The sequence below is a fragment of the Callionymus lyra genome, chromosome 2, assembly GCF_982586985.1.
Source record: "Callionymus lyra chromosome 2, fCalLyr1.hap1.1, whole genome shotgun sequence".
NCBI lineage: Eukaryota > Metazoa > Chordata > Actinopteri > Syngnathiformes > Callionymidae > Callionymus > Callionymus lyra.
In genome coordinates, this window is record NC_141819.1 from 32,355,475 (window position 1) to 32,474,503 (window position 119,029).

Consider the following 119,029-nt stretch of genomic DNA (forward strand, 5'->3'; position numbering starts at 1 on the left):
AGCACAGTGTGTTCCCACAGTTCCCCTGGTATCACTCATGGTGCTGATAAGAAGTTTATAGGCTCCGCGGGGCGTGTCCGTCCTTCTAACAAGCCAATGATGAGTGGGCGTGAACCTGATGACTGATTAGAGTCTCAGCCAATCATTGGACTGTAGGAGACATCAACAAGTCCCAGAGGAGAGATGAGGCTCCTTCAATGAGTGTGTGTCTGTGTGGGTGTGTGTGTGTGTGTGTGTGTGTGTGTGTGTGTGTATGTGTGTGTGTGTGTGTACGTGTGTGTGTCACTATGTTCTTTAATAGTTTAGAATCTGATTTGTGTGATTTTATTGTGTCTGTTTATCTCCCTGCTATTCTGTTCCCTTGTTTTCTGGTCATCAGTCCAACCATCAACATTTATCACTGGAACCCTTTCAATGGACACTGACCACTGCGGCCTTGGATTTCCAGACAAAAACGATAGTTTTAGGCAAAAAAAGCACTGTGTATGCAATGTATAGTTGTGTGTGTATGAACGTCTATGTTTATATGTGTGTGTGTTGTCTGTGTGCGTGTGTATGAACGTGTGTGTTTATATGTGTGTTGTGTGTGTATGAATGTGTTTGTTTATATGTGTGTGTTGTCTGTGTGTGTATGTAAGCGTGTCTCTGTATATGTATAGGTGTCTGTGAGTGTATGAACGTGTGTGTGTGTGTGTGTGTGTGTGTGTGTGTGTGTGTGTGTGTGTGTGTGTGTGTGTGTGTGTGTGTGTGTGTGTGTGTGTGTGTGTGTGTGTGTGTGTGTGTATGAACATGTGTGTTTGTGTTGTCTACGTGTGTATGCAAGTGTGTTTGTGTATGTATGTACACATGTGTGTGTGTCTGTGTGTTTGTGCATGTATGTGTGCGTGCAAAAGCTGGTTCAATGACCAGGTGTTGCTGTACTTGATTGACCAGCAAACTCACCTGATCTGAAGCCCATAGAGAATGTGTGAGTTATTGTCAAGAGGAGGATGAGACACCAGACCCAACAATGACATGAAGGCTGCTGTCAAAGCAACCTGGGCTTCCATCACACCTGAGCAGTGCCACGCGCTGATGGCTTCTATGCCACGCTGCATTGATGCAGTAATTCATGCAAAAATAAGCGCAACCAAGTATTGAGTACATGGAAATCAAAATACTTTTCAGAAGCCTGACATTTCTGTTTAAAATATCCTTTTTATTCATTGTTATTATGTGATATTCTAATTTTCTGAGACACTGTATTTTGAGTTTTCATTATCTATAAGCCACAATCATCAACATTTCAAGAAATAAATGTTGGAAATGTTTCACTCTTTGTGTAATGAATCTATATAATATAAAGGTTTCACATTCTGAAATGAGACAAAAAAACTTTGAACTTTTTCATGATATTCTAATGTTTTGAGATGTACCTGTATGTATGTGTGTGTTTGTAGATGTGTGTCTATGTTTGTATGTGTGTGTGTTCATCCTGTCGAGTTTTCCTCAGAGCAACCTCCCTAGTGAGGTGTTTGATTAGGGGGGAGCCCAGGGACAGACCCAGGACTCACAGGAGAGATGATGTCTCTGGAACTGCTGTGTAGGACTCAATGTACTTTCTTGCAGTTTGAGTTCCAGAGACACATGATTTATGCAGAAACACACACAGTGATGTACACACACTGACACACACCTGTCATCGCAAAGCAGCAGCTGTCACACACCTGCCACTCACCTCAGCATAAATACATAGTAATAGACCATTTTATTGATCACTAGGTTTTTTGAACACGTATGACCACAAGTCAGAAGTCAAGCACTTTCAGACAGAGCCAGTGGAGACAAGAGGAAGTTCAGCAGCGTTGGGTTTAAATTGTACCAACTCGGGAACAACTGCCTTTAAATAAATCGGTTAACGGTTTTCACACACATCACAAAGATATTTTTCACAAAAATAAATCTACTTTTTACGTCAACATCTGCTCCAGAGGGCGACATGAGCGATCAAACAAACAATTTAGCCACAAAATAATTCTGACAGAACACAACTTTTAATAACCCCGTTATCTAAGGGTCAAGGTGACCCGAAATCCCAAAAACAAATATTTTCGAGGTATCCCTTGTGTTGTCTCTGGGTTAGGGTGAACGACCTCCACCACTGCATATGTACTTCTGGAAGCCAGGGAGGTCGTCCTTCGGGTCACCTTGACCCTAAGATTAAACAAAGGGTTTCCATTACACCTGAAGTCTAAATACAATAAAAACCTCAAATACAGTCACCAGAATTAATACAATGACAATATTATAAATGGTGTAAAACTATCTTAATATCTGTTTATCGAAAAATATATAGATCTAGATCGAAATATATCACAATATCACAAAAGTAAAACTTTTTTCAATAGAAAAATCATTATGACACTTATTTTTCTGTTACAGTATTCATGCAACCTTATTGTGAAGTTATTTTAGTGATACCAGGAGCTGCTTTTATTTGTGGTCATTCGAAGAGCTGAATATTGATTTTTAGGAACATATCCTGCATCAATGAATGTCCTTTAGGAGCAGGATTTAGTCTGAAGTGGTATGCTTGCCATAACATTATGACCACCTTGCCAGAATTGTTCTTTGCTTGAATATAGTTTTTGTTTGGTTGTTAAAAGGCTGCAAGTGTTCCAGTGATAAAGGTTGATGGCTGGACTGATGACAAGAAAGCAGAAAAGCAGGGAGATAACCAGAGACAATAAAATGGTTTTGAAACCGGTCAGGAAGACACACACTAATTGAAGGACGCTTCATCTCTCCTCTGGGACCTGTTGCTGTTGTCAGGACCTCTCTCTCCGCGCCGTGTGATTGGTCGAGGCTCTTATCAGTCATCAGCTCCACGCCCACTCATCATTGGCTTGTTAGAAAGACGGCCACGCCCCCTCCTGCTCGCAGACCTGTTATCAGCACCATGTGTGGCGCAGAGGTGTTCCTGACAGACCTGACTGTGGGAACTCATCCTGCTGATGCTCACACAGATGATTGATCTCCTCACTGAGGAGCCAGAAATTAAAAATCCATTCTGGAATATGAGATATCGACCCTCGCATCAGAGCTGCAGCCGAGATGGGAAAATACTATAAATATTACCTGCCGACAGAAAAACTGTTCTCAGTTATGTACGATACTTGCAAAAGAGACGTTTTTTCAGCAATACTTTGAAGTTTGTTCCACAACGTTCCTCAAAACGTGGGACAAAAGATAATAGGGATATTGATGTCCCAGCTAGTCTGGGTTAAAGACAGGGACCAACAACAACCAAAAACAAATACAGACAACTTAAAAGTACTACAAATTGTGAATTTATCTTTAATGTTGTACTTGCATTTTAACTCCTCTGTATTAGCCCATCTTAGCTTAGTCAGAGCTATTACTGTCCATTTTAAACTACAATTATACTTTTTACTTGGGTAAAAATGTAATGAGTATTAGATCATTAGATACTCAGTATTTTTACTTGGACAATTTTTCAATTATATTAGTACCCAAGTAATAATGTCATCAACAAGTCATCATTTTTTGTATCGATGCAATGACTACTACTGTTGAAATAAAACCATTCTGCTCACTTTCCTGTTTCTCCAATATAAACTTTAGTTTATTGGCCCGAAAAACTAAAGTCTAGCAAATAAATTAGTTTACAACTTGTATTAAGGCGATAGAAACCTGACTGTAACAAGTGCTAGCTAGCTTGAGTCTGCTAGTCAGCTAGCATTAGCTTTCAACCCAAAGCTAGCTTAAACAGAATGTTTTTGTTTTTGTTTTTGCCATAATATTTCTGGACTAAACTTCACTAATGAAGTTTGAATAATTTTCATCTTGTTCTGATGGTATCTGACTTTTTCAAGCCAAATTCATTCACTGTTAGTTCACAACAGAGTACATAGTTCAGTGAAAAAGCAGTACTCTTTAAACCAGGCGTGAAATGTATTGAAGTGAGGTGTGAGAGATTACAACGAAATCAGACATAATTCATGATTTTACATTCATTTATTTCATCCCAAATCAAATTTAGAAAGAGGTAACGATCATAAAAAAAGCACCAAAGGTCCTTCAATAAGGACCAGATCTGGTTACAGATTCTTCTGCTACGACGGCAGAGCTTTGAGACTCACACGGATGTTGAGCGTCAGCAACACAAGGACACTCGTCTACATGTGAATATCACACGTCTGTCAGAGAGACACACACTCCAGCACAAGTGGAGTTAGATCAACATGAAAACTCAAGATTCTTGAAATTTAAAAATTAGCATTCATCATTTTGAGGGCATTTTTAGTGTGATGGATTCAAGGTACCAATAAAACATCAATAACTACTTCAATCTAATATCACCAATAACACTGGTGCATTGACTTTTTACATACAAAAGTTGAGCACAGAAATACATAATACTGTTTCTTTATATGATTCCTAAATTCTATTTAACACATTATTCATCAACAGAAAACCACTTCTTTGTCTTATTGAACAGGTTTGAGTTTTGGGTAGAAAAAAGTCTCTCTCAAAACTGAGACCTACGAAAAGTCCCAAAAATGTGCGGCATCGTCCAGACTATAGTCTTCAAAGTTCATCAGGTCGAATCCGGGAGTCAAACACGACTGTGAATCCTGGTGGAGCGGCACACCTGCACAGGTGTCTGTCGGGGTTTCCGGGCCGGAGTCTTCGTCGAAAGAACAGTCGCTGCTCGACGAGGACTCCACGCTGTCCGATCGGCTGAGCGGGGCCCTCAGCTCCTGGTCCGTCAGGAGCCCATTCAGGAAGTTGATGTATCGAAGGGCCAATCGCAGAGTCTCGTTCTTGCTCAGCTTCCTGTCGGGTGGGTGGGTCGGGACGAGGCTGCGCAGCTCGGCGAAAGCGCCGTTGACGTTCTGTTGGCGCCATCGCTCGCGGTGGTTGGTGACGATGCGACGGACGACTCGAGGACGAGAACCTGAGCAGACGATGGACGATTAGCATTTTAATGACATCAAAAAAATGTTCATTAACAGGAAACATTTTGTACCTTCGGTGGGTGTGATGTCATCAGAAGTCGACCTATGTCTCATGATGATGTGTCTTGGTGATTTCCTGCAAACAAGTAAAACTTTTAGTCTCGTAAATTAACACAGTTTTTTATATAAACCTATTGTTATCATCATTGGTTCAATTCTGTTGTGTACATAATACTTTTATCTTATCATGTTTCAACTACACTCTAGAATACACACACAAGATAACACAATATTTCCCACAGTATCCTTTATACTTTATTTGAAGGACTTGATTAGAAATAGTATCTACTAAAAAATACTGTATATATAAATTGTGTTCATATTTATGTTTGCAAACATCAGCAAAATAATGTCGTCGTCCTGTCGACCGACTTCAAAATAAAACGCACAATAAATTAAACCCCTTTAAAACTACCTTAAGCGCATTTTTCGTGATTTAATAATCTGAAAATTTTAAAAATCTTCAATTCAATTCAATTTTATTTAAAGTGTCTTATCATAACAAAGTTAACTCAAGACACTATACAGTTGAAGTAAGATTATAGTTGATTAAGGAAAAACAGATCCCAGCAATTCAACAATGAGCTTCGGTTTGTACACTAGATACTAGATTCAAATAAAATACGTTTACTTTTTTAAAGAAAGGATTTTATTTTACCTGATGCTGCTCATGTCTGGATCAGTGGCTCGAGGCTGCGTGGACGCGGACTGTGCCAGAGATGCTGCTGCTGTGTCTTTATATACCTGACGCTTGTGTGTCGTGACGCGTCGTTTCCAAGGAGACGCCATTTAAAAAACAATCCAATTAATTTTGGGGAGAGACGACCCTCCGAGCTAGCAGCCCTCCGGGGACCTGCTCGGTCCAGAGGGGGCGTCTCAAGGGTCCCGCCCCCCCGTCTGAGGAGTCGTGTTTTCCGGCGTCTCGTTTCCCTTTTTATCGTCACGACTGACCTCAGAGGCAACAGTTGTTTATTCTAACTTCACTTTGTTAACAAGATGCATTGAAACATTGCTCACGACGGTGTAACTGGTTATATTAATTAAATTATATTAAATTTATAAAATTGATTAAAACAATTGTAGGATAAATAGTTGGATGGATATCTTAAGTTGAGCAACATTCATTGGTTTATAATAAAGCTGCCATTAAGAGAATACATTAAGTGACGCCAACTTATTTTGGTCAAACACATTCCCAAGTCACACACAGACCACCACTTAACAACACACACTAAAAGTGAGTGGCTATTCAAAGTCATTGATTAAGGTATTCTTACTGTGGGAGGAAACCAGAGTGCCCAGGGGAAGCCCAAACAAGCACTTTAAAACATGGATAGTGCTTTTTCAAAGTGTATATTTCGATTATTATATAGTACGTAGTCAGTTACTTGTTTAGAAGAATTAGATGTTCACCTGTATTTGAATTCAACAACAAAACATGTAATGCTGTCAATGAAACACACAACAAGAGGAGCAGCACATACGTCTGACATTAAAAACAAAAGTGCAAAGAATCCAAACTAGAGATTATTCTCAGTGATTGACTGCAGCTCTGTACACACATTTGTACCGTTTGACTTTTAAACATCCGCCACAGTTTTACTCATCTGCGACTGGGAGCGGCTGTGCTCCACCTGTGATCTACTATGATCAATCTGTGAACTTCTGTGATCTACTGTGCTCCACCTGTGATCTACTACAATCAATCTGTGAACGTCTGTGATCTACTGTGCTCCACCTGTGACCTACTATGATCAATCTGTGAACTTCTGGGATCTACTGTGCTCCACCTGTGATCTACTATGATCAATCTTTGAACTTCTGTGATCTACTGTGCTCCACCTGTGATCTACTATGATCAATCTGTAAACTTCTGTGATCTACTGTGCTCCACCGGTGATCTACTAAAATCAATCTGTGAACTTCTCCGATCTCCTGAGTTCCCCCTGAAATCTACTATGATTCATCTGTTAACTTATGTGATCGACTGTGCTCCATCTGTGATCTACTATGATCAATCTGTGAACTTCTGTGATCTACTGGGCTCCACCTGTGATCTACTATGATCAATCTGTGAACTTCTGTGATCTACTGTGCTCCACCTGTGATCTACTACAATCAATCTGTGAACTTCTGTGATCTACTGTGCTCCACCTGTGATCTACTACGATCAATCTGTGAACTTATGTGATCTACTGTGCTCCACCTGTGATCTACTACGATCAATCTGTGAACTTCTGTTATCTACTGTGCTCCACCTGTGATCTACTACGATCAATCTGTGAACTTCTGTGATCTACTGTGCTCCACCTGTGATCTACTACGATCAATCTGTGAACGTCTGTGATCTACTGTGCTCCACCTGTGACCTACTATGATCAATCTGTGAACTTCTGGGATCTACTGTGCTCCACCTGTGATCTACTATGATCAATCTTTGAACTTCTGTGATCTACTGTGCTCCACCTGTGATCTACTATGATCAATCTGTAAACTTCTGTGATCTACTGTGCTCCACCGGTGATCTACTAAAATCAATCTGTGAACTTCTCCGATCTCCTGAGTTCCCCCTGAAATCTACTATGATTCATCTGTTAACTTATGTGATCGACTGTGCTCCATCTGTGATCTACTATGATCAATCTGTGAACTTCTGTGATCTACTGGGCTCCACCTGTGATCTACTATGATCAATCTGTGAACTTCTGTGATCTACTGTGCTCCACCTGTGATCTACTACAATCAATCTGTGAACTTCTGTGATCTACTGTGCTCCACCTGTGATCTACTACGATCAATCTGTGAACTTATGTGATCTACTGTGCTCCACCTGTGATCTACTACGATCAATCTGTGAACTTCTGTTATCTACTGTGCTCCACCTGTGATCTACTACGATCAATCTGTGAACTTCTGTGATCTACTGTGCTCCACCTGTGATCTACTAAGATCAATCTGTGAACTTCTGTGATCTACTGTGCTCCACCTGTGATCTACTACGATCAATCTGTGAACTTATGTGATCTACTGTGCTCCTCATGTGATCTACTATGATCAATCTATTAACTTCTGTGATCTACTGTGCTCCACCTGTGATCTACTATGATCAATCTATTAACTTCTGTGATCTACTGTGCTCCACCTGTGATCTACTATGATCAATCTATTAACTTCTGTGATCTACTGTGCTCCACCTGTGATCTACTATGATCAATCTGTGAACTTCTGTGATCGACTGTGCTCCACCTGTGATCTACTATGATCAATCTATTAACTTCTGTGATCTACTGTGCTCCACCTGTGATCTACTATGATCAATCTATTAACTTCTGTGATCTACTGTGCTCCACCTGTGATCTACTATGATCAATCTGTGAACTTCTGTGATCGACTGTGCTCCACCTGTGATCTACTATGATCAATCTATTAACTTCTGTGATCTACTGTGCTCCACCTGTGATCTACTATGATCAATCTGTAAACTTCTGTGATCTACTGTGCTCCACCTGTGATCTACTAAAATCAATCTGTGAACTTCTCTGATCTCCTGAGTTCCCCCTGAAATCTACTACGATTCATCTGTTAACTTATGTGATCTACTGTGCTCCATCTGTGATCTACTATGATCAATCTGTGAACTTCTGTGATCTACTGGGCTCCACCTGTGATCTACTACGATCAATCTGTGATCTACTGTGCTCCACCTGTGATCTACTACGATCAATCTGTGAACTTCTGTTATCTACTGTGCTCCACCTGTGATCTACTACGATCAATCTGTGAACTTCTGTGATCTACTGTGCTCCACCTGTGATCTACTAAGATCAATCTGTGAACTTCTGTGATCTACTGTGCTCCACCTGTGATCTACTACGATCAATCTGTGAACTTATGTGATCTACTGTGCTCCACCTGTGATCTACTACGATCAATCTGTGAACTTCTGTTATCTACTGTGCTCCACCTGTGATCTACTACGATCAATCTGTGAACTTCTGTGATCTACTGTGCTCCACCTGTGATCTACTAAGATCAATCTGTGAACTTCTGTGATCTACTGTGCTCCACCTGTGATCTACTACGATCAATCTGTGAACTTATGTGATCTACTGTGCTCCTCATGTGATCTACTATGATCAATCTGTGAACTTCTGGGATTGGCTGTGCTCCACCTGTGATCTACTATGATCAATCTGTGAACTTCTGTGATCTACTGTGCTCCACCTGTGATCTACTATGATCAATCTATTAACTTCTGTGATCTACTGTGCTCCACCTGTGATCTACTATGATCAATCTATTAACTTCTGTGATCTACTGTGCTCCACCTGTGATCTACTATGATCAATCTGTGAACTTCTGTGATCGACTGTGCTCCACCTGTGATCTACTATGATCAATCTGTGAACTTCTGTGATCTACTGGGCTCCACCTGTGATCTACTATGATCAATCTATTAACTTCTGTGATCTACTGTGCTCCACCTGTGATCTACTATGATCAATCTATTAACTTCTCTGATCTACTGTGCTCCACCTGTGATCTACTATGATCAATCTGTGAACTTCTGTGATCGACTGTGATCCACCTGTGATCTACTATGATCAATCTGTGAACTTCTGTGATCTACTGGGCTCCACCTGTGATCTACTATGATCAATCTGTGAACTTCTGTGATCTACTGTGCTCCACCTGTGATCTACTACAATCAATCTGTGAACTTCTGTGATCTACTGTGCTCCACCTGTGATCTACTACGATCAATCTGTGAACTTCTGTGATCTACTGTGCTCCGCCTGTGATCTACTAAGATCAATCTGTGAACTTCTGTGCTCCACCTGTGATCTACTACGATCAATCTGTGAACTTATGTGATCTACTGTGCTCCACTTGTGATCTACTACGATCAATCTGTGAACTTCTGTGATCTACTGTGCTCCACCTGTGATCTACTACGATCAATCTGTGAACTTCTGTCATCTACTGTGCTCCACCTGTGATCTACTAAGATCAATCTGTGAACTTCTGTGATCTACTGTGCTCCACCTGTGATCTACTACGATCAATCTGTGAACTTATGTGATCTACTGTGCTCCTAATGTGATCTACTATGATCAATCTGTGAACTCTGGGATTGGCTGTGCTCCACCTGTGATCTACTATGATCAATCTGTGAACTTCTGTGATCTACTCTGCTCCACCTGTGATCTACTATGATCAATCTATTAACTTCTGTGATCTACTGTGCTCCACCTGTGATCTACTATGATCAATCTATTAACTTCTGTGATCTACTGTGCTCCACCTGTGATCTACTAAGATCAATCTGTGAACTTCTGTGATCTACTGTGCTCCACCTGTGATCTACTACGATCAATCTGTGAACTTATGTGATCTACTGTGCTTCTCATGTGATCTACTATGATCAATCTGTGAACTTCTGGGATCGGCTGTGCTCCACCTGTGATCTACTATGATCAATCTGTGAACTTCTGTGATCGACTGTGCTCCACCTGTGATCTACTATGATCAATCTATTAACTTCTGTGATCTACTGTGCTCCACCTGTGATCTACTAAGATCAATCTGTGAACTTCTGTGATCTACTGTGCTCCACCTGTGATCTACTACGATCAATCTGTGAACTTATGTGATCTACTGTGCTTCTCATGTGATCTACTATGATCAATCTGTGAACTTCTGGGATCGGCTGTGCTCCACCTGTGATCTACTATGATCAATCTGTGAACTTCTGTGATCGACTGTGCTCCAACTGTGATCTACTATGATTAATCTATTAACTTCTGTGATCTACTGTGCTCCATCTGTGATTTACTACGATCAATCTGTGAACTTCTGTGATCTACTGTGCTCCACCTGTGATCTACTACGATCAATCTGTGAACTTATGTGATCTACTGTGCTCCACCTGTGATCTACTATGATCAAACTGTTAACTTCTGTGATCTACTGTGTTCCACCTGTGATCTACTACGATCAATCTGTGAACTTCTGGGATATACTGTGTTCCACCTGTGATCTACTACGATCAATCTGTAAACCTCTGTGATCTACTGTGCTCCACCTGTGATCTACTATGATCAATCTGTAAACCTCTGTGATCTACTGTGCTCCACCTGTGATCTAATATGATCACTCTGTAAACTTCTGTGATCTACTGTGTTCCACCTGTGATCTAATATGATCAATCTGTGAACTTCTGTGATCTACTGTGCTTCACCTGTGATCTAATATGATCAATCTGTGAACTTCCGTTATCTACTGTGCTTCATCTGTGATCTACTATGATCAATCTGTTAACTTCTGTGATAAATCTGTGATCTACTGTGATCCACCTGTGATCTAATATGATCAATCTGTGAACTTCTGTGATCTACTGTGCTCCTCATGTGATCTACTATGATCAATCTGTGAACTTCTGGGATTGGCTGTGCTCCTCATGTGATCTACTATGATCAATCTGTGAACTTCTGGGATTGGCTGTGCTCCACCTGTGATCTACTATGATCAATCTGTGAACTTATGTGATCTACTCTGCTACACCTGTGATCTACTATGATCAATCTATTAACTTCTGTGATCTACTGTGCTCCACCTGTGATCTACTATGATCAATCTATTAACTTCTGTGATCTACTGTGCTCCACCTGTGATCTACTAAGATCAATCTGTGAACTTCTGTGATCTACTGTGCTCCACCTGTGATCTACTACGATCAATCTGTGAACTTATGTGATCTACTGTGCTTCTCATGTGATCTACTATGATCAATCTGTGAACTTCTGGGATCGGCTGTGCTCCACCTGTGATCTACTATGATCAATCTGTGAACTTCTGTGATCGACTGTGCTCCACCTGTGATCTACTATGATCAATCTATTAACTTCTGTGATCTACTGTGCTCCACCTGTGATCTACTAAGATCAATCTGTGAACTTCTGTGATCTACTGTGCTCCACCTGTGATCTACTACGATCAATCTGTGAACTTATGTGATCTACTGTGCTTCTCATGTGATCTACTATGATCAATCTGTGAACTTCTGGGATCGGCTGTGCTCCACCTGTGATCTACTATGATCAATCTGTGAACTTCTGTGATCGACTGTGCTCCAACTGTGATCTACTATGATTAATCTATTAACTTCTGTGATCTACTGTGCTCCATCTGTGATTTACTACGATCAATCTGTGAACTTCTGTGATCTACTGTGCTCCACCTGTGATCTACTACGATCAATCTGTGAACTTATGTGATCTACTGTGCTCCACCTGTGATCTACTATGATCAAACTGTTAACTTCTGTGATCTACTGTGTTCCACCTGTGATCTACTACGATCAATCTGTGAACTTCTGGGATATACTGTGTTCCACCTGTGATCTACTACGATCAATCTGTAAACCTCTGTGATCTACTGTGCTCCACCTGTGATCTAATATGATCACTCTGTAAACTTCTGTGATCTACTGTGTTCCACCTGTGATCTAATATGATCAATCTGTGAACTTCTGTGATCTACTGTGCTTCACCTGTGATCTAATATGATCAATCTGTGAACTTCCGTTATCTACTGTGCTTCATCTGTGATCTACTATGATCAATCTGTTAACTTCTGTGATAAATCTGTGATCTACTGTGATCCACCTGTGATCTAATATGATCAATCTGTGAACTTCTGTGATCAATCTGTGATCTATTGGGATCCACCTGTGATCTTCTGTGATCTACATGATCTGCTGTGATCTAAATGTTATATTGTGATCTACTCTGATCCATGTGTAAACTTCTGTGATCTACTGTGATCCACCGATGAACTTCTGAAAACCATCTGAGATCCACCTGTGATCTTTTGTGATCTACTCAGATCCTCCTATGATCTTCTGTGATCAAACTGTGATCTACTATGATCCATCTGTGATCTACTGGATCAACGTGTGTTCTACTATGATCTATCGGTGATCTACTGTGATGATCTACCTTGAGCTGTGAACTATTGTGATCAGTCTGTGATCTACCTGTGGTCTACTATGATAAATATATGATCTTCAATGACGAATTTGTGATCTACTGTGATCTATTAGAATAACTCACATTTTTCTGATCCTTAAAACTCAGGATCATCTTTAAAATGATGGTTCTTACTATTACTATTCATGGTCAGGCTCCTCCTTACATGATCTACATGATCTACTGTAATCTACATAATCTGCTGTAATCTATACAATAGCGACTGGGATATTCTCTTGGTAATCAGTTAACAGGTTACTTAGTAATGCATCAATAGTATGTGCCATTGGCTGCCTCTTCCATATTGAAATGAAATTGGGTTGAAACCAACTTGATGCCGTCAAAACTAAATTAATTAAAACAAACCAATAAAATCAACAACGAGAAGGCTTTACCACATGAGCAAAATCTAGAAAATAAGTCTGGGGCGTCAGGGCTGGAAATTTGAACCTTTGACAGATGGATTTTTGACAAATTTGCTCAAATGAAAGATCGTGAAGCAGCCTTGGTGTTCAATCTTTCATATATTTTATTATATATAATAAAAATGGATTGTGTTCTTGAATTGAATTCCAGTGCCTCAACATCATCATGATAATAAGGTGTTCTTACATGAACTGACAGGTGTTTTCAGCGATATTTAATTATTATTTGTTATTTTTGATGGATCGATTAATTAGTCGTTTATTGTGTTGTTTGAAAACGTGAAGCGTGTTTGGTAAAAAAAAAAAAAAAGAAGCGTCTCCTGACCGTGTAGTTTCATACTTTAGACGGTAGAGGTCAGCAGCGCGTTAGCTTTGACTTCAGGATCCTTTGAGATTCTGGTGTGAGCAGCGCGGCTCATGACGTTAAAGTGATACACTTGATGTTAAAGTGTTTTCATACCTTATATATATAAATACAGTTTGAAAATTATAAATTATAATACCTATAATTAACTTTTGGAGCCAATGACTGAATACTGTCACATCTTTAACATAAAGTTTTTTTCAATGTGTAAGAATTTGAATTGTTTTTTTGTTTAATTTACATTTTTTTTTAGTTTTCAAGAAATGTGTTAAAATGGTTGAAGGTGTATGGAAACATAAGGGAATAGAAAATAAAAAAGTCAAACACAAATTAAGCTAAAAAAGTGAAAGGCAGATCAAATTGTTTTGTTTATTTAATGTTTAATTATTATGAAACACAAGTGGAGAAGAAGTTTTTTTTAGAAACAAGTAGGATAACTAATGTGTTGATTTAATTTTCCCTTAAAAAGATGTTCAACTCTATTGTACTCATCAGTATGTGTCTGTTTGTACTAAACTCTCTTTTCTTTGAAATATTTACATTAGAAAATGCACCACTGATTTTTATTTATTTATTTTTAATCTTGTTTACCATAACCACACCCTCTCTGCTTTGATTAATCAAACATTGAGGTTTGTCAACACGCGTCATCAATCCTGGATGTCTCTACCTCAAGGGGACTCATTGCACAAACAAAGCGGAGCGTGAATACAGCCGGCTGAGTGAAGATCATTATTACTTCTTAATGGTCTTCACTCTCGGAACATCTTGTTTTCTGAGATTTCAGACGAGGGAGAACTTTATAAAGTAATAACTTTAAAACATCATCATGATGAGAGACTTACTTCATCTTGGAGAGGAAGACTTTTGACACATGTTGATTTGCTAATAAGCTCATTTAAAACACTAAAATGGTTTCTAAGATGAATGAAATACAAAAAAAAAAAAAAAAGGTGTTATATACATGACTGTATTAATAAGTATTTTCCTCATAGAGGTCACACAGGACCTAAGATGATTTAGTGAAATTATATTTTGATAATAAGTAATTTGTAAAATACCTTCAGTCTTGTTTTTCCTTGTTTCATAATAACCTCAAGGGAGAAGTCATTCATCTGTTTCCACTGTAGCCATGAGCTCAACTGTTGCGTCATCTCTTCTCTTTCATTCCAGTGGTTATCAGCTTAAAGGTTGTAATATGTTGAACATTTCAAACGTGTGTAAAACACACGCTACATGCGTGTACTTTGGACGTGGACGCACAAGCGTCTCCACGTGAAGCTGCACTTCCAGCTGCTCTTCGGCTCCTCAAGGTTCAGGAGCTCTGACCGAAACCGACAACGTGGTCTGGAAATATTTACCACCGTTAAACAAATATTTCAGATGTCTTTCTTTCCTCCTCCAAAACACTCCCCGAGAAACATGTCAACAATTTTCGGGGGTCCTGGCTCGACTCTTCGGTCACACATGAAGAAGCAGAAACTATTACCAGGTTTTCCAGCATCCGAGGAAAACGCCACACACAACAACAGCCGTCGCAGAATCAGGATAATGATTTTGTTCTTCAGTGATTGTCTCTGATTGGCTGTCGGTGATTGAGGGGTCGGGGTTGGGGGGGTGCACGGGGAGGGAGGGGTTCGCAGTCCAGGCGCTGGGCCAAAAACAACTGGCCGGCGACCAAACTCAGGATGGTGGCAGCGCTCCAGAAAAGAGAGACTACACGGCCTGACCTGGTAATGAGATAATAACGACAATATGGTGGCGCTGTGGCGAGAGCTGGACGGCTGCCATCTTGTCTTTGTCCTGTTGCGTTCGCTGCTCAGCAAAAGTCTCTCAAACTGAGCCAAAGTGACTTCACTGTCAGGGATGGATTCCATGGAAGTATATCAGTGCCGTCGCAATATTGAAGGGTTTAACTGAACATTTCAGATGTTGAACTTTGAACCTTTTCTATTGTTTTTAACATAGAATCCTTTTTAAATCATTTAATTCAATAAATCTGTTATTGATAGGGTTTCATTTAAAAAAAAAAAATTCATTATATAATTTGTATTTTGATTTTTTTTTTTTCACACATAGATGGATTTTCTAATTACAATAAATAAAAAAAGCAATATTTTATCATTTGTAACCTTTTAAATTCAATATCGTGGGTATAATGGTGCCAACATTTTGATATTTTTGAATTGTTGAAATTAGAATATCAAACGCTGTGTTTGCTTAAAGAGCACCTACTGTAAAAAAACAAACAAAAAAACAACTCTTTTGACTTACTCACATGTTGTCAAGTCTCGCAGAACGAGAAGTTACGAAAATAGAGCCCATTATTAGGTGATAATGGGCTTTATTTTTTACCGTTTGACCAATCACAGCAGAGTGGGTGTGTTCAAGGGAAACGACTTGATCCTGACGAAACAGTGTTTTCAGTGGGCGGGGCTTAAGCACATTTTATAATGTAAATAGTTGATAGTTGATTTAAGGAAAACACCATTAAAAAAAATGTATATCTACATTTAAGAAATGTTAAATTGTACAATTCACTATTGTGACGGCACAGAAACACTACCATTAGAGACAAAGATGAAAGAACGAGACCAAACTTGATTGTAACTTTATTCCTTTTATTGGTGGTGAAGTTATCAAACACAGATTCGTACACTTTTGTAACATTTCCTCATCAAAGTACGTCAGTAAATGTAAGCTCTCCTGTACATGCAGCGCAGGAAGTCCTGATGACCTTTAACCCCTCGTTTGTAAGCCAATCAGAGAAAAGCATCCGTTAACTTTATAAGCATCCAATAAGAAAATATACAAAACATTTTTTTTTTAATTCGTATCTTTGACAGGGTAGAGGATGTCGGGGGTGTAGAAATAGATTCCTGTCGCAACAGAAACATCCACGAGAGAAGTATGACCAGCTCACCGTTACTCAGCAACAGAACACACGAGACTACACGGACCAGAATGCATTGTGATGCAAGCAGTTAACGAAAAAAAGTTCACCAACAAGTAGACAGTTTCCTTCCTTTGCACGTCGTCGATTCATATCACATATGAAACAGTCTCAACATTAAAATGGCCGCACGCATACACACACACATGTCGACACTCACAGTGCGTCCGTGATGATATACTGCATTTCCCAGCATGCCCTCGGCATGTCCATAATCTCTTCTCAGTGAGCACAGACGATGACGACGACGACGACGATGATGATGATGATGAGAAGGATGAAGAGTAGAAAACATTATAGGAACTAATTCCCGCCACAAGATGTCGCTGTTCCCGTTCGAAGAAAAGAAAAATCACAAAAAAATTCAGCACCAGTGAGAGAAAGGCAATAGTTGATTATTTTGCACTACACATTCGGTTTTTAAGTTGTACGACAAAGACGACACGAACGACTGACCCCGCCCTCCTGTAGATGACCCCGCCCCGCCATAGCAGATAAACGAGAGAGAGAGAGAGAGATGGCGCCCCCTGGCTGCTGTGTGGTTGCCCCTCCGAGTACAAAAGTCTTTGGCAGAATTACAGAAAGAAAAGGCTGAAAGTAGCTGCAGCAGAAGGACGGTCGCAGAGACGAGACGTCACATGACCGCGACTGAAAGGAAAAACGTTAAATGCTGTAGAAAGAGGTCATGATGAGGAGACATTCGTCTTTCTGGCCTTTGAACCCTCGCGTTTGGTTCTACTTCCTGTTTCTGTCTGAAGCTGCATTTCCTGTCTTGATATGTCAACGTTAGCACGAGCCCTACTTAAGAACGATTATGATAGATTCCTTACAGGCTTGTGACAACTTCCTGTTTTAGTTAGCTGCAGCAAATTAGCAATGCTAGTAGCATACATGTGGATTAACTAGCTTTTTGGGTGGGGATGGAGGGGGGGCTTTACCAATGAAGTGAGTAGAGTTATGTATAGAACAGAAAAAACTAGTCAGGAAAAAAGTTGTGAAGAAAAATGAAAGGAAAAAATCATTTTTTTTAAATGAAATCAATCATGAATAGTTAAAAATTTGACCAAAAAAAAGGAGTTTTGAAATAGCGAAACCAAAAACGTTAAAGCTTGGGTCCAGAGCAGGGTTGCCACACTTACAAAAATCGATTTCCAAAACCCACCAAACTGTAAACTGCACAACTTGTGTATTTCTGTAGCTACGTCCCGCTGACTTCTCTGTGCTTAATGTCAAAAACTCACGACCGACTCGTAACACGACTATAATCTCCACTAGCGGCGACAAGACTCGGAACAACTTTCCACAACATCGACAGGCACTCGCTTGGATCGACCTCCGAGAGAAAGACGTCTCGCCGCCGCGTCTCGAATACACTTGACTGCCTGTGATGGTTGGAGTCGCAGTTAAACTTTACCATTTAACAAGACGCGTCACAAACCACACTTGAACCGGAGAAACATCACGGAGAGAGGAGGACGTCGTCTCGCGTCTGTGAGCGCCGGGCGTAAGTCTGGACGGGTTCGACGGTAAAGCTGCTGGTGAGTCACCAGACGAAGATGTTGGAATCAGACCACGAGATGCGGAGCGAGAGGAAGAGGAGACGGTGGCGTCTGACGTCACACAAAAGCTGCCAAAACATTCATCAACTTTTGAGTTACATTGTCTAGTAAAAATGATGGTTTTTTTTGTGTGTCGAAGTTTTCTCAGGATGGTTATGAGTCGCGGTGAAAAGAAGACAAATATATGAGGGAAATATAGTGTGTGACTGTGTACTATGTACAGTTAGAGGTCCAAAACAACTGTAGGATATTAAGGAATGTCATGTCTGTTTTTAATCTGAATAAAAGCAGGAAAAAAAAACACATTTTAATCTGCTTCTATGGTTAGTTTTCAACTATTATAGTCTCGACGAAGACAGCAAACCAAGATGTCTACGAGTGAAAAACTTCTTCCGTATATTCTTCTTCATATTTCTGTACTTCAACACATTTTTCACTTCAGAATTCACATGAACCTTCACAGCTCAGGTCGAACAAATACCCGACATTCCCTAACCAGAGTGGAGACGCAAAATCCCCCTCATTCCCGAGTCTCTCACGGACGATTGAAAACAATCGTGAGACTATTTATCAGTTCAAGGATTAAACTTCGCAGACGTTAAAACCTTTGATTAAATAAATGTATATTTTCTTCATCATGTCTGGCTATACTATCAGGAAGTGTGTGATACAGTGTGAGGTACATCAATGTATTCTATAGACTTTAGAAAGAAGCGTAGATTCAGGATGTTTGAGGTCCAAAACATTTCAAGTAGTAATAATCCAATAATTCATAAATATGAGAGAAATCTTACAGGGTTATTGAGATGTAAATGATTGACAGGTGATATTTGAGAGGTTAATGTAGAAGTCAATTTGATTGACAGGACAAAAAGAGGAAATAAAATGATCTGAAAAGAGCTTTTAGCACAACAAAAAAAAAAAATCCATCAAGTCTTGTTATGATCTAGTTTTCTATCTTGAAACACGACGGTCGACAAAAGTCATCAGCTCTAGGCTCCGCCCTCCGGCGACCCCTTCCTCCAACCCTGCTGTGATTGGCTGAGCCGCAGGGGAGAGGTCAAGGGTCAGATGGGGTAAATGTTGCAGTGGCGCTTTCCTGCCTCTAGTTGGACATCGGAGGGAGGTGAAGAAAAGAGGTGCTATGAGGTGACGAGGAGGAAGGCGAGGATCATGGCGGACAGCAGGGCGAGGCGGGGCAGTTTGGCGTCGCAGCCGCCGGTGGAGTCTTCGGTCAGGAACGGCTCCGGGGACTCGTACACCGAGTCGTCTGCAGGACGAGATTACAGTTGATGTTCACTTATCACTGGCCACATCTGATCATGATCATCACATCATTTTTATGTCAGTTGTTTTGTTCTTATCGATTGCAAATGTAGGTTTAAAGCATTTTTAAATGTCACCTGACATGTCAGTGATCCAGGTATGACAGCAACTACTGTGCATTAGCATCATAGCTAACTCAAATTAAAAAACGAATTGAACACCATTAGTCTCTAGCATTTATATTTATTTGTTAGCAGAACTATGCTTTTGGTTTATTTTAGGACATGTGTTCCTCAATCTAGCATATGTTTTAGATAAGGGAACAGATATCAGTATTTATAACTTATTCATTAGCAGCGTTTTTACCACCTTTATGTCATCTTGATTGGCTGAAGGTTTGATCAAGTAGCTCAAGTACAAATAAAAGAATATTTAATTTAGAAAATGTATGAGTAAATTATTGGAATTTTAATATCAGACTCTATGTCTAAATAAACATTTAATAATATATACATGTGCACAGTTTTATTTGAATTATTACATTAAATAAAAGAAATAAACCTTTAAATGGTTACATTTAATTATTCAATAAAAATGATTTCACTTTTCAATGTATAAATTAATTTTGTTTTTTGTGAAAGTCAATGTGTAACGTTTTACATGTTTTCTTCCCAGGACATAAAAAAAAGTTTTGTGTCACTGTCAAAAACCGAATTTGCAGAATATTCCAATAAATTCTAAGAAAGTTGATTCGTATCTTTCAAGTCCACCACAGAACAATGAGTGTGTGTAGGGGTGAGTAAAGAATAAACTCTCAAATGTGGAACAAATTACAGTTGATCAGGATTCAACTACATGACAACCATGAGGAAAATGTCCAGTTTCAAGAAACATGTTTTTACCATTTGAATGCCAAGTTTTGTGAAGTATTTTCTCGGTCCGAGTCATTTCACATGGACAACTTTGATAAGTACTTTCCTTATTACTGACTATTTCCAGTAAATGAGGAAGTTTTGTAAACATGTGGCGAAGATTTGCCAACACACTTGCGATGAGTTATGTTGCTCTTGCTGTTGACCAGGTTTGACTAATCAGTGAACGGTGCCAGAATAAGCAAAAAAAATCAGCTTTTTGGTGTTTACACTGTCAAAACAGAGCAGTTTGATGAATGTAAGTCAATGAAATCCAACAATACCAAACATTTAATTATTGTGTCCCCTCAGTGGTTGAGTCATCCCAGTGCACTTTAAAGATCACTGCCACAAAAGTTTGCTTCACTTTAAAAAACTTAACATAAGCAATTACGACTGTTGAGTTAAACCTTTAAATATATATTAATCTCTGGATTTAGCTTCTTCATCAGTCTGGAGACGTGTGAGGCCTGGTTCTCCAGTCATGCTGTCACACTGACAGCTGGGGGCGCTGACACCTCTTAGCGGTTCCTTTGTAGAATGAATATACTTAAACCACCATTTTGAATTTAAGAGGATTTGATGACACTAATGGTGAGTAAAAATGACCTCAGCTGTTGCCGTAGCTATCAGAATATAGGAGCTGCAGAGACACTCACTGGTGGGTTTGACGTAGACCTTCAGCTTCAGACAAGGTTTCCCCGCCAGGTTGGGATGAGGGGATGCTGCGGAGGACAAGAGCGAGAGCTGGAGTGAGATTATAGCAAAATACCCTTTATTTTTTAAAGCCTCCTCGGAGAGTAAAACGATACAAAAAAATGGTCCATCACACCTTCAATTTCAATTTTAGAAAAGTGATGAAACAAGACAGAATGAGGAACCATGCCAGGAACAAAATGAGAGAAGGAAAGAAGGAAAGTACTGATGGAAGGACAGAGGAAACTTAGAAGTAGGCAAGGAAGGATGTTAGAAAGTGAGAGAAAAAAACAACTGGTAACGAGACGTGGAATGGACGGAATAGTAGATGAAAGCCAAGATGAAGGGATCTACAAGAAGGAAGGTAGAAGTAAAGAAAAAAGTGATGGGAAAAAGAGAGAGAGAGCGAGAATGGATGAAGAAAATTGTTGTAGGAATAGGAGAGAATTGGGAAGAGTGGAACTGAGACAAAAGGATGGGGGATGAGAGAAGTAAGTGAGGAAGAGACAGAAAATGTGATGGAGGAGAGAAAGAGAGGAAGGTAGACTTGATAAAAAAACAAAAGACCATTGAAAAACTTAAAAGGACGTGTAGAAAAAGAGCCAATTATAAGGAAGGATGAAAGAAATGGGAAAGGGGTTACAGATGGAGGTGAGGAAAAGTAAGAGAATGATAAAGGATACAAGTTAGAAAGAAAAAAAAAAGAGAAATAAAGAGACCATTAGGAAGTAAAGAAGTTGATAAAAGGTGGGAAAGAAGAAAGAGGTGGATAGGAGAAAGAAAGGAAACTGGGAAAACCGATAGGGGGATAGGAAGGAAGTAATCATGAAAATAGAAAGTGGGGAAGGAAGAGATGAGGAAGGAACGTAATAAAAGGAGAATAAGGGAATGGAGTGAGAAAGGAGGTATGGAGAGAAACATGTGAGGAAAAAGACAAGAAAGAGACAAAAGGAGGCAAAGCAAGAGAAGACGAGGTAGGAGCCCTGGTGGAGAAAGAAAGGGAAATGTCAATGGAAAGAAGAAGGAATTTAGAAAGAGTGGACATGAGACGTGAGAGAAGGATGAAGGGAAGAGAAAAGAAAGGTTGGAAAAGTTTCTTTTATCTTCAGCGTATGAACAAAAGCAGCTGTTGGTGAAAAACTGTTAGTGACTCATGTGATCATATCTGAGGTCGTGTCCACTGCTGTGATCACACACACACCTACACACACACACACACACACACACACACACCTTCACACACACACACATACAGACACACACACACACGTGCGCGCTCACACTCATTAAGTGTCATTTAAAATAAACTGCTCGTCTCTGCTGGAAGCCTTTCACGGCAATTTAGGAAATGTTTTCCAGGTTGGAGGACAAATTACGTCTGCTCGTACACACACATACACACACACTAGTACACACACACATACACACACACTAGTACACACACACATACACACACACTAGTACACACACACACACACAGCATCACGCTCACGTTAGCTGACTTCGACTGATAATGTCTGGCTCAGCAGCTGCTCCTTCACTGATCAAAAGATTTACCTGCCTGATTGTTAAGCTCCGCCCACCAGGTGTTAGACGTACTTCCTGCTCAAGTTTGCTACTGTTTGGTCAGAGCTGCTCAAACCACTAAACACACGTTTGAACCTGATCACAGATGAATAGTGTGTTTCCTCACAGCTGTGTAGATGTTGTTTTTTAATCTGGTTTACATTTACTGTCGCTTTTTATCTTTGTTGAACGTGTGAGTCAAGACTCCTGATGTCCTACACACACCTGCACTAGTGATGACACTGTCTCTTGTTACATCTGTGCTGTGCACACACTTGAGATAACCCCAACACAGACACACACACCACCCCAACACAGACACACACACACATACACACTACCCTCACACAGACACACACACACCAACCTAACACACGCATACACACCACCCCAACAAAGACACACACACACACATACACACCACCCTCACAAAGACACACACACCAACCTAACACACACATACACACCACCCCAATACAGACACACACACATACACACTACCCCAACACAGACACACACACCGACCCAACATAGACACAAACATACACACTGCTCTAACACAGACACACACACCACCCCAACACAGACACACACACATACACACCACCCCAACACAGACACACACACACATAAACACTACCCTCACACAGACACACACCACCACCCCAACACAGACACACACACCGACCCAACATAGACACAAACATACACACTGCTCTAACACAGACACACACACCACCCCAACACAGACACACACACATACACACCACCCCAACACACATACACACCACCCCAACACAGACACACACACAAACACACTACCCTCACACAGACACACACACCACCCCAACACAGACACAGACATACACACTACCGTAACACAGACCCAACACAGACACAAACATACACACTACCCTAACACAGACACACACACATACACACTACCCTCACACAGACACACACACCACCCCAACACAGACAAAAACACATACACACCACCCCAACACAGACACAAACAAATACACACCACCCCAACACAGACACACAAATACACACTACCCTAACACAGACATACACACCACCCCAACACAGACACAAATACACCAACATTGAAACACATCACTCACCAACCCAATCAATTCTATGAAAACACACAAGACTTTGAAAGTGATCGTTTGAAGAAGTTCATCAGCAACAGTTCAAAGTTGTTCGCCTCTGAGGCTCATCGTGATCTAAACCCAAGTCAGTAAACACTGAGAAAGTTTCGTTCCTCTCGTTCATGATCACAACTTGTAACCTGAATGCAGGACAGGAAGAGACCAGTAATGGACTTCATGTGGTCCAGGTCTAATAGCAGACTTTATCCTTCAAAGAGACATGCTGCGGTGCACATGTTGCATGGTGTGTGTGTGTGTGTGTGTGTGTGTGTGTGTGTGTGTGTGTGTGTGTGTGTGTGGGTGGGTGTGTGTGTGTGTGTGTGTGAGCAGCAGGTGCAGGAGGTCGCGGGGTCGACGCTGTCTCTTTAAAACTCTGGACTGTTTGTGCTTTTCTCCTAAAGTGAGGAGGCGGGACAACAATCTGAGGCTAATTACAGTGTTTACGGTTTTATGTTCAAATGGCTGTAATTTACACACACACACACACACATGTACGAACACACACACCAGCTTCTTTACAGTTCAGTCCTTTTCAAAGACTTACATTAATTTTACTACCTCAAAAAAGTTGTTGCTATGGCAACCAGACACAAGATTCTGGTCGATTTCTTCCCTTAATAAATATTATATAATAATATATGTCACAGTACAGATTGGAATCCAGTAGGATCTGGAATCGTACTAGTAGAGATTGGGATCCTGCTACTGAACTGGGATCTTAATATTGATATGGGTTAGGGTTAAAATAACATTTTGATTTAATCCAAATCCTTCCCATTAGAAGTGGAGATTGTCCTTATAGTATTCCCATTTGTTCTAGGACAGATTGGAATTCCAATATTTAGATCACAATACGGTAGTAGGATTCAAATCTCTCCTAGTAGAGATTGGAATCCACCAGTAGAATCTGGAATCCTCCTAGGACAGATTGGAATTCCAGTATTTAGATCCCTAGTGTACTAGAACAGATTGGAATTCCAACAAGTAGCAGTAGGATTCCAGATCCTGCTGGATTACAATCTGTACTCCGACATATACATTACATACGGTTATTTGACCCTCAGAAACATATGTATTGACTTTTTAAAAATGGATCCAGATACTCACAGATGTAGTAGTACTCGTGTCCCGGCCTGAACTCGAAGCCCAGGCTGAAGGGGGTGAAGAGCTGGAACTTCTCGGAGAACTTGAGCGGTCCGCTCGGGCTCTGCGGCCGGTTGCACTCCCAGCGCTTGAAGCCTTTCCTGCGGTCGCAGCTGGTGTAGCCGTCGTAGTTGACCATGAACAGCACGTAGTTCTCCATGCGCTCGGACGACTCCGAGCCATCGTAGTGAGGACAGTAGATGTCCAGGTAGTCGTTGATGGCCACCTCCACCGTGTACTCGCCCCGGAAGAACCTACACATGGAAGAAGATACTTTGTTGAGTCTTTTTTTGATGTGCAACACATTTAATTTTGATCAAAGTTATTTCACGTTTTATAGTTTATGGATAAAAAACTTTATTTACAATAAGCAGACAAATATTTGCACAATTTGTTCATCTTTCTGTTGCAAATAAACGTTTGGCCCCTAAATGGCAGCAGTTATGACTTTCTCCACAGCTACAGGAACAACGAAATCCCTGTGAAATGCCGGCAATGACTGAGGACAAGAGGATACAGTCAACTCCAGCAGCTTTAAAAGCTGATGTTTGGACATATTTTGGTTTCAAAACAAATGAAAGCAGTTACGACTTCGTCAAGAGTCATCTGGTCTGTAGATTCTTCAACACTAAATTCAAGTACTCCGTGTAACCTGATACATAATTAATCAATTTAGTTTTCGTTCGTTCGCTTTTTTTTTTCAGAAAATGGAGACACACTTAACTCCACGGTTCAAAATAGCAAAGTCTTGAACCCTTGTGTTAGCTCAGGGTCAAGGTGACCCACAAGCCCAAAAACAAACAACACAACACAAGTGATACCACAACAATGACAACCTTGAATTGAGAGTATCTCTACCCCCCTTTAACTTCTGATAAAAAAGTGTCAACAACTAACTACTAACGGTGACTATTAGACTCAAATTAACGTGAGAGTAGAAAAAAACACTAGCATTTGAAACAAACCTAGAAGGAGGAACACATTGTAGCAACACAATAATCGCAGCCTCTTTAAACCTTCCACAGGAAATGTTTAAAGACAACAACCAGTTCATGAGGTGAAGACTGATCTTGAACTCTCGTGAAAACCATCATCGTCTCACATCATTTGGCCACAAAATAAAACTGACAGAACATAACACAAGCAAAAGAAGGAAGATGACAAATTCAGGACCAACAATCCCTTTGACCTTGAATATCATAAAAAAAACTTTCACAAACGATTAAATAATAAATGTTAACATCATCAAAAAAAACTGTTAGCGGTTGTATTAAAAGGTGTTGCAGTTCTTTATGAATACTATTTCCAAAGTGTATTTGCTGACATATTTCAGTTTTTTATGGGATCTTAAAGGAACATAATTCACGTGCGGTTAAACGTTCCTGCCGGCGGTCAAAGTGCCACACATGGAAACCATCGATGACGGCTTCGCATGTGTTTTTCTAAAAAACTCCCCTGAGGGTTCATTCATCAAAACTGTCTTTTCGGCAGACGCGGATCTGACAGCCGCCCCGGCTTCCTGTCTGCACCCCCAGAAAGTCTGCCATGTTTTTTTAACTTTAATAATTTATCGCGTATAAATATACAACGTGACAGACGAGTCCAGTCCAAAACAAACTGGATTGTTTTCGTTTTTCCAATCAGAGAATTCGCTGGAATGAGTGTAGACGTCGCTAATGTGGCTACTTAGTAATACTCCAATGAATACTCTTTGATGTGCCGTCGTTCTTGACAAAGTTGTTCTAGAAATTATTTTTCAGTTACTTCACATCCAGGAATTGAAAGATTTGATTTTTACGAGAAAAGGAAGTAAAAATACATTTTTGTTCCTTTTAGTGTGTTTTGCCCGCCCAGAGTCTGGTTCTCGTGAGGTTTCTGCCTGTTGCCACAGTAGTGATAGCGCTAAATCTCTGTGGGGTACTTCTAGATAAATTGCAAACATTTAACTAGAAAGAATGCATTTCCAGAAGAAAATGCAGTGTGAATGCTGACCCTGCTGTGCAAGTAGTAGTGGAATTAGTAGTAAAAGTAGAACAAGTGGAACTAGTAGTTAAAGTAGAAGAAGCAGAATTAGTAGTAAAAGTATAAGTAGTAGAAAATTAAAAGTAGTAGTAGAATTAGTATTCAAAGTATAAGTAGTAGGTCAAAGTAGAATGAGTTGAAGATTTTCCCCATTGAAATTAATGGGGTGGAAAAAGAGGAATAAAAGAAAGAGTGGAAGAGATAAAAGAAAGCTAGAACATAGCCCCCATTTTGGAAACAAGCTGAATTGATAAAAGTTTGAACGGTTCAAATCGGATAAAATGTGTGGGAGAAGAAGAGTCACAGAGTTTAGGTCAGAAGAAAACAGGATCTCAATTGTGTGAATGCTTACACTGATTTATTAAGAGAATAAAAAGCACTTCACAATCTTTTAATTGTGTGAATGCTTATTCTTTAAACACAGACATTAGAAGCTTAAAACACAGTGTTTCCGTTGGTTTTATTCAATTGCTGTACGTTCCTAAATATTTAATAAAGCAGGCAATAAAGGCTCTAAAATAATCAATGACTTTCTGTAAATAATATTATTCTGTAAAAATCTATTTCAATTTGTGCTTGGTTTTAGTGTATAGTTAGAATACATGTAGCAAAACTTGCTAACGATAAACATATTGCATTAGAAAATAAAGAATGTTATTTAAATATTACTAAAAATAGTAGTATGAGTGGTTGTAAAAATGTTTTAGATAATATATTCCTTTATTCGTCCCACATTGGAGTAGTTTGTTTTGTCACTGGTTAGAAAAAGTTAACAGTATAAAAAGATTAAATATAAATTCCATATCTAAAAAATATATACATTTAATAATAATAAAATTGATTAAGTAATACAAAAATGTTATTAAATAGCAATAACAAAAAAGGAATAGTAGTAAAAAAAAACATCATGGATGTACTTATATAGTATTAGTACTGCCAGAACAAGATTTTATTTAATTTGGTTGTTTGTACAATGAGTGCAACGAATACAGTATTTACCAGTTGAGATGCACAATTCATTAAAAGCAGTACTTAAATAAGTAGAAGTACTTGGTTGTAGAATTAGAAGTCATAGAATTCAAAGTAGTATAGATACTAATACTAAAACTTAGAAATAGTTCAACAAGAAGTATCTTTGTGGATATATATTAGAAAAAAAACAGTAAAGTAGTAGCATTAGATTGTTATTGTTCTCCAGACCAAACTACTTTTATCCACTAAATTCAGTAAATTATGGTATCATTATCACAGCAGTGAATCATTTTCTCATTAAACATCTTAAGATGTTTTTATTTGTTCAGGCTTTTCCTTGATTTTCTGGAACTCCTGTTGTGTTTTATATTGGCCTTTAAAGTATATACTTTATTGAATATTGTTTTGATTGTTTAAGCGCTTTGTGACCCTGGTCTGGAAAATCGCTATACAAATAAAAATTACTTACTTACTTACTTATAATTGTGTAATAATGTAAGTAACACAACTTTGTGTTAATAAGCTGTAATAAATCACTCCAGTTCTCTTCACACCATGTATTCACACCATCATATATGAGAATCTGCACTTATAGCTGAAACTCTGACGGTCAAAAAACTTTCGCCCAAAAAACTCTGGTGCGTCTGTTTTTGACAAAGTGCTGACGTGGAGTTTCTCAGGGGGTTTGAGGAGTTAATGAACGTAGTTTCTCTCGCAGGTTAATTGCAGGTGTTTGAGTTTAACAGTAACAACAACATGTTTGCAGATCCACCGGTGCGACTGATGAAGTCCAGAGAGACGAGCAGTAATGAGGACACACGCACACACACACGCACACACACACACACACACACACACACACGCACACAAGCACGCACACACACACACACACACACACACACACACACACACACACACACACACTCACTCTCAAACACACACGCACACAAGCACACACACGCACACACGGACACACGCGCGCACGTAAGGTCTCGCAGGAGCAATTGGCGGAGAGAGGAAGCGCTCCCTTCAGCAGCAGGTTGCTCCCTGCGGACGGGCGGAGACGGGAATGTTGTCAGCGGAGCGTTTCTGGAAGCATTAGGACTTTGACAAGTGGGTTCGTGATGTTTGCAGAGATAATATTGAACTACTTTATGGCTCCACTGACAACCTGGACCTCAGATCTCGACGACGAGTCCGCGGGGCGACGTGCGTCAGATGCGCCGGAGTCGATCACGTGATCATCAAAGTTTTCCCAAAAGAGTGAGCAGAAGTTAAAAGACTTTGCGCAGCTTTTCAAATCAATACGGCACTTAAGCCATTTTACACGAGTAAGTTGATGTATTAATTACTTTTATTTCAAAAGTAAAAGTGATTATTACGCCATTTAAATGAGGAAATTGGGAGCAAGTGTCGCTCATTATGATGATAATTGTACCGTAATGTCTTGAATGAAAAAAAAAGAAAAAAAGTTAAATCTAAAATCAAGTTGTTTGGTGTGGACTGTGATCACAGCTGCTCGTCACAGAGTCTCTGCAATCTCCATAATTTCCTCTCCACTAACACACCTTCATGAACGATAATCATTCAACAACTGATCCCCCAAATCAAACCTCCTTATGAATATTCACTTCTGTGGAACAGAATAAAAGTTGAATCCACAAATGCACAATTAAGATCCGGTTTGATGAGGTTTGATTGGATTGGACTCAAGTCTCTGCTGATTGGCCGGCTCGTTAATCACGGCGTCTGTCGGTTTAGTGAGACTGAGGACGTTTGACTCCTGGACTCGTGATGACTCCAGTGTTTTTAACTGTTTAGACAACTCCAAATACAAACTTGTCAACAGATTGACAGAGTTTAACATGTGTTTGTGTGAATCGTGACTGCGGGATACAGCAGGGGGCGCTCTAGTTGAGTCAGGTCAAGAACTTTTATTATTCGCGAACAGACAACCAACAAGATAAAGTTAACTGAAGTTAAACCCGGCCAAAAGTTGGAGCCAATGTCAACATTATGGGATTTGCTCTGTGCTGGCTAAAAAGAGTTACACTATTTACTACTTCCTGCTAAAAGCTGTGCACCAACATTACACAAACGTGTGGGCCTCGTCAAAGTCTTACCTTCAGTTTTAGTTATTCACACACTCTTGTAAAATAACTTGGATGTGTAGTTTCCGGGGTTCTAAGAACTTGTCCATGTCTGTGAACATGACCTAAAGTAGCCATGACAGAGTCATGCTGTAGTCACCCCTAGTTACCATACATACAAATGCTGTCGTGAAATGTGTTCATCTTGACCCAGAGACACCACAAGGGATACCACAAACACATTTGTTTTCGGGCCTCCTGATCACCTTGACACAAGGGATAAAATCCAGGCGAGTCCTTTAGCCTGTTGCAATACAGGAAGTAGATCAGAGTCATTATTGGTTGACATCAATGTGGACATTAGTCGCTCCGACCTTTGGCCGGGTTTAACTTCAAGTTCCAGGTCACCTTGACCCTGAGATAACAGGTTAAAGAAATGTAATTTGTCTAATTTAAAACTCTTTTTTTTTTAATTTGATCATTAAATTAATTTTATCTTTATCAATTTGTTGAATGTTTAATATGTTATCAAGAATAAAATAAAAGAAACAACAAAAACATATTATATGTCAGTAGTTTTTGGTTTAGTCCCTTAATTGTTAACATTATTAAATAACTTTACATTTCGTAGTGTTGAGGTTAAAAGTTTAGAAGCTGACGTGTCGGATCTGCAGAAGATTAAAAAAAACTTCTCTATATGTCGTAGATTATTTCTAAAAGTTGACTCGTCCCAAGAACGTTTAACAAAAGGGAAGTGAGTTGATTTTGTCAGCAGCAGTAAAAATGTTGTGTAACTGTAGTTTGAAATCACGGGAAACGTTCATCAGCGCCACGTTTGAGGAACCAGGTCGAGTCGATCTTCCCGAAAGCTCCTTAAAAGCTGGACAACAACAGAACTATTTTTGGCTCGCGCTCGCCTCCACAACTCACGTCCTAATGCTTTCAAACGCCACGTTTGACGGAGAGTTGCTGAATCACGACACTGATTATTCCTGATGACCTGAACGCAGCATCCTGATTGAGTTTGGGGGGTCAATCAGGGCGGCCGCCGAGGAACATCCTGCCAAATAGAAACCATCCTGACGGCGTGAGAGCGTTCCTCCTTACCGCGCCCTCTTCGTCTTCTTTAACACCATTAGCAAAGTGCAGGCTAACTCGGTTAGCGCCGGGATCAGGTTACGCTAACAGCCCGGAGAGCGAGCGCCGGCGATCGCGAACTCTTGTCCCTTCAGCTCTCACGTCATTACTCATCGCTCTAATGGCACGGAGTGCTGCGGGGCCACGGGGGGCCCGGGTTCCCCACCACCATCTTCATCATCATCATCATCATTCAACCACTGAACCCCCTTTGACACTCTGACAAGAGCTTAACGGAAAAAAATGAACTCTGACAATCCTGGAAATTTGTTTTCTTGTTTTCTTTTTTTGTTTGTTTTTTTACGAAAATAATCTTTTGTGGAAACTTACTGTGCATGTAACAAAAATGAGATTTTTAAAAAATATTTCATGAGAAAATGTTCTTTAAATCGTGACATTTAACAGTATTTTTCCCCTCCGTAAATGATGAACATACATTTTTAAGTACGTTGAATTAGCAACATTATTTATTGCTTTACTAGTCTTTTTCAAAATGTTATACTAAACATACTGTATGTGAAAACATATTTTCTCTACATTATATATTTTTTTTACATAATAACACAAAAAAAGCAAGTTTCATATAATTTCTTACGTCACCGTTTAACCTTATTGTATAAGTTAAAAAAGTTGAATTACACAAATTTTCAAAATTGATTAATTATTTTTGTACACTTAATTTATCTAAAAACAAAAAGGTGCAAAAACAATAAATTCCATTAAAGTCCATTTTTGGGTATAACATGCATATTCATTACATTTTATAAAAATAAATATTGAAAAATATAGTTTTAGTTAGCCTTTTTATTTCTATTTTAATACATCATAAAAGTCACAATCTTCTTCCGAGTTACTTTCCCAGGGAGGTATTTTTTAATAGTTTCACATGATTTCAACTTTTTTCGTCCTGCGTGATTTTCTGTCGACTGGGTCAAAGGTGACGCCGGAGCTACTGTTATTCCATAAGCGTGTTTCTAGCGAGTCTCCAGACATTTGTATCTCCGCTCCGGTCTGGACCGACAGCAGGTGTCGAGCTCGTCTTCTCTTCTTCAAACACATTTTCACACCGCATTTGCTTCTGGAAGCTTCCAGCAGCTGCAGCCTTAGCTGTGATGTCACAGCTCCCAGCATGCCTCAGGGTGATTTACTGTGCAATTTGGGTCGGCCGTGGATTGGATCCAGGTCCGAGGGCGGGGCCGGGGTCATTCCTCAGCCGTCCCCACGAACCCGCAATCCTAGGAAAGTAATCAGGTGAACCGGCTGACGGATGAACGTCCCGACGAGACCAGACGCAGCCGACGCGGGTTCAGGTGGTTCTGATCAATACCTTCATTTAAGTTGTAGTCACAAACACAGACGACTTTCATCTGAGCAGAGTGACACCTCCTGTCTGAGTGAACAGGTTCTCCGGACATTTCTGTCCTTAAGGTGTGAGAAAATATAGATACACGATTGTTTGACAATATTTTAAAATAGTTATTTTATGCTTTGTACTTCAATAAAGTGTGTTTGAAATAAAATAAACCATTTTTTAAATATATAATTAACATGAAAATATTCACAGCGTCTGTTCATTTTTGTGTTACAATTAAACGTTATGATGCTAGAGGGCAGCAGTGACTACGTCCTCTGCAGATAAAGGAACAATGAAATCTAGTGATGACTGAGGACAAGAGGATACAGTCGATTCCAGCAGCTTTTAAAGCTGATGTTTGGACATATTTTGGTTTCAAAACAAATAAAAGCAGTTACGACTTCGTCATGAGTCACGTAGACTGCAAATTCTGAAACACCAGAGTCAAGTTCTCGACAATACTACAAGTATATCTTTGTTACTACAGTTTCGCAATATATATTATTGTTGCACCACATCACCAGATTCTTGCCAAACACACCCGTACCTGTTGCTACTTGTGTTTTTTTATTTTTAAATAAAGAGTTAGTGAGTGACTTGTTTACTTTAACCTGGCCCACAGATATCAAGGCAAACAGTTGCTTTTTTTCTATTCAACACATTCGTTGCATCTAGTTTTGCAGTTTGGATATTCTTTTTCTTTTATTAATAAAATATTTATGACAAAACTTGTTTTTGATTGTTTGTGTTTATGTTCTGCTCAATGTTTTTGTTAGTTTGCAAATTGTTGTACTTTTAATTTAAAAACTTTTTTTGTTCTGCATCTACATCTAGATTTTCTATGTCTATACAAAAAAGTTTAATGAAATTTGTTCAGGCAATACTCTTTTTTTCTATTTTTAATGCTCAACTTTCGACTTCTCTTTTAAGGAGTAACTGTTTTTGCCCACAAGGGTTGAGAGTTAAGGGAGAGGGTTTGCAATGATATTTTATGACTGAAAAAAAATATTGGATATAAAAACAGCATTAGGCTAAAACTTTAATGTGTTCTGTCTTTTATATCAACTTTTATTATCTCTTCATATATTGCTTTTCAATGCTAATTTAAGCTCTTAAGTCTAGAGTCTGTAAAGAATATTTTGCGAGAGGTTGGTGAACCTGACTCACTGCTGGACTCACTAACTGACTGATTTAATTAACTTGAGCTCATCTCACAGTTTCCCACAGCAGAGACCCGTCATTATTTCGCTCCCTCGCCGTTTGGACCCGCGTCACATGACCATTGCCCTCTGGAGATATGCCACCGTCCATTGTCGTCTAGTGTGTGTGTGTGTGTGTGTGTGTGTAACCTGAGTCTGTCCTGACAGAGTCACACATAATACCTTCACTGTTTCCTCCGAGCTCAAACAAGCAGCTACAAGATTGAACACAAAACTATCTGATCCAGTCCAAGAGCCTGATCCTCCTGCTGGCATCACACACACACACACACACACACACACACACACACACACACACACACACACACACACACACACACACACACACACACACACACACACACACACACACACTGCACATTCACTGATGCGACACATTAAAGCTTCTTTCCAACATGCACCTTTTAATCGAATCACAGATCGCACGACGTCCTCTCACTTTCCTCCGTCGCCCTGACTTTGACTAAAAAGCACTTTTGTTCATTAAATGTCACTTTTCTTTTTTCTAAATGTCCTCAGACACAGAAGAACACCTGGGAACACTGTCAGAGAGGAAGATCTGGTTCTCCGTGGACGTCAGCAGGGTCTGAGTCTCAGTTCAGTTTGTCTTGATAAACAGAGAAGCACTCAGGGAGCGCATACCTCCGCCAAGTACTTAAGTATTTATTTTATTGAGTTTTGTTTTGATTGTTTAAGTGCTTTGTGACCCTGGTCTGGAAAAATGCTATATAAATATTCCTTCCTTCCTTCCTTCCTTCCTTCCTTCCTTCCTTCCTTCCTTCCTTCCTTCCTTCCTTCCTTCCTACCTTCCTTCCTTCCTTCCTTCCTTCCTTCCTTCCTTCCTTCCTTCCACTAGAACCGGGTGATTTGAGCAAAAGCTAACAAACATTTTCTCAGGTTCTTTTTTTATATAATAATATATATCAATATTCAACAGCAATGTATCGATTTCTTTGCTTGCTTTTAAATCAGATTTAATTTCTTATCACGGTAATTTTATGATTCATATTTTAAATAAGTGTGTATAAATTATGCTGATTAATAAATTATATTTTATTTACCATTAACATTTATATTGTCACAGCATTTGTTCATTTTTATCTTGCAATCAATTCAACTTCCGGCCACTAGATGGCCACAGTCATTGCACCCTCCTCAGCTAAAGGAACAATGATATCACGCAATGACTAAGGACGAGAGGATACAGTCGACTCCAGCAGCTTTTAAAGCAGATATTTGGACATATTTTTAGTCTATGTGGTCTGTAAATTCTGCAACACCAGAGTCAAGTACTCGACAAAACTACAAATATAATAATAATAATAATAATAATCTCTATTTATATAGCGCCTAATATATCCTTGTTACTACATTATCACAATGTACCCCTGCGTTGTGACACGTGAGGTATCAGCGGAGGTGTGCCGGGGAAGGATGACGTTGAGGTGGACGAGGCCAACAGTCGTCAGCGTGTCCAGCTGTCATCGGAGCAGCAGCAGCGAAGCAACATGAGCTCATAAATGCAGGAGACGGAGCTGAGGATGAGGCGACATCAACTTCTCACACTGACAACAATCTCTGTAAACTTCTGTTCGTCACATTCCGACAGCGGGTAACATCCAGAACACGCTGGGGGGATCATCTTTACACACACACACACACACACACACACACACACACACACACACACACACACACACACACACACACACACACACACACACACACACACACACACACACACACACAGAAGAAACACGAGTCAGCACTCCACAGCTCCGCTTACCACGACGACCCAGACGTGGAATAAATCACAACACATCTGACCGGATTGTAGCCGAAGCGCCACACAAGCCTCAAGGCTGCCTTTTTCATAAACCTCATTCTTATATTCTGGCCTCTCGTATTAACAGGTGGATACACAGGAAGAAGGTCCTCCTGGAGATACATCCTTATATATCATATACATATTCATGTTATTGTGTTTTTTTCACCCTAATTCATCTCATTTAATAAGAAAAATTAAAAAATCGCACAAAACTCTTGATTTATTATAATCATTTTTCTATTGAAAATATAAGGAGAAATTGAGAAATTACATTTTTTACTTTTTACTACAATGAAAAAAATTTGGCTGAATTTAATCCAATGATGATTTATTTTCCAACTGATCTAATTTTAAAATATGTTTTTTTAAATAAATATATTTAATTAGCAACATTATGATTTTTATTAAAAAAAGTATGAGGAAAAAAAACATTTTCTCTACATAATTATTTAAAACTTTTCTCATTTTTATCCTCATATTTACAGGTTGCTACAAATGTGTCTGTTTAACTCTTGGACCAGCGAATCAACAAACAGCTCGTCTTAATTCAAGTCAATAGTAGGATTACAGCGACGTTTCTTGAAAGTTTGTTTCATTTTCGGGCCTCGTTGCAAAACTAAACTTCTGCAGGAAGATGGCGCTCAAACCTGAGTCAGTGTGGGACTATAGATGAGAACTCAAGAACTCAATAAAGTGGTCATGTGATTACGTACGTCATATTATGGCTATAGGAAAATCGTATATTTCTATTTATCCCAATATTCTGATCATCTCGTCATACGTATCGTGTCGCCAGATTCTTGTGAATTCACACACGTCCTCAGACGACTTGTCAGAACCACCACGATACTCTGACCTCTTCGCCCCCCAACAAGGCGGATGTCTTGATTACCCAGAATACCACAGCGCTCAATCAAGGTCAGAGTTCGCCGTGTCAGATGTTCCCCAGGTCAGCGGAGACAAATTCCGGGATCAGACCCGCCAGCTGTCAATCAAGCCGCCCGCCCCACCTCGCCGTCGGTGACAATACAAGACTCCTGCTTTGTTTGTGTGGTGTGAGGTCGTCACACACCGCCGGGGACCCCTCCTCTCATCCAGACCCTGGGACCCCAATCATCAGCAGCTGTCAATCAAACCTTCTGTGGGACGTCAACTCCTCATGTGGGGAAGAGAAGACTCCAGATTGAAGACGTGAGTCACTTCAACGCTACTTAATCCACAAGTGTTTTGCATGTCACGCATCATTTATGAGACACAACTGTTCAGGTTTTAAACCAAACCAGTGCAAAGTTCGTAATGCTTGAATAATAGAAAACTGAAGCTGAAAAAAGGGTGGGGTTCTTTTTCATGAAAATTCAAGGTCAAAGATTTTGACAATGTATGATTTAGAATCTGAGAAGTAGTGAGTTTCATGTTCCACTTTTTAAACACATGTTGAGGCATCATAATCCAGCCTTGCACTCTTTATAATCATTTACAAAACAGTTGCTGACATTCTCTACTCTAAAATGGTTTAAACACCCACAAAAACGTACATCATGTTGAAAAAAAAAGAAGCTAACTCAACATTGCCTATGAGGCACTATCCCTTTATACAACTTAACAGTGACCTGAACAGCTCCCATAATGCTTTGCCGCCCAGCCAACCAATCATGGCTGTCGATCACTTTTGACATAGCTACATAGACGAATGGAAAAGTAAAGGAAAGAGTTGAGAAAGCAGAGAAAGGGAAGGAAGTTTAGGAGTAGATGAAGGAATGCAAGTGAGATTCCATTCGAATTGGAAAACAGTATTGTTGTGTACTTCTTGCCTCCCACTAAGGTCTGTGGTTGTATTGAGGATTAGCCGCTTTAAATAAAACACCTTTTTGATGCACTTGGAATATATCATTAAATATGTAGTACTGCGTACAAAAATACAAATCCATGGAACAACTAGCGCGAGGAAGTTGAACCATGGTATGGCGAGGCACCACTGTGATAGCTTTTCTTTCCCGATAATATAATGTACTTCTATATAGATTTGTGTGTTGTGTGTGTGTTCCTTGTACCTTTCAATAATGTCTTGTGTTCATAATGCTTCAGTACATGTCAAATATTAGGACATAATTCAAGTTAAAGTCTTTGAGAAAAACTTTGAGATCCAAAATATGTTATTCTGGAGATTATTTTTTAAAGTCAGCTCTAACAGGACAGCCAGGGACGGAGACGGGACTTTATCTGTGATCATCTCTCAAATCGGCGCTAGAACATTCCTCAGTCAGAGTTGAGGAGAAGAGAAAGATCGGCGTCAGCCAGAGACACTTTTATTGGCTGCTTTGCTAGCTTGCTAACGAGAACCCTTCATAGTAAAGGACAGGTGGTCATAATGTTCCAGCTGAGTGCGTAACAGCCAGTACATGAAAGCGTGCCTCCCCAGGTCTGTATGAAACATGTAAGTGTTGGAAACGGTGGTTGTAAAACATGGTTCTGACGGTGAGAAGTGCGATTATCCTGCGACACGCTCATTAAACCCGGAGAAGCCAAAACCTGAAATTGTGAGATACTGGAATTTCTCAACGAGGTTGGAGGATCTTTGAGCTCCCAGGCGGCCTGACGCCTCTTTATCAGGTCCATTAGCCGCGCGAGTGTCGACGGACGGACGCTTCGCACGTCTGCGGTGGAAAATCCCACAATTATGAGCGGGAATCATCTGAGAGGGACGAGAGTTTACAGTCATTTCACGGAGTGTTAGCGGGATCAGAGCAGCCGGACCTGCCGGAGAAAACATGTGCCGGCCACTGAGGCAGGTCCGGATTACAGCCGGCCCAGATTTTAATTTCAAAGACCATCATGTTGACCTCTTTAATTTGGGTTAAACCTCAGATTTAATAAACTCTGTCGAGATTCAGCAGCTGCAACTGACTGAACCCTGAGGAGCTGCTCTTTTGTTGTCGAGACTTAGCAAATATTTGGGTTTACGCTCGACTACGATCGCTTCCTGAAGACTTCTTTGGTGCTTTTTCTGTGGAGGGATGCAGTTTATGAATTGTATTTGGATTAAATAAATATTTTGCTATGAAAGATTCATTGTCACGTTAAATAACTTTTTTTTTGTCATTTTAGGATAACATTTTCTGTCTTTTTTAACATAAAAATATGGCTATGTAATAATGATAATGTCTATAATGCATATATATATATGACGTGTGTCGGAATGTAAATTTACATGTAAAGTTATCTTCATTAAATACATGTTTTGTATGTTTTGTGAAGTAGTAAATAAAGGGAAAGAGATGAGGGAGTTAACGAAGAAAAATAAGTGAGAGAAGGAGGTGAGGAAGTAAAGAAAGTAAAGAAGAGAGGGAGTAGAGGTAGGCAAAGAAGTGAGGGAGTAAAAAAAGGAAAGAAGAGAGGGAAAAGAGGATGGCAAAGAAGTGAGGGAGTAAAGAATGGGAAGAAGAGCGGAAGTAGAAGAAGGGAAGGAGGTGAGGAAGTAAAGAAAGGAAAGAAGAGAGGGAGTAGAGGAATGGAATGAGTTGAGGAAGTTAAGAAAGGAAAGAAGAGAGGGTGTAGAGGAAGGGAAGGAGGTTAGGAAGTAAAGAAAGGAAAGAAGATAGGGGAAGGGAAGGAGGTGATGAACTAAAGAAAGGGAAGAAAAGAGGGAGTAGAGGGAGGCAAAGAAGTGACAGAGTAAAGAAGAGAAGGAGGCTAGGTAGAGAAGAAAGGAAAGAAGAGAGGGAGTAAAGAAAAAGAAGGTGACTTGAGGAAAAAAAGCAAGTGAGTAAAGAAAGAGAAGGAGGTGAAAGAGTAAAGAAAGAGAAGAAGGTGAGGGTGTAAAGAAAGAGAAGGAGGTGAGTAGAGGAATAAAAAAGTGAGTAAAAAAGAGAAGGAGATAAGTGAGTTAAAAAAGAGAAGGAGGTGAGTGAGTTAAAAAAGAGAAGGAGGTGAGTGAGTAAAAAAAGAGAAGGAGGTGAGTGAGTAAAAAAAGAGAAGGAGGTGAGGGAGTAGAGTATATTTGAGTATGTTAGAGTTGAGCGTTCCACAATATTCCCTCCATCATGACTAAATGATTCAATGCTACTTCAGCAGGTTTTTTTCCACGCGTTGCCGTGGCGACCGGTCACTCCACAGCACAGCGCCTGCTGATGTTTTCCAGGTACGTTCCTGTGATGGCAGCCGCCGCCTCGTTGGTCGCCGTGACAACAGAGGACTTAACGAGCAGCAACCGGCTTAACAAGCTCTAATGAGACGCCGCGGCGGCAGGACAATAAAACTGGCAGGAGACATTGTTTCACCATAAATATAAATAGTTGTGTGCTGGCCCTCACCCAGAACCTCCCTCACCCCTCTCTCCCCCCCTCACCCCTCACTCACCCCTCCCTCACCCGAGCTGCAGCTTTGAACGCTGCAGAAACGAATGCAGCTGCAGCTCCATTCAAACTCTCTTTCACCTTGTTAGTGCTTCAAAGCTCATCAGGTGACGGCGGAGGGGAGGTGGGCGGGGGGGAGAGAGGGGGGAGGAAGGGTGAGGAGTCACGTCTGACCTTCCACTGGTTCCTTCTCTCCCCACAGTTGTCGCCCCTCGCTGCCTCGCTGCTCACTCGTCCACATCAGCAGCGACTCTCTCGGCGCTAAAGAGTGACGGGCCGAGGTGAGGCGAGGTGAGGAGGAAGGGGGGAGAGAGAGAGAGAGAGAGGGATGACAGCAGGAGGTCCGAGATGGACGGAGGGATGCAGGAGACAAAGTGAGGGTGATGAGTGGAGAGAGTGAGGGAGATGAAAAGAGCGATGTGCCCGTCCGACTGAGGAGGTGCAGACGTGAGAGGAGTGTGGAAGAGGAGGACGAGTAAAGGAAGGAGAGGAAGCGAGGGAGTGAGGAGACAAGGAAAGTAGAAGAGCAAGTAAAGGAAAGAGTTGAGGAAGAAGAGAAAAAGAAAGGAAGTTGATGAAGGAATGGAAGTGAGCGAGTAAAGAAAGAGAAGGAGGTAAAGAAAAGGAAGGGGCTGAGGGAGTAAATGAAGGGACGGAGGTGAGCGGGTAAAGGAGGAGAAGAAAGAGATAGTGACAGAAGGAGAGGTGGAATAAGGAAGGTCAGAGAGAAAAAAGAGGAGTTCAGGAGTTACACTTATTCGGGAGGCTCTGGCTGCAGGTCCCAGGGGGGCGGGGACAAGGCCGCTGTGTTTGATTGGCAGGTAGATTCGTCCAATTGAGACGAACTAACAGAGCGGGACACAGTCGCCCCGGCAACAAGGAGGGGAGCTATCAGAGATGTCAATCTTGACGATTGAGTGAATTTTTTGAGCATGACCTACTCCTCCCATGATGCACGTCTCCACCTGTCACAACGTCTGTGGGTCAATCACATACACACTCACGCCGACTCACAATCATCATTTTAACTACACAACCGAGCTTAAATTACCCTCATTTTAAACACTTTCTTGTTTTGATACAATAAAATAAAGATAATGTTGATCCTTCTTTTACCTGTGGACCGACCACAGAACCCTCAGGAGCCCTGCAGGGGTCCCCAGACCTCAGCTTGACAAGGGATGATTCAAGCAAAGGTGTTGTGTTGCTCGACGTCAGAGGACCCTCGACACACAAACAATCGCTCCCCCGAGCCTCATAAAGAGAGAAACACTGACACCTCTGATGCCCCTGACACACACACACACAAACTCACACACACACACTCACAAACACACACACAGAGAAAGAGATAATTACGCTTTCGTTTACCCGTCATTACAGCTAATCAGCCAATCACAGCGTCTCATGACCTTGCTAACAGTTCACACCACAACACACACAAACACACACGTCCTGATCAGCTAAAGTCAACACAACATGAAGTTGTTTGTGTAACTATATTCCCACTATAAATTATCACAAAAATACGCAGAGACTTACACACAAATGACGATGATAAGATGAACAGGATACACACAATTAACTGAAAGAAATGTAAACAACAGATAATAACACATGCACAACTGATAGTACATATCATATATAAACAAATATATACACATACACACAAACTAATATATATAAACAAACTAAAAATACAAATGAGATAATCTCATTGATCAACACAAACCAAACAATGCAACACACAAACTATTACACACATAGAGAAATGCAAACAGGCATATAATAAATACACTATGTGGGAATGACAGCACACACACAAACACAAACCCACACAAACACACACACACACACACACACACACACACACCCCCACACACACACACACACACACACACACACACACACACACACACACACACACACACACACACACACACACACACACACACACAAAGACACCCTCACACACACACTAACACACACTAACAAATATTTAAAAATAAATAAATAGAGAGAATTACACAAGCCTTCTATGAAAAGAGATTTAAGGAAGCGCAACATTGTAAATATACACTTTAAAGGCGTGAAAATACAAAAAACAGTAATATGCGTCCAAACACATACAACAAACACGGACAGAAATAATACAGAGAGAAACACACACACACTAGTTGGACACATTGAGACACACACATACACACAAGTACTTGTCAAACACCAGTTAATTAATGAAAGAAAAAAATCAATAAACTCACAAACACATAAAAACAGTGAAAATACACACACATATACACACACACACCTACATACATACATACATACATACATACATACATACACTGAATTATACTGACTAATCTCGAAGTATCTACAAATATTAAATATGAAAAGTCAACAATGAAGGTAAGGGCGTGTCAGACCGGATTAAAGGTCAGAGGTCAACTGCGTCTGATTTGTTGCACTCTGGAGCGTGAAACCTAAAACCTCCCGGCGCTGAGAGAAGCGAGCGTGTGCGGACGGTGGCGGACGTTCAGGTGAAGAAGGAAAATCGTTGGTACTGAACTTTTACCATAAAGATATTGGTAAAAGGGTCAAAGTTCACGCAGGAAATATTAGAGTAACAACAGGCTAGTTTTACAGTTGCAGTTTGATGATGATCACAGTAATTTACTCATAATAATAACTTACTGAGTTTTTTGTTACTATAATAAAAAAGGTGCACTTTTTGTACAGATAGATATTTCAGATATTTTCATACATTATTGTTATTGTATATGTTATTTAAAAAAATATTTAGTAGTAAAAAAAAGTACGTTATCAATTTTTGTCTGTGTTACAAATAAATGAATCTTAACTTTTCAAATTGTATTCACATTTTTTTACACAATTAATATCAGGAAAAACAATGAAATAAAATACATGTGTTTTATTTTTTAAAAAAGCTCCTTCTTTTATTCTAGTTTTTATTACAAGTATCATTATTTTCCAGTTGTATTTGTTTCAACCAGAGTTAAAATAACCAATAACTGGTTGAGATTCATTACATTTCTAAAACTAAAATCCCAAAAACCAACAGACGCGGACTTAAAACGTGAGAACTGAAGTGAAATGGGGTTCCAGTTCTTTGTGACCCCGCAGACGAGGGATGGGTTCTGGAGGGGGTGAGGGGTTCAGAGGGGGGTCCCGGGGTCTGGAGAGGGTGGATTAGTTCTACTTGGTCGAGCGTCCTCCTCCCTCCTCCCCCCGTCTTTGTCCCGGCTGTCAGCGGCCGACACGCTCCACCAATCACACGCCGCGCCAACAATGGCCGCCATCATTCCCAGCATTCCCAGAGAGGAGCCGAAGATCCTCCCGCGGGACGAGCGGTCGCTCTGATCCGCTAAGACGTGACGGGAACGTTGTCCACCTCACATCAGCCGAGCGAGACGAATCACAACAGGTGACTTCACACCCCGAGACGCCACAAAGCTTTTCCCCAAAAATCTCTCCAGGAGTTGCAGACGTGACTCCCAACATGGAATCATGATCCATCCAAACTCTACTGGTCCACAAACATGGCTCCTGAACGTCCACTACCTGATCTCATGTTGCTGAGTCAGCAGAACCCCACACCTTCATCTCCAAGAATCCAAGATGTCTGACGAGTATCTGGGTCATTAAGAGCGAACAGTCAAAAAGATCGGTCGCCATCAGTACCAAGATGATGCAAAATTCTGAATTGGTTAAAACAATGTCTTTTTGGTTTAAGAATTGAGCAAAATCTTAATCCCAAATATTCCATCGATAATTATGGTTGCATAAATAAAACTGGAAAAAGAAAATCAACGCAAAACATCCACCTGGCGAGTAGGGGTGTAAGAAAAAAATCAATACATTTAAATAATCGCAATATTCTTTTCATGATACTGTGTCTCGTGATACAATTCGTATTATTATTTTTACCCTAGTTTAAAATGGTTTTTATTTTGTGTAAACGTATTGTTCGATTTACAATTGACATTTTATTTTTGTGTTGTAATTAAACTGCAGATTGCTATATGGCAGAAGTGATTACGTCCTTCTCAGCTAAAGCAACAATAAAATCACTCAAGATATCTTGGCGATGACTGAGGACCAGAGGATACAGTCGACTCCAACAGCTTTTAAAGTTGATGTTTGGAAACATTTTTGTTACAAAATAAATTAAAGTAGGTATGACTTTATCAAGATTAATTTGGTCTGTAAATTCTGCAACACCAGAGTCAAGAACTCGGACAATACTACAAATATATCCTTGTTACTACAGTATCACAATATATCATATTCTTGCCTATATATCGTGATACGCATCATATCACCAGATTTTTGCAATAACCCCCCACTTTTGATAAATACAGTATTTATTCACTTTGGCCAAAACCTTTAGTAGACGAGATACATTCTTCCTGTAACTTAGTTATGAAGGATTCATCCGAGTGAATTTAACTTCCTTCCCTGTGAACCCAATTCAACATTCTGCAAGGTTTCATTTTTCAACACAATTGATTCACATTCCATAATTATGAATATTGTCCAGAGCTCTATGACACGACCTCATTTCACTTCAGGATATTTATGCAAAGAAACCAAGATCTCCCCTCAGGAGATCAGTGACATTGTGATAAATAGAAATCACTAGTTCAGTTCAAGGTCGGGAATATCGTCACCAACTGATCCAGGGACAGGCATCATAATACTGCTAACGGTATTAACCAGACCAAAGGTAACGCAACATAATACAGACGTAATGCAACAAAAACAAAGTAAATGGAAACATTATTAAGTAACTTATAGTTGACAAATAAAACAGATTAATCAAATGTGGTTCACTTTGAGCATGTTTTCCGTTCTTCAACAACTGCATTGTTTATAAAAAAAAAGTACGCAGGTATTCAATAAACCCAAAACAATGCCCAGTAAGAAGAAACGTGGTGAGCAGACATTGATGGTGGTCCTGGACGACTGCCTGGATATTGACAGCTCATCTCGCCACCCTCTCCAGTCACATGTCAAAATTCAATACCAAGCACACGCGTCCTCCTCTACAACGCTGATGAAACCTGTGAACAAAATAATGTACCTTCACAGATGCTCCAAATATCCGGAGAAGACTCCTGATCGTGATCTTTTTCTGCAGGACCGTTGAGGTTAGAAGAGATAAAAACAGCTTCATCCGATCACCTTGATATTTAAGACATTGCCTTGAAGTTTGTGAGCGTGTGTGTGTGTGTGTGTGTTCGGGTGCGTGTGTGTGTGAGATTCCTCGCGTCACATAATCTCACTTGAAACGTCGGGACAGATCTGGCCGTAGTAAAGCCTCACACGAGTGAAACAGAAGCGTCTTCCCGCGACAGAACCGACCAGGATCGGGTCTCTCGTCAGCTGCACCCGGGGCCGAACTGAGCCCGACAAGCTAGCAGAGAAAATATGACACCCCCGGTTGTAATTACAAATCTTTTCTGGTTAATTATTTCGACAGGAAGAAGAAGTATATCTATGTTTTCTGGCTGCCATCATGCCTCTAGAGTCAAATTTATCTTGAATTAAGAATCTCACGACTGTAGAAAGTTACCCAATTTAAAGAAGGATCTATCTGCTGGTTGGTGCTGTTGGTGTCAAAACTTTTTAGTGACATTGTTGTTCACTGACTAATCTGTTGTTCATTCATATTTGAAGCAACTGGTTAGCTTGCTTGATAAAAAACATAACTTTCAAGTTATGGGTTTTGTTACCAGTCACTTAAGTCCTACACAATTTAACTTTGACCACTTTAATATCAACACTCTCAATACCCTTAAACTATGGATGTATATTTAATATTGAATGGTTGAATTAAAAATAAAAACGTTGAAAATGTGAGAACGTTGAAAAATATTGCATTAAGTCATTTTATTTTTTGATTAATTGGAGCTATTAATTGGAACTAGAATATCACAATGTGAGGAATTATTAGTAAGTTTATTATTAAAAACAACCTTAAAATAGACAAATAATTTAATTTATCATTCAATAAAACTCATTCAACCTTTAAATATAAAAAAAACTTTCATTTAATTGATCAATAAAACTCATTCAACCTCTAAATATACGAATAATTTAATTTAATTGTTCAATAAAACTCATTCAACCTTTAAATATAAAAAAAACTTTCATTTAATTATTCAATAAAACTCAATCAACCTCTAAATATACAAATACTTTAATTGTTCAATAAAACTCATTCAACCTTTAAATATAAAAATACTTTCATTTAATTATTCAATAAAACTCACTCAACCTCTAAATAAACAAATACTTTAATTGTTCAATAAAACTCATTACCACTGTTGTTGGATTCAATTATTGAATAAAATAACAGAATAATGAATAAAAAACCTTTTTAAACCTTTTTAATTTTTTTAAATGCTCAATTCAATCATTCAATATTCTGAAGTCACTGATAAACTTCCATATCAAACGCTTTGACAGTTTTCTTATCTAACATTCTGTTTTATTTAACATGTTGGATAGTCAGAATCTACACATTTAAAGACCCTGACGACCTCTGATAACAGAGGATTATCGCCTCCTCACTAAATCTCAGTTAAAAAATAAAGCCACTTCCTGCCTTCCAGGGAAGAGGCGGGGCCTAAGACGCCCCCGTACCCCGAGCTCCTGTCCCTTCGACACCCCTCGTTCTTATCAGCTGTCCGACACGGCCTGGATTACACAGCTCCGGCCGCGGGGAGTCAAACTAATCTGGCCGTTCATTAAAATTTAATACAAATCCTACCAAGAGACACAGACTTTACCGGTCCGCTGCCGAGCGCCCTGGGTAGCTGGGGGCCGCGGTGGCTGGATGGTAAACGAGCACAAGCTTCTAAGTTCCATCGTTACCACGTTAAACAACTGGACCAGTGAATGGTTTCACCAAATTCTGGCCTCATTATGTGAGATTATCAACAATTATAGAGAGAAAATGATGAGGTCAGAACTTTCAGTGCGACACAATTGGTTTCCTGGATTAGTTGTGGAAAAAGCCTCACATATCTGTGGTCTTCTCAAGCTTGGCAATGACAGGAAGTTAACATTAGTCTCCTACTGTGCAATTTGGCAACATTCATTTAGCAAAAACATACTAGCGTACAACAAAAACGTTAATGTAGCAACATGCTATCATAGAACAATGTTCACGTAGCAACATGCTATCATAGAACACCGTTCATGTAGCAACACACTATCACAGAACAACAACAATAATGCAACAACACACGCTAATGTGGAAAAACAATGCTAACGTAGCAACACGCTATCATAGAACAACGTTCATGTAGCAACACACCATCATAGAACAACAAGAATAATGTTACATACACATGCAAATGCTGAACAACAATGCTAATGTTGCAACATGCTATCATAAAACAACAAACATTAACGTACGATTAGAGTAAAATAGAACAACAATGTTGATGTAGCATCTTGCTATCATAGGAAAACAGCGTTAACGTAGCAACATGCTATCAAAGAACAACAACGTTAGTGTACGATTAAAGTAGCATAGAAAAACCTTAATGTAGCATCTTGCTATCATAAAACAACTAAGTTAATGTAGCAACATACTATCATAGAACAACAACATTAGTGTACGATTAAAGTAGCATAGAAAAACCTTAATGTAGCATCTTGCTATCTTAAAACAACTAAGTTAATGTAGCAACATACTATCATAGAACAACAACATTAGTGTACGATTAAAGTAGCATAGAAAAAACCTTAATGTAGCATCTTGCTATTTTAAAACAACAAAGTTAATGTAGCAACATACTATCATGGAACAATAATGTTAGTGCACGATTAAAGTAGCGTAGAAAAACCTTAATGTAGCATCTTGCTATTTTAAAACAACAAAGTTAATGTAGCAACATACTATCATGGAACAATAATGTTAGTGCACGATTAAAGTAGCATAGAAAAACCTTACTGTAGCAACATGCTATCACAGAACAACAAATTTAATGTACGATTATAGTAGCATAGAACAACAATGTTGATGTAGCAACATGCTGTCATAGAACAACAGTGTAAATGTAGCATCACGCTATCATAGAATAACAATGTAATTGTAGCAACAAGCTAGTATCTGAGCTAAAAACTGCAATTCAGCAACTTACAAATATTTTTTCACTATCAAGCAAAAAACATTTTAAAAAAGGAACAAGCTGACCTTTTAGGAAAAAAACTTTCTCAACCAGCATTGTTACAATTTCAATACACATTTCAGTTCAGTTTATTCATACGAGTAACCTTGCTTTTCACCAATAGCAGTTTTCAACATCAATTATGCATCCGTAAACTAATGTAATATTCACTGATATATTGTTGTTGTAAACTTGTCTGACCCTCTGTATGCTGACGTCCAACTTTGAGGTCAACCAGTCCATCAACTACACCGTCTCTAGACGCCTTTTGAGCGTGACCTCCGACCCCGCCGTCTCAGTAGCGCTAACTAACTGCTATGGACATTCCCAGTCGCTCTCCTCCGAGCTGACGAGCTGCGTCCTGATTGGCTGCGACTGATTCCTGTTTGATAAACTCACAGTTGGCTGACACGCTCGCAGGATTTTCTGCTCCGGTACGTCGACGGCTTCGTTAATTCAACAGGAAGTCAATTTGGATCAAGAATTCGGGCCGAAGAGGAGGAGGAGGATTGAAAGTGTATGAGAATCCAGTTGAGATATGAACTATTATGTTGCTCTAAGCTTCAACAGAAGTGAATCTGAGTCACTGATAAAGCAGATGAGTGACTCATGGGTTAATATATCATGCTAGCTAACTAGCCTGGTGCAGAGAGGGAATGTAAGTAAGTACTTTGAACACAAACGGGTTCTATCAGAACACATTCGTGGACCAGAACCCAACCCCTCCCGGGTCCTGCTACATCCCATCCATCTTGCACTATCAGATGGTGGAGGTGCCGTGACGTCCGTCAGCTGCGGGTCAGTCCCGTTCACCCGTGGTTCTGTTTGCACCTCTGCCAGGACCCGTAATCCTCGGCTCCAGTCCTGCTCTGGTAATTGAGGCAGATTTTGTTCCAACATCAAACGCGCCGCGCTGCGTTCAGGGTTGGCAGTGTCTGGACTCTTGTTTAGGGCAGAGCCAGATTATCATTTTTCTGCTTTTGATAATGTTCACAAACCTCCTGTTTGAAGACATCCATTGATATTAACATCGTTAACACATTATAGAATTGTTTTTTCCCATTTTTCTTTTTTATTATTTAACGTTTTTCAAGATCTTTCGTCCTTTCCTATTTTTATTTTTGTAAAGGACATTTAAAAAATGTATATATATAAATTATAAGTTATAAATGACTTATCTTTGAATAAAATTGTTTTTAGATAATTTAAAGTTTAAGTTTGTATTGCAATTTTTCATCAGCTCATAATGTATGCTTTTGTTCCCCTATTATGTCAGGTTTTATTTTCTTATTTTTCTTTTATTTTTTTCCCTTCATTTATATAAACGTATTTAATTCGTCATCTTCATTTTTGTAGGTATATTTGAGACACACTGGTTTGTCTTCAGTCAACCTTTTAGTGAATTATGTAAACATGGTGAATTAATTTTGTTCTTCCATTGAAACAGATAATTGTTGTATATTTGAAGTATTGGTAACATTTTGTAATTATTTTTTTTAGTTCTAAGTTAAACCATATATTTTTTTAATATAATAATGTTTTTCTACAGTGTCGGGTTTGTTTTATAAATAGAAAACTTGTGTGTGTCTTGGGAGTCAACTTATTAGTTATCTTTCTTAACTTATCTATTTTTATAATATTTTATCCTTCCTTTATTTTCATTGACCTTCGACTTTCTTCAACGTCTTTATTCTTTAGTGTAGACTTTTTTTTCCCCTTTCTTTTATGAATCCTGATCAATATCTACACAAAAACTGTGGCTCCGAAAGCTTCACTTGAAAATGTCCTGAAGTCTCCAGCAAAGTTCTCTAGTTACCACACACTGCTGGATCAGGACGGAGTGTGAATAAACTCAGCACCACAGTGAGACAGGAGGAGGTGGTGTCTTTGAGATGCATGTCTCTCATGTTCCCCACATGTTCTCAGTGTCTGCCTGCAGCGGTCACACCATCACAGGCGACGAGAGACGCTCCGACATGCTTCCACTGATCTCCTTAAAACAACCGAGAGTTCAGGTCATGAGTCGGATCGGTATCAGCGAGGAGAATGGAGCTCCGACGCTACAAAATCAGATTCACTGGGACGACCAGCTGCATCTCCTGCCGAGACTTTCTTCTGAGCAACATCTGATCCGACGCAGCTCAACACTTCCAGCTCCCATTTCTGCCTCTGACCATAAATCGGCTCCACGCCGAGAGAAACGTTACACCGTCTGACGGCTCTTAGTGCCGCAGAAGAAACACTCAAGATGACATCACGTACCTTCATGGAGGAGCAGCAGGACCGGAGCAGCGCCCAGAAGAGAGGAGAGGAGGAGAGAAGAGAGGAGAGGAGGATTAGTTTCTTCTTCACATGTTCAGAGAGTGTTTGTGAAATGTAAGATTATAATGTGAAAGTCATTTAGAGTCAACCACAACTTATTTTACATCATCACCTTTGTATTCTCTTTCCTACTCCACCCTGCCTGCATCCTGTTCTTCACCTCCCTCAATCATCCTCTCTCCTCCCTACCGATCACTGTGTCATCAGCAGACATCATGGTCACTGGACACACAACTCTTCTGTCCATCACCGTGGTAAACAAGACGACCTGAATCTTTTAATAAACTATCAAATAAATTGTGATGTGTGAGTGAAATTTGTTGATTTATGAGACGATTTAGTTACTTTTACGAGCAACACACTGTGGCTACAGTATATTTTATTCTTTATATCAGAGCGCACATGTATATTTTCATCACATGAGAGAAAAATGCCATTTAATTTTTTAGAAAAAATCAACACCCAAAGGATGAAAAAAATATATAAAAATAGAATTGTAACTATAACAAAGAAACAAGCAAAACTAAAAGTCAAAGTTTTTGAAATTTGTAATTGATTAATTTATTACCATTGAAACCTATCCGAGCTAACAAACATGTCGTCCCAGGGCACACAGAAGTACACAACCATTCATACACACACTCACACTTTAACTCGACTGGTACCAGTGCATGAGGTGTGTGTTAGTGGGCCACACACACAGAAAGAAGAATCATTTTGTTCTATTGATTATTACTGTCTGAAACGTGTTCTAACATTAGCCTGTGACTCTTAAAAAAATAAATAAAATAAAATAACTTTCTGTTACTGTCATTGCACAGAAGAACACAGCAGTGAAACTGCCAACAACATTTTCGTTGCTTGGCAACCGTTGACACATCAAGGAAAACATTACTCAAATCAATAAACACAACGTATTAAATATATTTTGACCTCATTTATCAGCCAGAGAAAGGGTGGGGAACCCCTTGTTTTAAGAGGTCTCAGTCAAACTGTTGACGATGTTTGGACTGTGGGTGGAAAACGGAGTAAACTCAACAAAGGAAAGCCAAACATTGCCTCACGAAGTCGAACCCACCCATAAAATACTTTTCTACACAATATTTTTATAAATTCACTCTGACCTCAACAGGGCCACAGACCTGCTCCGATCCGCCATTTTGAATTTCCTCTATTAGATGTGACTAGAGAGGTTGGAAGCGGTTTTGTCGATGAAAAATCGACGACCACTTGGACACAGACTTGGTTTGGTTACAGAGTAGGTTGTAACTTTGGAAGTTGAAAATCGAAAGAGTTTGACGAGAGGAGGAGGAGGAGGTGTGACACTGATGAAGTGTGTGTGTGTGTGTCGTCTTATCACTTCCATCAGCTTCACACTACTTGCGTGTGTGTGTGTGAGGGCCCAGAGGAAGTTCAGTGTCAAGTGTCCATCTGGATGTTCCCAGTCTAGGATTTCGCGTGTGTTTCTAATTAAACTTGTCCACACAGAGGAACCTGAAGACGTGCCCGTGATAAAACAAAATGGCTTCCAGAGACGTTATGAATCGCGGACAGCAAAAACTCAAACATGTGTCGAAGATTGATGCTCGCTATCGAGCTAAGCTGCTCACACCGGGATGTTCCACACGCATGAGAGATGAATCGTCACATTGATGAAGTGTTCGGGGAGATTTCGTGACACCTCAAATCCTGAGAGGTTAATTCAGGTCATTTCCTGTTTCCAGAGAAGTTTCAGCTCACGGTCCTGGAATCATCCGTCACGTGGCGGACGGGAAAAATCGGAGGGAAAATCTCAGACAAAACTTTAGGAACGTTGGTTTAAAAAATGTGTGACTTTTTGTCACTCGTGGTATTGTTTCGATGTCAGCATACGGTATTAGGTATATTCTGATCATTCAAGATTCAAACCAGAGGTGACCTTTGACCTCTGATCTCAACCATAGACAAAAAAACCCAGGTCATAGTCACACAAGAGAGTAACGGGACCAACAATAACCAGACCGCCACAGGGATTAACGTGTGTGTGTGCATGTGTGTGTGCGTGTGTGTGTGTGTGTGTGTGTGTGTGTAGGTGTGTGTGTGTGCATGTGTGTGTGTGTGTGTAGGTGTGTGTGTGTGCGTGAGCACAAAGTGACAGCAGGACTGAAATATGATTCAAACAAAAAAAAAAAACATTTAGAAGCAGGAAAAAAAATAGTTTAACAATCGATGATAATGAGCACACCTTCCTGGACTTCCAGCAAATTTATAATTTTGTTTTATTATTTATTTGCTGTTTCATTACAAGCACAAACTGAGAAGCTCAATATGGAGAGAAAGACTCACAGAAGGTTTTTGTTAGAATTGTGTTTTTTTTTTGTTTTTTTTGTCTTTTAGCTCAGCTCTTTTTTCGAGTCCCGACGACTGCACTGTTCTAGCTATGAATCTTCCCTCACTCGAGAATGAGACCCAGAGACACTTCAAGTCCCGACCTGGGACTGAGTAGCAGCAAACTTGAGAAGTTGAGAATTTTTCATTAATGCATCTCACCGAACACACAGAATAACGCTGACAGAATGAAATACAAATAGAAAAAAATTGTGTTTTCATTTCTAGCAAAAGTACCAAGTGTACTTTTTTGTGTAGGTGTAAGTGTGAGTCACCACCAGAGGGTTCCCCTTTGAAGTTGGACGAATCTCATACATTTTGATGAGTCAGCAAACTGAAAAGTTTTGTGTTTTCTCCTGGTTTGAAAATGCATAGGAAGTATATGTGCAAGGAAATATTGGTACACTTATGTTCCGCGATATTTTTCAAAGGTAACATTTTATAGTCATGTAACAATACAAAAAAAAACAAAAATATATATATATATATATTCTTATTTTTCTAATTAAGTTTTTTATAGTTTCATACTTTAATGGTTTCAATTTTTAATAAAGTGCGTATAAATAAAATGTTTGTTTTCTTTACAATAAAATTCAATTTTCACTGTTCTGTTGCAAATAAACTTCCAGACGCTAGAAGGCAGCAGTCCTGTGACATCCTGGCGATGACTGAGGACAAGAGGATACAGTCGACTCCAGCAGCTTTTAAAGCTGATGTTTGGACATATTTTGGTTTCTAAACAAATGAAAGCAGTTTCGAAGAGTCATGTGATCAATAAATTCCGCAAACACCTCTGTCAAGTACTTGGTAAATACTACAAATATATTCCTATGTCACAATGTATCGTATTGTTGCCCCTCAATCGTTATATGTATAGAATAACTTTTCAACTAACGCGTTTGTACAGGAAAGTTGCTTACTTCCTGTTCGTTAAGTGCATTACGAGCGACGCGTTGAATCCGAAAAAAAAATAAAGTCAGCGTCTCGTGTCACATATCGTGGGAGGCGACGCGCTGGTGTTTCAGAGTCGCCGACTTATAATGAGGCCAGTGACGGAGGAAGAGAAAGTCTGGAGCCGGTAACGAGTGGGTGGCCACTTGTGCCGTGTTTAAAGACTGGAGGTAAAGACTCCGTTACATGTGTTCCTTCATGAGTGCGAGCGGCGAGGGCGGGCCGCACACGACCAGAACCTCGGCTGCTCATTAAAGCCCGGCCGCGGTTCCACCAGACCTCTTCTCACCCCGAAGTTTCCGGGGGAACAAAGCGCGAGGAAAGCCGGAGCTGAGGGAAACAACATCTGGATGAAGAGTGAGGGAGGATTAAAACATTTTTCTGCCATTAACGAAACCGCAGAGACTCCGACACATCAACCGCAGATCAACAGGAAGTCAGATTAAAGAAGGACATTTGGCTATTATTGAGATTTATTCAACTCTCGGGGAGGAGGTCCGTGATTCATCATCCAAATGTGTGACACAAACAAGAACATTATAATCATTAATCTGTCCACGTTTGACAATTAAATTCAAATTAATTTGGCGCTTTCATCTGCTCGTGTCTCCACTTTGTCATCCATGTGAAATTATATTTAAAATAGGAGCAGGATATACTTTTTTTTAAATATATTTCTGTTGTCATATTTAAACTTTTTACCATAAATAAATTAAAAAAATACGTATATATATTTGACATTTTTTCAAAAAACGTTTGTGTATTTAGATTTATATGAATATATACACATATATACAGATAGATACATATGAAATAAAAGAAACAGCATTAAAATATCATCTTTATTTGACTTATTCTAACTGTTAGAATATAAATGTTATACATATATGACATTTCATCATAGATGTGAATCTCAAAAAAGGAATTAAATAAAAAGAAAATGCATAGATATATTTACTGGCAAAACACCTATTCGTTGTATGAAAGTATATTATCAAAAGATTGAAACTTATAAGTACAAATTTGATTTGAAATAAATAATATACATTTATTAATATATATTTTTTAAGTATTTCTTGTTTGTATAGGTTTTTCTACTAATCATATATTATACGACATTTTTTACACATTGACATTTTTTTCACTCCAGTATATTATTTATTTATTTATTGTCAATTTATAATTGTAAATATTTTTAATTACGATGAAACAACTTTTCTATAAGAAAAAAGTCCACTTCCTTCTAGTATTTTAACGACAAAGTTGAGTTTAAATACACACCTTTTTTTTACTTTTTCACTGATACCTTCTTAGCGTGTGTCGGTGAAACACAAGGCTGGTTTGTGGCTAATGGAGAATGAAATCGATCGTGGGATGTGGTTCGGTTCCTCCACTCTGTCGCCCGCCGTGCTATCAGTTAACTCGCATCCTCGCTGATCTTTGCACTTCAAGACGACACAACTAATCTGTGTATTTTACCTAAAACCTGAAAGTCTCGCGACACACCGAAGCTCCGAGTGAAATCAATATCTGTTCACGAGCCATCGATCAAACCATTAGACGATTGAAGACACATGTAGACTTCTATTAACGCAGCAGTCGACCTGGAGAGGCAGAATTCCAAAGTCTGGGATCGTAACAAGCTGCTGAGAATAAAAGCTTTTCCAGCGCTGCTGCCAGATCACACACCAGGAACAATAGAAACCTGCTTTGTTTGCAGGAGTTCAGAGCGAGGTACGATAATTAGAGTCAGGAGAGGAAACTTAAACTGTCTTTAAATCAGAGTAAGAGTCAAACCTTTGTCAATATGAAGGTACGTTCACAACAAACACAACTTGGAATCTCTTGTCGTGTAAGTTGTAAAAGTGTGCCGTCTTCCCATCATAACTTTGAAAAAGTAGGTTAGTTTATTGTTAGTGGAAAGTCAAAATGGTGGATAAAAGTGCAGAATTGAATTCATGAGGTTAAAGATAATGTAGAGATTAACTGTTTAATGTTGTATTTATTTCTATTATTCTTTTTTAGTGTCTTTTTTAGGGTTATTGTTTTAAGACTTTTGTCATTTTAGTGTGTATTTATTCACCCTCAAATAGATTTACTGAATCAAAAAATATATATATATTTTAGAAAAAAGTGTTTTTATATCCGTTTATGATGTAAATACAATACAAAAAAATAAAAACGTAAGCATATTTAGCTTAATTGTATTTCTTGATTTTAGTTTTCTTGAACAACTTCCACTGTGTAAGATGTGGCCCCAGAGGGAAGTTAATTAAAAAGATTTATTTTGCTGCTCATAAAGATGTATATCACACTTTCAAATGTAACAAAACTGTTTTTTTAAACAAAATTAAAATGTTTAGATATTTCTATATTTTACAAGCAATTATGTTTCAGTTCTGCTTCACAACCTACAACAAAAACGACTTCCCGACAGTGATTTATTTACTTTATATTATCTTTAATTGTGTTGTTATTATTTGATCCGTCTTTTAATAAAAACATACTTTTGTAAAAAATACCGTGACTAGTACCTTTAACAGCAGCCAAGTGCAAAGATATTTGGGGGGGGGGCACAAGGGCCCCCATTACTAAAAATATTGAATATTGAATGTTTTTTTATTCACCGAGTATAATGTATTCAAACCTATCCTGACTTGAAATGCATCAAAACTCCGCCTGTAACGAATGAAATACATAAGAATGATGCAATATACGATTGGAACTCTCAACACTGATGGTCTGCGGGGTCTTTGGAGCACATTTGAATTGATTTTATTCTTAAATGAATAACGAAAATTGGCTGAAAACTTTTCTGCCGCAGGATAAAAGGGCCGGTGATTGCATCAGTACAAAAAATTGACTCAGAGTAAACGTTCACGTCTAGTTAAAAGTTGTAGAAGTTTGTGATCAGGGTTGTTTGTTTACCATCAGGTCGTCGACCTTGTTGGCGTTCCAGGACCTCAAGCGTCAGTCAAACTCCCCTCGCCGGCTCTCTGGAGTCCGGCGTGTCCTTGACGCCCGTCCTCATCATCCTCGCCCGATCACGCCTCTCCTCTTCATTAATTCGGCCCCACGCCGCCCCCCCTCCCCGCGCCCTGATTGGCCGAGGGTGGGCCTGCTGTGGTAAGACGCCGCATTTATACGGGCCGGCTTCTGACAAACAGGCGGCGGCGGGACGGTAATGAACTCGGAGGAGATTAGCGAGCTCCGAGCGTTTCTGACAACAGGAAGTCCGAGGAGTCGGAAAACCCAAAGCTGCTCCCAGAATGCGGCGAGAAGTGTCGGAGGGGCCTCACGCGGGTCCCAGTGTGTCAGGATAAATACTGATCAGCATTAATCCATCAGAAGGTGACCCGGAGGAGGCCGGCCTCCCGAGCGAGCACGATCATCCCGGTTCCTTCGGAGGAGTCTCGCAAACATCCAACGCACGCCGTCTTGCCAAAACACACCAAACTGAAGATGAGTAATTAAAGATGATACTTAGGATGCAGTGATGGAGCGTTACGGGCCTTCGGCGCCTTCTCCTCGGGCCCCACTGACTTTGAGAAGAATTACACCAACAGATGTCGTGTTGTGGGATTGAGTCTCTTAAATTCATGGATTTATTGAATAAAGGTACACAAATACAGTATATATATACATATATATATATATATATATATATATGTATATATATTCATGGTTTTATTGAATAAAGGTACACAAATACAGTATATTGTATGATTGTTTTCTATCAAATGTATAGTTTTCCTTGAATGTTTTAAATGTTTTAATTCAAAACATAATTGTTTAGGATTGAGTAATGCTGTTTTTCAAAAAACTCTTTTTTTTTTAAATATTTATTTAAAGAATTTTAACTAAATAAGGACATATGACAAGGTAATATACAACAAAAATGTTATATATGTATCATTGTACAAAATTTAACAACAAAAAATCCTACTGCTGCTTTTGAGTATTCAAGATATAGTTAACATCCTCCGTCATCATATTAAGTTATCACTGAAGAACTTAATTTAACTTAATATAAAATATAGATTTTCATACTAACAGGCAAATTACATGACATTTGATCAATTATCTATCAGTTTTGTCTGGATTGGGATTGATAAAAGATAAAATAATTAACCTTTTAATTATTTAGATGTATAAAACGATTTTTACACATTTAAATCGCAGCCAAAATCATTGACAATTTAAAAAAAAATCATTATATAAATAATAATATAAAAAGTGTAATTTAATTGATAAGATCAGCATCATCATCAGTAAAACATACTATTTAAAAAAAACATAAAATATTTTTTATTAACAAACACAATATACTCATATTTTATAAAATGTATATAATTCGGTTTATTTTTAACGGTAAAACATTTTTTTTATCGAATATAATTTCACTTCGGATGAATTTGTGATAGAAATAAAAAAAAAAACTCATCTGCTGCTTCATATTAACGCAATTATTGTGCTCATGTTTCAACGAGGGGTTTGTAACGTCGACCACTTCACTAATTGATTCACAGTGTGTGTGTGTGTGTGTGTGTGTGTGTGCGCGCGTGTGTGTGTGTGTGTCCAACACTAATAGAAACACTAATTGTTCGGCTCCACTGGTCATCAACATGAAGCCTGCTGAGATTATTTTTGGAGGGGGGGGCAATATGGGACTAATTAAATGACCTAACTAGTGTCAGGGCGGGCGGGGTGGAGGAGGTGGAGGAGGTGGAGGAGGTGGAGCTCCCTGATGACCACGACAGATAATTACCACAGAGACGCACGTGTGGACATAGTGTGTGTGTTTGTGTGTGTGTGCGCCGTCACTTCAGGATCAGGTCAGGGTCATTTCTATGAGTGTCACTTCTAGGTCACTTCCGTGTGTGTTTGTGTGTGTGTGTGTGTGTGTGTGTGTGTGTGTGTGTGTGTGTGTGTGTGTGTGTGTGTGTGTGTGTGTGTGTGTGTGTGTGTGTGTGTGTGTGTGTATTCGCGAGGTCCACGAGGGTCCACCGCTCCTCTCATGGCCCATTAGTGTAACCATGGCGACCGCTGTGACTGACGCTGACCTCGGCGTCTGGACTAAAAACACACACTGGTCTAAAGAAACATGGCCCGCATGACCGAAGACTGACCCGCGAGTCACCTGCTGACGGGCCTCTGAGGTCCGGTTCTACTGTACCGACTCGGCTGTGACCGAGACGCTCCTCGTGTTGGATCCACGTATTAACCCGTGAGTCATAAACCTGCCGCATCAGAAGTCAAATATTGTGTTTGTTTTTGAGTTTTAGAAAATGTGTACAGTGTTTTGTTGTTTAATTGTTTATCCATGTGACTCAGAGTTAATAGTATCAAACCTCTGAGTCGAAATCTAAATGAGTCAGTGACTCACTCTCCAAAGCTACTAAGGTGTGTTTGCTAGGCTATGAAATTAAGATTCCAATGTTAAGTTACTTAAAAATAAAGTGATTCATGTGACTCTACAGACTATGGTTCAGGAGTTGCTCTGATTTTTGACCGGGTTTAACTTCCCCTCTTCCGATTCACTTCTGTGATTTACGACTCGACATGAATCAAGTGTTTTTCAGTACACTACAAGATAAAAAAGAATGTTTTTTTCATCTTTTTTTACAGCAGTGACTCACAGGTTAAAGATGCATTGAGCTGAATGAGGCTGGCATGAGCAGATGACGGATCAGATCAGTTCCTCACACACTCTAATGACTCTAAAAACCACCTCAAACATTCTAAATGAGTCAGTTTACTGGAGTGGATTTGGGTCAGTGTTGTTTCGTTCCCTACGAATGATGTGCGGGAGGTTTGAGCGTCTGTGTAATAATGAGCTCCTGACTCATTAATGCTCGTCACCGTGGATCCGCAGAGACGTCTCTGTGATTGAGGAACACTTTCATGAGTCTTTACTGCAGTTTAATGAATAAATATGAAGAGTCGGTTCATCCAGAGATGAAGGTGCACGACTGCAGGATGAGAGAACGCGTTGAATCAATTGTGACCTCAGCTTTTATTTTTAAATAGTTTTCAAAAGATTCCGGTGGTGATTCCTTCAAAAGATTCTAATTAGAATATAGTAACGCTTTTTACTACTTTTTTTTTTTAAGTGTACCTTAAAATAAAGGATTTTCTTTAATAATAATGCATTATTTGTTAAAATGGTTATACAAATATTATATATTTTATTTTTGAAACATTAAATTATCCTTCTTAAATAAACACATTAAGCAATTAATAATAATAATACAAAAAAAGTCTGGATTGTATAATACAATAAGATTGAAAAAAATTGTAAAAAAAACGACAAACTTAAATAAATAAAAATGTTGACATTTAAATCATGGAACCTTAATAAAAAAAACTAGTTGGGAAACTATCTATTTAAGAATGTGTATCAAATATAAATTCTGAATATAATCAATTGAATCATAAGATGATAAAAACACTGTTCTTAAACCTCTTAAGATGAATCTTCTGGTGAGGATTAAAACATATTTAAACAGGATCTGCTCTTTAATTTGAACACAATCAAGATTCTCTCTCAAGCTCTGGCACCTCAAGTCCTTGAAAACCTCTTTCGTCAGCGACCCCGGTTAGTTCTCGGTCGACCTGTGATCCGTGTGTGATCTGGCAGAACCAGGACGTGGTGTATCAGAAGAAGTAGGTCACAAGAACCCCAGGACCTTAAGAGATTGCAAGGGTTGGTTCTGCGGTCCAAGAATTCTCTGGCCAAGGCTTACCTTCTAAGGTTACACGTGGAATAGAAAGTTTTAGCAAAAAAATGTAGTTCTAATGAGATCTCCAAACCCAGGGCAATGTGTAGCTCTGAGCCCAGGGTTTATGAGGACCTCGTGGAGTGGGTCTGCTAGGTGAGCGTAAGTCCGACGCGTTTAAAAGCTATGACGGCTGAAAAAAAGCAGAAACAAAGTTTGCTTAAAAGTTCTATCTATCTATCTATCTATCTATCTATCTATCTATCTATCTATCTATCTATCTATCTATCTATCTATCTATCTATCTATCTATCTATCTATCTATCTATCTATCTATCTATCTATCTATCTATCTATCTATCTATCTATCTATCTATCTATCTATCTATCTATCTATCTATCTATTTATTTCTCTATCTTATGTGTAATTCTTTTAAAAAGAAAATCTTTACAGAGAAAAGATACGTATGATAGTATTTTATTTATATTTACAAATAAAAATGTCAAGATTTAGTTACAAGGAAACATGTTGTGTAAGTATTATGGTATATTATCACATTTCCTTTCCAAAAATATATATTAAAAAAAGATTCTTATTTAGTTTTTTAAATCCTATTGAAGCTACATTTTTCTGACCCCAGTGATGTTTTTATTAACAGAGAAATTGCGATAAAATGAGGTTGAAATGTTTTCTTTATTTATTCTCTGCAGTCAAAGGACTCTTCGTCCCTGTAGATGCCCTTATCATCCCGCTAATGCTAACGTTGCGTGTGTGAACACATAAGAACAGGGTAAAGTTTGACAAGTATCATCAGATCCAGGGTTGTTGCCCCTCGTGGTTCTTTAAGTCATAAAACCAACTCAGAAATGATGAGTCATGATCTCAGCGGCGGTCGACCTTCAGCGCCGCGTCCTTCTCTTCCACATGACCGGAACCTCCGGCGCCGGAAAGGAGGAGCGACGACGCCTGACGAATATCTTGAACTAAGTTCTCAGCTGAGGGTAAGAAATGCTTCTCGCCAGGTAACACTCCTATCAGAGACCAGGCCGGGGGGCCTTTTTACGTATTCATTGAAGAGCCATTTCCTCTGACCCGACCGCTTGACTCCGCCCACCCGAGGTGAAGCATGATGGGAGCTGCATGTCAGAGATTTGCCTCGAGAAGCAAAGACGATGAGATGTCAAAGATTTCTTTTATTCCTCACTTTTATGTCCATTTTCTTTAAAGAAAGGTGCATTTACTGTTTAAAATTGTTGTTTACATGTTTATCTTGTGGTATTTTATTTACATTATAATGAAAAACAAACAAATAAAACAGCAAACGTATTGCACTGATGTATAATGATTAATTACTACAACATTTAAGAGTAAATTAGCGTCTGTTTCTTGTCAATGGGCGTGAAAATCTGGCTTCGACTGAATGAACCATTGACGAACACAGTTACATTTTAATGGAGCCCAGATGTTAGCCACACATTGAACTCATCAAAAGCTTAACGCTAACTGTAAAAGGGGTTAGCATGTAGCTACAACATGAGCGGCGGAGGAAGTCGAGACGGTGTTGGTAAAAGGAAGGCGTACAAGAGCATCAGTGGGATCGGTACATGCTTGATGTATATAAAAAAGCGTTTTCAGATAAAAAATGTTCTGATTTAACAACTTAAAAACTTCAACTAAACAGTCATCTGATATCTGTAAGTTCAAATGTCTTTGCTATCATGTTATAATGACTGAAATATGACATTAAATATGTAGGTTTACAACAGAAAGGTTGCTGGTTCCACTCCAGATTTAGCCCGCTATAAGTTTTGAGGTGAACTTATGGATTTCTTCTTGGCGTAAACATTGTTCATCTTTGTGTGAAGGAGTCTATAAAGTTATAAAAAGAAAAGGATTCTTTTTCCTACTTTTTTTTTATCTTCATCTCGTGTTATTTTCCATCCTCGATATCAAAAATTGCAGCTCTGGCATTTTTCCTTGGTCTTGATTCATGGAATAGAGAATACCGTTGGCAGCGGCTTCACGAACCCGTCAAAGGGAATCGGACTTTAACTTGGACCACCTGTCTTTACGTCCGTTCCCGTGGCAACAATTTACCGACACACTCCATGACTGCTGGTTTCCATCACCAATCTGAGGCTTTTTTAAAAAAAAAAAAAAAAAATGTAATAAATACACGATGAGCTGAATTTGGGGAGAAATGGAGCGAAACCCTGGCGATCATTTGTGCGGCGAGAGAATTCCAGTGACATGGAACTCTGTAAATTAGTCGTCTCGTCTCAGGAGCACAAGAGGCGGCGGCGAAGGTGCCGAGAGGAGACAGCTGTGGCGCAGGTTTGTCATCCCAGCCGAGGGAACTTGAAGAAAACCTGGAGCACCGACACACGAACACACTCGTCGCCGAAAAGTTTCAAACTTGTTCCGAGCTTAAACTCCCCGGGCGACATTGTGCTTTTGTCAACACTGACAATTCTCAATTGTGTGTGTAAACTTTTTTTTATTATTGTGTTTATTAGCATAGTGTCACCAGACCAAATCAATTCTTGTCAACTAGTTGATGGTGGTTCTTGTTACGCGCTTCTTAAGTGCTAATATTATTTGTTGCCTCTCTGGAGAGGTCATTAAATGTTATGATAGTTCAGAATGCTTTAGGGGGGAAGTAGTGGTTTGTATTGGCAAGAATCCGGTGATACCATGTATAACGATACACTAGCAATGATACAATATAGTGTGATATTTTGTGATACTGTAGGAAAAATTATATATTTATAGTGTAGTAGCCCGAGTACTTGACTCTGGCATAACTGCTTTGATTTGTTTAGAAACCAAATAAGTTCAAACATCCGCTTTAAAAGTCCACTGTATCCTCTTGTCCTCAGTCATCGCAGAAATTTCCTATTTTTAGCGATAAGGTGCTGGTCAATAATGATACGTTACCGTCTTTTCTTACAACCCTAGCTTGAAGGTTTCTTAAATAATCACATTAGGTACAACTTAAGGTTGGAACAAATAATATATAATAAATACTTTGTTCTGCAAGTATAGATCCGTTATCTGTGCGCTACAGCCAAGAAGCTAATGAGTATTCAATTAGTAAGTGGAACAAGGAATATTTTTGTAAATACTGAGAATTGTACACAGAGATTTTATTTCCTGTAAGAATAGTCGGCTTTATGGTAACAAATCCGTGACATTAATTTCGGTTAGCTAACATTCAAACGTCATAAATTAGCTTTTAAATTGCTAAAAGTAACAGCTTACAAAGATAGCTCTCTATACCTAAAAAGCAGGTAAATCAAACCAAAATAAATGACGTCAGGGTAGCTAAGACGCTAATAAAAGTGCATGTAAAATGAAACGAAGGAAAACGAAAACAAAAGTTTGCAAATGCTAATATAGCTGAGGAGCTAACTCAGCTACAATTAAGGCAATTTGACAAACTAGTAGAAAACGTGTCAGAAGTAGAAAAGTAAAATAGAATTTGCAGCTTAAGAGCTAAGGAGCCTTCAGTAGTTTAAAGATGTAGATGACGCCAATATCAAATTGCAAAAGTGAGGCTCATGGGTTATGGATTCCATTATTCCGGCTTCTATCTGTTCATGATAGAAAGTCGAAAGCGTTTTAAGGGTCTCGCGCTCGTGAGAGCGTGTTGACGTCCAAAATGAGCCGGGAGGTCGAGATAATACGATCTAAATTTGACTTTCAATGTCAACTTCAGAGGCTTTCCCATCTGCATGCGGGAATATTCAAAATGCTGGAGGTTGAATCCTCCTCCAGCTGCAGGAGCACTGCCAGGCTAAACGTCTCTCCCGGGTGGAGGAGCAGCAGGAGCGGCGTCGGCGCCGTCGAACCTCCCGCCGGCAACAATCTCCAGAGAGAGGACGAAGATCCGGACACTGGCAAAATGTTTCCTTTTGTATTCATGCGGATCGCAGGAGATTCTTTTGTATTCATGGGGAATAATAAAAACATGCAGCGGGAAGGTTCAACTTCCCAAATTGACTTTGAAAGGCCAACTCGTTCAGGACCAAAGTGCAGCCTGGGGACCGCTTGTGGCCCTCGGTCTTTATTTAGCTGGTGGTCCTTATTTTGTGGGAAATTTATGTGCAATGTTGCTAATGTTTGACTTTTTTATTTAACAAATATCAACTTAATTAAATCAAGATTAAGGGGAAAATAAATCAATTTTAATTCTATTTCTGTAAAAATTTAGTTCACACTTTCACGTTTTCTATTTCCTAATTCTTTATTTGCTTTTTAAAATCATTATCAAGAATAATCACCTGTTTTTTAGAGATTAGTTTGGAATTATTAAGTTTAGGTAGATATAGTATATATTATTGCATTTTTATTTTTTCGACTATATGTGTATCCCCCAAATGTCCCCTATTATTGTATCATAATAACATGAATAATTACCAAAAGGTCAACTTTATGTTACTTTTTAAAACGGTCATAAATATTTGACAGCACGTGTCTTAGAAAGAGAAAATTATTTGTTTCAGCCACAAGAACGAAGGAGTGAGAAGCACTTCCTGTCCAGTTATATTCACTTAGTATGACTGATTCAATGATTCACACACATCATTGTAATAATAACAACCACAATAGTTGATTGGCTGTTGGTCGTATGACTCAGTTTCCCTGGGTCAAAGTCATTGAAGAAAGTAAAACCATGACTCATGGGTTATTGTTGTTTAAGTGGTGGATTGTGTTCTTGGGTAACAGGGACTTATTCGGATGCGTGCGACCAGATTCTGTCCAAAATACAACAATTAGCAATACAATATATTCAACTCAGTTCCTGTTATATTTGGCCAGTCTTTTAACTGAATCACATTTAAGTTTATCTCAACTCGATCAAGACAAATATATGGTGATTAATAATGTGTACACAATCTAAAAGCATTTTTTTTTGAGACTCATCGTTCAACTGGATGTGACGAGATTCACGACTCATGGGTTAATTCCAGATGTTCACACTCACACAAAAGCAATAGAACCATGTGCTCGTAGTGACGTATATGTAAATCATTTTGGGATTCATCTGCAACAACAAGGTTAAGTCTAAGGTCATCATCTGATGCAAACGAAACCAACATTTAGACTTCAACGTAAAACGTAGTTTTTCCAGAGGTTGTAATCTCGATTTTATCTCACACACTTGAAAAGAAAATTTTATATTTTCCTCAAGGTTCCTAGGTGTCGATGTATCACTGTTTGGGAGAAGGAAAAAAAAAAAGACATTCGTCTTGCTCAGCTGCGGCTTAATTGGCGGATCATTACGAACTACAGCTCCCAGCATGCCTCGGGGCATAGAGCGCAGAAACAGCCATTAAACGGAGGGGAAAGCGAAGCGGCCTTGAACTGTCCGCGGCTCATTTTTCACGAGGAATTTACCACTGCGGCGTTCTCCCGGTGAGCTGCTCAGCTCATCAACACCTGATGGTCCGGGAAGCTCAGCGACCCGCCAGGGACCCGCAGCTGCCGGGACCAGGACCGGTGCTGACAGTTGATTAACTGGTCGGAAAGGAACCGAAATCCCGGAATAAATCTGGACTTTAAGTTTTAATGTATAACGCGTCAGCTCGCTGTCTCCACTGCCAAAATACACCTAAACTCAGATGAAATATATCAAGATATTAAGTCAGTTTTAGGTCAAAAACTAAGTAATTTAAATTTTAAAAAATCCTACATCCTTTAAAAAACATTCCTCTTATTTATAATTGTAATAATAATTAATCATTTGTGCTTCATAACGTGTTTATCTAAGTCGGTCAAAGAGAAAATGAAATAATGAAACAAGGAGTGAAGGCAGAGAAGAGGATTAACATGATAAATAAACATATATATATAGTACATATAGGGTCTACATATGATACACGTGCGCCTCCATCAATTATTACTGGCTCTAGAAAACGGGCTTGGTATCACCAGCCAATCACAGCGTTGCCTCAACTCCCGGCCAACCACGCTGCAGCACCGGGATCGGCCAATCAGGAGCAGAGTTCACGGTAACCAGGGGCCTAAATTGTCTCCTCAGGTTCCTTTCATGTGCTCTTCAATAATCCCTCAACCCCCTCTGAGACGGTTGTGAATGGATCTGCCTCAGTGTCCACGAGCAACGCGGAGCAGTCGGAGCGAGAACACGAACATTAATAAATGATTTTGAGTAGATTTATTGGAGCATTAATTATTGGTGGAATTTTGTTTTCATGAATGTGTTTGTCTGTGAAAATGTAAATGTTTGAAAGTTTGTGCACGATGTGATTGTGTGAATTGTGTGTGTGTGTGTATGCGTTTGTGTGCTTTATTCTCTTCAAAATGTGTGTATAATAAAACACAAATATATGTAGTCGAGTTTAAACACAGGTTTTTAAATACATTTTGTCTTTGTTAGTGTGTAGTTGTGAGCGTTAAATAAACATTTAAGTGAATTGTGTGTGAAGCTCATGTCACATATTGATCTAGGGCAGACCAAAGTTCAGCTCAGGTTCCACATGTGGCCCTTTGACTGGATTTATGAGGTCAGAGATCATGAAGGAAACTTTTTTTGTAGAAACAATTTCATTTAGTATTTCATTATTTGATACATTACTTGGCATTTAAATATGATTATAGACATTTTTGCAATATTATTTATAACCCGTCAAAGAGATTTAACTCTTGTGTTATCTCAGGGTCAAGGTGACCCGAAGGCCCGAAAAAAAACATTTGTGTTTTAGGCTTCCGATCACTTTGACCCTGAGATAACACAAGAGTTAAGAGGAAATAAAACATTTTTGGTAAAAGATGATTTTATATCACATCATTTAAAAAAAAAATAGAAGTTATTTAAAATCATAATTTAGCACATTAAGCTTGGTTTTATTGCTTAATTTCATAATTACTAATCCCACTTTATTTCTACTTGGGGCCCCTCACGACATCTACTTAATAAAAAGTGGCCCCTGAGGAAATGTAAGTGCCCACCACTGGTTTAGGGTTTAGTTGGTTCAACTGTGTATAAGCACGTTTGTTAAATTGTGTTGTTTTTGTTGGATTGTGTGTCTCAAAACATGGAGATAGTTGGATTTAATAAATCAGTATTTGTGTGTGTACGTGTAAGGGTCTTCATTTGTTGTTGTGTAGATGAATGAACGTGTGTGTCACTGTTAGTCTGTATCTTTTAATCTGTGTGTGTGTGTAGGTGTGTGTGTGTGTGTGTGTGTTGTGTCTTAGCTCCTCCTCTTCAGCTCCATGTTTATGTCTCCAACACGTTGTAATATCAGGTTTTATTATCAGAACTTGTGTGTGTGTGTGATTCGGCGTGTGTATGCACAGACGTGTATGTGTCAGCGGCCCGACATGTGTGCACAAACCTGCCTGCGCAGAGAAAATAAACTCGGGGTAATCAGTGGGAGCCGAACGTAAACTCTGGTCTCGGGTTCACACGGCGCAGCCAAACACTGAATCAAAGATGTCCGCCGCTCTCAGTGCGAGCAGCTCCTGCGTCCACAGTGCTGACAGGAAGCGAGAGAATGAAGAGAAGGAACAGGCTCCACTTTATCCAAAACAACAAATTCTTGTCCGCAGGAACAAAATGTTCTATCAGCACATCTGAAGCAGATCCAGTGTCGGCCTCGCTCACATTAGAGTTTCCATCTGCGCTGCCACTCTTCACTTCCACACGGCAGGATCTGTCGGTTCCCTGCAGGATCACCTGAGAAGTGAGCTCACTGCCACTCCAGCTTTTTATTGTTCCTCCCGAGTCCAACACAAACGTGGCCCGCGCCAAACCCAGCTTAAAGGTAAGCCGTTTCTGACTCGCTGTTGTGCTGCCTCGCCACTTTGTCGCCGTGGTTACCAGCTGACTACGTCAGTCCACAGTACAGATGTGTGGCGGACGACAGCTGCGGCTTTAAATCAAAAAGAAAAAACTGTTGTTTTTCTAACGTACCAACTCTGAAAACTGCAGCAAATGTTGGAAAAAACTTCACGACACATTGAATTAAGAGTTTGTTTCCAGGTCAACTAAAAGTTATTATCTCTCCTGTTGTCTTGAAGCTACAATGGTTCTACTTTGAGTACCTCCTGGATGACTGAGCTTTAGACTCTCAGTCTGATAATGATGCTGTTTATAACACTACATATGTCTTCTGCAAGGAAGGAAGAGGAAAAGATCTTGACTGGAACAAAGTAAGTGAAAAGTTTGATCCCACCTTATGAGTAGAGGCATCGAAATGTTGAAGTGTATTCCTTTCATTAGCAGTAGTTAGCTTCAGACTGGAGTAAATGCAAATAAAAACCAAACAATTAAAGGGAAATTAAACTAATAAAGAGGCCACAGTCAAAAAAAGACTTGACAAAGAAAAAGGCCTATAATATAATTTTAAAAATGGACAGACAGGAATACAATTGAAATGTTCTCAATAAGGATATACTGTCACAACATTTGTGTAATTTTGCAACATAGTTATATACATGTAAAAACATGTACATGTAAAAATGAAGAATATAAAAGAACTGTGTTCAAAATATTCTGAGTCGTGTTTAATGCATAATGGTACAGTATGATGCATTCATGACAGTTTTATAATCAAACAAGGCCTCTTATAACATGGTTATAACATAGTTACTAAGTATTTGGACATCATGACGCCATTATAAACCATCATAACCAATACCATAAAGCTTATGAATGTATTAGATATGGAATGAGATCTATTTTGAGGCTCAAGAAATACTCACGAAAATGACAAAACAATTTGTCTGCACTAGAAACTACTAGGCATGGGAAGGCCTTTAACCCTTGTGTTATCTCAGGGTCATGGTGACCCGAAGGCCCAAAAACGAATGCAATTGTTTTTTCCCTTGTGTTGTCTATGGGTGAAGGTCAACAACGTTCACCACTGCATTTGTATTTATGGAAGTCAAGGAGGTCGTTCACCTTGACCCTTAGGCAGCACAAGGGATACATCTAACACATTTTTTTTCGAGCCTTCGGGTCGCCTTGACCCTGAGATAAAAAAAAGTTTTAGTGGCTTGGTGTTAACGTACGTTAGGAGAGAGTCCAAACGCCTACTATCTCACATTTTGTTCACTACAAAGTAGGTGAGCACAGGTGAGAGTAGAAATCCACTTGTCAATGGAGAGCTTTGTCTTCTGGCTCAGCTCTTTCTTCTCCACCACCTGCACAGATCTGACCTTCTATCTCTATCCTTCTCTCACTAGTGAACTCCTAAACCTTGTTAGGACATTCCATCCAGTGTCCGAACCATGGCCTCCAACTTAGAGGAGCTGATCCTCATCAACTATCAATTATTGTTTTTATGTTAAAAATACTCGAAGGAAGTAAAGACAATGTATTATTTAATCAATGAATACAAGTGATTCAACTTTCGTCGCACATTTAAACACTATATAAGACAAGTTTATTCACACACATCTCTAAACAAAGGGTCTCAAACTGCCTGGTGGGTCACTAGAGGTCAATTCTTGAGACTGGGAGGTCTTCAGGCAGTTTTTTATACACGTCTTTGACAAATTTGATTTATAATTTGGTTAGTGTTTTATACTTTTTTTTCTGTGGTTTTACTGTGAATTTGTTAAAAAAAAAATCTAGTTTTACATACAGTATATTTTATTTTAGAAACTTTGAGAATTTGTTCCATCTTAACTATATAACCAAAGCTATTTAAATGACACCATTTGATGTGGTGATCTGTGTTCCAATGTAACCAACAGAAATGACTTTTTTGCTCCGTCTGCACTCATAAAAAGTCAACACAATATATGGAGGGAAACACAATAACATGTCACGAGTTGCAAAGATCGAGACCCTTGCTCTAAATTCAAAATGTTAGCTTATTCAATAGCTTATTTGATATTCACTCATTCACATGTTACCACCAATGGAGGTCAAAAGGCGTTATGGTCTGTCCTAGCTTCTGGGGGCGTCAGGCGGGGACACCCTGGACAGATATCCGATCCATAGAACAACACTTACATCTACAGACCATTAGTTCCTCTCGGACGGGAAACTCGCTGTCAAACATAAGGGAATCCAAACTCTTCCTTGAAAATACAACTTTTAGAGGCTGAAACTTTACAGGTTCTGTTCGGCCCAGAGAAGTTCAGCACCGGAGCGACCCAGACTCAGTACCAGAAGTCGGTTAATTGCATGACGTTAACGAGGGACGCACATGACGGGATCTATGAAAGAATCTTCTTCAACCGTCACTGTTTCTCTCCGACTCCCGACGCCGCCTTTGAGCCGAGCATCCAGTTGTCAATCACCCTCAACGCGACCCTTCACCCCAACCTTCGCCGGGGCGACCCGTCCCCGACAGCTGCTCCTCCGACTCCTTTCTTGTCATTGTGTCGTCCCTCCATTGAGCCGCGAAGGTCTGAGCCACTCGTCCATTTCCATAATCTCCATTAAACACTTCAAATAGGCGCTTTAAGAACGCGGGCATCTGCATAATCCCATTAACTCTGGAGCCGCAGCCGCCGCCGACACAACGCCGCCGCCCAGCCGGCAGGAGCTCCGGTTCAGGTGGAAGAGAAAGTGGCAGAGAAAAGGCAGATTTAGTTTCTGTCAGGGAATAAAAGGGCGGCGGAGACGAGGGAAGAGAGGCTTGACAGTTGCGCGCGGGGAAGAGAAAGAAGCATCTTTTGGTCCTGCTGGTGCTTCCCCTGCGTCTGGAGAAAAGTCCGAGGACAGAGTTTCCTGCCCCCCCCCCAACACACCCCCTTCCTCCATCCCTCGCTCCCTCCCTCCGCTCGCCAAGAAGAAAAACAGATTCATGTTTTCTGATGACGGCAAAAGTAGGTCAGATTGAAATCCAGAATAAATCCGCCAGCGCGCTCAGAGTTCTCCGAGACTTTTTATTGTTATTAATAAAACACAAAGATCCAGAGACGGAAATGAAACATCCATCACGGATCAAACGCTCGATAAAGAGCAGGAAGCGGGTGAAGCGCTGATGAATTAAGCTCCTGAGGGGAACGCTAATGAAGCAGAGCGACGCCGCGTGATTTACGACCACGTGAGGGAGGTCGCGTCCACGCCGACATGTGACCCGCCGCTCGGGAGGTGAGACGGTTGAAGACGTCGGGATGGCGTCCATCTCAGGGCTCGGCGAGACCCTCGACAGACGCCCGCCGTGGAGTCGAACCCATGACCTTCTCCGAGTCTGAAAGTTGATGCTTTTGTTCATGATTCCTCTCGAATTAAACTCTTTTTTTAAGTGAAAAGTTTTAACTTCTTGACTCCATATTTTCCATTTCCTGATACAAACTGTGAAAATCTTTTTTAACTGCCCTTTAAAACCTTGTTAATTTAATAACCTGACAGTTAAAAATGTCTCAGTCCTGAATCCCATGTTTCCACTTCAGCTTCCTGAGTGTTGATTTCACTTCTTCGACTCGCGCTCTCAACTGCCCTTCACACTTTCTCACTTTCCTGACTTCATTTGAACAACTTCCTGATGCATTAAAATCAACTTTTAATTTCCTGGATTGTAATTTTATGGCACTTTTTAAGCATGACACATTTCATGACTCATTATATCAACTTCCTGTACGTTGTCTCAGTTTCCTGTTCGGTCATTCAAAACTCTTAGGTCACCATTTACCTCCAGACTTTAAATCCAGAGTTTCTATTTACCTACTGAGTCACATAACGACTTCAATGACTCATGTACAACTTCCCTCAATTTCTTGAAAACTACCATTAATTCTCAACTTCCCAAGTTGTAAAGTCAAATGTAAACAAATGACTCAAACTTTTTTTGGTCAAAATGGTATTTTCCAAATTCATTATTCCTTGGTTTCAAAGTCTAGATGTCGCGTTCTAATTCCAGGGTCCAGGTTTAAAGTAAACGTCAACGAAACACACATTTTATAACCCTTATTAAGGATTTTATTTTAATTCACTTTCAATTTTGATTAGGATAAAATGTTGCATTTCGTTCGTAGCTTATGTTCTTCATTCTAGTCACTCTGGACCAGGGGTGTGGAACCTTATCACAGGACTGAGAAACTGGATCAGTAACAAGAAATATGATTCTATATGATTTTGACTTTGCATTTTGTAGGCTTTATTTATCTTAATTATCTTTGTGTTTGTCATCATTTCCCAAATAAATGTATTTACATATTTATAGGTCACAAAATGAACGCTAATGTTCTTCTGGCCGCCACTTTAAAGTATACTTTTGTCACTTCCCAACCGCCAAAGTTTGACTCACTATTCAACATTCTCTAAATGACTATTTTGGCTTCTACGGTGACGACACATTTCACTTTCCGATAAATGTAACTCCAAACCTTGAGTTTTTGTGACTCATTATTCAAACTTTTAGTCGTGATTTTACTTTTATGACTCACTACCTCAACGACCGCCAAATTCTTATTTTAAAATTAAATAAAAATGTTCCTCAAACATGTCAGTGAGACTTTTAGACTTCATTCTAGTCAAAACTCCAACTATCTCAGTAGTAAATGACTTTTTGACTCGTACTTCAAACCACCTCAGACATCATTTCACTTCCATCCCGAGGTTCAACCACTTCCTGAGGCACAGCTTCAACGAAACCAGTTTAAGTTTCAAGACTGGTATCTGTAACTTTACGATGATTAACTTCACTTCCTGGGTCATCATTCCAGCGTCAGAGGCCCGTGAGGATAAAAAACGAGACGATATTAACACTAGAAATGAAGACGTAGACGCTCCTCAGGAATGTTCTGCTCCTGCAGAGTGTAAAAGTTAAAACTTGAACAATGAATAAAAACGCTGCCGAGGAAAGAAAACAGGCTCATTTCCGGCTTTGATTGTTTGGAGTGATGGAGTCCAGGTCCACCTCTGGTCCTGGCCCCAGATGTGGTCCGGGTCCAGACCCGGCTCCGTGGACGTGGAGAACAAAGAGGAAGTGCGGTGGCTGTGATTGGTCTACGCTCAAAGATTCATGAGGACTCTCAGCTCAGGAATTCCAGCTCATCCATAATGAAGACCAGCGAGCAGAACCTGACGTCAGTCCAGCGACTTCAACCAAAACACACCGACGCTCCAGAACAGAACCACGAGAGGAGGAACAGAAACGAGGATCTGAAAACAGAACCGTGAGTTTGATCCTGGATCAGCTGGGAAAAAAAGACCAGACGTGGACGATTCAAGTCTTCCTGTCATGACCTTCGCCTCAACCTTGACCTCTCAGTTGTGTCGCTGCACTTTTCTCTTGCACTTGAAATGAACGCAAACTTCAAATTCATAAAAATATAATTGATGTACAATGAAATTGTTTCATAACATTTTCAACACCATGTTCATCCACCTTCATCTGTTTCTTTTAAACAATAATTAAATATAACACATATATAAGTAAATATAAAAAATGATAAATCTGACTACATTCTTTTACTTATTCTTCGAATTCTTATTCTTTTCTTTCGGACTCTAATGTGAAATATCAATGAACAGGTCTATTTTCATAAATGAGGCACATTAAGTATTACTCCTGACCACAGAACCTCGGGTAGTATTACTTAAGAGCCTCTGGTAGTAATACTACAGAGCCTCAGATAGTATTACTTTACAGCCTCAGGTAATATTATTACACAGCCTTAGGTGGTATTACTTCAGAGCATCAGGTAGTATTACTACAGAGCATGAGATAGTATTACTACAGCGCCTTAGGTTATATTACTACAGAGCCTTAGGTAGTATTACTGCACAGCCTCAGGTAATATTACTACAGAGCCTCGGGTAGTATTACTACAGAGCCTCGGGTAGTATTACTACAGAGCCTCGGGTAATATTACTACAGAGCCTCGGGTAGTATTACTACAGAGCCTCGGGTAGTATTACTACACAGCCTTAGGTAGTATTACTACAGAGCATCAGGTAGTATTACTACACAGCCTCAGGTAGTATAACTACACAGCCTCAGGTAATAATACTACAGAGCCTCAGGTAATATTACTACAGAGCCTGGGGTAGTATTACTACAGAGCCTTGGGTAGTATTACTACACAGCCTTAAATAGTATTACTACAGAGCCTCAGGTAGTATTACTACAGAGCCTCTAATACCAAAGAGTATTGTGATGCGGCTTTGTAGTAACCATGTGTCGTGTCTAATTTATTTGGATTTTTAGTGCCATGTACCACATAAAGCTGGTTTCAAGTTGGTAAGCACTAACAGAGTTAATACTTAAGGCACACTGGATTATTAAGTGCATCGTATTTTAGGAGCACATTATAGTCCAGAAATACGGTACATTTCATAGCACACGCTTGGACTTCTTTCCATTCAATCAGCCTCTACTTTATTCACTCCTGCAATCATCGTCTTAACTGTTAAGACGATGATTGCAGGAGTGAATAAAGTATGTGTTAAGACTTAACACATCATTTTAGGTGTGAAGTCTTCCAATCACATTTCTACATTTAGCTGACCTACTACTCATTCAAACACTCGGTGGGAGTAGGCTGCGATGCAACGCACCAGCTCACCATCAGGAAGAAATCAGGGAGCAATACGTGTCTTTTGAAATCAAAGACGTATCACACGTTCAAAACTTTTCTTACTTTTACACGGCTCCTTTAACTTGCTTTATCTTGGAATTTCAACTTTTAAATAAGATTTGCAACTTCTTCATCCTTACTTTTCAATTTTTTTTTTTTTTCTTCAACTATTCTCATAGTTTCAAGTCAACTCCATGAAACATATATCTTATATATTTAACTCTGACTTTTTAACTCACATTTGTTCTCATTCTTTCTCTCATTTTTCATCCTTCTTTTCCCCCCATCGATGACAGTTTCAACTCCCCTCGTAACTTCATCCCTGTTTACGAAACTTGTTGGAAGTGTGCGCGGGATGAGAATTACGTTTTTATTTTCCGTCCAGGATTGGTAATAAACCTATAAATAGCAGTAAATATGTGGATCAGCATGATGGATCGTGTTTCCGTTCACCGACGATGGAACATCAATTACAGATTCATTCAAAAAAAACCCCCGAACCTCCTGTTTTTAATGGGCCTTAAAAACCCGCTTGAGATTAATACCGAGCCACATCTCTGCGGTTCATTTCCTGGAGTCTCACCCAAAACCACGACTGACTAACGTCCAGCGTGATTGACGACCTGCTCCTCGTCCCCCCAGGAAGAAGCCTGGGTCCCCACAAAGTGGCGTCACGTCCCCACAAGACGAGGAGGACGACGGGTCACGCACACACTCGGCTGCTGACTCGGCGCTGGCTCTGATGAGCTGCTTCGACCGCACCGTAAAAAATAATGTGAAACGACTAAAATTAAATACAGACAAATGATCTGCCAGACGCACACACAAGCAGGAAGACTTGAGGTTAGTGTGTGTTTTCTGTCCGTTCGGATTCTTTCCAGCGTGTTCCCGATGTTTATCAGTGAAACCGGAGTTCCCTACAAAGAAAAGCAGAAGATCGGATGACAATGAGACTTTCTCTCGGCAAGAAAAGCGAAACTGTAAACGAGCCGCCGAGATTAGGAGGAAACTGACGAACACGGCGGAGGGTTTAGCAGATGAAGACTCGGATACTTGACTGGGAATCTTGGCTGGAGAGAGCGAGCGTCTGGCGGGAATAAGCTTTTAAGACGATCAAGAAATGTTGCTGCGTCTAGTTTTCTCGCTTAATTCAGAGCAGAGAGGCCACAACATGAGTTCTGTGAAAAGGGAAAAGCCGACACTTCCCTGGCAGGATGAGGGAACAGTTGGATTGGTGAGGAAATTAAATTCCACAAAAAGTGATAAGAATTCCGATGAAAAGTGTAATTTATCCGAAATATTCATGAAGAAAGACAAACTTGCACCTTTATTCATTTGCACTGTCATCTTACCTTTTTTTTTTTACTTTTTTAGGTCATTTTACCTTCTCTTTTCACACTGTCAACCAGTCAACTTTTACTTCAATTTTACAATCATTACAAACTTTCATTAAATTTCTCTATTTTTAGCATTTCATTTAACTGCTTTAATCAAATGTCCAACTTAAATCATTCACTCCTACAACTCTTAAGTGTCTTCTCTAAACTTTTCCACATCTTTATAAACCTTTGTTTCATAAACTCATTTTCACATTAAATGTTTTCCCCACATTTGATCATTTTCTTATACAGTTTAACCCTTTTTTTTTACCTCATTTTTCATTTTCGGTTAAAATTTAAATGTGAGAAAATTTTCATTTTCTGGTAAACTTAAGTAAAAGGTCAAAGGTGGTGGATCTGGTTAAAAAGATGATTGATCATGAGTTTAAAAAGTAAAATGATTGATAGAAATATATATTCGGTGTTTAAATGAAGTTACAAAAAAGTTGACAAAAAGTCCTAATGTTCTGGACGAGTAAATTGATGTTGTTAATTACCGGGCATTTTCTTTTAAGAATTAAAAATATTTATATAATATATTCTTAATAATGTTTTGAGAAAAAAGGAGCAAATAATAATTTTAAAAAAAATGATTTAAAAAATATATTTTTTAAAACACTAAATGATTATGAGATATTAACTACACAAAATAAAAGTAAAAAACAACTTATAAAACATATTTGAAATAATATGATAATAGTAACAAGTGGAATGAGCAAAAAATAAGGACAAAAATAGAAATCGATAGAAATATATATTTTTAGAAATTAAAAAAGCAGGAACAATAAACGAAAAATCTAAAGTGCAATTTTAATACAGACTCCACCCACATTTCAGGGACATGAAGGTGTAGAATTCCAACACTCCTCAGTCTCATCCATCTCATAGAGCTCAGTCAAGCGAGCAACATCCACACAGTTCCTCAAACAAACAGACGTTAAAAGTAAAACCTTCTAAACCCGAAGAGTCGAACCAGCGACCGGAGTCTTCTGGTGACAACAGGAAGTAGAACGCTGAGCCGGAGGTGACCTGATGACATCACCGGCATAAACTCGCTGCACCGCGGCGTCAGAAGATTTTTTTACTCGCTGAATAATTCAGAGTTTTTGTCTGAGCGAAGATCCGGGAGCATCGGGGTCGCATCTTCCAGAGAGTTCTCCAGACCGGACACGTGCCGGCGCAGGAACCTCTCGGAGAATTAAAACCCCTAAACGTTGAAACGCGGTGTTTCGGCTCGAGGGACGCGGCGCCACCTAAAGGAGGCTGATGTTTCCCAAGGACACGAGCACTCGCTGACCCAGAGTCGGGCTCTGGATCCGGGCGAGACAGGAAGTGCTTGAGAGTGATTTGAGGTCACACACACACACACACACAACAACAGACACACACACGACAACAGACACACACACACAACACAACTTTACCTCAGGATTGACTCAGTTCAACTTAAACCATCAGCACAGTGTGTTCTTTTTTATTTATCGTGTGTGTGTCTGTCTGTATATCTATGTGTGTGTTAGTGTGTCAGTGTGCGCTTCTGTGGGAAAGTCTTAATGTGTTGTTGTGCACGTGTGTGTTTGTTGCGTATTTTATTGATGTGTGGTTCTATGTGTATTTCTACACGCTTAACATCTACACACATGCGAATGCAAATTTGTTCGTACCTGTTTAAATGTGTGTGTTTTCATGTTTGTAAGTATTTCAATATAGGTGTGTGTTCCATTGTGTTTGTTGAATAATTCTATTGATGGGTTTGTGCGACCAGAAGAGTGTTTTGTCGTTACATGCTTTTTTGATTTTTTTTTATTTTACTTTTTACAGAGTAGATGAAAGTGTGTGTAGATCAGTGTGTAATGAGTGTGTGTGTGTACACATGTGCCGGCCTATAAATGTGAACATTGTTGCGTGCCTGTGTGCACATGTGTTGGTCTGATTCAGTCCATGTGTGTGCTTTTGTGCTATCAAATTTTAAATGATGAATAGGAGTGTGAAGAACAAAAATCAATTCACTTAATTTTTTATTTTTTTTGTGATGCCGTATTGATAGTCAAGAGCACAATGTTTATTTTATTATTATTTATATTTTTTTTCTCTTTTTTTTAATTCAAATATTTATTTATTTTAATCCTAGTTCCTTTATAGTTCAATAAATTGTGTATAGATTATTGTTTCTATTTACAATTAACATTGTGTTATTGACAGCAGCAGTCATTACGACCTCAGTACCTCGAGCAACAATGAAACCTCACGAAATCCCGACAATGACTGAGGATGAGAGGATGCCGTCGACTCCAGCAGCTTTGAAAGCTGATGTCTGGACATACTTTGGCTTCGGTTTCCTGCATCATGACACGTATCGTATCACCAGATTCTTGCCAATACACGTCCCTGCCATCCAAGTTGTCACACAGTGTGCGTCATTGTGTTGCCGTCTCTGGCTCGGAGTGATACTGTGACTCATTAGGGAAAAGAAAAAAAGTTCCCAGTGACGGAGGGAAATCTAATTGTGTGTCGCACCTGCAGCAGGAAGTGTGCGATTTTAATTTGGAACTATTAATTACAGTTCCCCGGACCAGGAGAATTTAAATGGACCCATTGGTTCTCCATGAGCGGATCGACGAAGACGCCGTAATTGAAAGTCTTCCTGGAGGGCGAGGAGACGCGGAGCAGCAGGTTTGATGCCTCGGGCGGGAAAACTCCTCCCTGGGAAGGTGAAGCAGGTTAAACGCTGCTGATCGACTGGAGCCGCGCCGCACCGCCGGGATCTGAACCTCTGACCTGCAACCCTCCGGCTCCGCAGGCCCCGCCCACATCCAGCAGGACCCGGTACTTTTTTCTCTTCTTATTAAATAAACCTGTAATAGAACGAGGTTCATGTGCAGGTGGAGGAGGGAGCGCTTGATGAAGACGACACTGACTCCACCCGTCCGAGTCACTCCGATGACAAACGCACCTTTTGTTCTGCGATCAATAATTGGGCTCAACACCCTGGAACACGCCGGAGACTCAATAATCCTGTTAGAGAACACCTGAGCTGGAGGCTAATCCTGTAAACACACACACTCCTGCTTACACCTCAGCCTCTGTTGGTGTGTGTGTGAGGTTGTGTTGTTGTGTATACTGGACAGTGATTGTGGTGGTTTAACTTTAGATATCGTTGACGTTTAACATGTTCATTTCTTTTTGTTTGTGTCCGCAAATACTTTTTAATATTTAAATAGTTCTTGTGTCTTTTAGCTCGTGTTTGTGTGTCTCATCCTGTGAGTGAAAGTAAGTGAATAATACATGTATTTCTGTTTCTTTGCTGACAGGTGTGTACAATGTTTTTGTACAATTCTGCCTTTGATGACGGAGATTATGAGCTCTTGTGCGTTCAAACACACGTGTGTGTGTGCGTGGATATGTTCATTTGCATGTGCGTGGGTGTGTTTTTTGTGTTTGATTGTATTTTTTTGTGATCTGTGTGGGTTAGAACCTGCAAAAAACGTTGTGTTGTTTCTGCCTTAAGTGTATGAAAAAGTGTGTCTGTCGATATTTTCCGTGAGTCTGTTCATGGTTGTATCAGAGTGTGTTTGAAGGGTATATTTGTGTGCCTATAGTGTGTGTATTTTTTTGATCAAAGTGTGTGTATTCAGATGCTTTTTTTTTTTGTTCCTCATCAGTACATGTTAGAAATTTTGATACACAGTTGTGTACAAGAGCATGTTTGTGCATCACCTCCTATCTAACGGTGTGTATTCTCGGAGCAATTAGGCATCTGTAGCAATGTGTGTGAAAATGTGTTTGTAGATGTGTGTTTGGTTACGTGTTTGTGTGTCAGGAGCGTGTGTGTAGGTGTTTTAGATAGGTTGATTGTTTCCTGTGTGTCTTTCTCCGTCATTGTGTTATCGCCACAGTTGCTCTAGGTATCAGGAAAGTTGTGTCCTCAAAATCGTGAGTTTTTGTGTGATTGACATGAAATGTGGCAAATAGCGCCCTCTGAGGTCACTCCGGGTTTGTCCTTCTGGTTCTGGTTCTGGTTCTGGACGGCGTCAGGAGTCAAGATATCTGTTGTGTTGTGAAGGAGCAGCTGTGTGTCCGTTAGTTGTGTTGAGTTGTTGCCATATGAGTCACAATTTCTCTTGTTAGCTTCAACTGTGATAACTACACGACAACAAACCTGAGTTCAATTAAGCAGAAACACACAACACACTACAATAGCTCAACACAAAGTCACGAGTGCGTGTCTGTATGAGTGTGTTTTGCGTCTTTGACTGAATTCGATTGTGTGTTTCGGGTGTGTATGAAACGGTTTAATTAAAAGTGTTTATCTCTATAGATCAGTCTGTACTATTGTGTACACGTGTGCCTGTTTGTGTTTTAGTGTGTGTACAGCGTGTTCTCTCCCACGTGTGTAGTGTGTGGTTTTCAAGACCCTGCTTGTGTCTCTTGGTGTCAGTGTGTGTCTGCACGTGTGTATTCAACAGTTGTCCATGTGTCAACTGTGTCTAACCATCAGTGTGCCTCCATGTGTGATTGTGCGTCTGTGTGTCTTCAGAAGCCAGACGACAATGAACCACACAACAGATGAAACACTCGTGAGTCACTCGGGCGACTCGTCTGAGCGCCTCAGCAGGAAGCAGATCACTCCGTCTTCTTTCCAACCAAAACAAACAATCCAAAGAAAACAGCGACGCACAAACACAACATTTCCCCGACCTCGGAAATATCAAACACACAATTCTCCAGTGGGTACTTCCCCAAACTGAAGAACAACTTGCGGCTCGGTCCGGACTTCTGGAGGAACCACATCAAGACCAGAAGGAGGCTGAGGTTGCCTGCGTGAAATGTGATGTCGACGGAGCCAGAACCAGAACCTTCAATCCACTTGATTTCACTCACAAAGACATTTTATCCAGTTTACAAAAATGCATATGATGTCAAGTTTTCCACTCGGAGATCAATAACGTGGACGTGTGTGTGTTCATGTCATGATTTAACACATGCTTATAGTCGAGCAAACGTGTGTTCAATTACAATATTTGTGTGCGTGTTTAAGCTTCTTTTGTGTACACATAAATGTTCATGTGTGGGTTGTTTGTGCCTCTTGTAGTGTTTGTGTGTATCTATCAACCCAAGAAGGCATTATTTTTTCAGTGTGTGTTTGTGTTTGCGTCCGTGTATGTGTGCGTTGATAGTGTGACTGTTGTGTTCTCCGCAGTGCCTCAGAGTCGTACTCGAGCGTCACAGCTGACCTACAATAACGGTTAATTAAATATGATGTGAAAGACATGAAATATGAAAGTAACAAGATGACACACAACTGACACCAACTACACACCCAGAAAACACATGGGGAAATAAAAAGATACACACTGATGTGTGTCTATGAATGGTTGTGTGTGTGTCTGCATGTGACAGTCACTCATGCACAAACACCCTAGACAGTGGTGCTGACAGGAAAGTGAGACACAAATACACACGAACACACACTAAAATGATTATTATTTATGTCAACACACAAAAACCCCCACACAACACGGAGATGCACATATGTGTACACAAACAGATTAATGGACGCACACGTCGACGCAGGATTCACTCACAAACGTGCCTAAGTAATGCAAGTAAACGCACATTCGTGATCAGAGGAAAAACACATTGATAAACACAAGCAAGTAAATGACACAGTCGTCGACAAACACAGATGCACACAGACGCACACAACATCTTTATTTGATGCTGGATTGTTGGCAGTTTTCCCTCCCCTGGGTGTGTCTTTGTGGGTGTGTGTCGTTCAATGTGTTTCTATGTATACTGTCCATTGTGTGTTTAAACTCATATATGGGTGTTTATGCGTGTCTGTTTGTGTTTAGTTGTTTACAATGTGACTGGTCATGTTTGTGCGTCTTTATGAGACAATACGTTTTTGTAAAGGTTCTGTAAGTGAATCTCAATCTCAATCTCAGAACACAAGACAGAGAACATAGACCATCAAGACTATAGACTAGCATAGGCAGAAACAAGACCATAGACTAGAATAGACAGAAACAAGACCATAGACTAGCATAGGCAGAGACAAGACAATAGACTAGCATAGGCAGAGACAAGACAATAGACAAGCATAGGCAGAAACAAGACCATAGACTAGCCTAGACAGAAACAAGACCATAGACTAGCATTGGCAGAGACAAGACCATAGACTAGCATAGGCAGAAACAAGACCATAGACTAGCATAGGCAGAGACAAGACCATAGACTAGCATAAGCAGAAACAAGACCATAGACTAGCATAGACAGAAACAAGACCATAGACTAGCATAGGCAGAAACAAGACCATAGACTAGCATAGGCAGAGACAAGACCATAGACTAGCATAGGCAGAAACAAGACCATAGACTAGCATAGACAGAAACAAGACCATAGACTAGCATAGGCAGAAACAAGACCATAGACTAGCATAGACAGAAACAAGACCATAGACTAGCATAGGCAGAGACAAGACCATAGACTAGCATAGGCAGAAACAAGACCATAGACTAGCATAGACAGAAACAAGACCATAGACTAGCATAGACAGAAACAAGACCATAGACTAGCATAGGCAGAGACAAGACCATAGACTAGCATAGGCAGAAACAAGACCATAGACTAGCATAGGCAGAAACAAGACCATAGACTAGCATAGGCAGAGACAAGACCATAGACTAGCATAGGCAGAGACAAGACCATAGACTAGCATAGGCAGAGACAAGACCAAGACCATGAACCGCCAAGACAGAGACAAGTTTAGAGACCAAAGAGAACCTACACTGAGACAGAGTCCAAGACCAAAACCAAAAATCACCAGCGTTGAGACTGTGACGAAACAAGAATAAGAAAAAAAAGAATATAAACTGTCTTAAATTATACATTTTAGTTTAAAATAATTTTGCATAAAAAAAATGGTTCTCAACTCAAGAATAACCAAGAAACACAAAACCTAAGAACAGCATCAAAAGTTTGAACTTTTTGAGCAACAAGTATCATTTTGCCGAGACAGTTTGAGGAAATAATGAAGAAAGGAAAGTGTTGAGGTTTTCCGTTTGTTGCAGCAACTGCCAATCATCAACACTCCACACTCTGAATGAAACATCGGGGGTCCTGACAGGGGGCTTGTGGTCCAACTGTAAACTCAATAGCCTCTATGCCTGGACAAAAGAAAAAACTGGAGTCATGTGACTGACAGTCTGTTGAGGTCTCAGGTGTCACGTTACACTCCTTTCTTTTTTGTAAACTCAAGCTGCCAGTGAGGGCAAAGGTCACCATCTGCTAGGAGCCCCGCATCCCTCAACGGGGGTCCCACTGGCCAACCGGGGGCCTCCAGAGGAGAGAACTGGTTAAAGATGTCAGGACCGCTAGAGTCTGATGCCGGTCAAGGTCATGCTGTCATGTGACCCTCAAGTCGCAGCGACGCGCCGCCGTCGTCCATCACACAACAGCTCCACGGAACGCGCCGGGGTCACATGACACCGGCTGCGTCACAGCACATGTCAAGTTGAGGGTTAACAGGTTAGCCGGGCGCTACACATGGCGTCCCCGGTGGGATGGTCATCGTGATGGAGGTCGATGATGACTGATGAATTAAGTAAGAGGGTCTTAACCTCTGGGTCGGACCATGTGTGAGAATTCTTCTCTCTTAGCTTCTGGATAATGCTCGACTTTCAGCAACATTCAATCGATATCAGAGTTTATATCTGGAGCTGTCATCTGCATATCAATCAACCCGCGGCATCCATAAGTGAATAATGTATCTGTGACATGAGTGAGCTGTGAAAAACGTACCTGGTGTCCACAGTGGCACAAGAAGAAGAGCAGGAGAACAGAGTTGTTTCTAAAGTTTGGGGATTATTTTCCATCACTGGCAGCTGCACAGCGGTGGATGGTTCTTTTCAAGGCTCGGGAGAACAGTAAATATATTTTCTTTCAACACTATATTTTAAATATCTCTTACACTGACTTGCACATTACTCATGTGTCAATAACAATAAAATAACCATAACCTTTTTTTTCGTTTTTCAAATTACTAGGCATTATAGGGCTGAACCATTTTGACTGACAGAGCAGAAAAGAAGTGGATAGAGAAGAAAATGCTCCTTTCACAGTGTCTTTTTCGTTATTTGCTTATACTAAAAAGTAAAAAATATATGAGTGCAGATACAAGTTTACATATTTGGTTGGTTTGTCGTTTATTTTTATTTTGGCACTCTACTTTGGATTTTATTTATATTTACTTTTCATCATCCATCTCAGGTTTGTTAGATCAAGGTTTTTATTTTTTCAGTTCAAATATATCATATATATCATATATATATATTTAATTCTGATTATTTTTGTTTCAACCAATTCATCTAATTTCATCAAAATAATTCAGGACTATTCAGATCTACACTAAAGTAGTATAATATGTTGATGATTCTATTAAAATGTTGTGTTTGTCAAACTAAACTATTACAAGAAAATTGTAATATTGTTTAAGAAAATAGTCATTCACAACTAGTTTAGCCCTACTAGGCATGTACTGTACTATATTGATTTTGTTAAATAAGAATGAATGCCTTACTTTAAGGTTTAAAGAAAATAAGCAAAGTACGATTTTCGTTTACTAAAATCAAAAGCAAACATATCATGGAAAACCCTAAAAAAAACTTGGCCTTTCAGACGATTAAAACCGAACCGGAATAAAAAGAATATGGTGAAATATCTTTCAGATTTTGGGTTAATAAAAAGTTATGCATCAAAGTAATACATGTGTCCATCTCAGCAGGAGTTTCAATACGTTCGTCAGTTTATAATTATAATAATTATATAATATTATAATATAATTAATCATTATAATCAATAAGATTCTGATTCTGGCTCATTGACGCAACTTTTCTAAATGACTTTTGTTTACAGGAACTTTTTGTTTACAGGAAACACAAGATAATACTTTATTCTTAATAAATTGTGAATTTTAAATTCTTAAATTGCGAATTTCATTACGGAGCTAAATAAAAGTATCTGTTTATCTAAAATCAAAAACAGTCAGAGTGAAGAAACCACGGGTTCATTCTTTCCTCTCCCGAGTCTGTCCCAGCTACATGGGGTCAGAGGCACAAGACACAAGGGTCGATTCCAGTTACATGACTTTCAATTTCCAACTTTAAAAGCATTGGAAGCAACATTGGTTTTCTATTTGAACAACCCTCATCAAACACAGCAGGTCGCATGACCCTGGAACGCCTCAGATGTGTTTCCAGTCGTTCCACAAAACCTTCTGCCAGAAACAAGCATAACTTGTTCTCAAAAGGCTGGAAGCCGAATTTAAATTGGATTCAGATTCTAGCGAGACGAAGCAGATGCAGCAACATTCTCATCAAGATTAAGTGACTTGAAATTCCAAACACACAGCACAAAACCGGCATCAGTTCTTCCAGCTAAACCTTAGCGCGGGGCGGACAACTGCGGTTTTAAATTCACTTAAATCGACATGGAGAATTAATTTAAAGGTGAATTTAGAGTAGAAGACGCACTTCAGACGTTCAAGCTGAAGAATAGGCGGCAGTCGCTCGCTGAGTAATCCCAGACTTACAGCGAGATTGATCGTAGTATTCCCCGAGACTGACTTAATCACTCCAAAATGAAGGATGTGCAGACGTTAAACCTACTCTCATAGATTTATAAATGTTCTTGGAAGTCATCGTTGCAGATCCGGGAGCTTCTCGTGCCATTTTTTTTACGTTGCATGTGAAATGGAAGTTAGAACTTGTTGGGGGGAAAACCCTCTATTTTGGCATTAGTCAGTATTTATGAAAATCACTGTTTTTAACTAAATGTTTACTGTCGTGATATTTGAATAAATAAGAATTATTAAAAAAAACAGTAAGGGTTGATACAAAGTCAAGCCCTTTCAGCTGAACCTCTCACAGATGCCAGAGCAGGAACGGTGTCTGCTTGTATCTTTGGGTCAGTGCACGACCACAGGTGAGAATCACAGGAATCCGGGGCCTTTAAGCTTAACTGTCTCTTAAACAGAATGATGATAAGTCACGATCCGAAATAAAATAAAATCCTATCAGTCCTGGACAAGATGTTCTACAAGTTTCTTTAAACTTTCTCGGCAAGTCTCATAATTAAAATATCTTGTTAATATATATTAATTCACGATATTTATTTCACCTCATGTCGACTATAGGTTAGGATTATTTGTATCATGACCTTTTTAGAGTTATAGACAAAAATGCATGTTCATTTTAATGTAGCACCTTATGCTCAGTTGTCTTTATCTTTCGCTGTAGACTGTAGACTGAAAGCGCGCGTCATATTTACAAGGAGTACTTCCTGTCAGTGTAGGATGTAGGCCAAGCAGCGTCCGCTAAAAATCAATCATAAAATACAAACGTGTTATTCCGGAACAGTTTCCTCCTGTCGAGGCTTCAATTCAAGTGCAACAGTGCATCGGTCGCTTCATTAAAATGGACATATATAAATAATAAAGAACTCATTACTAATATCAGCCCTTAGTCGACACGAGGGTGAGTAGAAAATGAGTATAATTCGCTTTAAATAACATACTGTTTTAGCATTCATAGTAAGGCTTGGTGTCCTCTCACAGAAGTCCCAGTATATATGGCCCCTGAGGAGATTGAACTGCACCCCCCCCCCGTGTTACATCAACGTGTAATGATTCCTGATCACTTGTTACATGAGAAATCAGTGGAAAGTCAAAAGTGACAGAGGATCAAGGATGTATCTGTATGTATTTTTATATGATTAATAAACTTAAACACAGCGTTGGACTCGACAAGTTTGACCTACAAAAGGTGAAAGAGAACGACGATCTGTGTGTTTGTTAACTCTTTCTTCAAACATAAATACACACAAATGGATATTAGGCAGCGACTGCAATAAAGGAGTGTTTGGATGCATCGATGTTCATCTCCTGATCTGACCTGTTTGCTCTTTTCTGATGCTTTTCAGGGCCAGTTTCATCAGAAAACACTGTAAGGTTGCAGCTTTTCACTCCCTCCTCCTCCTCCTCCTGCTCGGTGTGCTGGAGCCGGGACTTCAAAGTTCCCTAGTGTGTGTGTGTGTGTGTGTGTGTGTGTGTGTGTGTGTGTGTGTGTGTGTGTGTGTGTGTGTGTGTGTGTGTGTGTGTCTTGAAGGAAATGTGGGTCAGACATTAAAATGCATGAGCGGGGAGCAGAAAGCATGATGAAGTGCTGAGACACGAGGAGAAGAGAATGTAAAAATAACTGGAGGAGAGCTCTGACAGGAACCTCTCCCTGCTGACGCCACGCTGCCTCGCCATTGGTTCATCCCCCTGAACCCCAGGAAAAAACAAAAACTTGCTGTTTTATGCTGGATGAGCTGTTGCTCCGATCTCAGTCAGCTGACAGAAATCAAGCCATGTCTGATGTGTGTCTTCCAGGAACACGGAGCCTTTTCCACCGTTGAAGCTTGAAAGAGGTTCAATCACTCGTCGTTGTTGACGTTTACCATCATCATTTATGAACCTGCCAGATGACATCAGTCGGCCCGGGCCTGCTGACGACCAGAGACCTGTCGACAAATAAAGTCCCCTGCACCAGGATCACTTATGACCTGCTGACTCTACTCTTGCATCACGACGACGTACGTTTTTAATCCTCACTGTCCTGTCGCTGCTAATATAGGTACGTAACAGGATCACATGACGAGCTCACATCACCTGAGGATCCTTACGTCACATTGACACTAAAAATTACATAGAGATTTTTCAATATGTTAATTGCATTGGAACTTTACTTTACTGTTTCTTATGAAATGTCACATTGTTTCATTACATGAAGTTGTAACTTAATGTCGTTTATTCACATTTCCTCACATCACACTCTTACATTACGTGAAGCTAAAACCATGTCACTTTAGGTAACAATGTTACTTGAGGTAACAATGTTACTTGAGGTAAAAAAGTTACTTGAGGTAACAAAGTCAATTGAGGTAACAATGATACTTAAGGTAACAATGTTACTTGAGGTAAAAAAAAAGTTACTTGAGGTAACAGTCACTTGAGGTAACAATGTCACTTGAGGTAACAATGTTACTTGAGGTAACAAAGTTACTTGAGGTAACAATGTTACTTGAGGTAACAAAGTCACTTGAGGTAACAATGTTACTTGAGGTAACAATGTCACTTGAGGTAACAATGTTACTTGAGGTAACAAAGTCACTTGAGGTAACAATGTTTCTTGAGGTAACAATGTTTCTTGAGGTAACAATGTTACTTGAGGTAACAAAGTCACTTGAGGTAACAATGTCACTTGAGGTAACAGTCACTTGAGGTAACAATGTCACTTGAGGTAACAATGTTACTTGAGGTAACAATGTTACTTGAGGTAACAATGTTACTTGAGGTAACAAAGTTACTTGAGGTAACAATGTTACTTGAGGTAACAAAGTTACTTGAGGTAACAATGTTACTTGAGGTAACAAAGTCACTTGAGGTAACAAAGTCACTTGAGGTAACAAAGTTACTTGAGGTAACAATGTTACTTGAGGTAACAAAGTCACTTGAGGTAACAGTGTCACTTGAGGTAACAATGTCACTTGAGGTAACAAAGTCACTTGAGGTAACAATGTCACTTGAGGTAACAAAGTTACTTGAGGTAACAATGTTACTTGAGGTAACAAAGTTACTTGAGGTAACAAAGTCACTTGAGGTAACAATGTCACTTGAGGTAACAAAGTCACTTGAGGTAACAATGTCACTTGAGGTAACAATGTTACTTAAGGTAACAATGTTACTTGAGGTAACAATGTCACTTGAGGTAACAAAGTCACTTGAGGTAACAAAGTCACTTGAGGTAACAATGTCACTTGAGGTAACAAAGTCACTTGAGGTAACAATGTCACTTGAGGTAACAAAGTCACTTGAGGTAACAAAGTCACTTGAGGTAACAATGTCACTTGAGGTAACAATGTCACTTGAGGTAACAAAGTCACTTGAGGTAACAATGTCACTTGAGGTAACAAAGTCACTTGAGGTAACAAAGTCACTTGAGGTAACAAAGTCACTTGAGGTAACAATGTCACTTGAGGTAACAATGTCACTTGAGGTAACAATGTCACTTGAGGTAACAATGTCACTTGAGGTAAAAAAGTTACTTGAGGTAACAAAGTCACTTGAGGTAACAATGTTACTTGAGGTAACAATGTCACTTGAGGTAACAATGTTACTTGAGGTAACAATGTCACTTGAGGTAACAATGTTACTTAAGGTAACAAAGTCACTTGAGGTAACAATGTCACTTGAGGTAAAAAAGTTACTTGAGGTAACAAAGTCACTTGAGGTAACAATGTTACTTGAGGTAACAATGTCACTTGAGGTAACAATGTTACTTGAGGTAAAAAAGTTACTTGAGGTAACAAAGTTACTTGAGGTAACAAAGTTACTTGAGGTAAAAAAGTTACTTGAGGTAACAAAGTTACTTGAGGTAACAATGTTACTTGAGGTAACAATGTTACTTGAGGTAAAAAAGTTACTTGAGGTAACAATATTACTTGAGGTAACAAAGTCACTTGAGGTAACAATGTTACTTGAGGTAACAATGTTACTTGAGGTAACAATGTTACTTGAGGTAACAATGTTACTTGAGGTAACAGTGTTACTTGAGTTAACAGTGTTACTTAAGGTAACAGTGTTACTTGAGGTAACAAAGTCACTTGAGGTAACAAAGTTACTTGAGGTAACAAAGTCACTTGAGGTAACAATGTTACTTGAGGTAACAATGTCACTTGAGGTAACAATGTTACTTGAGGTAAAAAAGTTACTTGAGGTAACAAAGTTACTTGAGGTAAAAAGTTACTTGAGGTAACAAAGTTACTTGAGGTAACAATGTTACTTGAGGTAACAATGTTACTTGAGGTAAAAAAGTTACTTGAGGTAACAATGTTACTTGAGGTAACAAAGTCACTTGAGGTAACAATGTTACTTGAGGTAACAATGTTACTTGAGGTAAAAAAGTTACTTGAGGTAACAAAGTCACTTGAGGTAACAATGTCACTTGAGGTAACAATGTTACTTGAGGTAAAAAAGATACTTGAGGTAACAATGTTACTTGAGTTAAAAAAGTTACTTGAGGTAACAAAGTTACTTGAGGTAACAATGTTACTTGAGGTAACAATGTTACTTGAGGTAAAAAAGTTACTTGAGGTAAAAAAGTTACTTGAGGTAACAAAGTTACTTGAGGTAACAATGTTACTTGAGGTAAAAAAGTTACTTGAGGTAACAATGTTACTTGAGGCAACAAAGTCACTTGAGGTAACAATGTCACTTGAGGTAACAATGTTACTTGAGGTAACAATGTTACTTGAGGTAACAAAGTCACTTGAGGTAACAATGTTACTTGAGGTAACAATGTTACTTGAGGTAACAAAGTCACTTGAGGTAAAAATGTTACTTGAGGTAAAAAAGTTACTTGAGGTAACAATGTTACTTGAGGTAAAAAAGTTACTTGAGGTAACAAAGTTACTTGAGGTAACAATGTTACTTGAGGTAACAGTGTTACTTGAGGTAACAAAGTCACGTGAGGTAACAATGTCACTTGAGTTAACAATGTTACTTGAGGTAACAATGTTACTTAAGGTAACAAAGTTATTTGAGGTAACAATGTCACTTGAGGTAAAAAAGTTACTTGAGGTAACAATGTTACTTGAGGTAAAAAAGTTACTTGAGGTAACAATGTTACTTGAGGTAAAAAAGTTACTTGAGGTAACAATGTTACTTGAGGTAAAAAAGTTACTTGAGGTAACAATGTTACTTGGGTAACAACGTGACACTGAGTTAAGTTACATAAAATTGTAAGCCAAGTCGCTACTCCATGTCACGTCATTACCTTACGTAACATTGTTACATTACATCCAAGTGTAACCCATCGTCACATTGTTACTTCACATCACATTCATACATAACGTCACATTGTAACTTCGCGTCACATAAAGTTGTTACCCAGCTTGACGGTGTTACCTCACATCATGTTGTTACCTCAAGTCACTTTGTTACGCAACGTCACATCTTCGTAAGATGATGTCACGTAATATAATTTCATGTAAAACAACGTCACGTAGGATTCATTGACAACATTATCTTAGAGAATATTTAAGGGTCTCAAGGTCTTCTTTGTGTCACTCTTCACAAGTTCAAGAGGTCACGATGTTACTTTATCCTCAAATGACTTCAACAAACACATTTTAAATACTCAAAGGTGACTCACAGATGAGTCACGAGCAGCAGAAGACGTTTCCTCATTAGCTCGAGCCTCTTCATTACAAGACGGAGCGCTTTTGGAAACGATGAAAATGTTTGAAAACTACTGATCACATTGATCTCTCAGCAGCTGCGTGTCCTGATGGGAAACACAATCACCCTCGGAGTCTGTCGGTGCTGCGGTCAACGCTACGCATCGATCACCGGGATATCAAACAGACACAGAACAAACACTGGGCTCGCTGATGGAAACACTCGCAGCAGAGATGGATTGAGAGCAGATGGATAATAAACATCAGACCAGGAAGTGCTCTTCACACATGCCCAGCTCTAGAAACCAAGAAGTTTGATGTAAAAAGCAGTTTGATCTGTGTGGACAAATCTCACGCCTCGCTGACGCTGATGTTCCGCTCAGCTAGGAACAAATATGGAGGGACAAAAAATAAAAACCCTCGCAAGAGGTTTAGTGTGGGTCATGAAGAGATAGATTTATTTAGCCAGAAATATTTCAACTGCAGCGCCATTTATACGGCATTTAGATGAGCTTAAACATTTTATAAATAATGATTTGTGGTGTCTGTGGGTGGGAAGTGATCCAAAAAATGTAAATCTAGAAGCACAAGAGAGGCCAGTTGATGTGGACCGGGATCTTGTCAGGACACGATGGTGTTCCTTGAGGAGGTCCTGGGACAGACCAAGGACTGGTGATGGAGATCAATATTTGGCATCATAGCGGCACCATTTCTGACAAGAATGACCAAAAAGCAACATAGATTTCTGTGTTTCATCCAAGTTAAAAGTTTCAAAATTAAATTCGTTTTGCACCAAAGATTTATTACCAAAACAAACTAATAGAAAAAATGAAAAGTCTGTTACGATGTAAAAAGGTTTTTACAAAAGTTATTGTGAAACACGTGAACACGTTACACAGAAAAAGTAAAAAATGAAAATGCGGAAATATTGCTTTGATTGTGTGAAGAAAAAAAAGGATAAACTGCTTTAAAAGTGTTCTTCAGTTGTTGGCTCAGGTTCAGTCAGTGGAGAGCTGCTGTAGGACGTGTGTTGGACAAAACTAAAACAACATCATGGACAGAAAGGTGTTCTTGAGGAGAAGAGATTGCGTCCGAAGAAAGTTTCTGGAAAAGTTTTTGTGTATGATTCCAAAGTCACAGATTCCCGTCACTCCCTTGTTCACCAAAGGTCTCATGATTACAAGCAAATTGTTGCCGTTCAAATTAATCATCCCTCTTTTCAAATATTCAACATCTGGCTCCAGATGTATCACAGTTGTTGAGAGTTTCAAACAGCCGTGAGAGTTTAGCGACATTTTCTGTGTCAGACGATGAATAATAGATAAAGTAAAGATAGGAAAACTCACAAAATCCCTTTCTCTTGATTCGAAGGGAAACAGACGACGAGGAGACAAAAGGACTCGGCAGAGACGCCGGCGACTGTTCAACTCAAGTGTCTCCTTAACATCAAGCAAAGTTGTGTGTGAGCACGATTTATCTACACTAATGTTCTTTTATTTCCACACTCGATTATTCAATCCTTTCTATTCTTGTGGTAAAAAAAGCAGATCTAAGAAATTTTTTTTTTTTTTTTTTAAACCAAAATTCAATTTATTTTCTAAGCCATTCATTTAATTGAGTTATTTGATCAATATTTTTGTAAGTTTGTAAAAACAAAAAAGAATGTGAAAACATTCAAGCAACCTAAAATATCAATGTTACTTTTGGAATTTTAATTAACATAATACCATTAAAACATGCAACATTTATTAATTTATTAGCTGCTTAATGCAAGTATTTTCATACTTAATTGAATAATCTAAAGTAAATAATATCTTAAAGAAAGAAACTTTTCATTTGAATCGTGAAATAAAATGAGATAAAAAAGAAAATACAAATATTAAAGTTTAAAATGTTTACTAACCTTTAAATGTAAAAACCAGGATGAATAAATGAGAGATTTAAATTATTTTATTAGTCGTTTAAAAACAACGTCAACTGTTGAAAAAAAATTCAATTGTATACTAAGATCAAGTCAAAACAACTTGAAATGATAAAAAAAAACCACACATAAACAAACTATATAATTTATTTTTTAAACAAGTAAAAGTCTGAGATGTGAAAAATTGTTACAAACACAAACAAGCGCGATTTATATCATTTTCCTAATGATTTAACGTCCATGAATTCCTGCTCCTCACTGGAGCCCATCAGACCTGCACGTCTCAGCCGGACTCAGTCAACAAACACATTTCATGGAACATCTACGTTGGACGAGCTTCAGCGACTTTTAAAAAAATAAATGAAATACACAAAAAGTTTCTCCTCGAATATAATGATCTAAAAAAAAAAGAAAAGCGAGCTGATGAGAAAATATTACTTTTGTTTTAAGTTAGTCACGGATTCTTTATTTTATTATAAAGTCGGCCGACTCTAACGTTTACAACAGATTCTTACACCATTTTAAATTTCCTCGAGTAAAAAGGTGTCGCACGTATAATCTAGCGCCCATTAACGCCGCTGATTCAGCAGGTTTTGGTGTTGGTGGTTTTGGCGGAGGCCGTCCAGCGGTGTGCGCCGCTTCTCCGCATCGCTGCAGGAGAAAATGGTGGGCGCTTTTTTTTTCTTTTCGACGGGGTGGAAAAACAGAAATTCACAGCAGCTTCAGCCGCCATTTTGTTCTGCCTCTTAACTCACTCAGCACTTTAAACCCCCCGCCGCCTCCCTCGCGCCCTCTGCCTCGCCACCCCTTTGGCGGCCACGAAGACCGGACTGTCCCGGGAGGTCAGCAGCCCCGAGGACCGCTCGTAGGATTTATTTCGACGACAAAACATGATCGTTGTCGACATAGACGTAGCGAAAGGGCAGCGCACGAAGTGTGTCAGTTTAAGCACGAGTTGTCTTAAATAAAACTAGACTAATTATTACTTTTAATTACCAAGATTAAAGGCTGGAATAACAGAACCTTCTCAATCAGGTAATCCCTGCTACGCTAATTTTGCTAATGCTAGGTCAAGCAAACAATTCTGCCCTACAGAAGACAATAACATGACGGTAAATTACTCAAATCTTGATTAACTTTAAGTGAAATAAATGTTATTTTATTTGTTATTGTTTTAGTTAAGAGGTTTTGTCCAGGAGTGTTCCTTCTTCTCAGACTAGCTTAGCGAAGTGAAAGTACTTGCACAACAGAGCTAGTTTGACTCCAGAAGTGACCCCAGAACGGAATGAATCACAAAAGTAGAGAATATATGTGAAGTTTCAAAGAGAAAGGTTGTGACGTGCCACTTCAATTTGAGTAATGAGGGTAATTTTCCATGTTTTTTGTTTCCTTTTTTTTTTTTTGAGTTGAATTCCCGTTCCACTCTCCAGATGACATCTGACCGTAATACACCAAAACGTGGTTTTGGCTCCGCCGTAAAACCCAGAGAACTTTTCCACAATTTTGTCAACTTGTGGATTCGTGCTGCTAACATTATTAGTTGAGGTGAGGCAGATGTTCTGACCACAGTCACATTACAAATGTATCTCCGATCAGTTGTTGAATCGGTTTGAGCTTCAGGAGGAAATTCAAATGTTAACAGAAATTAACAATTGCTGTAAAACCGCTTCATGTCCAGAGGTTTATTCACTACATTTCTTGTACGCATCATTTGTGTGTTAAGTTTTAAGTTCGGTATGAGTGGTCGACACATAACACCAAATATCTCTGGACTTTCGTCAAAAACACAACTCATACAACTACTGCAACCCACACAAGACAAAATTAAACTCTAAACACTGTTTCTGTTCTTCTTCTGCATTGGTTGTTTTTTCACTTTTCTCTGGACCTTTTTAATCGTTTGTTCTTTTTTTGAAGTCATTTGTAGTTGTGATCAATAGTTCCTTGATTAATCTACCCTGTATTTGTTGAGTACTTTGTGTTGTGTTCAGTTGAGCACTGTAATTCTTTGTTGCCTTTTTTGTTCCTTATATAATTGTTTTTAAAGAGTTTACTGTTGTGTTTGGTAACTTATCATGTTCATCTTTTCGCTCTGAGAAGTCATTTGTGGTTGAATTTCTTGATTCAATATTGCAATAAAATATAGAGATTTAAGATTTTTTTTTTTTTTACAATACCATATCGATAATCTAAATTATGAAATGATCAAAGTGTTCTTTTTTGGGTTTAATTAAAAGCTAGATGGCAGCAGTCATTACGTCCTCCACAGCTACAGGAACAATTACTGACTGAGGACGAGAGGATACAGTAAACTCCAGCATCTTTTAAAGCTGATGTTTGGACATATTTTGATTTTAAAACTAATACAAGTCACAACTTCATCAACACTGGAGTCAAGTACTCATACAATACTACAAATATATCCTTGTTCCTACAGTATCACAATATTGCATTGTGGCCCCTGTATCGCGATACATATTCTAACTCCAGATTCTTGCCACACTATGTGTAGTGTAGCACAGGCTTTTCCTTGATTTTCTGGCTCTCCTGTTGTGTTATCAGTTTTATCTTGATCTTTAAAATATATACTTTATTGAATATTGTTTTGATTGTTTAAGCGCTTTGTGACCCTGGTCTGGAAAAGCGCTATACAAATAAAAAGGACTTACTTACTTACTTACTTACTAATGCTAGCATGCTAGCACTGTCACCGGCTGTTGAAGACGACATCAGGAGATAATCATCATGTTGTTGATGATCATTGAGGATTCATACAGCGCTGGGAGTGGAATTGCCGTAAACAATCGCCCACTTCAGGAAGTTCTTGGGATGACGACCTCCAACGGTCTTGAGCTCTCCACCACCACTGAGTCACAGCAAGACTTAAATCCGGTAAATCGTAAAAACTATTTTTTAACACTAAAGGGAGATGTTAATCCTGAATTTCACGACTTGGCCTTTACGTTGCGGCAACGGAAGGGATCTGGAACTTTTTTCCTTTATAGCAGTGAGCGAGAGCATCTTCACCGAGGAAACAAAGAGAGTATTCAGGGTCTGGAGACATGTGGATAGCAACTGTCTCGGAACCCCGAGGACAGCGACCTGGAAGGCCGACTCGGCTACAATGTTGACACGTTATAAACATCGTTAAAAGACTTATGATGTCGTCGGGGCTGATTATTTGGACGACTTCTTCGGCGTCAATTTAATAACCAGGCTTTGTTGTTAATAACTCACTGGCGCTGATGCGATCCAGATGTGCGCGCCAATCCACGACCTTAAATACGTCGGCGACGCCGGATTTATTAGCAACCTTCACGCGAAGCGCAGAGACTGTCGCCGGGCGATTTAGTCCGACTCACTCAACGGTTCCAGCTTGATGCCTTCGACGGTTTTCCAGCCGCTGACATCCAGATGGAAGACGGAGCGAGTTCAACATCCTTCAGTCATCATCGCGTTCTCAGCAATTAGACCGCAACGACACCAGAGCATTAGAGCGCAGCAGCAGGGAGTAATTTACTCCACTTAATAGCCCCGGGTTTCGCCTGTCAGGCGGCCCTGTTCTCTTGGAGTCCATCCCAAAACCCACACATGCTGAATTGGGTTTATCGGAGCTCAAACTGTTGATGGGTAAAGTCTCGTTCTGCTCCGAAACATGTGTTTTGAGTCTCATTTCTGCCTGTGAACTTGTTTCTGTTCGTTCGGTCTGGCAGCGTCGCCGGGCTTTGAACCTCCGTACCTGCGGGATCCAGACCTCACAGAGCGATTGGCAGCAACAAACAAGGGAGTCTCATTAATAATCATTTCCACAAACATCCAGCACAATAACGTCTTACTCCGGCTGCAAACATTCCAGCCGGGATCAGGTTCTCTTTAATGAGTCGACGTTTATCAGGGCTTCAGAGCCACGGAGAGAAACTTCTGCCCCGAGAAACCTCAAAACAGAACCAGAACCAACATGGACCAGCAGCTGCAGAGGATCGAGGGAGGAGGAGGAGGAGAGCTGGAGAGAAACGAGGGTCAGTTTCAGATGACCAGGATGGTGTCATCACTTCGCTTTTTTCATCTGTGTTGCATTTTTGGCTTCTCTTGCCTCACTTGTTGCTGATTTTTCCATGTGTATTGTATTGTTTTTTCCCTTCATTTTCTGCATTGTAAGCAAGTAAGTCATTATTATTTGTAAAGCGCCTTTTTGTGGTTCTTGAATAATAATGTTGTAGCGTTTGTTTTCATGTTCAGAAACTTGTTATTTCGTCTTTTATAGTAGTTTTTACTGGTAGTGGTGTTAAAAAAATATATGTCCACAAACATCTCGATGTTCTTTTCCTTGATACTGTATCAATTATTTTTTTAAATATACTGTACGTAGTGTTGGCTTGGATATCATATTGTATGTTTGTTTACATTTTAATAATGTGTGTATCACAAAATAAATTCTATTGCATGTCAACTTTATGGTTGTTTTACTGTCATAATATTGCTAAGCTAACAGAATTGCTTGTTTCTGCTGTATCAAGTCATTCCCGGTGTGTTTAGTCATTCGATGTTGTGTTTCATTGTGTTTACTTATGCCTTTATGTTGTGTTTAGTACTCGACTAGGTCATATGTGTTTGTTAATAAGTAGTTTGGTTTATGTTACTTGTTTTGTCATTGTATTCAAAACTTTTGTTTTGTTGTCATCGTTTATTTGTGATTGTGTTTATCTGTAGTCGTCTCTGTTGTTTTGTTCCGTTTCGTCACATAATTTGCGGTTATATTTACTGATGTTTTTTTGTTTGTTATTTTATAATGTGTTGAGAAATTCCTTGTTGCGTTTGTAGTAATGTGTTTTTTTTCAGTCTATTGTTGTGTTTCTTAATGCATCGTTGCCTTTAAGATCAAAGGTTGGGTGTGTGTGCATTTTTGTATAATTGTCGGAGTAAGTCATCCGTGGTGGTGTTGGTGATTTGTTGTTTCTAGTCTTTCTTTTGTGTTTCTCATGTTCAGAAACTTGTTCTTGTATTCTCATGCAGCAGATGGAAGTCGACGTGGAACCCGACAGACTCACACTGCACAGTTCTGGACTCATTTGTCTCGCTGATCTCCAGCAGGGCCGACAAAGTGAATTATTGCTTTAATATGTAGTTAAATATCAAGTTTGTCCTCAAGAATCTGCCGCTTTTATTTATAACGTTACCGTTTCGAAGAATCCTTCATCCTCTGGACGACGCTGCGGGAATTCACGACAGGAAATATTGATACGAGCCGTCGGATTGACCAATGTGGCGTTTTTCTTTAGGAAGCGCGTTCTTCTTCACCTAGAAGTCTCCACTGTGAGGAAGGACCTACGACCGATTCATCCAGAATGCTTTCCAACATCTGTCTCAGGCTGAGGATTTATTAAATGCATCAGGAGTTCCACTTGGCATCGTCCCGGGGACATCAGCGCTTTAATGAAGTTAACATTTTTCGGGGCGCAGAGCAGCCGCCACAGAGGAACACTTCATTTCTCCCTAATTTCATTTAGTCGACCAGTCGGTTGTGAAAAATGTCGAGCGGCAGATGAGCCGCGAGAGATGACTTCACATCTGACGGGACAAAGACTTTCAGTCTGCACTGGGACGTCCACGCTTTTTCCAAGGAGACAAAAACTGCTCACGTGATCAGAGCGGCCGAATCAAGAATTTTTAAAAAGTGCAAGAGAAATTCTTTGACATGTGTCAGTGGACTCAGCGCTGCCACTCAGGTGGTAAAGAAGGGTCCAACTTTCATATATTTATTTCGTTAATTCCCTTGAGGTCAGTCTTGGGACGATCCCAGCTACTTTTGGTGAGAGGTAGGGGGCGCCCCAGAGAGGTCACCGGTCCACCACAGCACATATAAAAAGGATCCACCAAACACCACAAAAACATTGACACAACTATAATGTCGAGACTATCCAGGAAAAACGGTGGGAATGAGATACATTTTCCAATCTTAAATATGCTTAAATAAAATGAATATCCAACAGAATATTCCAGAACAAGTCTGGGTTTTACTTTAAAATAACACACCGACACCGACAGGAAGCACCTGCAGTCGTGGAGACCGGAGCGCCGAGGTCTCATGAATCACAGAGTTCCAAGACAACTTGAACCTTCCGAGTTCAGCATCATCGATTACCGTCACTTTGCATTCACGCGTTCTCCGCCGCGTCTCTCTCATCTCAGTGTGAGATGTTCCCGAAATACAAATGATGCTGGAACACCGGGGAGGACGCTGGGATCTCACTCATCCCAGACAAAGAGGCTTTTTCCATTTTCTGACTCACAAATAATCTACTGATTTTTTACCGTTTTGTTGAGTTAACCTTTTTGTTTTGAATGTCTTTTGTTGGGTTTTATTTGGAGGTTTTTTCTTTACTTTTGTTTCATGGACGTTGTAAATCAGATTATTTTTTAGTATTCCTGCTTATTTCTCAGTGGCTTATTTTTGTGTTTCATTGCTGAGTTCCGTGTTGATGATGGATGGATGGATGGATGGATGGATGGAGGGATGAACACACAAGAGTTCTACTATAATGACATATTTCTATTCTCACCTGTGGTCACCAGTTTAATAGCGGCTTAAAGAAAAATTCCAGAGAAAAAAATAGAAGCTTAGTCATCCAGGAGACACTCAAAGTAAAACTATTTACCCTCCAAGTGACACCAGTTGTGTTCGGACATTAGAATTTGGAATTTTTTGACAGGTGGGATTATAAGACAAGCATGAACATCAATCATCGTGTAGAACAGTGTGGGACGATACACTAATTTTAGCCGACTCAGCAGTAGCAATCTTCCTCAATGAGGCATCGTATCAGTTGGATTTTCAATATTTAAGTTAATAAGTTCGCTTCAATACCAGTTCTTTTTTCTACCAATTTTTTTATTTTACGATAAAGAAGATAAAAATTGGGAAAAATTGAATCTCATTTAAAGTTTATTTTTTAATGTACATACTATATCTGAGCGGCAATAACCAATAATTGATTATTTTTTTTACTGGCACCACCTAGTGGCTGAAACTACAATTATGAACATGAACTACATCATTAAAAAGAAAAAAAATGTAATGAACTAAGGCACTAAAATGAGCTTTTCATCAAGCAATCACAACACAGACACACATCAAAATGGATCAATATATAACTAGAACCCTTACTAACGGGCAGACAAACACTGCATCCATCTTATGAAGAAAATAAATCTACAGTAACCACGTATTTCTCTTTCGTTCGTAAATGGTTACGTTAACGTTAAACACGATCAAAGGCTGCATTATTAGATCATGTGATTACCTGTGGTTACCGAAACTTGGCACTGAAAGAAGTTCGGTACCAGCCCGATTCCTCACACAAGCGAGCGGCTTGTAAATGAGCCTGTAATGTGCAGCCTGATAAATGGGGTGGGAAGTTAAACACAACCTTAAATTGAGGTTTCTGGTTGTGTGGTCTTCAACATACCTGGAAACACGCTGCACCAATAAGAAGCAAGAGTTGGAGAAGCACTTCCAGGTAACCTAGCGGGGTCGGACGCTAAAAATAGTTCTGCAACTTTAACTTTCTTGTCCGTCCTGCTGTTGTAAGGCAGGATTAGGGACTCGTGTGATGCTGGGGGTCACATGTGATGGCGTCCAGATGTCGAATGAAAGACGTACAAGTACAAACGAAAGACAGTGTTTTTAAGACATATATACACTCTTTAAGAACATATTCAACATCAAAAAACTCTGAACACACATCAAATACAATACAATTAAAATAAAATGGTCTCTTTTAAAAAGCCTTAATGAAAAAAAAATAACAAGCAAAGGCTAAATTCTCTAAATAATTATAATAAAATGATCGCCTGTATTAAGGTAGACCTGCTGACTCGTTTGCTATCAGATAAAACGACAAATCAATAATAGGTCGAGCAATTATTGACATCTTTGCTTCAGTGGTGTTACTGATGTCAGTGAATACTGTTTGTAAAAAAAAGAAATCTTTTAAACTGCTTTAATTATCATACTCGAGTGTCATGATTAGAAACATTAATTACAACAACTTATTTTCAGCTGCTTTGTAACAAATGTTGCAAAATTATCTTAAAGTCATGCGAGTACTTTCACTAATTCTTATGTGAAATATGAATAAAAATCTGGGTTTTTTATAACGATAAAATAAATAAGATCCTCTTTTGGATCCAGAGACAACCATTTTTTTCTCGATATTCTGTAAGACTGTAAAACCAAGTCAAATTCGAGTCAAAATCCAGTCGTCTTAGTCAGTTACTTTAAGTGTAAGTTAATTCAAACTTCCCTTTTTAATGTAGCTACTGGAGCTCAGGTGTCGTCAGATTCATCTTCGTCCAAAAAACACTTAAAAAACATCCAAATACCTCCGTGGTGCTCGTCTGTAACGTCCATCTTGTATTGAAGCCTCGACATGAGGAATTCATTTACTAAACAAGTCTATATTTTTTAGCTTGTTTGTAGCAGGAGCTTAAAGCTAACATGCTACACAGACTTGAAGTACTCAAAGTACTTGGTAAAAAACACCAACTCTTAGTCGACATGGGGATGAAAATGACTGAATTTCGAGTAAAAAATAAAAAGATAAATCCGATAAAGCCCACGGCGACTCGTCTGGAATACATTTTTTTTAAAAGATAGAAAAGAAAAGGAATGTAAAGATAAAAAAGTAAATTCGGGTTTCGCTTCAAGGACAAACCTACCACATGTCCTAGTCGGTGGTTCGTGAAGAGAGCGTATGCATTTTGTCACTGAACACATAGAAATCTTGCACATGAGTGACTTCTAATACAAGGCAGTCCAGACTCTTCAAGTGTTACTGGAATTATATATAAACGTTGTGTTGGGTCTGCGACTTACATCACGGTCAAATTGTTGGCCCTTTTAAAAACACACGTCTGCTTGACCGATTAAAGCTACTTTCCCAAACCTTCTTTTTTTTTGGTTGATACTTTATTTTGAAACTGTGTTAAAAAATATAATATGATTTTGAAATCTTATATTATATATTAAATTGATATAAGATATATCTTATATCTTATATCCATTTAATATTTGAAAAAATATTGTTAATAATAATAATAATAATAATATTCTTGTGTTTACACTGAATTAAAATATTCGATATGAAATACCTCGATATTAGTTCATAGCGGATTTTTTGTTAATATATTTGTCAAATGTAGATTTATTTGTATAAATTGTGAAGATTTAAAACATTTCACGATGTTTCACACGGACTGCTGAGAGCGACTCAATGAGATGGACGGTTAAATAAAAGAGCAGAAGACGTACATCACGATGAATAAAGAGAACAATATTAGTTTATTCTCGTCAGGTCGCTTCAGAGAACATATTGATCCAGTTTGCTAAGAAGACTACTCTGTTTAATTACCTTTTAAATGTAGTTTATTTTTATTTTTTTGGTAATTGTATAACATCTAGTAGCTTTAAACTAATGAAGTCTAGACTAAAAGAGCCAAATGGATCATTCATTAAAAAACAAAGGAGGTCAAACAGAACATTTTTTAGAGACCAGACGAACACTTTTGGTCACATTAGCAAAAAAAGCAGAAAACTGAACTGGTGTTAAATCAACTACTCAAGCGTATTTCTCTCTCACAGCTGCCTCCTTGCTGCAGTGCTCTTGAGCAAAGCACACAAACCAACATGGCTGAAAGCGAAATCATTGGAGGATTCGTAATTGCAGGAAATTGATCGATTAATTAATCGATTTAATCAGCAGGAGGCGATTTGAATGACTTAAAATTAAACTGGAGTCCGTCATCGCAGGAGTCGAACCCCTGCAGCCCCAGACCTCGCTGCAGTGACGCCATTTTCCAAGATCCCGCAATGCAGTTTTTTCTTTCCTTGAAAATTTTACAATTTTCAAAATGCATTTTATTTCTTTATTTTCACGGGAGATTTGAAGGATTTCAAATATTGACGATAAATAAATTTAACTTTATAAGTCCATGTATTATTCAATGCATGTGTATGTGTATGTGTGTGTGTGTCTTAACCAAATATAAACATATCATTTAGATTATTTAGATAATATTTGTATTACTAATTTTAAACTACACTTCGATTGAACTTCCGTCTTTAAAAATATTTTTTATTAGTGAGAAATTTACCGAAAGCGTAAAATTAATTTTTGGGGCGTTGTCAGTAAAACAATATAGAATATTACATTTTAAAAAAGACTTTTCAATAATAATAAAGTCGTTTTTTTTTTTTTATCCGGACAGAGCATAAGATGTCAGCAAGATTAGGAAAAAATGACTTAAAAAACATTTTTCTTAACTTAAATTAAATAAATTAAAGCCAGTAGAAAGACAAGGTTTAAAAAAAGAAACGCGTTCGTGGTTTACAGGAACAGCTACAGATTACGACAGGATGAAGGTCATTTTGTGAGGAGAAAAAATTAATCTGAAATAATGTGCCAAAAACATATCCTATAAATCTGGGAACGTATTCTCAATCCGTCAGCGATTTACAAAAGAGTCACGTTTTATTCCTTGTGTTCAGTTTGAAGGTCAAAGTCTAAGAGAATTCAAGCCGACTGCCAGAATTCCAAATAAATCATGTAAAAAAAACTGATTTGTGGGATTCAAGTTGATATTTTGGATAATTTCCAGAGTCCATTGATCCAGTTGGATAGATTATCGTCAATCATTGAGTGGCAGGTTGTATTCTGATGGCTGGCAAAGACGTTTAATCTGGAACTTTGATCCAGTTTGAGATTAATTCTGCCTTTTAAAAGTGATAAAATCAGAAAAATGCAGGCCTGTTTCCACAGGCACAGGAATTTTAACTTGATTATGTGAACTCAAGTGAAACACGGATGGTTTTGTGTGTGTGTGTGTGTGTGTGTGTGAGTGTGTGTGTGAGTGTGTGAGTGAATACACTGGCCCACAGACCAGAAGCAGATGTGACCAGGAATAACAGTGGGATCACGGGAATGATACAACAGAGCGAACACAAACTCTCGCACACATCTCACGCTCCAACATTTGTAATTAATAACCTCCTGAGTCTGCGTTTCCATATGATACACAAACATTTTTCCTTCCTCGCCGAAGAAAAACTTCCAAATGAGAATTCCCTGCAGGATCACCATGATCCGACTACACCGCTTAACGCCATTGGAGCGTTCAGACATCCGACAGCCAATGGGAGTGCAGGACAGAGAGCAGCTAACGCTCTGCTACCAAGAGGAACATCAGAGAAACCACAAACAAAAAAGAAAAACACACTAATGCTATTTTGCTAATCAGGGTGACTGCGGGGGTCAGAGGTCACAGCAGAAACGGCAGCCAGGTGAGAGCAAGGTCAAAGTTCAAGTTCTGGGTCATAATCACTTCAGTTTGTGTTATCAAAATGTCAATGGCAGCAAATAAGAATCAATTTCCACAAATTTTGCTCTGAGTCAATTTTCTGCAGCACAGTGAGGAACTGGAGTTTTTACGGAATGTTGGGAACTTAAGACTTGCTGTAGTTCGACTTGAGAAAATAACTACTCAGTGGAAACATTCATAAAACACACATTTCAGTTCAATCCTAAATTAAATAACGTCCAAAAATGAAGTTTTAAACACTTTTAAACTTTTAAAGTGTTTGATTTGTTTTTTGTTTTAATATTTTCCCCATATTTTCAGGGACAGTGGGGTGACGGGGCCCCGCTGTCGGCCCTCGAACATGCCAGACGCATTGGAAAAAAATAACAATTCTACATGTCAGTATTATATGGATTTTAAATAGTAGATTATTATGAACATGGTTCGTGAAATGTATATATTATTTTTAGATACAACTTAATTAACTATTAACAGAAGAATTTAAATGAACTGCACCTTAACTGTGTTTCTGTCTAATTTGTGTATTTTTCTTGTATTTACTTTAATGATTTTAAAAGTCTATATGCTTTTTCTACGATACACATTTTTTTTCATGACACTTTTTAAAAGTTTTTCTTTTGATTTTTAAGCATTTTTGCGTTTTCAATTCCAGGCACGTAACTCGAAGGTTAGCTGCTGTATTTTGTAGACTTGAAATGTGTAAAGTTGTGACGCTTTTTTAATCGTTTTTTATTTATTTATTTATTTACAAAGCATCAGATACATTACCTCTACTCAATTTAAGAAGTTATTAGTGAAGTTAACGCAACAGGATACTTCATGCGTGTGGATCTTTCATAGTGTTTTAACTATTTATTTTAGAAAGCAACACTAAAATAAGGATGATAAATAAAGTTCGGGGTTTTTCGACTCCGTCCATCCCGGCTGAGGCGCCTCTCAGCGGGATCTCTACGCCTGCACTTTCTGCGCGGGTTCCGAGTCTCACCTGGGATTGGTGCTGTTCCAGTAGACCCCGTACCGGTCGGAGATGATCCGGTCGTCGGTGACCGCGAAGCAGAACCGGAGCAGAGAGCCGAGCAGCAGCAGCAGGAGCGGCCGCGTGCAGCGCTCCGCGAGCGGCGAGGCAGCAGCGCGCTGCGTCCCGGCGGCCATCCGCGTCTGATGGGTCGGGAGGGGGGACCAGGACCAGGACCAGAACTCAACAGGGGACACAGACTCAGAACCTCCGCGTGTCCCGCCGAGGGAAGAGCATGTGGTGTCGCGTGGATTTAAACGACTTGTGTGATCAGGACAATAAATCGATCATCGGCGTCATCAGGTGGATTTCTCCTGATCATGATCCAGAAAAAAAGAAACTTTCCCGGTGAATCTTCACGATGTCCTTAAATTGGACCGAACTCTCCTCCAAGTGATCGAACTGTCCCAAAGTTTCATTTTAACCCGTTCGGAGCCGCAGTGGAGTCCGCCGGTCCCCCATGTGTCTCCCGCAGGGGGGTCCACTGACAACCCGAGCACTTCTCCGTGAAGTTCGGTTCGAGTCCGCCTTGTGTCCGTTATGTGTTGGGTCGGAACTTTCCGCGTGTGTGCGCGGGGCTCGCGAGCATCACCCGGGAGCTCCGCCGGGTCTCTAACCGCTGCAGGGGGTTGAAGACCCCCGAGTCCAGTCCTCACGTGACCCTCCGCACGCTTTCTTATCCCGCGCGCGAACTTCTCGGAGTCGGACTTTTTCTCCTCCTCCGAGTCGGTACCGGAGCGGTATTGGGTTCAAACAAAGAAGAAAAGTGAGTCCGAGTGGAGGAGCGACAGGAGGAGCGCTCGCTCCGACGCTGACTCGCTGGCCTGGTACCTCCCGCGGGGGCGGGGTCTGTGTGATCCGCGCTGCTCGCTCTCATCAGGATCAGTCGGAACCAGGCGAGGTCCGAACCGTCCGCGGACAGCTGGGAGAATGAAGCACCAGAGCCGCGGTTCTGCTCCCACACAGACTCCTGCTGCTGCTGCCGCGTTTACAGACTCATCCCACGTCCTACAGATTCTACTGGGAGTCCAGAGAAAATGAAAAAAAAAAGAAAAAAGTATTTTTAAAAAGATTTAAAATTCCGCGTCATGTCGTCGCACGTGGTTGTTCCTGTCGTCGCCTGGAGTCTCGTGAAGCCCCAGAACATCAGAACATCAACTCCTGTGACCTTCACCTTGACATGCTAGCGCCTGCGTGTTCTCAACCAAACAGAAAAATTAAATGTATAGACAAAAGTCAAGTGTGACACAAATGTGACGCCATCTTGAATTTACTTTTGTGTTGAGTCTCAAAAGATCCGAACGGTACCGCTTGAGTCCCACTCCATCTCTAGTTCCATTCCAATTGTGAGTCTTGATAAATGTGACTAGATTTGAGTCCAAGACTTCTTTTATATTAGAGTTGGACTTTTTTAGTGACTTTTAGGTGACCCAAGTCAAAACTATCTGACTGCAAGGTTTCGGTTCGAGAGAGCAGGTGGAGGCGCCTGAGGAGGAAGGTCAACTCAGGTTCCTCGCTTTTTAAAAGTAGGTCTCCAACGGTTTTAAGGCTTTTGGTCCAATTCAAGTCTTGATTCAGGGACAGGATCGTTGACTTGTGCTGTGTCTCAAATCGCATACTAGCGTACTCAAAGTTAGTATTTTTAGTGCGTTAGTGCGTCTCAATTCTTAGTATGCGAAATTTAGTGCGCCATGCACACTAAATTGGCGTACTAACACGCCCACAAAACTCAGCATGGTTCGATGGACACTAACCACCCTAAACGGCTGCCATCTTAATGACGTTTTAAACGGAAGTTACGTCATATATAAATGCATATATATTCATATACTTACAGGTGCATTTTCCGCAGCAGTAGGAGGATAAACACGTCTTCGGTGCTGATACCAGCGTAAATATCTTGCGATTATTTAGATTCTCATATTTTTTCTTTATTTCTTTTTCCAAACTTGCAAAACATGCAGCCGGCAGGTTTCGGCGATAGCGTTCAAACAGCTGGTTGAAACATCGTTAAATAGTAGTAGAAGAAGAAGCTGTCGTGTCATTTCCGGTTAGTGTGTAGCAGCAGAGTTTGATTTTAGACATACTGTACTATCTGTGGAGAATTTGCGGACTAGTTAGTACGTACACTAAACTGATGCATACTAACTTCTAGTATACTAAGAGAAGTATGCAATTTGAGACACAGCACAAGACTTATTAGAGTTGGACTTTTAGTGACTTTTAGGTAACCCAAGTCAAAACTATCTGACTGCAAGGTTTCGGGTCGAGAGAGCAGGTCCTGAGGAGGAAGGTCAACTCGGGTTCCTCGCTTTTTAAAAGTAGGTCTCCAACGGTTTTCAGGCTTTTAGTCCAATTCCAGTCTTGATTCAGGGACAGGATCGTTGACATGGAGTCGTAAAGAAGATCTGTGACTCAGGTTTGACTCGAGTCTGAGAACTGTGACTCGACTCTGCTCTATCATCCGAGTTTTTACTTACGTTTCATCATTATTTTTTGTGACCCGAACTCAAGTCCACGTCATGCGACCCGTGTCTTGCATGACAACCGTTTCAGTCCTATAGATGGCGCTAGTTGAAAGTCATGTGACCCGTGACCAGTGCTGTGTCTCAAATCGCATACTTCTTTTAGTATACTAGAAGTTAGTATGCATCAGGATAGTGTACATAATAACTAGTACGCAAATTCTCCACAGATGGTATGTCTCAAATCAAACACTGCTGCTACACACTAACCGGAAATGACGCGACAGCTTCTTCTTCTACTATTATTTAACGATGTTTCAATCAGCTGTTTGAACGCTATCGTCGACACCTGCTGGCAGCACGTTTGGCAAGTTTGGAAAAATAAATAAAGAAAAAATATGAGAATCGAAATATTCGCGAGATATTTAAGCTGGTGTTATTTAAGACGTGTTTATCCTTCTACTGCTGCTGAAAATGCACCTGTAAGTATATGCATATATATGCATTTATATATGACGTAACTTCCGTTTAAAACGTCACTAAGATGGCGGCCGTTAGGGTGTTTAGTGTCCATCGAACCATGCTCAGTTTTGTGGGCGTGTTAGTACGCCAATTTAGTGTGCATGGTGCACTAAATTTCGCATACTAAGAATTGAGACGCACTTATGCACTAAAAATACTAACTTTGAGTACGCTAGTATGCGATTTGAAACACGGCACAAGTCATGTGACAGAGTCACTCTCGTGTAAACAAGCGAACTGACGTTGTCTACAATTTATAAACGTTACGTTATTAGTGAAGGTTGTCGGTGCAGATCCCTCCTCTGGTGTAAACTGAAGTACCAGGTGGTGTAATCATGTGACCTACACCCATCATTCATTCAGCTTCTATTTATAATAGTAAGTCCAGGCACCGAGATGTCCCAGGTGAGGGGGGCCGGGCGGCCCCCGCTGGCCCCACCCGGGTCCACACCGGCCCTGTGATTCGGCACCGCATCAATATTTCAGACTGTGGAGGCCGAGCGAGTAAAGAGAGAGAGAGAAAGGGAGGATGAATCTTTAATTTAGCTTTTAAAATTGTCCTGCAGATTAATGGAGCCGCAGCATCAAACTTTCAGAGGTTCCATGAATAAATGCAGGGGCCTCCGGGCACTCGGGGACCGCGGTGACCGAGGAGCTGAACCTCCGGAGTCTGATTCTACAAGCTCGTGGTTCCTCTGACGCCGGCGCCGAGGTGCGTCGTCCGCCTCGGTGGACCTGCTGCAGCTTGTTTTACGTCTGTGTCGGACAGCACCACAAACCTACAAAACATTATGACCACCCGTTGAACTCAGTAGTTTTAGATCAACTTACATTACATTTATCGTCACATATTATCACCTCATGATACTCATTATTTTACCAACAAACATCTCATGAATTAATTTCCCTTTATGGTCCATTCAATAGCTTCATGTATTTAGTTTCCTTTTACATATTTTATATCATGAATAATATATATTTTCATACATTTTCCAAAAGAATATTAGCATATCAACAGCAAAAACATACATATATAAATCTCTGTGCTGTTTTTACAATACTATCAATAAATGTTTTCTGATTCTAAATATTTGATATATTTTCATTTATATGTTAGTGTGGTTTTTGTATTGTCCTTGTCATCTTTCTTCTTACAATTAATTGATATAAGATTTGTTTCACTTATTTCTAGTGTGGGCCTAAATCATAACTACATGAAATACACTTTTTGCCTCACAAAAAAGTTTTTATGGACTTTTTTTTTTTTTTCCTCTAAATATCTTCATGTATATAGTTACCCTTTGCTGATATCATAAAATAATGTATTTTTTACACATTTTCCCAAAAGAATACCAGCATATTAATAGCAAAAGGATACATATAAAGTACTATATATAAAACGTTTTCTGATTCTGATGAATTTTTAATTTGTATATATTGTATCTTAACTTAAATATGTTAAATGTTTATTTTGTCTTAAGTCTTTCTCCATTTTTAAATCAAATTAACTATGTTTTACTCTATTGTTTTATTCTTCTTACAATTATTTGATTTTTTCCCCTGTAATTTCTTGCAAAATAGTGGGGTCCTAAATTTTGTTTATCATTAATACTTGAATTACTTACTTTATAAATATATACATAGTTTTATTCAGTCTAATAGTGTCTCCAAATCCCTTTCAAGTGTAATTCATGTTTTAATCATTGTTATTGAATACTTTGAAAGCTTTAATAACACCTATTAATTATATGTTATATATATATAATATTTGTGACAAAATCCACTTTTTGCCTCACAACAATCTTTTTTAGATAATTTTATGTTGATCAAATTTAATTTTCCTCAAATGTATTCAACAGTTTTCCTTCACTTCCAGCTCTATTCGGGGCGACGGTCTGAACCAGTGGGACTTCATCAAGTGGATTAATGAAAGTAGTAATTAACGGTGGCTTTAATTAGCGCGGGAGTTAATGAAGAAAGCAGATCCGGCAGGAAGTCAGCGGGAGTTCTGTCCAGGTGAGGAGACCTTGGTGCTGGTTTGATTCAACGTCACTGATCCTCCAGAGTCAAGCTGGGACACCTGATGGTCCAGACCAGTCTTCATCACACAAGTGAGACCTGGGTCTGTCCCGGGCCCTCCTCCCTTAGTTTCACACCAGAAGACGAGACTAGTCGCCTCTACCGTCGTGTTTGTCTCCCCGGGATCAAAACCTTTGCATCTGGTTTTCTTTCTGTGCCCTGGACTCGTCTTGAAACGCCACTTGATGTTTGAGAGGTTAAACGTTCTGTGGATCTGAGCGCGTCTTTGTGTGTTTTTTTGGTTCTGAAAGGAACCGGTCGGACTGGGAGGACCCCCTGCTGGGTGTGTTTGTCCTTGTTGAAGGAGACGGGGCGTCTCAGCGGGGGTCCCACCCCGAAACAGACGGACGGACGGACAGAAGATTTAATGGACTGTCTGCTGATTCTTTCCCCAGCCTTTAATTAACCTGTGTGTGTGTGTGTAGCTGTGTGTGTGTGCGTGTGCAGGTTCATGTCCGACTTTGGCAGAGACTCTTTGGTGTCTTTATTGTGGCACTAACACAACATTTAGCGAAAACATTATGACCCCCTGCTGTGTAACGTGTGTGCGTCAAAATGAACTGCTTTGCAGTTGTTGTTAAGAAAGATAATCTAAGTCAAAGGTTGATTGAAACAAACTTCCTTCATGTTCTTCCTCTATGAACACAGATCGACTCCAACAATGTTGTAGTTTGAGAGTAAAACATTTTTAATGAACCATTGAACATGTTCTTCATGTGTTCATGGATCTTTGCCTTCTTCTCACTCATTCACGTTCCCCCTTTCATCTTGTCAGTGACTGACGGATAAGTGTTTTGGTGAAAGTGTGAACGAAAGGGTGAGTGAGTGGGCGAGAGAGTGAGTTAACGGGTGAGTGATTTAAAGGCTAAGTGAGCAGGTGAGGAATAAGTGAGCGTTTAAGAGAGTAAGTTCAAGTACATTAGTAAGACAGTGACTGAGTAAGAGAGTAAAATAGAAGGGTGAGTGAGTTAGTGAGTGATCTAGTGAGCTGCTAAAAGAGAAAGTGAGCAAGCGATTGCGAGAAAGTCAGGGAGTGAGGAGGTAAGAGGGTCAGGAAGTTAGTGAGTTAAAAGGTAAGATAGGAAGTGAGAGTGAGAAAGTGAAAGGGGGACAAAGTGAAGAAGTGAGAAAGTGAGTTAGTAAGGTAGTGAGTGAGAGAGGAAGTGAGAGTAAGTGATAAAGTGAGGAAGTGAGTGAGTAAGTGATAGATTGAGGAAGTGAGTGATGAATCGATAGAGTGAGGAAGTAAGTGATAGAGTGAGCAAGTGAGTGTAAAAGTGAAAGAGTGAGGAAGAGAGTGAGGAATAATAGAGTGAGGAGGTGAGTGAAGAAGTGATAGAGTGAGGAAGTGACTGAGGAAGTGACTGGGTTAGGAAGTCAGTCAGGAAGTGATAGAGTGAGGAAGTCAGTGAAAAAGTGATAGAGTGAGGAAGTGAGTGAGGAAGTTATAGAGTGAGGAAGTGATAGAGTGAGGAAGTGAGTGAAGAAGTGATAGAGTGAGGGAGTGAATGAGGAAGTGATAGAGTGAGGAAGTGAGTGAGTGAGGAAGTGATAGAGTGAGGGAGTGAATGAGGAAGTGAGTGAAGAAGTGATAGAAGAAGTGATAGAGTGAGGGAGTGAATGAGGAAGTGATAGAGTGAGGAAGTGAGTGAGTGAGGAAGTGATAGAGTGAGGAAGTGAGTGAGTGAGGAAGTGAGTGAGTGATGAGTGAGGAAGTGAGTGAGGAAGTGATAGAGTGAGGAAGTGAAAGAGCAAGGAAGTGATAGAGCGAGGAAGTGAGTGAGGTAGTGAGTTAGGAAGTGAGTGAGAGAGGAAGTGAGAGAGAAAAAGATAAAGTGAGGAAGTGAGTGAGTAAGTGATAGAGTAAGGAAGTGAGTGAGGAAGTGATAGAGTGAGCAAGTGATAGAGCAAGGAAGTGATAGGGTGAGGAAGTGAGTGAGTGAGGAAGTGATAGAGTGAGGAAGTGAGTGAGGAAGTGACAGAGTGAGGAAGTCAGTGAGGAAGTGATAGAGTGAGGAAGTAAGTGAGGAACTGATAGAGTGAGGAAGTATGTGAGGAAGTGATAGAGTGAGGAAGTGAGTGAAGAAGTGATAGAGTGATGGAGTGAATGAGGAAGTGATAGAGTGAGGAAGTGAGTGAGTGAGGAAGTGATAGAGTGAGGAAGTGATAGAGTGAGGAAGTGAGTGAGTTAGGAAGTGAGTGAGTAAGTGATAGAGTGAGGAAGTGAGTGAGGAAGTCAGTGAGGGAGTGATAGAGTGAGGAAGTTAGTGAAAAAGTGATAGAGTGAGGAAGTGATAGATCGAGGAAGTGAGTGAGGTAGTGAGTGAGAGAGGAAGTGAGAGAGTAAGTGATAAAGTGAGGAAGTGAGTGAGTAAGTGATAGAGTAAAGAAGTGAGTGAGGGAGTGATGGAGTGAGTAAGTGAGTGAGGAAGTGATAGAGTGAGGAAGTGAAAGAGCAAGGAAGTGATAGAGCGAGGAAGTGAGTGAGGTAGTGAGTTAGGAAGTGAGTGAGAGAGGAAGTGAGAGAGAAAATGATAAAGTGAGGAAGTGAGTGAGGAAGTGATAGAGTGAGGAAGTGAAAGAGCAAGGAAGTGATAGAGCGAGGAAGTGAGTGAGGTAGTGAGTGAGAGAGGAAGTGAGAGAGAAAATGATAAAGTGAGGAAGTGAGTGAGTAAGTGATAGAGTAAGGAAGTGAGTGAGGAAGTGATAGAGTGAGGAAGTGAGTGAGGAAGTGACAGAGTGAGGAAGTCAGTGAGGAAGTGATAGAGTGAGGAAGTAAGTGAGGAACTGATAGAGTGAGGAAATATGTGAGGAAGTGATAGAGTGAGGAAGTGAGTGAAGAAGTGATAGAGTGAGGGAGTGAATGAGGAAGTGATAGAGTGAGGAAGTGAGTGAGTGAGGAAGTGATAGAGTAAAGAAGTGAGTGAGGAATTGATAGAATGAGGAAGTGAGTGAGGAAGTGATAGAGTGAGGAAGTGAAAGAGCAAGGAAGTGATAGAGCGAGGAAGTGAGTGAGGTAGTGAGTTAGGAAGTGAGTGAGAGAGGAAGTGAGAGAGAAAATGATAAAGTGAGGAAGTGAGTGAGTAAGTGATAGAGTAAGGAAGTGAGTGAGGAAGTGATAGAGTGAGGAAGTGATAGAACAAGGAAGTGATAGGGTGAGGAAGTGAGTGAGAAAATGATAAAGTGAGGAAGTGAGTGAGTAAGTGATAGAGTAAGGAAGTGAGTGAGGAAGTGATAGAGTGAGGAAGTGATAGAGCAAGGAAGTGATAGGGTGAGGAAGTGAGTGAGTGAGGAAGTGAGTGAGGAAGTGACAGAGTGAGGAAGTCAGTGAGGAAGTGATAGAGTGAGGAAGTAAGTGAGGAACTGATAGAGAGAGATTGAATGAGGTAGTGATAGAGTGAGGAAGTGAGTGAGTGAGGAAGTGATAGAGTGAGGAAGTGAGTGAGTTAGGAAGTGAGTGAGTAAGTGATAGAGTGAGGAAGTGAGTGAGGAAGTGACAGAGTGAGGAAGTCAGTGAGGGAGTGATAGAGTGAGGAAGTTAGTGAAAAAGTGATAGAGTGAGGAAGTCAGTGAGGAAGTGATAGATCGAGGGAGTGAGTGAGGTAGTGAGTGAGAGAGGAAGTGAGAGAGTAAGTGATAAAGTGAGGAAGTGAGTGAGTAAGTGATAGAGTAAAGAAGTGAGTGAGGAAGTGATGGAGTGAGTAAGTGAGTGAGGAAGTGATAGAGTGAGGTAGTGATAGAGCAAGGAAGTGATAGGGTGAGGAAGTGAGTGAGGAAGTATCTGAGGAAGTGAGTGAGGAAGTGATAGAGTGAGGAAGTAAGTGAGGAAATGAGTGAGTGAGGAAGTGAAGCGTTTAATGCAGAATGAAAACTGAAATATTCAGTTTTTCCAGGAAACTTGCTCCGGTGTACAGCAGCAGCAGCAGCAGATGAACCGACAGTTGAGGAGCAACTATTTACATGTCATCACCACTGAGATCCACCAGTCACTCCCCCATCATGGCAGCACCAGGAGCAGCTGCCCGAGGAGGAGGTGGGGGGGCTTGAAGGTGTTGGAGATGGAGGTGGTAGAGATGGAGGTGGTGGAGGCCACTGAACCGCACGTTTGCATAATCTCCCTTTTAGGCAGAAGCTCCAGAAGCTGTCAGTCCACATGCAAAACAGGCGCCGGGCGCTAAGATCGGCGATGGACCTGTCAGCCGGACCGCCATTAGCGCCACGCTGGGCCTTCTTTTCCTCAACACTAAAACACGTCAACACACGCGTGACCGCTCATCCGCACGCCGCTCACCAGACGAACACGCCGAAAACCCGACGGCCGGATTAGCCGTCTGACTGCCATGTTGTGTTTGTTTGCGGCGGACGCTCGGCGGGGAGCGAGAGAGGTGCGCAAAGTGATTCGCTCAGAGGTAGTTAGCCGAGCGGTCGCCGGGTGCTCAACAGAGGAATTAGCATTTAAAGTACTTGCCCACCAGGGATTAGCACACCTTAGTGCGCTCAGCCAATATGCACCCCGCCGGCGCCCAGGAACTCAAAAAACTGAGAGAGATGTCTGGCGGCGCGTACACGTTTACAAACATCGAGATTCACATTTTTTTTTAATCATTTTGTTGAGTGAGAAGTTTAGAAAATGAGCTGAGCTAAAAGCTAACGTTGGGCACAGTGAGAGCGAACAGTGAATCATTTAAACGTCTTGGAAACCAACAACTCTCTGAGTGAGATGGCAGAACTTTGGAATAACATGAATGTTCCCCTCAAATAATACGGACTTGAATCGCTCGGATTGTTAACCAGGTTTAACAGCAGGCTCGATAAAACATGATCCGATGGACTTCCTGTGACTCCAGTTGCCGGACAGGAAGTCCATCGGAGTGGATGTCGGGATGTTGACTTGTAAAGATTTGATGGAACCGAAGAATACCAGAGCTCAGGGAACCTTCGCTGGCCTTCACACCGTCTTGTGATTGGACACGAGTCGCTCTGACTGTTGACCAGGTTTAACGTCTGTTTTGGTGTCAACAGTAGGATGTTGACTCAAATGTGAGGCACCATTGCTACCGAGTTATTTGAAAAAGAGTCGCATCTTCAAGACGACCTGCATCACGTTCTGTGGTCACGGATGAGGGTTAGATTCCAGGGGTCACCCGGGGTCGGGCAGACGTGTCGCGGCGACATCCGCTACAAGTACATGTGTGCGAGGATTGTCGGGGGATTATGGTAAACCTTCTCCTTCTCCTGCTCCAACAGTTTGAGTCTGACAGCAAAGAAACCGAGGCGGCGTCTCGGCTCTTTCTTTCCCACAATCCCTCTTTGTGGGGTTGTGTGTCGGCGGTCCAACGTGAAGTCGGGGAAGGGGGAGTCGTGTGGGGGGGGATAAGAAGACACGGATATGAACTTGGCCGAGTCTGTAAAGCCTAAGATCTTCTGCTGTGAACGCTTGGCTTCTTCTTCTGCTGGATGATTCTGGTCCTCCTCTTTTCTTCTTCTGCTGCTGAATGAGAATGAAATCTTTGATCGTTCGCTCACATCGCCTCGATTTACTGACTCACTCCATCAGACGCCGAGCTCAGTCAGAGAGGAGGAATAATCTGGCCCTCGCTCAAATGACGTTGAACTTCAGGCCTGTTGAACGTCCGTCCAGAATCTGCCTGATTTGCTTGGACTTGTAATGAAAGTTGAGTTTTTTTTACTTTTGATGAACTATAAGATATTAACCTTTTTTATTTTCTCTAAAAAAAATGTTTTTTAATTTAAATCCGATTTTTATTTTTATTTAAAAATATATATATATATTTTTAAATAAACTATTAAACCTTTTGTAAAATAATAAATAACCCCCACCCCCCCTTTTATCACAAACCAAAGTCTCGTCAAAATAAATTGTTTAAATAAAAAAAGAAAATCGACTTTAACGTTTCCTGAAAGTTTTAAATAAACGCATTTATATTTGTTTTTACATGCAAACTAAATTTCACCGAAAAAGAATGGCAGATGGACAAAAGAAAAAAAAAATCCATCCACACATTTTCTTTGGCATTAAAGTTATAGAAATTAAAAAAAAAAAAAAAAAAAATCTTTACCCTTAAACCCATTTTCTTCAAAGTAAAATATATTGTTTAATTTTTTTTTAAAGATTTTTGAGTAAAATAAGGAAAATACCTGTACGTTGTTTTGATCATGAACAAAAGGGTTTGTGTAAATAAAGGTTTTGAACAACGAAGAGCTGGTGGTGATTTTAGAATCTGTTCCTAACAAGAGTGATGTTTCCTAGAATAACTCCAATGAAACATTGATCAAAGTGGCTTGAATCTCTGCATTAATAATCAACGGATCAGAAGTCACCCGTCAATCACGACGGATGGTAACGTTTAAAGATTTTAAATTACCTTTTGCTGCCCCCTGCTGGCCAACAGCAGATTTGGTTTCCTCGTAGCTATTTGGGCGCGTTTTAGTCTAGAGGCGACGTTTTAAAATAGACATTTACTGAAAATTCGAGTGTGTGAAGTACATTGACTATAACGAGAGAGGGATGAAAAAACAACAACTGCTTCTTAAAAAGTTATTTAATTCTTTTTTTTTCTCGTCGCTGTGACATGGACAGCTCACAACGGCACACTTGGATCAAAATATACATGTTTCATCCATTTAAAAAAAAACAAAAAAACAACAACAATCACCTTTCAGACACGAAACCTGCTGTATAAAACACGTATGTACAGTTTCACCCCCCTAACCCCACCCACCCACCCACCCACCCACTCTAGACCAGCTGCTCCGCCCGAGGCCTGGTGATGCGTTCAGGTCACATAAGTTAAATAAAAGAGCCGTCGCAGTCGTGCTGCAGCGACAACAACCACGGTAAGATATTTACACTCGGCTGTGGCTCAGGTCTGGTCTTTTGGTCCTGGTTTGTATCAGACATTTGTGCGATCCATCACTACTTTTACACTCTCAAGACAATTCATTGACAGCCAGTGGAGAGCGCCCCCTACTGGTTCAATTCACCTGATGAACTGAAAAATCAAACAGAACCATGTTGTGTTTTGAGAACAAAATAATGTTTTCTTTAAACACTGTAAATTATCATAATTTAAAGTAGAGTTCAGCGACCTTGCCAACACAAAAACTTGTGCGGCAACACAACGCAAGTTTTAGCAAATGGTATCAAGAGTACGATTGTCGACATCCCGACGTATAATCCGAGTGTCACCTAAAGCCTGCTAGGACCGCTGGAGTAGGGGTCACAAGTAGTGTGAGACAAGTCCATTACAACTGGTATCCTTGTAGAGGACTCTACATCCAGGTGGGCTGAACAGTGGCGTCAATGGCAGGATGTAGACCAAGGTCAAAGTCCTAGTTATCAAGAACTGGTTGTCTTACCAGTCTTTTTTTTTTTTTAAAGTATTTTCTACTTTCTACGCGAGAAGAAAAAGGCAACCATCAGAACACTCCGGCGTCTCAAGGCCTTCAAGTCCAACACCCACTTCAACCGACTGCTCTTTCCACGTTCCATCGTCACAAATGGTGTCAGAGGTGGGATGCCGGCGGCAACACAATCATTGTGTTCATGGTTGAGCCGAGTAACAGTCATAGAGGTTCTAAAATGAAGACGATTAGAAGCACAAATAGCTCAGGGAGCGACAGGAGTCGAGGGTTAAAACCTGCTCCAGCTCGAGGAGGAACTCGAACACTTCGAAACCAACTCGTTCCATTCTCAACCCGACCTCGAGGAAAAGCTGCAGAGTAAGCGCTCTTCACTTTCACATTCTCTGGAGTATTTAGTGTCGACACTTGACAAGGATGAGCGTCGGCGAACATGACATCAGAGCCGGAGATGACCTGAACGCAGCACGGC

General features: G+C 39.8%; 2 protein-coding genes across 2 annotated transcripts; both read right to left on the minus strand.

The window, feature by feature from the left end:
• Window positions 1-4,296: 4,296 nt before the first annotated feature.
• Window positions 4,297-5,715, minus strand: LOC148086584 (uncharacterized). The gene is made up of 3 exons (XM_087784753.1): window positions 5,680-5,715; window positions 5,033-5,097; window positions 4,297-4,960 (listed from the first exon to the last, which is right to left on the minus strand). Exons 1-3 carry the CDS (start codon window positions 5,691-5,693, stop codon window positions 4,545-4,547), a joined length of 495 nt encoding a protein of 164 aa, XP_087640879.1. The 5' UTR covers window positions 5,694-5,715; the 3' UTR covers window positions 4,297-4,544.
• A 12,003-nt stretch (window positions 5,716-17,718) lies between these two features.
• efna2b (ephrin-A2b) lies at window positions 17,719-106,873 on the minus strand. The gene is made up of 4 exons (XM_087784751.1): window positions 106,079-106,873; window positions 25,056-25,345; window positions 21,189-21,254; window positions 17,719-19,622 (listed from the first exon to the last, which is right to left on the minus strand). Exons 1-4 carry the CDS (start codon window positions 106,243-106,245, stop codon window positions 19,495-19,497), a joined length of 651 nt encoding a protein of 216 aa, XP_087640877.1. The 5' UTR covers window positions 106,246-106,873; the 3' UTR covers window positions 17,719-19,494.
• Window positions 106,874-119,029: the final 12,156 nt, after the last annotated feature.

Bases quoted from the DNA above. Each gene is read 5' to 3' on its own strand.
- efna2b (XM_087784751.1), bottom strand. From the start codon at position 106,245: ATGGCCGCCGGGACGCAGCGCGCTGCTGCCTCGCCGCTCGCGGAGCGC. The intron at 21,255-25,055 runs GTGAGTATCTGG...TGTCCTCCGCAG, and splicing joins ACACGAGTACTACTACATCT to CATCCCCTCATCCCAACCTG. The intron at 19,623-21,188 runs GTGAGTGTCTCT...CTCGTCCTGCAG, and splicing joins GGTCTACGTCAAACCCACCA to ACGACTCGGTGTACGAGTCC.
- LOC148086584 (XM_087784753.1), bottom strand. The intron at 4,961-5,032 runs GTACAAAATGTT...TCGTCTGCTCAG, and splicing joins TGACATCACACCCACCGAAG to GTTCTCGTCCTCGAGTCGTC.